At 37.6% G+C, this 144,179-nt stretch overlaps 3 protein-coding genes across 9 annotated transcripts; 2 read left to right on the top strand and 1 right to left on the bottom strand.

Moving 5' to 3' along the window:
• Positions 1-29,103: 29,103 nt before the first annotated feature.
• On the top strand, positions 29,104-63,695 carry DYNC1I2 (dynein cytoplasmic 1 intermediate chain 2). Of its 5 annotated transcripts, none has more exons than XM_068407285.1 (16): positions 29,104-29,191; positions 31,053-31,170; positions 33,121-33,235; positions 36,655-36,745; positions 42,364-42,479; positions 51,824-51,913; positions 52,182-52,344; positions 52,437-52,536; positions 53,062-53,187; positions 54,172-54,318; positions 54,652-54,765; positions 55,137-55,270; positions 56,273-56,417; positions 57,273-57,413; positions 58,388-58,513; positions 59,229-63,695. In XM_068407285.1, the coding sequence occupies exons 2-16, from the start codon at positions 31,063-31,065 to the stop codon at positions 59,340-59,342; spliced, it is 1,830 nt and encodes a 609-aa protein (XP_068263386.1). In that variant the 5' UTR covers positions 29,104-29,191; positions 31,053-31,062; the 3' UTR covers positions 59,343-63,695. The 5 variants fall into 5 exon arrangements, with proteins under 5 accessions (XP_068263386.1, XP_068263387.1, XP_068263385.1 ...); XM_068407286.1 differs by lacking the exon at positions 29,104-29,191 and adding an exon at positions 29,207-29,297; XM_068407284.1 differs by lacking the exon at positions 29,104-29,191 and adding an exon at positions 29,377-29,459.
• Positions 62,740-114,594, bottom strand: SLC25A12 (solute carrier family 25 member 12). 2 transcript variants are annotated; one of them, XM_068407282.1, is made up of 18 exons: positions 114,512-114,594; positions 113,896-113,949; positions 108,144-108,286; positions 103,260-103,375; positions 94,115-94,254; positions 91,690-91,836; positions 90,501-90,639; positions 87,661-87,754; positions 86,947-87,031; positions 81,842-81,926; positions 81,196-81,354; positions 77,927-77,979; positions 77,652-77,732; positions 69,118-69,258; positions 66,985-67,123; positions 64,162-64,320; positions 63,878-63,968; positions 62,740-63,347 (listed from the first exon to the last, which is right to left on the bottom strand). In XM_068407282.1, the coding sequence occupies exons 1-18, from the start codon at positions 114,521-114,523 to the stop codon at positions 63,161-63,163; spliced, it is 2,025 nt and encodes a 674-aa protein (XP_068263383.1). In that variant the 5' UTR covers positions 114,524-114,594; the 3' UTR covers positions 62,740-63,160. The 2 variants fall into 2 exon arrangements, with proteins under 2 accessions (XP_068263383.1, XP_068263384.1); XM_068407283.1 differs by lacking the exon at positions 114,512-114,594 and adding an exon at positions 114,303-114,374.
• A 1,865-nt stretch (positions 114,595-116,459) lies between these two features.
• HAT1 (histone acetyltransferase 1) lies at positions 116,460-138,510 on the top strand. Of its 2 annotated transcripts, none has more exons than XM_068407289.1 (11): positions 116,460-116,536; positions 117,761-117,832; positions 120,801-120,876; positions 122,630-122,750; positions 128,591-128,770; positions 128,994-129,115; positions 129,616-129,720; positions 130,064-130,170; positions 132,758-132,909; positions 134,226-134,342; positions 138,121-138,510. In XM_068407289.1, exons 1-11 carry the CDS (start codon positions 116,530-116,532, stop codon positions 138,286-138,288), a joined length of 1,227 nt encoding a protein of 408 aa, XP_068263390.1. In that variant the 5' UTR covers positions 116,460-116,529; the 3' UTR covers positions 138,289-138,510. The 2 variants fall into 2 exon arrangements, with proteins under 2 accessions (XP_068263390.1, XP_068263391.1); XM_068407290.1 differs by lacking the exon at positions 116,460-116,536 and adding an exon at positions 116,808-116,846.
• Positions 138,511-144,179: the final 5,669 nt, after the last annotated feature.

The raw sequence follows: 144,179 nt of genomic DNA, 5'->3' as shown, positions 1-144,179 counted from the left end.
CAGATAAATGACAGAAAGTACACAAGCAATACAGGCAGTCTGCCATTCCCACACCAACAGGGGTTTAAATCCCCCACAGTAGTGATACTCCACTTTGAAAAAAGGTATCTTTAAGTGTTGCTTCCAGAGTTTTTAGTGGACTTCAGAGACAGTACAGTTCCACATTATTCCAATCTCTGACTGTACCTGTACTCTGCTTGTACCTGCTTTTTCTATAAAGTCAAATATTCTGGCACAGAATTACACACAGTGATCATTTTGATTTCTTCCTTTGTAAGCCCATGCCAGTCGTCAGGGAGTCTGGTGTACTCTGTTTGAGCCTCTTTGTAATTTTCAATTGTTACTCAGGTACTAATGCAGAAATGAATACAGGAACCTCTGTCAGGGAATCTACACATGGTTTGAGCTCTTCACAGCAATGGTCAGGTCTCCTTCCTAAGTTAAGAGGTGATTACAATCCTGTGAAGAGTTCAGACGTTTCTTCACATTTTCCCTACAAACTGCATTATTTTGCACTTACTAACATTAAGCTTTCCAAGCCACTGAGTTACATGTGCTCTATGGAGTAAATAACATTTTCTTATTCCAAGCTCCCTTCTCCAGTTCTTCTAAGGACATTTTATTCCTAACTCTGTATTCCCTGAATCTCTGCTCTAGCGAACAAAATCTTTATATCTCTGAGTACGTTTTCTCTGTTTTATAACGTTGGTAATCATTCTCTCATTTTGGGGAGGGCAAGTCAGTTTAGTATGAGTAAGACAGTTCCTCCTAATACCTTAAAGGGCTAATTCACTCTGAGGTAAGCTCTTGCGGAATGTAGTAACTGGATACAAAACCATTTTGTACATCAGTCCAATATGTACAAATTCAGATCATATTACAAACCACACTTTTAGTTTTATTATGTTGTCAACATGTTTATATGATATTTTTTTGTGTTACACTTAGTCTTCCTTTGCCTATCTCTAAACATTTAAAATACCCCTAATCAAATTACTGGTAGTACTTTTGAATATGCAGGACTGCAATAATAAAGAATACCTTGGGGTTTTGATCTAACATATTGAATTTTCAACTAAAAATATTTTCTGTGGCTTTAGAATCAGTCTGTGTGTAAAATACATAAAATCCATCCCACCAGGTACATCCAACAGTTTTTGGTTACTTTAAATCTATAATTTGAGCTCTGACCCATTTTGAGAGAAGACAGCTTGTGTAGCCTCTATGCAAAACACTAGGGAAGGCAGAAACTTCAATTTGTTCTCTTTATAGATTTGTTTATTCAGAAAGAAGCTTTGAAATAAAAGGCTTCAAAAGGCTATCAACCTTGCTGAACAATGAGTTGTTATTCTTTGAAGGCATATTATCTTAACAATTGCAAGCAAACCTGAGCATTTCTAATGAGTAGAACTCTTATTTTTGAGAGAAAATAAATTGTAGAGTTTGAGAGGATGTTTTTTCTTGTTTTTTTTTTTCCTCCTGGGGCTGCCTGTTGCTCTTATGTGGAACCTTCCTGCTGATTTGACTTTTTATTCTGCTGTGAGACTGATGCCAAGATTTACGTGATTGCTGAGGACAGGAACTGGATTTAGCATAAGGAAGGTAAGTGCTTTTCCCCTAGGGAGAGACAGAAAAGGGAAAGACAGAGTGGGGCACATAGACAATATTATCTGAAGCTATATTCTTGGTCAATTATTTTATTCAGCCTCTATTTTAGATTATGCTGCAACTAATAAAAGGCAGGCAAGCTACTGGCCTGAAGCCAGGAACACAGATAAGCAAAGAAACTCTTTGGGTTTTAATGCAAATGTCCAACTATAATGGAAGCAATATACTGTTTTTATATAGAGCTGACCATAGTGCACCTTGTAACATACGTGTAATTAAGAAAAACTGTCATTTGCCAAGTGGAGATTTGCCTTATATGCAGGGTCCTTCAGCAGAGAGAAAAGAGTGATTGTAGAACTGTGCCTCATTACAGTTATTTTAGCAATTCATCATCTGTATAGTCTTTTGCACATTCTTTGATTTTGGATTACATGCTCTGAACGTTAACACGGGGATTAAGATTTTTGCTTATACAGCAGACTTGTGCAACATGAAATCATTTACAGCCAGTTGTCAGGCTGTTGTCTCTTGTTAACCTACAGTACCTAAGCAAAATGCAATGTTTTGAGATACTGAAATATGTTTGCATTGCGATGCACGGAACTTCACAAGCAAAGCAAGACTCCACAGTAAGCAGACAATAAATACTGTGGGCAGAAGGCAGTTTGAGGGAGTTTAGCACTGAGAGGGTATAGGTTTTCAAATGTAATTATTAACAGATCATTTAACAAAATTTTAGTAATTTTTCTAATTAAATCATATACACTGAGTAAATAAAATTAAATCCCATAATTAGTCAGTAATTAAACAAATCAGAAATAAATATTATCTGCTTGGTCTAAAAGTTTAAATCCAGCAATTGGAAGACAGTATCATATTGCTGAGGTAAATACTCAGGAGTTCCTGAACTAGATATATATAATAGATAAATGGGTAAGAATTCCCATCATTCCCTTTTCCTTCAGTTAATTGCACGGACAACAGTTTATCCTGACATTAAAATCAAATAATCTAACTAGAATGACTGATTTTATGTTTTTGCATCTTGTTGATTGCAAAGTTATGATTATCTCATGAAACTTAGTTACTACGGATAACTGATGCTTTAATTAAGTTGTGCGTGTTGTGGTACTGGTTTTGCTGCTGGAAAATAGCATATTTGAGACACTCATTTATCACCTGCAAAATTTTCAAAGGGCATTTCTTGAAAAAAGTATCATCTTGGGGCCACTGATAATAATTGCTTGGTATTTTTGCATACCCTAAAGACTACCTTTAGTGTCAGTGTTTCCTGAATAGAAATTTTAGCAAAGCCTTGAATTTGGGGTATATAGACAAGCTTCCTGGAGTTTAGATGTTTATCTGAGCAATTGGTACTACCCAAAGTCTTAGTGAACTCTGCATTCTACTCAGACTCCCCTGAACACAGAATTATTTTGAAGAGAAATAACCTGATACATAGCTACAAAATTATAATGAGGATTATGGCAGACTTATTAGCATCAATCTATCTTCCAGAACCATTTATTTTCTTTTCAAAACATGGTAAATTAAGACTTGGTTTGGGGTTTTACATTTTTCCCCCTTTTTAGAGTGGAGTGATGACATAGAGCTGCTCTGTTTCAAAACCTCTTATTTATTTCTTACTACATCCTGCTATGTCACACTTGACTTTAATTTCTCTTTCATGGGAAGCAGAGCACTACGGGGAGCAACAGGTGCCTTATTTCTGCCCTGTTTTCCATGGCTGGCTCATGAGATTTCTAACAATGAAATTCAGGGCAAGAGGTCTTACCAGGAAGTTCCGAGAGTGTGAAGTCCAGCTCCTGTGAGCTATTCTGACCGCCTACAAATCCCAGGTTGTAGGCCTTTAATAAATAATTTACGTATCAGTTAAGAAATTCTGCCTCAGGTATACAGAAAAAAAAATGGCAATGAAAGAACTTAGATGATAGAATATTCCTCCTACCCTAAATACATTGTTCCAAATTGTAATGAATAAAATTTTTTTAATTACCTAATTAATATTTTTCATTTATCTACCTTCAACTTTACATCATTGGATTTTATGCTTTTATCTGGTAACAAAAGGATCCTCTACTATCAGCTGTTTTCCTTCTATATAGATATTTATAAATATGACCAAGATAACTCACTATCTTTTGTATGACGCTAAATGGGGAGTCTGCATATCAAAAGGGTAGACTGTAAGGAATAAAATGTTCCTTCTTCTGTCCAAAATGAAAGGACCCACCTCACAAAAAGGAATACACAGAGGAGGATCACTTTACACCCTTACACAGGGCTATAACCAACCAAAACCTTTAATAGCTCAGGCTTGGGCTTGTCACTGCTAGCTCAAACTGTCACCATATTCATAATGTTCCAACAGAGTCCAGCAGGCTCAGTGCAGAGGCAGAGCAAGTTCACATTTATTCCTGCAAAATACAATATTAAACTATCCTATATATGACAAAGGTGGCTTTAGGACTTCTTTGAGATACATGTGCTCACATAAATTTTCATCATTTCATCTGAAAAATAAAGTCTTTTTTAGTTTTGTAAAGATTTGGAATAAAACTGACTCTTGTAACAGGATAACAGGTCACTCGCTTTCCAGTAGTTCTTTTGGCCATTTCATTCATTCGTACGGTTCAGTGCAGGACAGGGACAAAACTATCAGCAGCTGACAGCACTTCTTTGCCTCAATTCTTTTCTACACTTGCAGCACAGGTCAGGGAGGTGACATTATGAAGATGAAAGACAACTCATCAGATTCATCAGAAAGACAAAACATCAGATCCTATTTCCACCCAACACAGAAACTTGCACAATGAGGTTTTTAAAAGCAACCGACCAGCCATGATTACAGTTACTTTCTGAAAGGAAAAGAAAAAGTGCCAATGAAAAGGAAACAGTATATGTAACTATATATATACCACATCAGTGGAAACTAGCTAGAAACATAGTGCTTTCCTATAAAATATAGAAAAAATTGTCAAAACTCCTAAATATACGTGCAAACTGGATTTCAAGCAGAAAAACAGAAGTCTTGCTGGCAGCTTCCCGGCTTTCCAGCCTGCTGCTGCTTTAGTAACTGAGTCCTGCTGAGCTATTTTTGCAAAATGACGAGCATGTTGCTCCTATACTTAATAATAAAATATAAATAATTATACACTTCAAGGATATTTTCAAGAATATTACTGCGTGTTGTTTCATACTAGGTAAAAAATACCTGGAAGGTAAACATGAGTTTATAACAGTATATAATGCCTTCTTCCACTACCACTGTCATCTGTATCAATCACCTATACAACAGGAAATTTAGAGATGTCAAATAATGCTCTATCAATTAATTATGTAAATGTCACTGGTTAATCAGATCATTCCACATTAGTTTCAGGGCACTCAGTTTTGCGTTGTATGACCACATATCTATCTCTGGCAAGAGACTGTTTTGACATAGTTTCATTTGACAACTCATCAAATGGCTCTTGATCGCTAGACTGTTGTCTCATTTTCCTCCTTCTCTGCCTGGCTGTAGCAGTGGTCTACCAGTAGGTCTAACTTCGTCCACTGCCAGGTTCAACTGCATATTCAGACCTGGACTGAGGAGCTAGCCCAGTGTCTAGTAAACACACAAAATGGGTAGCAGAGATAAATGACTACAATCTGTGGTTCCATATACATTTCCTGACATACTTGATTTGGGTATACTGTCTTATGTATTTGGAACACACAGATTTCTGCACCACCAAACAAATACTCATGTGTCAGAGGTGCTTGGAGTGTGTTATTAATTTTTCATGCTCCTTGACTCAAAAGTACGAGCATGGATATTCTCACAAAACAAGCTTATCTGCTCATTGTGACTTAATGGATTTTTACCAAAAAGTTTTGCAATGTAAAAGACTCACAGCTGAGGTACCCATGCAGTATGCAACCCTATGTGTATATAGGTAGGTGGTCTCTGGATAATTCCAAATGACATGGAAGGACAATGAAATGAAGAAAAGCAAACAGGTAGGCAACTTTTACAGGTGTTCTCCATTCCAGAGACTGCTGTTCTCTGAGATAAATACTGCTTTGGAGTGCCATGATTGCTTTACAATTCCAAAGCAAAATGATGATCAATAGTTGTAGGAAAGCCTTACAGCGTAAGTTAAATGTAGTATAAGACATTAGAGGAAACATACAGAGAGCAAGGCAGGTACGACTTTTTAGACTGAGATTTCCAAGTATTAAGATTCTTTTTCAAGTGGAGTTTTAATGAAACTCTACAAAAACTCTACCAACATATTACAATAAACTCATCCTGTAATATAAAATTCAGGCACCAAAAAAAACAGAAACAGAAGTTTCCTAGAACACGCCCTAGGGTGATAATTTCTGACACGGACTAACCTATCAAATTCTAGGTTATCTAGAACTTGACACAGTTCAATAAAATTTAGCTTTTCATTTGGAAGTCAGATCGACTCTAGAATCATAGAATCATTTAGGTTGAAAAAGACTTTTAAGATCATCAAGTTCAACTGCAAATCTAACACTGCCAAGTCCACCACTAAACCATGTCCCTAAGCACCACGTCTACACCTCCAGGGATGGTGACTCCTCTTCCCTGGGCAGCCTGTTCCAATGTTTGATAACCTTTTCAGTGAAGAAATTTTTCCTGATATCAAATCTAAACCTCCCCTGGCACAGATTGAGTCCATTTCCTCTTGTCCTATCATTTGTTACTTGGGAGAAGAGATCGACACCCACCTCGCTACAGCCTCCTTTCAGGTAGTTGTAGAGAGCAATAAGGTGTCCCCTGAGCCTCCTTTTCTCCAGACTAAACAACCTCAGTTCCCTCAGCTGCTCCTCATAAGACTTGTTTTCTAGACCCTTCACCAGCTTTGCTGCTCTTCTTTGGACTTGCTTCAGCACCTCGATGTCTTTCTTGTAGTGAGGGGCCCAAAACTGAACACAGTATTCGAGGTGCAGCCTCAACAGTGCCTAGTACAGGGGGACGATCACTTCCCTAGTGCTGCTGGCCACTCTATTTCTGATACAAGGCTAGGATGCCATTTGCCTTCTTGGCCACCTGGGCACACTGCTGGTTCATGCTCAGTCAGCTATTGACCAACACCTCCAGGTCCTTTTCCACGAGGCAGCTTTCCATCCACTCTTCCCCAAGCCTGTAGCATTGCATGGGGTTGTTGTGACGTGTACACATATGTGACATGTAGCGTTGCATGGGGTTGTTGTGACATGTTGTGACATAAGTACTTTACTTTCTCTGCATTTGAGGCTGTCTCATATCTCTAATACACAAGAAATTAAAGTTTGACCCTAGTTATACAATCCAAATATTAACTTAAAGAAATTGAGTTACTTCAGAATTTATGGATATAAGCTCCTTAAACATGACTGTACTTCACAAATAATCAATCAATACAAAATATGAAGAAAGAAAAAGAACAAATCTTAAGTGAAGTAATATATTCCAATAGTTCCTTGACTGTAGGGAAATATTACACTTTTTTTTTCTTTTTACGCATCTTACTATGTATCTAGTTTTTGTTGGTTTTTTTAAAAGGTATAATTAGCTTCCACAGCCCTTTACAGCAAAATATTTCCCTTGGCTCATACAAGTTTTTTGGTAGTAGAAATTTTCCACTTTTTGTTGATCTAGGGATGCTCCAGTAATACAGTTATTTGAAAAGGAAAACTGGACGGCTTTGCATTGTATATAATATTTGCATACCTGAGGTATTTTAACTGATTCATTCCTGTAAAGCATAGCTAAAGGAAGGTACTCTGCCTATCTCCCTTGAGTTCAGACATCTTTTAGAATGAAAGAATTAACACACAGAGGTGCAGGTACATGCACACACAAACACACATGCATGTGGCCAGCTGGTGCTAGCTACTTTGTAGAAGATAGACATACATTCTGAAGTCCAGATCTTTCAAAACAGCTTCTGATGATGTGTAAGTAAAAATCTTGTAATAGGCTACACACCATACATGTGCACATAAAATGGCAGGTTTTTCCCCAGCCAGTCGGCAATTCAAGATACCTAAAAGCTAGCATTTGAGCCTACAGTTTGTCATGATCCAAAATTTATGGATTAACTTTAACACCTTAAAAAAGTTATCTATAAACATAGAACATGCTAAGTCTATTATTTTTGCCAAATGTCACATTGTCTTTTATTTTGGACTATTAAATTACACACCTAATAATGGCCTAATAAATCACCTCTAACTGCATAAGCAACTGTAGAAATGCACAGGTAGTGGCTTTCACAGTGAGAGTTCTACTCCTCTTCTGGAAGCACAAAGTTTTTTCTTTAATGTGTATCCTCCTGACTGATAGATACTACATAAATAGCTTAGAAATGTCATAATTTGGCAGACTGAAGGTTTTTCTGAAAAGAAAATGCCTTGACTACCAAGTGTGTATGTGTGTGTGTGTGAGTGTATGCAGATATATACATACATACATGCACTACAGTATACACACACTTTGCTACAGTTGTTCTTCCACCAACTTCTGTGGAGACAGGAGTTCAAGCAGTGTTCTAGCCAACTGACTTAAGACTTTCAGGTGAAATAATCAAGAAGGGTCCTAGTTCAGAATGCCATGCTCCACTACTGTCTTTACAAACATGCAACCTTAAGAAACTGATTGGAGATGCCACTGTTCACTCTCTTACCCCTGTCCACAGTTCTTGTTGATATTGTAAGTAACTTTATACAACTGCAGCATTGTGTAAGCAATGGACTATCAGAAGCTTGAATGTTTACATTCAAAGTTAAACTGCAGCCACAGAATATAACTATTAGAGCTGTTATGAAGTGCTAGTTAACAAAAAAAAATTAAGGCTATTCTCCCCGAAGGTACATTTGGGGTTTTTTTGCTTTTTTTTCCTCAACTGTATTGAGAAGAACATCTTAAGATTGTTGGTCCAAAGACAACACTGAAATGGGTTTTTTGATACATTGAGGTGCAGATGCATTTTTCCTCTGAAATAAAGGCATAGAGGAGTTCTATAAATACTGTCCGTATTTCAAAGACGTGTATCCAGTATATCTATTGTTTACATAATAAGATTTTTCCACAACTATTTACCTCAAGCTTGACTTAGAAACTGAACGTTAAACACTTTTTTTTCATATGAATTAACTAGCAGGGCAGCTTTATATGCCATCATTTTGTTTGCACTGATGGAACTGACTGTTCTTCTAAATGGAAGGCAGCAATTCATTTTTGACGCCTTAGAAGTATAATAAAATCCAACTAATGCTCATTCAAAGATGTATCTACACTGGAAAATTACTGCATAATGGGATGTGGTAAAAGCCAAATACCCAAGTGCTACTCTGCACAACTGTCCTTCAGATGTTTTTAGAGTATATTTAAGCATGGGTTATTTTCTTCCAGTTCAAGAGGACTCATCCTTGTATTCCATTTGTAGTAAACATAAAAAAGCCAGCCAGAATGTATAAACATTTGCCATGATTTAAGTGTTGCTTACCCACAGACTTATCACCAGTTGCCTAAGCAGTTGTCTAAGCTGTCGGGATCCAGTTTTGCGAGCTCTCTGGAGCTCTTCCCTTAAAACTGTCTTGTTCCATGATGCTTACCAAAACCTGACAGTGCTTCAGTTACTGATACACTGAAATCACTATCTATCATACTAGCCAATATTGTCTTGTTTTTTATAATACTAAACTGTCTACCTCTGTCCAACCTAGTTTATACTTGGATTATAGGATCCGTCAGTGAAGAACCACCTTTATTATTTTTATTTGTATAGCCTACTGTACAGCAAATTCCTTGTTCCTGACTAGGGCCCCTATTTACGTCAGTAATACAAACAAAATAATAACAAAGCTTTTCACTGAGTACAGTAGATAAGGTCCGAAGTATTGGCTTAGCAACTGAGTTCTATGACTGAAGGACTAAGGGGACCAGGCCTACATTTCTGCAGTAAAAGTGTCTGTATATCACACCAAAGATAAAATTATGAATACTTCTGATTTGCTTGAAATAAACACACTTTGTCGAGAAGATTTTTCATTAACATTCCACAAGTCAATGTTGTTTATTACAGTGTTATCACACACATGCAGCCATTTGTTATAGAATAAACAAAAGTGAAAAATCTGTTATGTTTCACTGGGTCAAAAAGCACTGGCAAAGACGTGCTGCAATTCATGACTATGTTACTGGAAATCTAGCTTTCATAAACATGAAGTTTCCTTTCTGGATATATAATCAAATCACACTGAATTTGATGTCAGAGAGCTTATCTAATTAGTTTTCATTGACTTGAATATATGTTTATGTTTCTTAGCTGTTGTAGTAAGTTTTACAACAGTGTTTTTCATTAAAGGTCAGCAAAAATATTTAACCATATCTTAACTGGACTCTTCTGCACAGTTCTGGCTGCTGGGATATTCTGCTAAAACATCTTGATTCTTCAGGACGGTTTTGTATATTATAAACCCTAATCCACGATCTTTATGCAGCTGGACACAGGATTTAAAAGAATCAAGTTACAAAGGCTTGCAGAATTAACAGAATAGTCCTAATTGTGTGCATTCATGTTCTCTATGGGTTCACTCAATGACACATCGGTGAAAGCTGATGAAATGAACATATTCTATCTTACAGTAAGGATAAGATAAGAATAAGCACATGGACAGAAGAACTTTCATGACCTCCTGCCTCTTGTTTCTGACTCATAACTTCCTCCTCCATTACGGTAATGTGTCAGCAGGGTTATGTGGTGAACTGTATTAGAATACTGATCCAGTTCTACAAATGACCATGCAAACAGCCAGCCCAATTAAGAGAGGAATATGGGTGAGAATGGGGTTCCACAGTGAGACCTACTTCAGCCAGGAGAATGAATGAAAGAAATATTTATGTAAACCATACCCTAAGTTAAAATGACATATATTAAAGTAACCTGGGAGATTCTGTAAAAGGGATCTGCACTTGTTCAATTCAAACTGAATTAAGTTTTAATTAGAAGTTTATTTATTTAGTTAAAAATAATTTTCACTGCAAACAAGGCCTACAAATAAAAGATAAGGAAAAGATGACTTGGATAAAATTGAGCTTTCTACATTGGCAAAGTCAATCAGGGAACAGTGTTTAAGACAGAACTGTAACACTGTGTTTCTAAAATAAAAAAAAAAAAAAAAAGTATATCACAGATTTCCTGATCATATGAGAAGTATAACCCACTATAGTGAGCCTGCCATCTGAATGTGTGGCAGTAGAAATACAAAACACAAAGTTAAAAAAAAATCCAGCAGAAGTGTAAAGTCTTTTGTAGTATTGATTCTACAGATCACATTGCCTCTTGAGTCCAGAGACAGAATCTCATAACGTGATCCTTTTCCAAACAAACAGGTATCCAAGTGAAAGACAGTTGTGCTGTTTGACCAGTTTTCAAGGGGACTGTTGACTTTGCATGTGTCCGTTTATTTGCATCTGCTTGAGATGTGCTAGGACTTCTTTTTAGAACAGTGGAATATCCATAATTGACTGCTGAAGTCATACTTCTTGGTGTTCATTTTAGCTACAAAGTTAAACCCCAAAGTAATACCCCTTGAATTTGACAACTGTTCAAATATATGTTTTAAATTACTAGGCTCAAGGCTTCAAGTACAAAACCTTTTTTGTGGCAGGCATTATACAGATGTTATTAACATCATCTCTGATTCCCACAGTTAATAATCTTGTTAAGAGTATCCAGTTTGTCATTTTCTTGTTCAGCAGTTCTTTCTATTTTCTATACCATATTAACAAAGGTATACAAAAAATCTTTTCTCTCTTCAACTCATTATTCATGGATAATTTCTTTGCTCTGGAGTGGTCTAGCATGGTGTTGTGGAAGTTGTCTGATACATATGCAATATATGTAGGATGTTCCTGCATCAATATATTCTAGCACCATCATTTTGGCAGGTCCTACAGTACAAGTTCTGATTTATACCTAACACTTTGTCCTGGTTTCACTGGGATAAAATAATAGAATCAATTTTCTGTTACATTTTGGTTTAGCTCATGGCCAGCCATGATGTGCAGGCTTCCATGGTGATCAAGGCCGTTAGCAGTTTTGAGTTAGCCAGGTGCTAAAGCTATGAGTGAAAGCCAGGGCAGCTGACACAGGCTGGCCCACAGACGTATTCTATACCATAAACTTAACGCTCTATAAATTGGAAAGTTTACTGGGGAGGGCTTTTGCTCTTTGCTCTCTTCACTCTTAGCTCTCTGGCTTTCTCTGCACTCTTCTCTTTCTCCTCAATGGTTGCCATTCCTGGAGGCTCTCGACACCACTATATGGGCTAAGTGTAACTTTGTGTCTTTCGTATTAGCATTAGTATTGATGTTGGTTTCCTTATTTTATTAAATCTGTTTAAATTTCAACCCATGAGTCTCCCTCCTTTTCCCAATTCCCTTTCTCAGCTGGGGAGGGGTCACTGGGTGATAGAACAACTGGTTATAGTTTAGCCTTGGATGTGGGCTAAATGGAGACACACCTTTATTCGGCGGTCTCAGAAATTTCTTCCTCCACACTTCACAGAATCACAGAATCAATCAGGTTGGAAGAGACCTCAGGGATCATCGAGTCCAACCATTGCCCTGACACCACCATGTCAACTAGACCATGGCACTAAGTGCCATGTCCAGTCTTTTCTTAAACACATCCAGAGATGGTGACTCCACCACCTCCTTGGGCAGCCCATTCCAATGTCTAATGACCCTTTCTGAGAAGAAATTCTTCCTAATGTCCAACCTGAACCTCCCCTGGCAAAGCTTGAGGCTGTGTCCTCTTGTCCTATCTCTAGTTGCCTGGGAGAAGAGGCCAACTCCCACTCCGCTACAACCTCCCTTCAGGTAGTTGTAGACTACAATAAGGTCACCTCTGAGCCTCCTCTTCTCCAGGCTAAACAACCCCAGATCCCTCAGCCGTTCCTCGTAGGACAGACCCTCCAGACCCTTCACCAGCTTGGTCGCCCTCCTCTGGACTCGCTCCAACACCTCAACATCTTTCTTGAAGTGCGGGGCCCAGAACTGGACACAGTATTCAAGGTGCGGCCTCACCAGTGCCGAGTACAGAGGGACGATCACTTCCCTAGACCGGCTGGCTACACTATTCCTAATAGAGGCCAGGATGCCATTGGCCTTCTTGGCCACCTGGGCACACTGCTGGCTCATGTTTAGCCGGCTGTCGATCAGCACCCCCAGGTCTCTTTCCGCCGGGCCGCTTTCTAACCACTCTTCCCCCAGCCTGTAGAGCTGCATGGGGTTGTTGTGGCCGAAGCGTAAGATCCAGCACTTGTTCTTGTTGAACCTCATGCCGTTGGTCTCAGCCCATCTATCTAACCTGTCCAGATCCCTCTGTAGGGCCTTCCTACCCTCCAGCAGATCGACACTCCCACCCAGCTTGGTGTCATCTGCAAATTTACTGAGGGTGCACTCAATCCCTATGTCTAGATCATCTATAATGATATTGAACAGCACCGGCCCCAGAACTGAGCCCTGGGGAACACCGCTAGTGACTGGCCACCAGTTGGACTTTGCCCCATTCACCACCACTCTCTGGGCTCGGCCATCCAGCCAGTTTTTAACCCATCGAAGAGTCCACCCATCCAAGCCCCAGTCTCCTGACATCTAGTTTCACAGATCTGGTTGTCTTTCTGTTATTTGCTTTGGATAGTCTCTTTCCACTTCAAGCTAAATATGGAATAAAGTATTTCTCCTTAAATGCTTATTCTTTCTCTTTTCCTGTTGTTACTGTTACTATTGCAAGCTTGCACATTTGTTCATATTTTAGAACCTTCTATTTTCCTTTCAAGTCATTTCAGAATATCACATTATTTTTGTTCTTATTTTAGAATATTTAGAAAATCAGAACTTCTTTCTTGCATTTAAATGCTAAGCAACAGCACAGAGAACCTAGCTATACTTCTAAAAACTAAGAACACCAAGGTCTGATTAGTATTCTGAAAGAAGTCCTTTAAAAAGGGAAATCTGGGGAACATGTGATTTTGTGCACTACAGTACGGTACAGAGATCTTCAGTGTACTGACGACAGAATCTGCAGATTCCCTTTTAGCTCTCTAGGGAGTCCTATGAATTCCAGATGCAGTAGTCTATGGTTCAATTTCTTGCTGGAATGGATTCTTCAAAGGTAGGGATAATCCTTCATTTGCTGTTTAATCACTTGGATACATTTCTGTACTCTGTACTGGCCATATCAGGCTTTCCAATGCTTATTTATTCTTGCCAGAATGCACTCCTACATTAGCTGATTTTATTACACTTATGTGGTTGAAATGGCACTTTTATTCTATGACCTTCTTTTCATTAGCTTAAAATAACTTTGCAAAACAATTACCCCTAGGCCAATACTTCTCATGCTTGTTCTCAGACTAACAAACAGTCACATTTTTACCATTTTTAGTTTGCAGAGAATGTATTCAGTTCAAGGACCATGCTTTCCAATATATACAGACACAGTTGTTTTTATCAGATATTTACCAATTACAATAGTTCCTTATTTCCATTCAAATTTGTTATTTTTTCCTCTCCTAATTATAAATAATATATAATAACTCCTCAAATACTACATTCAAAAATTTTTTGTTTTGAAATTCCTCCTGAAGCTTGTCTCCTCTCTGGTTCTGTTAAAGTTATACAGTATTTAGAGCATCTTTTGACTTGACCCACTATCTGAATTTATTAAATAAAACTAATAATAACCTCAATATCTTTATTATATTAATTATGCATAAGTTAATATATGTACTATATGCATGCATTGATATGTTACCTACATTACAGAATTGTAATTTCTATAATCATAAATATATTGTATTACAATATCTCAATTGAAATGTACCTTAATTACCTAGAATAGATGTTACTGTAATTTTATATCTATAAAACCTATATAACTGGCTAAGATTTCAAAAGAATATGCTGTTCTATAGGTAAATACAGCACAGTGTAGCATAATATACAACACAACATTATATGATCTCATGGTCAATAGAACATTTAACAATAAGGTAGCTTAAGGAAAGAGATTATTGAGTCTGAAAGACAGCAGATGAAGATGGGAGATATGGAAAAATTAGCTTTATGCAAACCTTATTCTGTACCATCTGCCAGCTTGTGTCATGTACTCTTCAGCCATCACTGAATCTCCTGTGAACAATGGAAGATTCAAAATAAATCCAAATCAGAATAAGCCACAGTTTTTACAGTAAAAATTGCTTAGTCTTCCTTAACTATTATATTTTGGGTTATCTGCTATTACTGAACTGACACATTTATTATTGGTTAAGAAACTTCTAAGAGCATTTCCAACATTTTATTAGCAGATGCTGGATCAGAATTTTCAGTCACTACATATATAAAAAGTCTATTTAAAATGTATTTCAGTCCAATGCCTAACATAGCAATTTCTCATCTCTCAGCTTCCTAGTACCAGCACTATTCTTCACAGTGCAGAAACAATTCAAATACACAAAGAGTCACATCAGCATTCTGTTGAGACCTACATGTTTCAGCAAATAAACCAAAGTGATTTGACAATCCCAGATATAGCTTAATCTTTTTGGATAAATAAAAAGCCAGTAAATGAAAGCATTTCCTTTCATTTTACACAATACTGTGGAATTTATTTTAATAAAATGAACTCCAATATCTAATTGATTGGTTTCCAACAGTAATTTGGAGACAGATTTTTCAAAGGCATGAAAGCCTATTAAGAACACATCTAACTGATTTTCAGAAAGAGTTGAGGGCTTGAGCCTGCATTCACTGCAGTCAGCAGTGAAATTTCCATCGATTTAAATAAGAACAGGTTCATACCTGCAGAGACTAGCTGCTATTTATGCCTTTCACATTATCCCTTCCATAGCTAGTCATCTCTTCCAATTTTTTTTTGCACAAATAATCTACACACTTGATGTGACGTGAAAATGCTAAGAGCATATATTCATGTCAAAACAAAACAGGAAAAAATACGAGTTTTGTACATACACTTGATATTTTTTTTATAATATAAGGTAAATTATAACAAGCCACATTTGCAAAGAAACATAATGAAAGTTTTAACACTGAAGATGAGCGAACACACTGCAACTGCCATTCAGTTTTATGGTGCCTATCTTCACTGAAGTCAATGGGATTATTTATGTGTAAAACAACCATGTTGAACACATAGTGTAGTTTCTAGGTATTTAGAAGTAAATAAGTTTACTCAAACAAGATTGCATATTTATACACGGAACTATTGCTTTACTGCTGCAAAAGTGAGGAAAATGTTATCAAATATTCAGTTCTATCAAATGATCAAATACATTATTGAGATATGAAACACTGTGATGTTATTCTGTTTTATTTAGTAAAGAAATGTGAATGAATATTTAAAATGTATTACTATCTAGGGAACAACCAGCTTTTAAGAGAACTGTCACACTGATATGCAAAGATCAAAAAATGGCAGTAGTGTTAGCATTTCAAATTCTTCTAGAAGAAACAATAAGATAACTAGGTGTAAAAAAATCAAGTCTTACATTCAACACAGTAAAGGATCAATTTCACCTAAAGGCAAGTGCAGTGTACACCACATCATCTGATCCAAAGTAGTGACCTTGATTCAAATGCAAAATGCCTATTCCTATTGCAGATGGAATTTACCAGGACAAAATGTTCAATAGAAAGATTACATTTCCAGTGGGGCAGAAAGGTATTTGTCAGTGCCTCATTACAGCTTTGATACAAACATCTTGGATTTCAATTAGCTTTGACACAGAACGGCAATAATCCAGCATTGACACTACAGACAGATCTTTTATCCTTACACCATTATATGTGGATTTTTGTTTCATTTGCAGTAAGATATTGTAAGATTTCCAAAAGAAAAGAAATAGAAGGAAATAACATTCCAGTCATTTTAATGTCAGAGATATCTCTTAGTGATGTCTGTCTGATAACTTTGCACTAGGAGGCAAGGGTGACATCTGAACCCAGACAGAGCTCCCACGGAAGGAGGCGATGGTGCAGGTTGCGGGCTGCAGGGAATGCTACACCGTCTCTGTGGTGACAGGGGGCTGTGTGCGCTGTGAGCAAGTAGATGATCTGCTCGGCCGAGCGGCATAGCTGCAAAACCAGGTTGAAAGGCTTCAAGCCGAAGTAGAAAGGCTTAGGAGCATTCGGGAGGCTGAAATGGAGATAGACTGGTGGAGCCAGGCTCTGCCCTCCCTGCAACAAAAATGGGAGCACCTGCCGGAGAGCTCCCAGGATCGAGGGACCCCTGTACTCTGCCCCTCTCAGGTGGAAAACAATAACCTAGAGGAGAGGAGTGAGTGGAGACAAGTCTATGGCCGTGGCAAAAGGCGAGTGTCCTCCTTGCCTACCTCGCCTCCACAGGTGCCTCTGAGCAATAGATATGAAGCCCTAGTGGAATACAGCCGGTCCAATGGGGATGTGGTGGAGAGGCAACCTATATCAGAGGTCCCACCACAGTCAGAAAAACCTGACGGGCGTATAGCTACCTCCTCCACAAGGAAGAAGAGAAGAGTTTTAGTGGTTGGAGACTCCTTCCTAAAGGGATCTGAGGGCCCAATATGCAGAGCTGACCCCCATCACAGGGAGGTCTGCAGCCTGCCTGGAGCCCGAATCAGGGATATCACCAGGCAACTCCCCAACCTGGTGAAGGCCACAGACTACTACCCCCTGCTGATCTTCCAGACAGGTGGGGAAGAAGCTGCATCCCGTAGTCTGAGGGGGATGAAGAAAGACTACAGGGCCCTAGGGCGGTTGGTGAAAGAGTCTGGGGCACAAGTTGTTTTCTCCTCCCTCCTTCCATTTTCAGGTGATGACGTGGGATGGAATAGTAGGATTCTCTCTATTAACGCCTGGCTACGAGACTGGTGCTACAGGCAGGGCTTTGGGTTCTTTGATAATGACTGGTTTTATAAGACAACAGGCGTGACAGTGATACATGGGAAAGGTTTATGTCGTAGGGGCAAAAGGGTTCTGGGACAGGAATTAGCAGGGCTCATTCGGAGAGCTTTAAACTAGATTCGAAGGGGGATGGGGTGGTAGCTGGGCTTGCACCACTGGGGCAATGCTCTAGTGTTGAGGTAGACCAGGAGGCCCCCCATCCCCCTGGGGTGAAATCAGGGGGTGAATCTGGGATGAAATCGGTGTGCCCAACTCGCTCCCTGAAATGCCTGTACACCAATGCACACAGCATGGGGAATAAGCAGGAGGAGTTAGAAATCCGTGTTCGGTCGGGGGGCTATGATCTAGTGGCAATTACAGAGACTTGGTGGGATGCCTCGCATGACTGGAATGTGGTCATGGATGGCTATGTCTTGTTCAGGAAAGACAGGCCGCTAAGGAGAGGTGGTGGAGTTGCTCTTTATGTGAGTGAGCAGCTAGAATGTATTGAGTTCTGTCCAGGGGCGGATCAGGAGCGAGTTGAGAGTTTGTGGGTGCGAATTAAGGGACAGGCTGGCAGGGGTGATACTGTTGTGGGTGTCTATTACAGGCCACCAGATCAGGATGAGGACGGTGATGAGGCCTTCTACAGGCAGCTGAGAGCAGTCTCGCAATTACAGGGCCTGGTTGTTGTGGGGGATTTCAACTACCCTGATATTTGCTGGGAGGCCTACTCAGCCAGCCATCCCCAGTCCAGGAGGTTCCTCCAGTGCATTGATGATAACTTTCTGATGCAAATGGTGGATGAGCCAACTAGGAGAGGAGCGCTGCTGGATCTGATCCTCACTAACAAGGAGGGTCTGGTTGAAGAGGTGAAGGTTGAGGGCAGCCTTGGTTATAGCGACCATGAGATGGTAGAGTTCAGGATCTCATGTGGCAGGAACAGAATAGCTAGCAGAATCACAACCCTGAACTTCAGGAGGGCCAACTTTGGCCTTTTCAGGCAATTGCTAGGGGAAATCCCATGGGACAGGGTACTAGAAGGTAAGGGGGCCCAAGATAGTTGGTTAGCGTTCAAGGACTGCTTCTTCCGAGCTCAAGATCAGAGCATCCCAACAGGTAGGAAGTCAAGGAAGGGTACCAGGAGACCTGCATGGTTGAACAGGGAACTGCTGGGCAAACTCAAGTGGAAGAAGAAGGTGTACAGATCGTGGAAGGAGGGGCTGGCCACTTGGGAGGAATATAAGTCTGTTGTCAGAGGATGTAGGGAGGCAACTAGGAAAGCTAAGGCCTCCATGGAATTAAACCTTGCAAGAGAGGTCAAGGACAACAGAAAGGGCTTCTTCAAATACATTGCAGGTAAAGCCAACACTAGAGGCAATGTAGGCCCACTGATGAATGAGGTGGGGGCCCTGGAGACAGAGGATAAAAAGAAGGCGGAGTTACTGAATGCCTTCTTTGCCTCTGTCTATACTGTTGGAGGCTGTCCTGAGGAGCCCTGGACCCCTGCGGCCTCAGAAGAAGTCAGGATAGAGGAGGAATCTGGCTTGGTTGATGAGGGCTGGGTCAGGGACCAGTTAAGCAACCTGGATGTCCATAAATCCATGGGCCCTGATGGGATGCACCCGCGGGTGCTGAGGGAGTTGGCGGAAGTCATTGCTAGGCCACTCTCCATCATCTTTGCTAAGTCGTGGGCAATGGGAGAGGTGCCTGAGGACTGGAGGAAAGCGAATGTCACTCCAGTCTTCAAAAAGGGCAAGAAGGAGGACCCGGGTAACTATAGACCGGTCAGCCTCACCTCCATCCCTGGAAAGGTGATGGAGCAACTTGTTCTTGGTGCTGTCTCTAGGCACATCAAGGATAGGGGGATCATTAGGGGCAGTCAACATGGCTTCACCAACGGGAAGTCTTGCTCAACCAACTTGATAGCCTTTTATGAGGATGTTACCCGGTGGATAGATGATGGTAAAGCTGTGGATATGGTCTATCTCGATTTCAGTAAAGCGTTTGACACGGTCTCCCACAGCATCCTCGCAGCTAAACTGGGGAAGTGTGGTCTGGATGATCGGGTAGTGAGGTGGATTGTAAACTGGCTGAAGGAAAGAAGCCAGAGAGTAGTGGTCAGCGGGACAGAGTCCAGTTGGAGGTCTGTGTCTAGCGGAGTTCCGCAAGGGTCGGTTCTGGGACCAGTTCTATTCAATATATTCATTAATGACTTGGATGAGGGATTAGAGTGCGCTGTCAGCAAGTTCGCTGATGACACAAAACTGGGAGGAGTGGCTGAGATGCCGGAAGGCTGCGCAGCCATTCAGAGAGACCTGGACAGGCTGGAGAGTTGGGCGGGGAGAAATTTAATGAAACATAACAAGGGCAAGTGTAGAGTCCTGCATCTGGGCAAGAACAACCCCATGTACCAGTACAAGTTGGGGACAGACCTGTTGGAGACCAGCATAGGGGAAAGGGACCTGGGGGTCCTAGTGGACAACAGGATGACCATGAGCCAGCAGTGTGCCCTTGTGGCCAAGAAGGCCAATGGCATCCTGGGGTGTATTAGAAGGGGTGTGGTCAGCAGGTCGAGAGAGGTTCTCCTCCCCCTCTACTCTGCCCTGGTGAGGCCGCATCTGGAGTATTGTGTCCAGTTCTGGGCCCTTCAGTTCAAGAAGGACAGGGAACTGCTAGAGAGAGTCCAGCGCAGAGCCACGAAGATGATTAAGGGAGTGGAACATCTCCCTTATGAGGAGAGGCTGAGGGAGCTGGGTCTCTTTAGCTTAGAGAAGAGGAGACTGAGGGGTGACCTCATTAATGTTTATAAATATGTAAAGGGCAAGTGTCAAGAGGATGGAGCCAGGCTCTTCTCAGTGACATCCCTTGACAGGACAAGGGGCAATGGGTGCAAGCTGGAGCACAGGAGGTTCCACTTAAATTTGAGGAAAAACTTCTTTACGGTGAGGGTGACTGAACACTGGAACAGGCTGCCCAGAGAGGTTGTGGAGTCTCCTTCTCTGGAGACATTCAAAACCCGCCTGGACGCGTTCCTGTGTGATATGGTCTAGGCAATCCTGCCCCGGCAGGGGGATTGGACTAAATGATCTTTCGGGGTCCCTTCCAATCCCTAACATTCTGTGATTCTGTGATTCTGTGACATCATTTACATTTTTCCCAGCATAAATGAAAAGTGCTGAATTCCTTGAACCGTAAGTGTCCCATCAGTTCTTCTACCCTCACTGTCCCATGTCCTATTATTAACATACCATATTCACTCTGATGCTTTTGATCCTTTTCTATGAAAAGTAATTTGGCTTCTCAATGGAAATAAAGATGAAATTTGCTTAAGTACATTTCAGGAGTTCAAACAATGACCCATATAAATTTCCACCACATTGAGGTCATCTTTTAACTTTACAAATTTAGAATTTGCAGTCATTTAAAATGTTTACTTCTAAATATTATTTGATATTTAAGAAAACTGGTATGTTCTTCTGAGTTGACCATGGAACTAGGATTTGGTAGGGCAATTTTTAAGTGTCACCTGAGTATCTGTGACTGATTTTGAGTTAACTCCTGTAAAACTCTGGACAATATTTGTCACCATTACTTTATACCTGTGTCATGAAGGTAACTTTGTCAGCTTATGAAACGTGGCAGGAGGAAAAGCTCAGAAATCACGCAGGTATGATTCAGTTGTTGATTTCTTTCTTAGTAAAGAAGTTATGATCTATGCCATGCAGATATGATTTTAATAACACTCAAAATTTTATATGGTGCCTTCCATTCAAAAAGCTTCCTTTCAAATATCAATTCACACAGCTTTGTCTCTAAGAAATACCATTATTGAAATAAATATGGTTAATTTGACACATTAAGAAACTGAGACTGAGAGAAAATAAAGATATGTCTGTAACCTAGGAACCAGTAGCAAAAACTACTGGTGGCAAAACACCACTTTTCTTCCTTTGATAGCAAGGTGAAAAAGACATGACTTACGTCACTTGCTCACACAATTCCAGAGCAAAGACAAGAGCTGGGAAAATGGTCCTTTTTAAGATGAATTGTTATATGTACTAGCCACAGGCGTCTTTCTCTCAGAGAAAGAAATTCTACAAAATGCGTAATTTATCAGTAAACATAAAAGTGATAAACACAAAATTATAAAATCTAATGGATCTATATTTTTTACTTCATCTTGAACTCTAAAAGGCTGTTGTAAATATATCACAACAGTTGGTCACTAACTGTGGACATATACAATGAATTAAGCAAGCATCTATAATGGATTTTTTCCTCACTCCTGAATTGCAGCCACCTTTAGGGTAATGAGTAGCAAGAAAAGATATAATACCTTATAACTATAGTGAAATGAAAAATAATTTTCCTGATTAATGAGAGTATTGCTTAAATATCACATACTTCCACTAACTTTAAAAACAGCTGTAAGTACATTTTGCTCCTACATACATATCTGTAAATACATGTTTGAGCTTGCTAGCATTACGAGCATAGACAATACTAACAAAAATAATGTTTCATTTTTGTCATATCGCTATAAAAAATTAGATTTAATAGGTTAGACCCTGCTTCATATGCATAATGCAGAACAAAATCTGCCAAATCATACAAGTAGATTTTGTTAAAGAATAATATCTGGACATATTCTATATCCTGTAAAAAAATGCAAGTCCCCAGCTATAAATATATATTTATTTTTTTATTTTAATGAACTGAAATTTAAATTTTATAAAAATATTTTTCTGGAAGTATAACGTATTTGAAGAATTGAATTTTTTCAAATTGTTTATTTTTTTCAGGGAAGCAGAGTCTGATTGTAAACTACTAGAGCTGCATAAGATTCCAGATTGCTGTTTCACAAGAAGGTGTTGCATGAGAAGAACTACATCAGTTGTTTTTTTTTTATTCCTGTACTCACAGCATCATAGGAACACAGACTTGGAAAGGGCATCCAGAGATCTAGTCCAACCTGCTTTAGCAGAATCAGTGTACTTTAACATATAATAGCCTTCCAATATCCTGTTAAAAATATCCAGATAGAAGAGATTCCAGTAGCAAATTTAACAAAACAAAAACACAAACTGCTTTCTCTGAGACAAACAGGCTGATATCTTATAAAACTTTTTCTGAGAGAAATGACAGATTTGACTCCACAGAAAACTGAACACTGACAGCCATCAAGATCTGTGATGATGACGCCTACGGTTAAAAGCATTTATTGGATAAAAATTTGCCAGCAGTAGAGTATCCACTTACACACATACATGCCAGCAAAATATACCTTATTTGCAGGAAATTGCATACTTCCCTCAGCCTTTAAAAAACTGAAAGCAGCAGCTGTTTAAATTTCTAACATTATATAATGTGTGCATTTCATTGTCTTATGGTTTTCTTGAGTCTTAAAATCATGTGTCATGGGAAAGATGTACACTTACTTAAGTCTATACAAGTTCATACATATATATTCCATTTACAAGCCTTACAGAAGGTCTTTTGCAGTTTTTTCTCTTTTTCTGTGTTAATGCAGATGCACTAATGTAATCAAGGGCATTGAATGATGTACCATGCAAACCTAAACAGATTACTTTTATTCAAAATGGGCTTTTTTAAAACAAACTACTTGCATAGATCAGACTATTTCACAAGAAAACATAATCCAAAACACCTGTCAAATAGATTAAATAACAGGATATTAATGTGGTCAAATTTTGTTCAACCAAAATAGAAAGATCAAATTTATCCTGATTTTAAAAAACACAACAAACAAGTTAAGATAATATGACATGTTTGTCTAGAAAACCAATCTACAAATAAAACAAAGGGAACCCTGTTTGCTTGGAGTATACAAAATTAAACTAACATTAGCCCTAAACTAGCAAGTAGATGGGTTTAGCTATCCAAATCATGTTTACTAACATTATATGTGGTTTGAATTTAAAACTTTTTTCTATTATCTTTTTCATAGGAATGCCCACAAATTTTGCAGATTCTTGGTGACTGATTTTAACATTTTTGAAATGCAACAAAAATCTGAATCAAATTCAAATACAATTTAGGGGCAACAATCTTCATTGATGGCCAACCAGATTTTCAAAACAGAAGTTTTCTTGTATAAAAAGTGTTGCAAGATCCACAGGAAATCCTCTTACAAACATTTCAAATGATATAAGGCTTAAACACCACTGTTAGCACATTACCTCTGTGAACAAGGAGGATGAAGTTCTATCATACTCTGGTAAATGTTCAGCCGGAGAAGGTGTCCTGGTTTGGCCTAAACCAGGCCAATTTTCCTTTCAGTGATTTTTACTTTCAGCTAAGTCTCCTCTAAGTAACTGCACTTTCTGAAACTAACTGCATGTTTTGCAGACAGTGTCTGCTTCCAGGACTGATAACGCTCGAAGTTTGTAGTTATCACTGAGGCACTGGTAGGGATGTTGTGCAGTAAGGCTCTTGCTGTACTTGTTCTTAGAGAAACCAAGGTCACTGCTGAATTCCTCCCTGCTTACGAGCGAAGAGCCGAAGGGGGGTCGCAGCTGCAGGGGGGAGCGGACAGGGCAGGTGACCCAAAATTGACCAATGAAGGTATTCCATCCCATACACGTCATTCTCAGTATAAAGCAGGGGGATCACGAGGGTCTCACTCTCTTTCTGCTATGGCCGGTGTCCAAGGAGGACTCCGTCTGTTTTCCTGCTGCTCCCGATCCCGATCCGTGCATCCCTGAATCCAGCTCTCGACCGTCGCTGGGCCCAGCCTGGGCCTTCCCAGAGCCTGCCCTGCAGTGCCGGTGGTGACGTGGCTGACTTCAGGGGAGCTCAATCTTGGTTTTGTATATATATTTGTATATATTTGATTATTTCTATTATTGTTATTATACTCTTTTTCATTATTATAGTTTATTAAAACTGTTTTAACTTTCCAACCCGGAAGTCTCTCTCCCTTTTCCCTTTCCCTTTCCCTTTGTGGGGAGGGGGGGGATAACAGAGAGCATCTGCCACAGGTTTAATAGCTGGCCCAGCTTTAAACCGTGACAGAAGGGCTACTTCCAGTTTGGACCAACTCTCTATAGATTTGTTTGGGACATGGAACATATCTCTGTTATCTTGCCCCTTCTCACTGCATTTGCTCTGCCACTTGTGATATGCTCCAGCAGGGTGCTTACTATATACCAGATGGCTGCAGTAATTGTTACTTCTCCTTTCTGCTCAGGTGTTTTATAAATACGGTCTAGGAGCTTGGATTCTGCTAGTAATAAATACCTTTCCAACTATCTACTGCTTTGCAACTTATGTTAAAGGTAAAGAGTTACTTAAGTTAAAAAGTAGGAGATATTCTGAGAAAATTTTTATATTAAAAATTGATGTTTGTGTTTGCTCTATAGTTTAATTCCATGTAATTTTTCAGACCTTCTTCCAACACATTAGCAAATTTCTTGTTAAAGATCCAAAAAAGGAACAAACTCTATCTTTACTTACATTGCTGCTAGCAGTAAAATGACTCCATGGCACCAGTCTTTATTGAACAGAACTGAGTCAGTGACTCAGCTAATTCTCAAAAGAATGTGAAAACATGAAAAGTTAACTGTTACAGTTAACAGGTACAGAAGAATAAATATTACTCTGTGGTAAGAACAGAAGACCGGAACCTAGGAATACTAAATTCTAATCCCTGTGGTCTTGCCACTTAGCCTTTTTAACTCTTTTATTTCATTTGTAAATAATTATGAAGTACTTGATATGGGTAATTATTTAACATTTCTAGAATGAGATAATTTGATGACACTGGATGAAAAGTGCATTCATTTTTAGTAAAACTTAGTATTTTAATGTGCCTTTGTTCATATTCATTCTAGTCTAAAATACACTTTAGGATTACATAAGATACCCCTTTTACTTACATATGGAAAAATAATTGAATTCTTAATGAAAAGTTGAAAAAAGCCCCTGAAAAAGAGTGAATACTTCCTCTCTCCTTATTTATCCTATTATCTTTTTGACTGATAACGCTAACATAATACAGACAAAAGGAATTCTGTTATCATCTTAACAAATATTCAAACATATTCTCCCTTTGATGAAAACACAAAACTTCCATAAAGGTAAACGGTGCACAAACTGAGGGTAGAATATAGCCTGGTGTACAACATATCTGAAAATAGTTCCTTTTGGCTGATCTCTTGGCAGTTCTCATACTCTCTCTTAATAGTGCAGGTTTTGGTGCATTACGGGATCCCTCAAGAAGCTCCCATTATCTCCTCTCTTCTTAACGACATAATAGAAAAAAATGAGAGTGCCATACACAGACCACACTGAGGAAGGAGAACTTGCCTTGGAATTTTTCAGCTGGTAAACCTATTTTCTATAATGCTTAGTAGTGAATCACTCTTAAGTGCTGGACCATTCACTAGTGTATGTGTTTTGTGCCAAAGGTTACCAGATTGCAAAAGTGTTCTCATCTCAGAAATGACCAATCATTCACTATCACCTTATTTTGACACAACAGAAAAAAATATGTCATCTAGCAGGAATAGGAGAGGGGGGAGAAGGACAGAGAGAAACCTATATTAGCAATGCAGCAAATTTGCTCAGGGAAAAGCACAGACTATTAAATGATACTAAAGAAGTTATATCTTTATATTATGGGATGAGATCTTCCTGATTATTTCAATTCCAGTAAGTCTGTAAGACAGACTTTTAGTTTTCCTGAAATATGAGAAAAAAGAACATTAAAATGGAGCCTTAAAGGAGAAAGGTAGGCTAGCTGCCTTCTCCCAGTCTCTCATACTGCTAGAGAGGACAGTGCCACAGTGGCAGTTACTTGAGGAGGGAACTACCCTCTCCAGCCCTCTCTTGGGCTCATGCTCCAGAGCAAACCACTGTTCTCCAGTAGCACAATGAGGTGACAAAGCAAGGCGAGAGCCCATTTGCCTTTGCTACCTACCCTTCTCTGATTCAGGCACCATGGAAGTCTAATGTTCTCCAAAAGACAAAAGTAGAGGTTCTTCCGAATCGAATGATATCTTCTTGTGTTTAGTCTGGATTCCTGCCCATCTATAGCAGAGACCTGATTTATCTTTATCATTCCTTTACATGTCTCAAAATAACTTCTCAGTAATACACTAATTCTGTTTATGTGGGTACACAATCACTGTTAAAGCTGGTGTTCACATCTTAACCATGTCGTGTTCATCCTAGACCCAACGCATAGGATGAGTGCATAAAATCCCCTACAGGCTGTTTTCCTGGCCCTAAATACAGAAAGGGTCCACCTCACAGTATAACTTCTCCATGTTCTTAGACACCATTATAAAATTGGGGTTCACTATACCAAAAGATACTGTCACCAGGAAGCTGAGGCTAGAAGAAAACACTCACTTTTGAACACCTAAAACCAATATGCTTTCCCAAACCTGTCCTCCCACCATATACGTCATGAGCCTTTCAGCTGCTGAAAAATGTATCAGATTATTTAAACTGCTATTACTTGTGAGATCAATGACTGGTAAAAAAAAAAAATCACAAATGTATTCGTATAGAGTCAGCATTCTGTCAGTTTTTGTGTCACTGCTAAACTGATCCAGATAGAGCTATTTGAAAACTATAGCTATCATTTACAAAGAAAAAGGGAGATGTCAAAGCTGCAAAAATTAGCTGTTGTAGTTACTGTGTTCTAAAATGAAAGACTAGTGCAAAAAATAATAACATGACCTTCAGCAGACATACATAGGTTCAGGACTAAGAAATACACTTCAGTGCTGAAGATCAATTACCAAAAATCAACTGGCTAAATTCATTACAAATGTGAAATATCTGGCTCCTACATTCACAATTTTAAATGTAAACTTGAAAAATATTACTGGAAAGCTTCAAATAAAAAAAAAAAATACAGAAATAAAACACATACTCCTGTTCTCGGGTGCACACATTATTGTAAGTGATATTAGAAAACTCTGGTAAATAAATTCAAAGACGACACCTGTTTGTGGAAGTTCATTACTATCATCTTCGTATTTCCATCTCTGAAGAAAAATGCAACCTTTTCTCTTGCACATCATACAATTTTCTTTGACAGTTTCACTTACAGTGTTTCTGAATGGTAACACCCATACTCTTACGAAATGCATGGGGGTTATTCAATGATCAGAAGCCGTCTAGACAACAGACAGTTTTTCTAGTTTTTTTTAAGGTATAGTATGAATCCTGACTCACATGGAAGACTACAGAGGAGTAAATAATCAACACTGATTCCTGCAGCAATTGAAGTTCTCCTGAGAGCTATCCCAGCAAAGTAGCAACCAACCTGTCCAGTTTATGATACATAACAGGATTGCAGCATGACAGAGCTTGACTTCAAACACAATTTTTTTCTAGTACTCATCAGCAGGAGTTCAGAAGATATACTCATCAGACATAAATGTTTGTGGATCCAGTGATTTTAAATAAATTATTCCAATTTGTAATAGCAGAAAATTTTACCCTCTCTGGAGCGGATAGTTATTGCCTCTAAAAACTTCATTTCACAGAGTGTTGTGAACATATGCTCCACTTGAAGTATATGAGTTGTCCATATTAATTCTGCTTTGGTAAGCACAGTTTTGGAAGATCAGCAGTCTGAAGAACCAAGCACTTCATTGAGATCCTAGTCAGTAGCACTAGCGCAGCAGTTAAGAAAAAAAAGTAAAAAAACTTGATATATATTTCCACAGGATACAAGTGGCAATACACTTATTAATTTAGGATGACTGGGGAACAGCAAAGTCACTACCAGTTGGCACTTTTATCAAAACGAGCTGCCTAACTCCATTCCACGACGCCCACTGACGCCATTTGGGTTTGGCACAGCTTTACCCCATTCAGCACACACAGCGAACCAGTCTGCTAACATGTAACGCTGCATCAACCTGACAACCTAACTCCACTTGCTGACATCCACGCAAAGCAGATTTAGCGCGGGTAATTTTGTCCCTAGCCTGACACTCACAGCAGATCAGCCTTTTACGTATTTTATCCTCAGGTCAGTGATGTGAGCATGGCTGCCAGCCTGCCCGGCCTACGATTAAAATCACGCACGATTTTCAATCAATGTCTGCATCGGGCTGACTTGTTTCACTGCTGGCACGGCGGTGGCCAGCGTGGATCCTCACTCTCTGGGAAGCCAAACCGAAGGCGGCGAGGTCCGCGCAGGCGGCCCGCCCGGGCCCGCTCCCCTCAGGGCCGCCCGCCGCCGCGGGTGCGAGGCGCTGCGAGATCCCCCGTGAGGCGGCACTGCGAGGCCCCGTCACGTCACTGCCCTCGCGCTCCCGCCACCACCAGCTAACCAAAGCAGAGCGCGCATGCGCGCGCACCCGCCCGCGCGCCCCCTGGCACTCGGTGGCGCTCGCTGGCCGGACCCCGCGGCCGCCGGCGGCTGGCGACGTGCCGCGCCCCCCAAAAAGACTACAGCTCCCATCATGCAACGCGCACCGCGCCACACTCACCCACAGGGCGCTGAGGGCACGGTCCGCCCAGCGGGGCGCGGTGCATGTTGGGCGTCGTTGTTCTCGAAGCTGCTTCGCCAGCGGCCCACAGGAGGGGTTCGGTGTTAGGGCTCTGGAAGCACCCCATCCCCGTGTGAGTTCCTTTCAGATCGCTCCCCTTCACGGTGCGAACGAGTGGGGCGTTGGTGTCTCAGTGTTGCGCGCTACTGTACAGGCCTCTGTGTCCTTCCGCAGTTCCTGTAAGTCCCGGCGCATCCCGCAACGCTTTCGGAGCTGGTTTGATCCTCGGCGCCCGCCGTAGGCTGCTGCCTGTCAGCTGCCGGCGCCTTTGTCAGCGGCGGAAGGGGAGCGGGGCGCCGTGGCCGAGGGGCGGTTAAAGCAGAGGGAGGTCCCGCTGCCAGGTGCGCGGGGGCACCGCGGCGGCCGAGCTGCGCCTCGGCCTGCCGCCTCTCCCGGCTCTGCGCCGCTGGCTCTGGGTGGGGACCCCGCTTCTTTCGGCCGCGCCCTGTCGAGTGAGGGGTGCGGCAGCAGGGTGGGGCTGGGGGGGCGGCCCTCAATAAGCGGGAGGGGGTACGGGCGCGCTCCGGAGGGGTTTGGTAGTGCTGCCTTCTCCTGGGCCTTGGGGTGTGGTAGGGTCCTGTCAGGGTGGGAGTGCGCTGCCAGGCTCCCTCCCCGGTACGGCCCGTGTGGGATTTGGGTGGGGAACTGGGTCCTGGCGGCACCCGGTTCGTGCCGCTTTGCTTTCCTGGCTCGGCGTTAGAAGGACGGGTGTGGTGACAATGCGCCTTCCTAGTGCTGTTGTAAAGCGACGTGGGAATGCCATGTGAAAATGCCGGCAGTAGATGTTTTTATTTATTTATTAGCACTTAAATGTTTGCAGGCAACGTAGAGGAATGCACACATTTACCCCAGTGTACATGCTAACTATATTGGGGTAGATGGATGAGGCTTGTATCATTTTGCATCCTTTTCTGTGCTTAGATGTGCTATGCAAACACTTGCAGGTATTATTTTGAATTAGTGAATAGCCATATTACTAATGCTTAATCTGGTCTATTTGTTACCATGTTTAGTGTAAAAGCATTTACAGATCCCTCGTCTGTTGTAGAACCACTTCTGCACTTTTTTTACTGACTTGGATTTGCTTAAATATAGTAAAATTAAGCTTTTATTTGCTCAGCCCATTCACATGGTTTTTCATACTTGTATCCTGAATCTTTGTAAGGTCTGAAGTGGTGTTTTTTCACATTTTGTTTATTGTTGACCTTCTTGTCTGTATTTGAGTTAGTTATGTAGCAAAATTTTTTGTAGAATTTTTGTCTTTAAAAGATTCACCAATTTCTTAGCAATGTACAAAAAGTTTGGGGAAAAATTGATAATGCACATATCTTACAGGGGTTTATTTGACTGTCACACTTGTACTTGCTTTGCCTTGCAATTTATAGTAATGCTGCTAAATATTTTAATCTGTATTTTGAATCCTACAACTGTATGTAGAAGGATATATAGCTTACATACTGCTAAGTTATAGCACGCCAATGTGTAAGCTGTTGAAGTGAAAAGTAAAATATAGGTATTGTGTTGGTACCCTCCTTCCTGTTTTCAGTCTCATAGTTGGCTCTGTAGCTGTACAGAATCCTATGGCAAGATCAGATGGCCCCATCTTTGGTGCCTAATGTTTCTTTCAAAGTAGTTCCTTCAAACACCATCAGAACTACCTTAGGAATGGATTCTGTCACCATGTTGTAGTTCTGTCTGTTTTAAATCAATCCCTTTATTATTGAGAATGTGTTAAGTGAAAGAAATGTGCAAATAGGAATGTGATTTTTTAGTTATTATTTTAAGAGTTTTCACAGTTCTGGTTTTAGTCTAGTGTAGTTCCTTTAATGATAGCAGCTTTCTTTTAAATAAGCTTTCTTAAAAAAAAAAAAACAAAACCAACAAAACAAAAACCCAAAACAAAACCAAACAGTGTTATGATTTCTGTTGATCAGCGTTTCAGCCATGTCTGACAAAAGTGAACTGAAGGCGGAGTTGGAGCGCAAGAAGCAACGATTAGCTCAAATCAGAGAGGAGAAGAAAAGAAAGGAGGAAGAAAGAAAGAAAAAAGAAGTAAGAAATAATTTTCTCTTTGAAATTTGACTGTTTGCATATGTAACTTGCCCAAAATTTAGGGGTAGGTTCACTGAGTCACTTGCTACACGTTATTCAGGGAGTGTCTATTTAATGGTCAGTTGCTGATGCAAATGTAGCACTTTTGTTTTCTGATCAGAGCGAACACCTACTGTTTTCTTTAGAATTGTCCATATAGTAAGTTAGATTTTAATTTTTTTTTAATCCCACACTTGCATAAAGTTTGGATTTCTAAAACCACTTGTGTGCATGGGACATCATTAATCAAATCACTGTGAAGCGTTGCACGAGTGTTGCTTAATGAGTTACAATGGTGATATTGAGAGAACTCATTTCTGAAGTGCAGTTCTGAGGATGTCCATATGAATTGTCTGACTATCAGTAGTATTATTGTACAAACAATGTGCTACATTCTTCTGGTCTTTGACTCATCTTTAGCCTGAATTTTAAAATCAGAGCAACGCTCAAGTTGTATATGCTACTTGTGTGTTAGGCTTGGTTTCTTAACAGTCTTTTGGATTTCTCTCTACTAAAGTATGTGACAATCAGTGATTTATTACCGTGTTGCTCTTGAATGCAGATTATACCTCATAAGTGAAACTTTTGCTGGAATGTTTTGGAGTACTTTTTCAAGACTTCTCTGTGTTTTGGTTATGATCTTGTAGGTGTTCTAAATTAGCATGTCACTGTAGACTGGGCAGCTGCCAGCTACATGATTTGGACAAAGAGAGGGAAATATCTCAAATTATGTTGTGGTGATCTTGTAACAATGCATTGCCTATATCTGAGATTCCACATGTGATGCAATAGCTTATCAGTTGAGAACTTGCTCTAAAATTTGGGAATTGCTTTTTTAAAAGGAATTGTGCAGTAGATTAGAAACATATTGCTCATCACCTGACTGCACATTTAGTCTTTAATCGTGGCACTGAGATAGAATAGCTTGGTCTAGATTTTGCTGCTTCTATTAAAGACTTGTATTTGTATCATCAATTTATATTTACAAAAATATTCACTTGCTACTGACTGAGTTGTGAGCACCTTGAGCAGCGAATTATATTTCTGTAATTGAATGAGCAGTTAAATGAGTGTGCAAAGATACGGAGTATTCAGCATCTTTCACAGTAGAGCTTGCGTTATTTCTAAATTATAGGTATGGGGGTGTAATTTTTGTTCTTTTTCTTGCGTGAAATCTAGCAGATTAACATGACTTAAAGGAAACTACTAAAATGCCCTGTAAACTTGGAAGTTACTGCAAAGGGTTTTTTTAAGACTTTGGATTTTTATTCCGTGAAACCTGGGGTCCAAAAGAAACCTTTCTCACTAAACAACTTGATGTTTTTGTTTTAAAAAATAGCTTGAAATGCACACATAGACAATCATCACTTTTATGTCTTACACACATTTTCTTAATTGCTACACACTTTAGCATGTGCTCTACCTAGCCAAGTGTCCGAATACGTTCTTGACCAGAGAGGAGTGTCTCTTACTGTCATTTTAACCCTATAGTGTTTTCCTTGACACAGTTATTGTAATTTCAAAATCAGAACCATATAACTGTGTCTTTAAAATACTTTTATATACAGGTACATAATGCATTTTTTCAGTCTTTGCATTTTACAGTGCTTAACATTAGTGTAAAAAAAGGTATTCCTGATCTTATGAAGTATCAGTCATTTTGACAAATGAGAAGACACTTTTTGCATGTTATGTGTGTCTTTTTAAAAGACAGTGGCAAAGCTACAAAATTTTGTGATTCCTGTCTGTTCTTTATCGACAGAAAGGACCATAAGAATTACTAGAGTCAAATATCTAACCTGTATGGTGATAGGTTTCAGTAGCATAAAAGAACCTATGAGATCTCAAAAAATAAATGAAAGGTTTTAATACCTGTTAAATGCTGTAACTTAATTATTGAATTATTTTTAGACCGATCAGAAGAAAGAAGTTCTTCCTGTACAAGAAGAATCTGATCTTGAAAAGAAGAGAAGGGAAGCTGAAGCATTACTTCAGAGCATGGGGTTGACACCGGAGTCTCCTGTTGGTAGGAATGTTAATATTAGTTTACAGTAAATATTTGGGGGTTTTTTGTTTGTTTTTTTTGGGGGGAGGGGGAGGGTGTAGCTTTGGGGTTTTTTGGTTTGGGGGGTTTTCTTGTTGGTGGTGTTTTTTTGTTTGTTTTTGTTAGGATTGTGGTATTTGTGTAACTAGCATGAAAATTCTCTGGCCACTGTTTTTTGTGGTACGCATGTCTGGGTTTTGTACTATTTTGTCCTGCATGATCTCTGTTACAAATGTCATGTGCTTCAGTACACATTACTAGTACTATTTTGTAAAAGATTGTTTTATATTTAGTGGATTATTTGGACTCTTTTAGTTAAAATACATAAATATCATGGATTTGTTGTTCTTTTTTTTCCCCTCTATTTTCCCTGCACATTATTCTTCTGCATTGTTTTCCTTTCTCTTTTTCACAATGCCAAATTCTAATTCTGATATTTTTGTGCAGAGTTGGCTAGTTTCCTTTCTGCATCTGTTATACCCTAATTTTCTTTATCTCAGATACCTGACAGACTTTGATGGAGTAATAGCAAGGCTAAGTATAAAATTTAACTATCAGGGATGTTGATTCATATCTGTGCCACTCTTCGATGGGTTAGCATATCGGTTATTACTTTTTGCTTTTACATAGCCACATCTGTCTGGAAGATGTAAGCGAAGAGGGCGATAATTCAACTCCACTTTTTGTCTATAGTTCTGTAATCTAAGGGGTTTAAGACTTATTTTTCAGTTTGACTCGATGGTGTGGGTCTATTTCAGCTGGGCTTGCAAATAAAAAATAATTATTTCTTATGGATATAGTGTATCTGTGACTGCATCTTCGTAACTGCTTTTTGCATAGTCCTCAAGTGTTCAAAAGTGAATGTGGAGTAAACACTGTTATAGCTGCACCCATTCCAACAGCCACACCAGTCATTTTTAGTAGTTTGAACTGTTCTCACAGTTTAGAGACTGCATTTGGGCTATGTTAGCACTAGCATACAGTGTCTTAAGTAATCAGTTCTTGCCTACTAGAGATTTTGTTTGGCAGGCTAATAGTTGAACACTTGTGTGAGGTTTTGCTAAGGCAGCTGATGAAACTTGCAGAAATGCACGTGATGGTTGCTGTTGGTTTTTTAAATCTGCGAGAGAGAATCTAAAAACCACAGGATAGTCAGGCCTCAAAGCAAGTCATTGCATAGGTTTCAGCTGTTTGTGAAAAGCTCTTTGAGGTGCTGCTGTGTAAGACCAGGGCATACCCCTGTGAGTGTTGTGTTTAATTCCATTGAACATCTACTTAACTACACCCTTCAACTTACACAGATTCGCAGGGAATTCATTCTGTTCCCTTTCAAGATACCCAGATCTGATCTAAATCCTAAATCAAGCTAGAACGTAGCATAGTAGCATGCCTGAGGCTCGGCTGCTGGCTGGATGCTGGCAAGGTATGATAGTATACTGATCATATGCCTGAACTGAAGCTAACTTGCAGCTGACCAGCTTGGTGTGCAGAAAGCTTGAGCTTGCGTTGTCAGTGTAGGTGGATAGCTTGAGGTTAGATTCCTTCAAAGAAAATTGTATTTAAAATTCCTAAGGCAATTACTGTCCTGTTTAACTGCCAGAGAGAGGTAGCTCTCTTGTGAGAGCAGGGACCATAAAATGCAAGTATGCTTTTGATATCTACCATAGTCGTTATAGAAGAAGCCACAAGTTAGTGAACCAAAATAACTCTCAAGATATTATAGTTTCATCCTCTGTTGAAGTAGGTGGAATTTGGTCTTTTCATAAGACTGTTGGCCGTTAAATGGCTTTCACCTCGCTTAGCGGGAAGACTTCCTTGCCAACAGTTTGCCCCACGAGAGGGCACTGTAGCATCAGGACTGAGCTACTGAGTTCTTTTGGCCGTGCTTACTGCTAGATGGAGCTGGCTGACTGTTGTAAATGGTAACAAGATACTTTTCTAATGTCACCTCTTCGGTTAAGAAAGGGTGACATTAAAATGTCATCATTTCTGATAACGCACAAAAATAATGTAGGAATATAAAGGCCTATGGGCATTTCTTTTAGGATAAATTATTCAGTAGATGGTGATGGTGAGTTGAAGAACATACATATACTCTTATGCATACATATATCTATATAAATAGGGGTGTATATGTGTATCAAGTGTGTGTGCATGTATGAATTTATGAAGTATAACTCTAGATCTGTATAAAAGTCTCTCTTCTAGGAGGAATGAATTTTTAATAAATTGAAGTATTCACTGCAATTTTGTAAATTTAGGGCAGAATTTTTGTCAACCAGAGTCACGTCTCTGTTTTGGGATGGGATGAAAGCATTCTTCAGAATTCATAATATACTTGTGATTTCAGGAAATTCTCTAGAAATGCTGCAGATCAAAATTCAGAATTCTCCTTTGCCTGACCCCTGACAGAGTGGATACCAATTTATATACATAACTTGTGTCCAGTTGGTTAAAGGTTCTTCTTAAGCGTTGCTAAGGACTGAATGTGTCCTATGAATGTTTTGCATTTTACTGAAAAATGAAGCATATAAGGACCTTCAACACACACCCTGATTCTTAAGCATAAACCTAAGTTTCATAAAATAATGAGTTTCACTATTTCTAAAAAGAAAAGTTGAAAGAAATATCAAAATAGCTTTGTGTTTGTATCCGATTGCATGGTATCATTCACTATTATGTATTGGTTCCAAAAAACGTGTTGCTTTTTAAACAGTAATTGCAATCTTCATCTACATGCTGAAAATGAACTGACTTTTAAGAAAAAGTTTCAATATAACAGTACTAGACTGTTTGTCAAGTAAAAAGAAAAAAAATATGAAAATCCCCCAAAAGTCAGCACTAGAAACTTTGTTGTGATACACAGGATCTATGTTGATTTGATTCAAACTAGAACAAAAATAACAGTATGCTGTATGACAAAGCCACTTTTTTTGGTCCACGCTTTGGTGATTATATATTTTGAAACAAAACTACCAGTTAAATACATTCAATGTCTAATTTTTAAAAAAAAACTGATGTCAAAGCTATATTAACAACTCTCTTCCTCTTATGTTTAAGCAACATGATTTAGTGGAAGTTACCCTTTGAAAATTGATGCCATCATTTGTCAGAAGTTCAGTTTAAAAATATATTTTCAATTCATTTTCTCTTAAATGTCTTTCCCTCCATGTCTTTTTGTAGGCTCCAGATGCATAAATGCTAAACAATTGCATGAAAGGCCAGCATGAATTGTTAACATTGTCTTTTCCCCTCTCTTTCTGCTGTTCATTTTCATCCATGTATTTTTTGTTTGCCATCACTTTTTTTTAATACTTCATGTTAAATTAATTTGAAAACATCCTAAGCTGTGCAACCTCTGCGAGTAGTAACAGCGGATACCTGTCTGTTTCACTATTTAGTCCCTCCTCCTACCTCTCCGTCTTCCAAATCTGTGAGTACGCCAAGTGAGGCTGGAAGCCAGGACTCTGGTGATGGCGCTGTTGGATCTAGGTATGTCACTTTTCATGTCATATTCTTTTGCTTAATACTTGTGTTCTAAACAAGTAAGCTTTAGAAGAAATCAAGGTTAATTACTGGATTATAATATAATAATATGAGGTTACAGTGTTATTGAATCTGTGAACAGTGACTGTTTTACAGAAGTGCTTTACTTTAAAATTTGAAATGCAACTACACTTCCTAATTTGAAATTGCCAGCATTTATGTGGAGTTGTTTAAACTTGAAGTTTAAAGTAAAGTGAGTCTGAATGTCTTATGGTAATGTTCTTGTAAGCATGAATGTCTCAGGGCAATAGAAAACTGGAAAAGTCCAACTTCTGGGCTCTTCCCAGCTTTTTCTAAAGGAGGGTGTATATGGATGATAAGCTATTTACTTTTCCTCTCTATTCTAGTTGGTCTAATGAAAGATACTGTCTACAAACTTTTCCTGGCTTCTGATTTTATTTTTTTTTCCTTACTTGGAACAGTAGTTCTTGTTATTTCTCTTAGCAGCCATCTCTGTAACAAAGCTATACCACTCACAATCTCTCTCATTTGGCCAACACATAGCACCGTGTTAGTACAGCCACCGTTTTTTTTTTTTCAGTTCCAGTACTTCCACATCTGTTTGACCATTTTTTTTATGCATGACAGTTTGAGAAATGCTGCGCTGAAGAGAGTCAGATAAATATTTCTGTTAAACTCGGAATTCAAAGTGGCATTATACGGGTGATAAGGTGGGAAACACTACTTCCAAAGGGTATTTCTACTGTTTCCCATGCACAGTCTGTGAATAAGAGCAGTATTTGCCTAATTAATTTTGGTAACATATTTTCTCAGCAAATTACATTCATGTACTTAAAATTTACTCAGTATGCATTGTGGATGAAGTTTAGTTGAAGCACAGTTACTAAAGCAGTTATCATCAGTTACTTTTGTGCTTACATGAGTAGTTGTTTTGGAGAAACAGTGAATACTTACACCGCTTTGAAATGTCTTTTAAAAAGACTGCAGTAACATCTTGTATGTGTGTGGATTATGCATGCGTAACTATATACAATCTTAATCTGAAAATATTCAAGATTTTAATGACCTGAACAAAGATTACAAGACGCCTATTTCTAAGTAGCAACCATAAAGTTAAAGTAGAGAATACATCAGGCAGCACATATGAACCCAAATTCTCTCTTTTTTTTTTTTTTAACAGTGCCCAGGCATGATCTTCTGCATAGCTTATTCACTATGCAATTGAAGTTCACCTGTCATGTTAATAAAGAACAAATATAATTGTTCCTTAACTGAGTAACAAGCAAATTTTAAATTATTTTAAATCGGTGATCATTGCTTATTAAATTGTCATTTTTATATTTAAATTCACTGTCTAGAAGGAAAAACAAGAATTATTTCATGATGACTTTTTTGTTTAAAAAAAAGAATTTCTTTCCACTCATACATAATTTAAATTCAATATGAAACAATATGTATAGGCCACATATCTGTAACTGAACGCCATGTTGTGTACTGAATTTATCTTCACCTCATAGGTGTACCAGGCTCTCTGATTGTATGTTCCTCGGACATAGTGACATAAAGTTGTATGCATACATTTTCTTATGAAGCCCTGAGAAAACTCAACTCCTAAGCCTCTATAGCTTCATGGATTTGCAAACTTTAAAACTAAATCTATCTCTTGAAAAATTCCCAGATGTGGAAGCACAAAAAGATTGTAAACAGGTGCCTATATCCTTCCTAGTGTATTGGTACAAGTTTGTACAGCATTCCTAATGTACACATGCACCTGAACCTGAAAGTTAATGGGAAAAGTTGGACTGTGTGATATCCCTTAGCATTATACCTGGCATTTCACAGGTGCCTTTCATATCAATATGAGATGTGTTAGAAAGCCCAAGTTGTTCCACTGTACTTTATAATCTTAAAACAAACCCTTTCGTATTAGTGTATTTAAGTTCTTTTTTTTGGTCTGTAGCCATTTGTTCTCTGGTCATGCTGCAACTATACTTTACAAAGATGATCTCCTTTGTTAGTTTAGTCTTTTTTCCTCTATGATGCTGGATCTTGCCAGTAACTTCACTTATTTAGTAATTATCAGAGCAGTGTTGAGACTATGTTCCTGCTATTACTTCCATCTGTCTTTGTTTATTTTCATCAGTAACGAGTTTTGGTTCCCAGTTTGATACTGTTCTGTTTTCCTCAGTTAAGAGTATAAATTCAAGACTGTAAATTAATACAGTTGATTTACTTTTAGGTTAGGTGGATGCTTCATAGAATTAGTTTAAATGCAGAAAATACTTTTTAGAGATGTAGGAAGCTTTATGAATATGCCTGGATACAGAGAAGTTCAGGCATATGTAGAGGAATAGTAACTTCTGTTCACTGAACTTGTAGGTAAATTCATTTAACTTAAGGCATTCAAATATCTGGAAAGCAAAAGGAACAGTATTTTACATCATTTTGTTACACAATAATAGGTTAATTTTATCTCAGAATGTTACCTTTATTTTAAAAGAATATATCTGAGAAAGATTTAATTGTATATCCTGTACTGCTTGTTGACTTGAAATATGTTAAAAGGCAGACTATCCCTGGTACCACTGAAGCAACTGTTGAAAGTTAAAAGAATGCTTTGAAAGCAGGAAAGCAACTCAGTAAGGGCTAGGTCTTAAGCAGGCACAGAAGTTGGAGCCTTTTAAGTTTGTAGCCCTTTCCCCAAGTTCAAGTGGGACTGAAAAAGTTGAGAAAATGTTTGACAAGTATTGTGGTAATGCAGCATTTGGATCTGTAGGTAAGTCATCCTTTGCAGAAGCAACATGAAGGTTGGGGGGGTGGTTTGATTTTGCTCCCTTCCCTTCCCTTCCCTTCCCGATTGAACAACGTATGAGCAATATCCAGCTTGAAGTCTCAGGCACCAAATTAAACTCCAAGCTTAAATCTATTTGGTCAAGAAAAATAGTGGAGACCTAAATTATAAGTACTCAAAGTAATTAACTTTATGGTAAAAATGCTGTGTTTTCTGATGGACAAAACATATGGAAAGGTTTTGGAGATTTAGGTATTAAGCTATTGCTGTGGATGCAATAGCATTTATGTAGAATGATTTGCTAAATATGAAGACAGTGGATTTGTAATTCTTAATTAAACTAAAATTAATAATTCTTCTAATGCATACTTTCTGCAAGAACAAGGTAGTGCATGACACACCCATATTTGTGAGGTTTTATGGCATTGCCTGTACATTTTTGAGATCAACTGTACCTTTAGGAATCCTGCACCTGGTTTATAAGAACATTACCATGTATGGGATAGAAATGGAAAATTACCTTTTTCTGACTTATCATGGTAAAATATTACATATTCTGTTTTATTTGTTATAAGACATGATTTTAAAAAAATATAATAGCATCTAAGAACTTCAGAAAAAACATGCATGTTCATCTGTTAATCTCTTACAAGCTTGTATTAAAATTCTGCCGAAGCCTGGTAGCAGGCAGCAGACTAAATGAAAATTTGTGGAGAGGGGATGAAGGCTAAAAATGAGGGGAGAGGGAAGATTTATTTCCCCCTTCGTATTTCTTCTGATACAAAAGTGACTTGAAATGGATCTATTCTGTTCATTATTCCACATGACTTTGAAATGTGTTATTAATATGAAGCCCACTATTTCCAAGAGATTTAAATATCTTAAATGGAGTTGGCTCTAAATCAGATGACACTTACATGCCCAAGGCAGTGCTTAACCCATAATTACTGCAATGTCACATCTTGGAAACTCTAGCAGTTCTCTATCCCAGTGGAAGTGCATTTTTGCCCCCTCTACCAACAGGCTTATGTGTTGACTCATTTCCTTTACCAGTATGACAGTTTCCTCCACATATTTACTGCTCTGGGCAAGATTGCATTACGTTAATAAATCTGTCTTCATATGACATGAACAAATCTGAATAGATTTTAAAAGGAACTTGAAGTTTTTAATGGTTCTTGTCAGTATTTAAAATATTTTTATTTGCTTCTCATAAAGGCTGCATTTGTTTTCAGATCTTTAACTTTCAATCTTTAAAATAATATAATTCTTTTCTAATAGCTCTGAATTCTGTGTTTGCTTTTTAACTTTTGGATTTACTGCATGTATTATTGCACTGAATGTTTGCTGAATTTCACTTAACTGATGTTACATTGCTTTGTTTCTTGTGAACAATGAAATAACTATAAGCTTACTGTAACTCTAGCATTTCATAGTGTGTATTTGCTTCCCTAATCTCTGGCCTTTTTTGCTAATGCTGCATGATTGTTCAACCTGGGGTATCAGGACGCTGCATTGGGATACTGATCCGTCAGTTCTTCAGCTCCACTCTGATTCCGATCTGGGGTATTGCATAGATTTCTTATATTCCCTCTTTCATGTACTTATGGATAATAAGTATAAGAGCTTATTTTTTCCTTTGAGATTTCAAGTTGTTGTTAAGAGACTGTTCTATAAGTAACAGAAATTCACTATCCCTAGAATTAGTGAAGTTGGCTTGCAATGGGAAATTGTTATATTATTTAATATACATAAGATGCTTATTTCTAATAACAAAACTTACTTATTCATGTTTTTCTTTGAGTCTTTCTTTGGCAAAATGGAAACTTTAAAAAGTCATTTATTTAAAATAAAAAGCTTAGAGTAACTATTTAAAAACAGAGTGACTCCCATGTTTTCTTATAATGAACTACAGCTTTTATAAACATATTTATAAGCACTTACTAAACCCTGTATCATGCTATGAGAATTATGATTCTGCCCACCAAAACCTTTCAAAAGGGGTTACTCTTTTTCTTTCACTTTTATCTTGGGAGAGGGGTAGATAATAAGAAACTAAATTTGATACAGGTAAATTGTTGTTGGATCATTGCAGTATTACTGCAATACATGCTGAAATTAGCTTTTATAGGAGTTACAATGACTGAATTAATGTTGTGTGGTTTTTGGAAGTACATTATGCATTCTAGTTTGATACTAGCTATATCTGCATTTATGGGATCTTCCATAAACTAAAGTCAGAAAGCTCAGAGGTTTTCAGTATCATATTCTGGAGTACTGTATTATGGATAAATCACTTGTCAGGGTGGGAGTTTCAGATTAGACTTGCAGTTCTGCATTCTAAATAGTATCTTAGAGGTAGACAAAAAAGGGTAGCAAAGTTAAAAGGACTAGGAAATGCTTTTTCCTTCAGAATAACTAAGCTGGCTTTTGAGCTTTAAAATCCTAGAACCATTGCTGTACAAACATGACTCATGAGCAGATCTGTTCCACTGAAAATAGGGATATGTCATATATGTAGCAGTACCCTAGTCAACCTCAAAGAGCAAAAACTTTAAAATTATATCCTATAATCCGTATATATATGCACATCTTCCTTTTTGTCGCAGATGTATAAATAGCTGCTGATTTTAAATAATGACAATAAAATATTAGTCATAATCATGTGACTTCTTCAGAGTTAAGTTTCCACTGGATTTAAGTTTGACTAAGCAGTGCTGTGACATGATGACTTGGGTATTATTCTAGGCAAAATGTGAAGTAATTTATAAAGTTAAATATTTTTTCTGATTTCTTTATTAATTTTATTTAGACGTGGACCGGTTAAACTTGGAATGGCCAAAATTACACAAGTTGACTTTCCTCCTCGAGAAATTGTTACATATACAAAGGAGACACAAACACCTGTTATGACTCAGCCAAAGGAAGGTGAATGGTTAACTTGTTACTGCCTAAGTTATTTTTCTTTTCTTTTATTATAATAATGATGACTGACTAAATTAGAACCAGCACTTGTGATTTTGAAACTTAATAAGGTAGAATGAAGGTTGATCTGTGAGATAATTGATATAAATTCTATTATTAAATTCATATAGGTCTTGCTTAAGAGTGTTACTGTCATTCTGCATCTTGTTTTAACATTACTCTAATTACTAATACGTGGTATTTTCTCACTCCTAGTAAATGTTCAGATTAGACACAGAGTTGCTTAATTACCTGACAACCAATAAATAAAAGTGGGATAATTCTTTCATTTATGACATTTAAGCATCCACACACAACTTACTTGAAGGCTGTGTATCCTTACTTGAAGGCTGTGGTCCTGCTTGACTAACCTGATCTCCTTCTATAAAAAGATGACCCACTTACTGGATGAGGGAAAGGCTGTAGGTATTGTCTACCTGGACTTTAGTAAAGCCTTTGACATAGTCTCCCACAGCATTCTCCTGGAGAAACTGGCTGCTCATGGCTTGGATGGGCATACACTCTGGTGGGTAAAAACCTGGCTGGATGGCCGGGCCCAAAAAGTTGTGGTGAATGGAGTTAAATCCAGTTGGCGGCTGGTCAGAAGTGGTGTTCCCCAGGGCTCAGTGTTGGGGCCAGTTCTGTTTAATATCTTTATCAATCTGAACAAGGGGATCGAGTGCACCCTCAGTAAGTTTGCAGATGACACTAAGTTGGGCAGGACTGTTGATCTGCTTGAGGGTAGGAAGGCTCTGCAGAGGGATCTTGGACAGGCTGGATCGATGGGCTGAGGCCAACTGTATGAGATTCAACAAGGCTAAGTGTCGGGTCTTGCACTTGGGGCACAACAACCTCATGCACCGCTACAGGCTTGGGGAAGAGTGGCTGGAAAGCTGCCTGGTGGAAAAGGACCTGGGGATGTTGATTGATGGCTAGCTGAATATGAGCCAGCAGTGTGCCCAGCTGGCCAAAACGGCCAACAGCATCCTGGCTTGTATCAGAAATAGTGTGGCCAGCAGCACTAGGGAAGTGATCGTCCCCCTGTACTAGGCACTGGTGAGGCTGCACCTTGAATACTGTGTTCAGTTTTGGGCCCCTCACTACAAGAAAGACATCAAGGTGCTGGAGAGAGTCCAAAGAAGGGCAGCAAAGCTGGTGAAGGGTCTAGAGAACAAGTCTTATGAGCAGTGGCTGAGGGAACTGGGGTTGTTTAGTCTGGAGAAAAGGAGGCTCAGGGGAGACCTTATTGCTCTCTACAAGTACCTGAAAGGAGATTGTAGCGAGGAGGGCGTTAGTCTCTTCTCCCAGATAACAAGTGATAGAATGAGAGGAAATGGCCTCAAGTTGCGCCAGGGGAGGTTTAGATTGGATATTAGGAAAAATGTCTTCACGGGAAAGGTTATCAAGCATTGGAACAGGCTGCCCAGGGAAGTGGTGGAGTCACCATCCCTGGAGGTATTTAAAAGACGAGTAGATGTAGTGCTTAGGGATACTGTTTAGGGATATTGTTTAGTGGTTGACTTGGTGGTGGTAGGTTAATGGTTGGACTCGATGATCTTAAAGGTCCTTTCCAACCAAGACAATTCTGTGATTCTGTATCCTTACAACAAACTTAGTAATTAAACCCCCCAAACTTTTAAAGAATTTGAATTTTTATACCTGGAGCTTATACATTGAGTTTTAAAAGAAGGAACTAATTTCTTTATTAACCCATGCAGTCTCTGTTCTCAGCAACTGAACATATGCTTGCTTTCAGTCATGACTTGTTTGCTTTTCAGAAAAGAAATTTTCCCAAAGAAAACATAGTTGGCTAATAAATTTGCTTTTCAGTGCTGAAACACTTGAATTTAGCTGCAAATGAAAATATTAATCTTGACTTAGTTTGTATGTAGTTCTACAACAAAATCTCTTAGTTATTTAATATGACTGACTTCGAGTATGTGTCTTTGCTAGCAATTTTAGGACCTCATTCTACATTAATTTTGTATTTTCCTGTTCTTTGGTATGTGAACTTTTGGGTGTTTATGCAAGGAGATAAATACACTTTTTAGAACATGAAGAGAATATTCAACTGAAATCTTATGCTGGTGTTTCCAGAAACTGTATCGTTTACCTGAGGGCGTAATACAGGTGAGATAGAGTATGAAGTGTAATACAAGTGATGCAGAATTGTTGTTGTTGCTCCAGTCTACATCAATATGCCAGTCTTGTCTGGAGTGTTTCTTGAAGTCACTTTGGCAAGTTTAACTAGATGCAAATGACACTGTGAATGAGTTTAAGTGAGAAGGAAAAGGGAGGGAAAAGAAAGGAAGTAAATTGCAACAATACTTTGTGTTGGTAAGTTTCTTCCCTTCCTATCTCTGGGTGTCTGGTATAAGGTATCAGTGTGTCTTGAGAACACAAATCAGATCTTTCAAACTTCATTATTCAGTGAGCTAGAATGACAGAGGATATGCTTTTACTCTAACTGTGTTTCTTTTCCATTCTTCATTTTATCTGTATCCCTGCACAGATAGGCATTTTGGGTTTTCCTGTTTTCATTTCTCCCATGCCCTTACCTTTTCCTTTCTCTAATCCCTCAGGTTTTTTTTCTCCCCTCTGTCAGGTTCATGGAACCTGAAGACTTAGTTCATAGTTTGTGTGCTTGAAGCGTTTTACTTGTGCTGCTTGCTGTCAATGGAAATTGCCTGGGATTGTATGATCTAGTTTCACACTCAGTGGATAGGCTGTAGTTGAGGTTTACTGTAGTGGAGCTGGGGGGATGGGCCTTTGGTATTTCTGCATTTACCAGAAAGCTCTCAGTAGAGATGTTGTCTCCTGTTCCATTCCACCTTAAAAATAATACTCTTTTCTTGAGGGCCATCATCATTATTTTATGTATGTGTACTTCATAAAAGTAATTTAGAGATGCTTTTTCATCATTTCAGTGTCAAGGATCTTTTTAAGGCCTGTCTTAAGACTGCCTAAATACATTCATAATTAAGCTCTGTGTTCACAATTTACGATAACATCTGAAATAGGACATAAGTTTAAAAAAAAAAATCATACTGCCTCCAAAAAAAGAGAGTCATTAGGTGAGAGATTTTGATTATGGAAAGAAAAGTTTGAAGTCTTTAAAACAATTTCCAAAAGCAATATGCTGAATTTTCAGAGTACAAGTAGATAAATTGGAATTAGATAGAATGTATCTCATTGAGTCTTGTTTCTTCTCACAGTCCGAGGGGTTTTTCATTTGTTTCAGTGACCATAGTGTAAACTAAAGATAATCTTACAAAGTACACTTGAAAGTTGAACTTGCAACTGAATTTACGCATACAAGTAATCTTCAGTAGCATCCCTGTACAGCAGCAAGTTGCATCTCAGCTAGGTTAGCTCCAGTGTTCACACTTTCTTATAAAACAAAGCGGGCTGGACCTTTCTTAATTATCATATCTTGAGTTTTTAAAATGCTGTTGAAGCTTTCCTTTTGAACAAAGGAAAATAGAAGCAGGTTTATTAGATATGCTGTGCGGTCATTCTGCAGGTTTAGGTCCACTTGTGCTGTAGGTTGAATTCTGCTAACACTGATTTTGAAACAAACAAACAAACAAAACCCCACAAAACTAAAAAATCAGTTCCACTTCTGTGTGCCACGATGGTTATGTAGTTATATTGTAACCTGAACTGGGAAACATTCAAGCTACAACTAATCTGTCTGGTGGGACAGATAGGAAGTAGCAGAAAACTGTTGTTAAACTGAAGTAGTTCCTAGTTGTCATGGAAATATTTGTAGCAACACTAACAAAATGACAGTTACATAGGGGAGATTTCATATCCTCAACTTAAAGTTGCCCTTTGGAGATGCCCGGTTTGGATTCAGTGTAACAAACAGTTAAATTTAAATAATGAGTACCTTTCACCTGAACAGTTCTGGTTTTAAAATGTGATGGTCACTCCTATCAGAAGTTGGTAGGAAAGATTGCATTCAGTAGTTGAGAAATCCAAAACAGGAAAATTCCATAGTTAGAGAAGGGAGGTAGACTAGGTTTGTATGTTCATGCTTCTGTATAGCACAGACATGTTGCACCATCCTAGACAATATTCAAATATGAGGTAACTCCCCCGCATTATCTTGCAGACACAAGGCTTCTCAGCTGCAACTGTTCTGAGCCAGGGATCCTCTCTATTTGTGAGGAAAGAATGACCAGTTTGCATGCAGACCTAGATGCTAGAGCTAGCATGTGACCTCCATGCTAGTGGCACTATAGCCTCTTTATGCTAAGACAAAAAGTATCACTGCTGGAATTCTGTCTTTTCCACATTTCTTCACTCCATTTTTTTTTTCACATTTTTGTTTTTTTTTTTTTTCTCCAGAGTTTTCAATAGCCTTAGTCTTCTAACCCTACTGTTCCTGTAACAGCTGGATTTATTACGTAAAAGAAATGAAATGAAACAATGAAATGGTTCATTGTTCTGAGGCCCTTTTTTTTTCTTGTTCTCTTGGCATGTCCTGTTCCTGGTTTTTTGGGTTTTGTCATTCTGCGATACAGCAATGATTTGGTCCCTAAACAAAAAAGATGACCATAAATTTATTTTGGCTTGAGAAGTGTTGTGCCATACTCTGTGCTGTTCCCTTAGTTCATAACTAATAAGCCTAAGCATCTAGGTTTCTATGCCATTACTACACTTTAATAACTTTTGTCACCATCATAACATGAACATCCTGTGTTTAGGCTGTTCCATTCCCCAGTATCCTTGTTCTGCCATCCCCTTTTCTACTATCTAAATCCATATCTGATTTCCCATGATGTTGTGTGTAACACTGCTGCCAGCTTCCCTCATTGTCCAATTTTGGTGGACCTGTTCTTTCATTAGTGTGGTCAACTGGTTATTAGGGCTGTTATTTAGCCTCTATTTGGCACGCTCTATCAGGCAGCAGATTTTCGAATCTGCTCTCTGAAAATACATTTGAAATTGTGCTCCCTTTGCACACTTGTTTCTTTCTCACAGGCAGCAGAAGCAGTTTCAGCAACAGAGATGCAATTCACATGTGAACTCTGGTATATGTGTTAATGTTCTGCAGGCTCTGTGTTGGCCACCACACAGAGTACTGTAATCATTGGTGCTAATTTTTTTTTTTTTTTTCTGTACTTCTTGCTACACTGCTCTCTACTATACTGTTTGGTCTCTTCATTTGTGATGTGCTAACATATTGTTCAAATTCACATGGAAAGAAATTAGTCACCAGTATGCCCAATAAATATGTGTTATGAGTCCTTGAAGTAGTTAATCCAAAGAAGGATAGGCATATAGGGGAATATGACTCTGCTCAGCTGTCACAATGGAGGCTTTTCCTGGGCTAACGGGACACTTGTTATTTAGTGCTGCTGTACAATATTGTGCATGTGCAATCACAATGGCAGACAGTATTGTTGCATTAACTCCACTCTTTAAGGAATTGTCTGGTAAAGTCTCCAAGACACAGAATGAAAATATTAAGCATTTTGGTTCTTTTAATTCTGACTTAAGCAGAGTAATAACAGTTTGGTGTATAGGATTGGCTTCTTGGATGCTGTTACAGTGAACATAGCATTTTTTTGTTTTAATATTTTTAAAAAGAAATAATGGACTCTTTTATATTCATGTATTATTCTGTACGTACCTTAAATGTACAGTGAAATATAGATGGGAAAACTTGATATGAAGACATTCAGCTTAACAAAAGCCACCCATTTCACAGATGATTTAACTTTGATTAACCTACTCTGCAGCAACAGATTACTCAGACAACTGGAACTTCACTCTATAGTGTTATTGCTAGGCGCAGCCTAATTTACAGCACTGCTTTTCTTTCTGTCTTGCCAAAATACATCACAATTTTGATGTTAAAGTAAAAATTCAGTGGTTCGTTAAACCTGTTTTTAGCATTCATTGACAAGAAGCTTGTCACTATTAAAGTAGCTGCTATTTTTATGCAATCTTTACTGCTCAGTTTGTAACCTTAGATCCCCTGTTTGCCTGTCAGAAATAACATGGAGTTAATCCCATAGTATATTATAATGAATATTCATCAATATGTTGATGTGACAGAGTACCACTTCCTGTCTTCATGGCCCTATGACTTTTCTAAGTCTTAGCAGCCTTTTTTTAAATGCAAAATTGTATATGGTATACTGACAATTGAAGTGGCATAAAATGCCAGTAGGTACAGTCAATAATGAATAAGGAGGATGAAGTTAGACAGTGCCTCTTAAGGTTTCCAAATTTATGTAGCTGACTTGAAATAAATGCAGTACACCACTGTATCATGGGCTCTTGACTTACTAGATGTGGAACTTTTTCAGCAATAGTATGTGCAATCTTTCAGTGTTTGCTGGGTAATACATTATTGTTAATGCCAATTCCTTTTAAATGCCAGCACCTGGTAATAATAAATAAATTCAAGATAAAGGAGAAACAGGAGAAGTAAATAAACCAAAAATTTCTTATCTCTTTTGTTGTGCAACAGCTTCATGCTACCTATTTTGATTGTAAATTTCTGGGAGAAAGCATCCTAGTTTTGGCTAATGAGGTCAAGAACTTGTATATGTGGGGTTTTTTTGGTTTGTGGTGGGTTTTTTTTTCTCCAGATCCCTTAATGAGAAAGTTTGAGTATGACCTTTCTTTAGAGAGAAGGTTTTAGATTTATGTAGTTACAGATAAATCACAGGGAGATGACATGTTCAATTTCAAGTCTGATACTTAGAGAATATTAAAATGAGTGCTGTATCCTGCATTTAAATGCAGTAATATCAGCTGGCTGTATGCAGCGGAAGTACTATGAAGGAATTTAGATCTCTGTATAATATATGCCATTTATGTTTCAAACATTAAAAGGCAGGAGCAATCAACTATATGATCTTTTGAATAAAATATGTAGATTAGAAGGTCACTTAGCACTAAGGGGTTGACCATCTGCATTTGACAAGAATTTGACTCCTGTCACTGAAAATGGTACTTAGAATCAGTGTAGTATGACTAATGGGGGGTTGGGCTGAAATTTCTAATTTGGGACTTTCAAAGCTAGAATAATGTATCCAGGGTAACCCAAAACCAAATTTCTGAATCTGAAGGCATCATTTAAATCGCAAGATTGATTGGCAGGGCGAACGAGAGGGGGATTTTTATCCAAGGGGCTGTAATGTGAATATGGGGTCCTGTATTTGTTGTTATCAGACTCGTGTGTTAACTCATATTACATTTTTTAATTAATCAGTGTTCACACCTATAATGATTGGACATTAAGATTCCATTCTTTAGAATTGCTACAAGTTATATAGTTTTCAGATTACTAGTCCACTGTACATGTGAAGCCATCTAAAAAGGAGCAGTGTCTTTCTGTTACTCTGCGTGATTATTTTGCCCAAAAAAGCTTTCATTTTTTTAAGTAGCACAAAAGCTGTAATTGGCATGCTTTGTAAGGAAGCGTCAACGTGCAAGAGAGTGGAGATCACTAAGAATTCTTTTACGCGTTCTTTCCCCTTTGCACCACCGCCTCCTCAGCAGGGTCACTGAGATCACTAGCTTTTCTTGAAATGGCCATTTTCACTGGCAGGTGCATTATACCCTGTATTTTCAGATTGTTTTTCCATTCTGAATGTTTGGCAGGTTGATTGCTCTGGCTGCATTGACGGAGAAAGGGCTGACAAATGCGGTTGGGCTGGCTGAAAAGACAGTGATTACTGTTTTCCTTTGTGGCTGATTGAGGCCCTTGAAAGGAAAGATTTTAACCTTCACCATTTGGTTCAAAAATATGAGCATATATTGAAATCATTCATGCCATTTATCCTAGTTCTGTAAACTTGTCAGAACGTAAAAATCGCTCAATTTCAAGTAATGTAGGATTGGCATACGTCATTATCATTTTGATTAAGTTGGAGTTTGTATTATTGTGTGCATTATACAGTGTCATTTAAAGCTTTCTTTCCTGCAGGTACAGTTATATTTTTATTGCCTATACTATGGAGTTAGAAAGATTTTCAGACCTCTTTAAACCTATCACTATGTGTGTGGTTTGGCAGCTGGTATGGCCTACAAGCTGTATTTTGTTTGCAGGGTAAAGGCTTGTCTGTAGACCTCCTGGAGTGCTGGTAATTGCACAGGCTTGCCGTTGGGGAAAGACATGATTGGAAGCAGTCAGGCAGAAAAATATTGTGCCATCCCATTGCCACCTCATAGCAGAGAGACAATCCTAGCAGTACCATCTGGTTGCTGCTATCTAGTCAGCTGGCCTGACTGCTGGGACCATGGCTTGGCAGCTGGTTCCCATCCCCTGACCACCCCCTTTTTTTTTTTTATCCTTTTTTTTTGTGTGTGTGTGTATGTGGATTTTTTTTTTTTACTTTTTTTTTTTCTGTTGTTAGGTAACTTTGAACATGGGTCAGGGAGATGGCTGCAACAAACAAGCTTAGTCGCTGTTGAATACTGTCTCATTACTTGTGATGAGGCATGCAGCAGACTCCTGCTGCCATTCTCTTATAAACAGATGACGTGGCTGTTTAACCAATAAAAATAGTCTTTTTCAGAAGCTTATTCTAGAAAGTGGATGAAGAAAAGCCAGGAAATGCATATTCCACAACACTAATTTAAAGTTATTTTCTGGTTTACAGTATTCAAGGAATGAAACATAGAAATGCAGAAAGTGCTATAAACCTCGTCAGTATTCCTGAACATTAACATTTTATGTTATTCGTTGCAATTAGGGAAAACACATAAAGTTCTCATTGCCAAACATGATACAGATAATGAGACTTGCATTTAGAATGACAGAAAAATGTAATCTCCCTGCTATTATCTTTAGCAAAATTTGCCTCTCAGAATAGCAACCTGAAAGCTAATGTAAGCCATCTTCGTGCCATGTGAAGACCCATTAGACTCTGATGGTTTCAGATCACAAGTAAGCAGCTGCTCTGTAGACTATTTTAGACATTTGATTTTTCTTTATTCTGCAGCATTAATGTGTCAGTATGTTACACAGAACATGCATCTACCGCATGGTTTTGTGTGGAATTGTAAATGCTTGTAAGAGAGACTTCCACTCTCCATTCTTTACAATTTCGTATGTGTCTTACTTCAGTTTATACAACTACATAATTTAGTGCAACTAAAATCCAGTTGTAGACAAGTGTTCCAATGATCTTTTGGTTTGAGATAATGTTATACTGGGGACTACATTTTACAAATATAACCATTTTAAGCTAAATGATACCATTTTACATTTGCGATTCATATGGAATGTTACTGTTCCTCTTTAAAAACAGTGACAGTCTCACCATAATGTTTCTCCTTAGATGAAGAAGATGAAGATGATGTGGTTGCACCAAAACCGTTAGTTGAACCTGAGGAAGAAAAAACATTTAAAAAAGAGGAGGAGGAAGAAGGTACAGTTCACCTCAAGACATTCCGAGTGTGCTATAAAGAAAGGCATCAATAAATTTTTAACTTCTTTTCTTTTCACTAAGTTGAAATTAACTTGATTTACATTTTAACAATCAGCTAGCAAAATATAAAATGTAAAAATGTATTTAAAAATCTATGAATGTTAGGAAACAAATTTTCCAACATCATGATAAATACTCTGTTTTTCTTTCTTGGAAAGAATTGGTGAAAGTATGCAGTCCAGAGAATGTATGTATAATTTTTTTCCAGCTGCCCCTCATGAACTTACAGAAGAGGAAAAACAACAGATATTGCATTCTGAAGAATTTTTAAGTTTCTTTGACCACTCCACAAGGATTGTCGAAAGAGCCCTTTCTGAGCAAATCAATATTTTCTTTGACTACAGTGGAAGAGACTTAGAAGACAAAGAAGGGTAATGTGAATGTTGAATACTTTACTGTGGATGTGCAATATTTGTAATTGAAAGAATGATCTAAAATTAATATCTGCTAATTGCCTTTATAGAGAGATTCAAGCAGGAGCAAAGCTGTCCTTGAATAGGCAGTTTTTTGATGAACGTTGGTCAAAGCATCGTGTTGTCAGTTGTTTGGACTGGTCATCTCAGGTAAAATTATAATGCTTATATTAAGCAGTTATCTTTGTAAATTCTTCTAGTTGACCCTTCTATAAGTACAACTGATACAGGCTGTATTTCTAAATGTGTTCCTTACATGCCCCATAGTTTGCAAAAAGTAAACAGAGTTGTTAATCTTTTCTGAGAAGTAGCAAAAGGTTTGTATTGTGAAGAAAGTCTTTGGCATATTTGTTTCTGGTTTATGGACTACTTTGTAGAGGTAACTGTCAGCTTCACTAAAAAAAGCTCACTTAAAAGTGGTTTTTATATTTAAAAGCAAGTTATGATGAAAGACAGAACTAGACTCTAAAGTGTATGTCAATGCTGTTTTATGAGCTAAATATGAAACAATTACAGTTCTAAGTGACAATTTCTCATATATAATGTAAGATGGCTTTTGGTTTTTGGTGGGGTTTTTTAACCCTATTTTGGCAAAAGAAAACAAAAATTCTAGGATGGTCTGGACTGTTAGCTAGTCATCTTGCTTACTTTGAGTCTTTTTCACTTATTTTACAGTACCCAGAATTACTTGTAGCTTCTTACAACAACAATGAGGATGCACCTCATGAGCCTGATGGGGTGGCCCTTGTGTGGAATATGAAGTACAAGAAAACTACCCCAGAGTATGTCTTTCACTGCCAGGTATGATTCTGTCTTGGGAGGCTAAAGATTTTATGTTGATGAACTCGGACAAGTACCTTCCTTATGCTTGTCAACATAATGATTTCATTGGGCTGGCATTCACTTTAACCAGATGTATTTGCAAACAGATGTTGATAGCTACAGATTTCAGTTTAGAAACATTATTCTGTTTTGGAATTTCTGACATCATTCAGAATTCAGTCTTGTTTGAGAACTCATTTTCTTATTTTAATTTATTTAAAAACCAAAATACCTTCTTGTGTAATGGTTGAACCACAAAGAATGTTTGTATGTAAGGGGACTGAGTAGGATTGTATACTACTAGATCTTAGTTTACTGAATAAAATGAGGCTGGCCTGAGGAGATGGAGCAAGGATGAAAACTAGAAACATATGTGTCAAGAAAAAAGGCAGATGGTGGTTTTCTAGTAGTTTTCTGAAAGATAAAACATGCAAATCTCTTGCATTATGCCAAGCCTGGGATAGCTGCTTTATTTCCAAAATGCCATAATTCTGAAAAATTACATAGTTGAATCAGAATTTAATCTCCTGTTGTCAGATTACTGTCAAAGCCCAGATTGGAAAAGTAACTTTATTGTATCAAAACAGATTTGTACGTTCTCTAAGAAAATGACCACAGAATGTGGCAAAACATGATTAAAATCTTGTGCATTACTGGGCCTTCCCTTGCTAACAAACTAGGCTAGGAGGAATACAAATGTATACATATGAAAGAAAAGAAGAGGAAAACTTCGTTTTATGAATACAAATTCATAATATTTATGAATACAAGTTCAAAATACTAAGAGACTCTTGGGGGTTCACAAAGGGTTTGTGAATCCTTAAGTAACTGGGCAGTGAAATAGTGTATCGAATAAATCTAGGCAAAGAACTCTGGTATTTGGTCCCATTTTCTTTAGTTTTGGACATAGTGTCATTGAAGGATAGTTTTTTGTGTATTGTTGTTTGGTTTTTTTCCTTTCAGTCAGCAGTGATGTCAGCTACATTTGCAAAATTTCATCCCAATCTGGTGGTTGGTGGCACATACTCAGGCCAAATAGTGCTATGGGATAATCGCAGCAATAAGAGAACCCCAGTGCAGAGGACTCCGCTTTCAGCTGCTGCTCACACGGTAGGGGGTGAAATATCTTTAAGGACTGTTCCCTGTTGAGATGTGTTTAACCTCTAGGAAACTCTGTCCAGTGCACTTGATTGATAATGCGTAAATCTTCATGTCCACATTTTGCCAATGCTATCACTGAAGAAGTGGGCTGTTCATAAAATTCAAAGTGTCAGAAAAAAAAGTATCAGTTTTATAGAGGAGTATTATTCTTTGTACCGTACTGTGATCAATCTTTTATGCTTTGTTAAATTGTGAAGTTGTATATTTTACTGCATATTAATTATATCAGAATTGGTTATTACTTGAAAATTCCTTTTTCTGATAGTATTTTACATTTCTTAGCACCCAGTATACTGTGTAAATGTTGTTGGGACGCAGAATGCTCATAATTTGATTAGTATCTCAACTGATGGGAAAATATGCTCTTGGAGTCTGGACATGCTTTCCCAACCGCAGGTAAGATGATTTGGATATGTACACTATCTATTCCAGATGAATATATTGTAAAAACTTTATTAATGCTTTTTAGATTCATCAACATTTTCCCAACACACAGAATTGTACTTAAGGTAGCTTGATAAGTATTTGATAAAATATTTCCGCACTCGTGGAATCAAATATTGTCTGTTACTTGTCTTGATACTTTTGAATATTTTTGTTGCCCGTGTGTTAGTGGTGAACACAATTTTAACAAGAAATAACTTTTTTATTACTGCCCGCTTCTGTACAAGTAAAATACAAAAAAAAACCCTGCTATTGAAAAATCTAAATGACTTTGTAGATGTCACTATTTCAATTTTTTTAAGTTGCTGTTATTTTAACTACAGGATAGCATGGAGCTGGTTCACAAACAGTCCAAGGCCGTGGCTGTTACTTGCATGTCCTTCCCTATTGGAGATGTCAACAACTTCGTTGTTGGCAGTGAAGAAGGCTCAGTGTACACTGCGTGCCGTCATGGCAGGTAAATACAAACTTTAATTAAAGGAAATAAAAATAGTGAAAGGGTGAGTCCCTGCGTGCTTTACACTCCTAAAATTATTTATAGTGCATGTTTACTCCTTTGTCTTGAAGTTCAAAATAGCTGTATATGAATTCCAGTGTGCACTTTTCCTGAGTAAGAGCTTCATTAAAACAGCAGAAGTTGGAACACTGAATTGGAACTATGCTGCCTTCAGGGACTAGGAGTTGTTTGTGTTGATGAGAGCAGCGTAGGTCACTGCAGTTTTACTCATTTGAATTGTAGCAGAACATTCCAAACTTTGTATCGGTTCTATAGATAATTGTACAGTAACGTCACACACAAATCTTAAATTGGCTAGCTTTTCCTCCTGCTGTTCAACCTATTTTGAAATTGTCTGACTGTATCTTATCAATTGCTTTCTTAAATATAATTGAGTGTCCAGGTTTCATCTCAAACACACATCGCCCTTGCTGCACAGCTTTTTGGTTCCAAAATACCCCAAATTGTATCACTTTTGTGTAACATCCTTCCCATCTCTTCCCCCCTTCTTTTTCATCGCTTCTGATAGGAGGCTATTAGGGATATATTGTTACTGTTTTATGTCTGAACTCTGTGTCCATATGGTACGTGCAACTTCTCTTACGTCAGTGGGAGTTTTATGCTTATTCCTGAGGACTGGATTTTGTTCTTTGTATGGATGGAAGTTTTATCTATTGCTTGCAGAACAATGTAGTTGAACATATACCTGCTGAATGAGTCTCTTCTCTCTGTGGTATATTTTGACACTTAAGGTTAGCAGAAAATAGATGTTGAAGTTAAAATCCATATTCAAGCCTGGTCTTCCGTGATCCTGTTGTGATGAAGCCTTTTGCAGTGGGGTAACATCCAGACAAAGCAGCAAAATCTTCTTGTGGCTATATTTAAATTGCATTTCCATGCTATCTATGTCTGCAGATGTGTGGTCTCCAGATAAATTAACCTTGGTTATATATTCTAAAACAGCAAAGCTGGAATCAGTGAGATGTTTGAAGGACACCAGGGACCAATCACAGGTATCAACTGCCATGCAGCAGTTGGACCTGTAGACTTCTCACATCTTTTTGTCACCTCTTCTTTTGACTGGACAGTAAAGCTTTGGACAACTAAGGTAACTTAAATAGGTAGTTCAGCGGTTTTCTTCGTAGTGTCTTTGACACAAGGTGGTGCTATAATGTAAGCTACGTCAGAAACTTCAGTAAACTGAAGTCAAATCGTGTGAAGCTCCCTAGGTTCCTAGCAGCAGTCCTACAAAGAGGAGACAGCTGATGAACAAAACTATAGTTAACAACATAAAGCTTTGCTTTCAGATTGTGCATCATTTATATACTTCTGATCCATTCTGTTCATCCTTTTGTCCTTTGTTATCAACAACAATTACAATGTAATCAAATGTGAATCATGTTGTAAAATCAGTTACTTCATATTATGCTATATAAGGCAAATGTTTTGCTACAATTTCGTGGAGGACTAAGGGGGACAGCACCAAAACTGATGTCATTTAAACTCCATGAGGCTCACAATTGACATATGTATCATTCCCATTGCCAGAATTACCTCTTTCTCTGTTAGTTTGATGCCCTGAGGAATGCAAAGCAGAGGAAGCAGTTGGAATCTCCCAGTACTAGTCTGAAGTGCTGTCACTGAATTATCGTTGGCTTGATTTAAGAGATTCTTAATGCATTAAATTTACAATATCTCTTACAATATTGGCTTGCTACTGATTGTCTTATAGTAGCAACCAGCAAAAAGGCTGCATGCTTTGGAAAGCATGCCTTTAATAATAGCATTAACTTTTGGCTGCTTTTTGCAGAGGCATTTTTTTAAAGCAAGTCAAAATGTGAAACACTTTTTCGTTACTGCTGATAGTGCTGTTGAGAAGTTCTGTATTTTGCCTTACCAGTTAGCTTTAGAATTTTGAAGTGCAGAGTTTTGGGTATTGCATTGTTACGTTTGCTTTTTTCAGAATAACAAACCTCTCTACTCCTTTGAAGACAACTCAGATTATGTTTATGATGTCATGTGGTCTCCAACTCACCCTGCCTTGTTTGCCTGTGTGGATGGGATGGGCAGGCTTGACCTGTGGAATCTCAACAATGATACTGAGGTGAGGCAGTCAAATGTAGCTAGAAAAAAAGTGTTTGTACACTTTGAAAAAAATATCAAAGAGTTTACCATAGCGTTTTGGTTTGGTTTCTTGTTGTTCTTAAATACTCTGTAGTTCCAGTAGTTTCTGTGTAATAGATACAATTCTTTGATTATGGGGTTGCAACTCAAATGACCCCTCATAATGAATAACAGTGGTAATTAAATTGTTTTACCTGTAACAAGAGTGCAAAACGTCTGTCAGTATAACACTGATCCATGTTGTGAAAGCGGTTATAGACCTCCCCCAGTATGGCCTTGGCAGCCTCTAGCTTAACAGTATGAACAAGCCTGTTACACACCACCGTTGTTCTTAATGCCATGGTAATACTGCAGTAAAATTGCAATTTGTTTCTAAACTTAAGAGAATTGAATGTTTGGGTTTTCTGGTGTGAATTATAAACTTGATTATAGTATAAACCTTTTCCAAGACTTGAACTTGTTTGAGGTAGGTGAGAGGAAAAACCTGACAGATATTCAGGACTTAAATTTCACCTTCTTAAAGCTGCATATAGAAGAGCGAGCAGTTCTGTAGGACCATATGCCAGCCTATGGCTTCAAATTGGAATTACCCAGTTCTAGCCTTTGGACAGGATTTGACCTGCCAAAGCAGATGATCTTTCTTGAGATCCCAGGGCTCCTCCTTGCTGTCTGACTCAATGCATGTCTGTGCCTCCTGTCTCATGACAAGAGTGCAGATGTGCTTTATGATAGAGGATGTTTGTACTTTGGCCAAGGGACAGAAGATGTGCTGTTTTGGTCATATCACTGGTGATAGCTTAAGGCCACTGAGAGTCTTGGAGATCTACATACTCTGCCTCAGCTGAAATGTCGGGCACTTCTTTTGATACAACACTGAGGGACTAGGTGTGTTCTGTAATCTACAGCTTACGGATCCTCGTGCATTTTTAGCAATGTGTTTTATAACGGATACAGGTGCCAACTGCCAGCATTACTGTGGAGGGCAATCCTGCTCTGAACCGTGTGAGATGGACACATTCGGGGAGAGAGATTGCTGTAGGTGATTCAGAGGGACAAATAGTTATATATGATGTGGGAGAGGTATGTATACCATGCATTGTGCAAAGTACATTACAAAACACTCGAGTTTCTTTGACTTTTATTTAGCAACTTGCTTTTAACTTTTTCCCCCTGTGATTAGAGGAATAAGGTTTAATTTTTATTTTCAAATTAATGTTTCCTTTTTGTTTCTGTTTCATGTATTCTAGCATAACTTTTTAGCATGCCATCTGGCAGCCAATCAAAAAGTAAAAACATTATTGTAAGGCTGGTGAAATAAGATGAAAGAATCAATGGTTTTGTTTGTAGAGATTTTATCTTCTTTGTAACTGTGGCACATGTGAATTCTGACCATAGCTTGAGAAGTACCAAACCAAATTTTGCAGTGAAGTGGTCTTGACTTCATTCCTACAGGGAAGCTGTTGCTATTGCAAGTATGTGTACTGCAGTAGGATGTAACTAATTGATTGGATGAGGACACGGCATTAGTATTGCCCTTTGGAGGCAGTCTCTGAGATGGAGACGTATCATGCAAGCTTGTAATAGTATCATTACATTCTTAAATACAGGATTCTCAAATTCTGCTTCTTATATTAGTTAGAGCTTTTGATGTTCAGACTGTTTTAAAAGTTACACTAAATAAAGGTAAGCTTTTCTATCGGAACTTCTTCTGAACATTCCTTAAGCACTCTGCTGCTCACAATGAGCTCAGTTTTTATTTATCAGTAGGTTTAAATAACATTCTCTTTGTCAACAGCAAATTGCCGTTCCTCGCAGTGACGAGTGGACTCGATTTGGTCGAACACTGGCAGAGATAAACGCTAACAGAGCTGACGCAGAAGAGGAAGCTGCAACCCGCATACCAGCGTAGATCTTTAACAATAGGCTGTGGTAGACTTGTGAATGATTCGATGCAAATCTTAAAAGTGTAAGCATGTGTCAGTTCAAATAATAGCTTAAGGGAGGAATATGGATTCAGCTATGGACTCTGAAAATGTATTAAGATCACTGAAAATCAGATCTTGCATTGTCACTTTTTATATATAAATTACAAGCACATTCTTGAATTTGTGTAACTTTTAATACTGTTAACTTTGACTTTGCAAGGAACTTCTTTTGCTGAAACACTAACCTGGTGTAAATTTGCTATTGGGCTTCTGAAATTCCCACTTTGTAACAGTATCTATTTCTGAAAAGTAAAAGTTCTGTTTCTAAACTAAACTTTCTATATGACACAGACTAACCTTCATTAGGTAGTAAATCTCTGAAGCATTCTTTAATTTGAACTCTTCAAATTACCCATGGATATGCATGCATATGTTCCAAGTAAGTTTCATTGTTTATACATAGATAAGCCTCAGACTCTGGTAGTGGGTAATATATGTGAATAAAAATGTCTGTAGTTACAAAGTTACTTGATATTTGGACCTGAATTAATGAAATACATACTTAATACCAAGTTCTTTTGTTTGAATTGGTGCATTAAAAGGTGAGACTGATTCATAAATAAATATTATATGAGCACTTGTCAGCTGCCCTGACCCCTAATCCGTGTCCCTTCAGTAGTTTGAGAGCAGAAAGTTCCTGGGAGCTGCTGCTTTCATTTTACTACACCCATCCCGGAGTTGTTTTCTGCCTCCAACCTCTACTTCCTACCATGGCAATCAGCCAGAAGGAAAAAGGCTACTGTTGTCAAATTTTTCTTTTCCAAAGGATAAGGAACCAGATTTTTGACTTAATTTCTATAGCATGATGATTTGCATTCTGTTAACTACAGACTTGCTACTAATTTTCTATATTAAGTTAAAGATGTTTTCATTGCTTTTTTAACATTTTTATTTAAACAAAAACTCTCAATGGCTTGAAACAGAATGGTTGGAATTTCTGTTAAAGTTTCTTGAGACATTATAAAGTTTCCCATCAAGACTGGTTTTGGGTTGGGAGAGGGGGTGCTGTTTGTTTCATTGTATTTTTTTTTTAGTAAATATTCTGACTTGTACTAATTAGGCCCTAAACCAGTATTGATGCCTTTGAGCACTCTGGGTTTGTTTCTGGTATTCTTAATCTGCTACAGGCTTATCGTTTCGCCACCAGAGCTGTTTTATATGCTTAAAAGTAGGAAATGGGTTTATATTCCTTAATGAGCATTATGTCCAGAAGCGTTCTTATTGTTTCTTCATTGTTTGTGTTTTAAGGTTGGGATTTTTTTCTATTTCTCCTTGTCTCAGTTCTGTTACGAGCAGTTCATAAGAGACACAGGCAGCAGTAACAGCAGTTCTGTCTTCAGAAGGTTCTCTTTTTTCAGTGGGTTTGAAAGTGAAATGTATTTGGCTTTCATTGGTGTTGGCTTGTCAAAAGTGCCCCCCTCTTTTTGATGCAAAGTCATGCTTTTCAGTTTGACATTTGCCTTGTATGTTTTCCTCAACCTTACAACAGCAGATATCTGTTCAGTTGAGAAATGTGCACTATATAAAGAACAGGCACATCATGTGATGGTTTTTACCCTTTAGGCACAAGAATTCTTAATGAGCAGAATGTTCTGTTGTCTTGCTGTTTTGTTGTGTGGTTTTGTTGTTTTTTTTTTTTTCACTGAGATTGTTACTTCTCATTTAATAATATATTTCTTTCAGACTTATATTTGCCAAAATCCAGTAGATAAGGCCTTCTTTCAAAGGATTGTGGCATAAACATGTAGATCAGATGGCGTTAGTTTTATGTAATTTCAACCTTTTAATAATTTTCAACAAAACTATTCTGTATTCATTCCTGCTTGTATTCCTCCCTCACAAAATAGTTGAGTACAGTTAAAATGTTGTAAAATCCATACCTGCAACATTAGGAGACCAATAGTGATGCTAGATACTGTAAATGATCATCCTGGGAGCCACACTGTCCAGTTTTGGAGCTGTAAAAAATACAAAGGCTATCTTGCATTGTAAAGTCTCCTAAGACCTTGATCCAGTCAGTCAACGACCTGTGACTAAGATTAAACGTCATTGGGTAGCTACTGGTTTTGTACCTATTTAGAAAAGCGCAGGACAAAATAGATGTGGGAAGAGAGTTCCTGGGAAGCCTGTCTCTTAGAAAACTGCACAGAAAGGTAATTCTTTAAACAGAAAAAAGGTAATAAAGACAAGAAGCCTTCTAATGGGCTTATATATATGCATATTGCAGAACAGTGATCAAACTTCCAAGTTCAATGTATTGTAACCTCTAGCTCACTAAATATTATTCAGCACCAAAAGATTTTGCATCTTGCTTAGAGGCTAGAACTGAAGGAGGGCTTGTCTGTGTTTGTAGTGTTTGGTTTTTAAGAAGCCATTTCTTCAGAAGCTAACTAAAACTCTTCATATTGGCCTGCTGTCACCTGAGCAAGAAAATAACAGAACATCAACTCAGTTTATACCACTGGGATACACTGTACTCCAGGATCTTTAGCCCTGAAAGAAACATGTAAAACTAAAGATGGGAGACTGTCATACTTCAGTAAGCAAGGCTGGAAACCCACCCACCCATCTCTTCTCTGGCTGTAGGTGTAGTAGAACTACTTTTTCTCTAGAACTGTAGAAATCTAGACTCCCCTATTTCCTCTGACATTTTTGCATTTAAATATTACACCAGATAAACTTTTGGCAGACATTAAGCCAGAAATAGTTCAAGCTTTTCCTTTCTCCTCTCCTTTTCCTTAGCATTCCACTCAGCTGGAAGTCTAAACAATCAGTTTTGCATATTAAAAGAATATAAAAGTTGGGGTTTTTAGTTTCCAGAATAACCTAATTTTTTAATGGTAAAACAATCTAGAAATAAAGAGAATGCCTTCAATTTTTTTTTTTATAAAGTTTTCCATTCTGGAAAAAACACATAGAGTAATAAAAACCTGTAAAAATTCTTGAATCCGCTAATAACTGGCAAATATATCTCATTGTGTTTTAAATATACTACCATAGAGGTAAGATCTATTACACATTTAGTATTACCATGTAGTTTAAGGGAATTCCTCATTACAAAGTAGTGCTGCAAAATAAAATATTGCATGTGCTCATCTAATTACTGTGTTCTCTTACACTTACAAGCCAGCACATTGCATTTTAATACCTTTGCTGTAACTAGCAGTGAAATGCCATCCTTCAGAGGCTATGTCCTGTACTGTACATTCATTACATGGGCGCATCTAATCTTTAAATTTTAATCTGTGATCCGTATTCTGTGGAAGAAAAAAAAAAATCACACTGGACAACTCTTCTATAAACACAAAGCATTGAACTGACTTAAGTGTTTTTAAATATTTTATTGTCACGGTTGTTAACAAAACGCCTTCAAAACATTCTGTACATTTCAAACCATTTTGAACTGCACTACCCATTATATAAATGTACGTGTATAGATGCCATGATGTCTCTGTACAAAGATGTACAATATGTACAGTAACATTAAATGCAAGCTGTGCAAGGCAAAGTCTAGGCTACAGATTCATGCCACTGGTTAAAACAAGGCATAGAACTACAGCTTCAATCAGTTCCTTGTGTGCAAATAAACAAATAAATGCAGGTATATATTAATATTAGGAGTAGTTAGATTTGCAAGCTCAGTTCAGTTAGAACAACATGCAGCTGACTGGAAAAAATACAGCACTACTTGTGAACTTTTTCCACTGCATCACTTTGTTCAGTTGAAACATCTTTTCAGGATTCAGCTGCTAGTTTTTGGTTGAGCTGAGGTGATGCCAGGTCGAAACTTTGGAAGATATAAACCAAATTTATTTTCTATACCGGCAAATGTAGCTGTAGCAAGTCTGTATCCACCTATGTGCTCAGGGTTAACAGGAGGAAGATCTGAAATACGAGTTTTTGGGGTAGGTTCTGATCCAGAAGGTTTGCTGTTTGAAGAAAGAAAAAGAAAAAAAGCCTTTCCTGTATTTCAAGTGTTTTCTTAAGTCTGAATAACTTTATGAAATCTAGAATAAATACTTCAGGCTTTTGTCTGAATATGGAAGACTGTTAAAGCTGACCTTGATTAATCACTTCTATGGTCAAGTAAAGTTGGGTTCAGACCACTAGCTAATGGGAAACCAAGGCCAAAACTGAAGTTATGTTTTTACTGATAGCTTTGTAAATTCTTTTAGCTTCCAGTGACACAGGGAAAATGGACAAAATATCTTGCTACAATGGAAATATAAACTTCATGTAATGTATTAAAATAAACATGAAATGGCTCTTTATCTTCTCATCTGTTTAGAAGTAGCATGCAAGTTTCTCTTGGAGAAAGGAGAGGGGGATTTTTTGCATTACTGCAATTTTAAGTACAGATGCTCAAAGTCAAGTTTAAGTGGTCCCATGCATGAAAAAAGTAAGATTTTTTTTTTTTTTTACTTTGTTGTGCAAGGTAAAAAGCAAATATTTGACTTACAGGCCTCCAAAATCGACATAAAACCATCTCTGCAGAAGTTCATAAGTGACCAAAGTAACACCAAACTGGGGTGAAGATCTGAACACACGAGCTGTTAAATATTACAAATCATAGTGTCAAACAGAGAAGAGAATTTCTTAGGAGAGAAGCTAAACGTTTTTAACAAGATCTTATGTTTTTCAGAATTAGACCTTGTAAATACTGCTCTAATTCAAGTCCTTAACAAAGCAAGTGCTAATTTGCAGATCTGGGGTCAGCCCTAATATTCAGAGTGCATTTCTCACCTCCAGCTCCCTTCCAAAAAGCCGACGGGCCTTCTTCCCTTAGAATCTTCGCAAAGCAGTCAATAACTCCACTGTATGTTGTCTGACCAGCGCGGGCTGCCACTTGCAGTCTTGTCTTGATGACATCAGCAGGGGTTACCAAAGAAGCAGCAGGCACACCTTTTAGAAGAAAACCACATTTAATTTGCACAAAGAATCTTGTAAAAGATGAAACACTTCTAACCAAAAAATACACCTGCGAACTTTAATATTTTTGCAAGAATTAGACATTACTAAAAAGGCAAGTTCTTACACTTGCTAATATAAACTGTTCTGCTTGGTATAATCCTTTTGAGTTTCTTCTAAATTTAAAGGCTATAACTGATAGTAAAGAAAATAATAATAAACTAGCAACAGCAATTCTCTCAACTTCTTCTAGCAGCCTGTCCCTAACAGTAGTTTTAAATGGATAAAAGAGGTATTTTTAAATTCACACATATGCTATACATGTAATAAGAGATATCCATGACAAAAATTAGTTGTGCAACCTTACTGTATTTGCTAATACTCTACAACATATTTTGCAAATTACAGAGATGATGATTTATTTGGGAACTTGACTCCTACACATCCATTTGTTAAAGGTATTAATAAGAAAACTACTATTTAAAACACCTGTTCTGCAGAAGTCTGTCTGTACTGCTGTTTGCACTGTTCTGTAGGAGAATAGATGCTGCTTACTTCAATAGGCAAGCCATAAAAAGACTGAGGACAATGAAGGTGTTTTACAAGTCTGCTTAGTACCAACAGCGTGATATTAGCCAACAGTGATGGAAGAACAAATCTCCACTTCCAAGGCACCACTCAGCTTTCTAGTCAAAGGAAAGGAGAAAGTTTTCAGAAATGTACTCCACAGTATTGAACTGTGTTATCTGAGATATTTCTGAATACTTCTGAATACTGTAAAAACGTCAACCTCTTAAAAAGAGGAACCATCTTCTGAATTAGAATTTTGAAATTGATTTTGACTTCTGTTAAAATTTTAAAATTGGTTAATCTTGAATTAAAAGTTTAACAAGTCACCGATTTGCATAGGTGATCAAACTCTGACGTGTCGCTGATAAATTCAGGAGGTTTTAAAGGAAAACAGCAGCAGTGTAGTTAAGTCTACAAGCATACCTAATAGCAACCAGATGCAGATTCTCCTTTACAGGCAGATACGCTCAGACTGTATTCTACCCTGCTGCACATGTGTAACAGGACTAAAATGAGCAATCGGGAATTTGAAATTTGCAATTCAGAAAGGCAGATTCCTGTACATGATATAAAACTAGGCCTACAAGATTTACACACATTTTTAATAGGTTTCATCACTTAGTGACACAGAAACACTAACCAAACAAACAAAGAGAAGCTGTGAAGTTTGCAATCTAAAAACAGTGAGTCTTTATATGAGATACAAGTTAAATAATAATACTTATATGTGCTTCTGTGAGTACAGCGAGCTAAATACTTTTCCATTTCTGGCAGCTCTGCATTACTGGAGAATAAACAGGGCTACAAATTTGTTAGGAGTTTCCTAGCTGGTCTCTCCCCTCCCTCTGGCACGAGGAACATACCAACTGGCAAAGAGCAGGCGCAGCCAAGCTCTGTATCAAGTCCAATATGGGAAACTGCTCTTTGCACACAGACGGCTCGTGACTGATGTATATATAGTGATTCCTTACGACTGTAACAAGTAATGAAAGGTCTGTTCAGCCCCTGTTCTAAACCACAATGATGCTAAAGCTTCTCTTTAATGTGAAAGACCATCCATTTTTTTCCCTTCTCACGCCTCTCTGGGAGAAGGTAGGGATAAAATATATTCCCCACCACCCTCAGCAATGGCCAGACCATTTGGCCTGGAATAAAAAATAATAACTTTAGTCAGTGAGCAAACTGAAAGGGTTGTCAAGCACTGGAACAGGCTGCCCAGGGAAGTGGTGGAGTCACCATCCCTGGAGGGATTTAAAAGCCGTGTAGATGTGGTGCTGAGGGACATGGTTTAGTGGTGGGCTTGGCAGTGCTGGGTTAACGGCTGGACTTGATGATCTTAAAGATCCTTTCCAACCAAAATGATTCTATGATGTTTCTAAACTGCACAGATTCCAACACGGAATTGTTCACAATTGAGAGGCTGCAGATACCTGGTTTTCATCTTAGTGATCTAATCGTCGGCCGTGCAGAATCTGGCCATCTGTATCCACATTTTTAAATATCCACCACTACAGTTCCTACATCTAGCACTTTTATACCACTTGCCATTTAGTAAAAACAACTTTTTATCACAGCTGCATATTCTCTTTGTACTAAACATTTTTGAGAAGCCTTAAAATATTCTAAATTTCAGAGTATGATACTTTAACTTCAGCTTCTTTACAAACTAATGCCTTATTTTTAGCAATTACATTTGAACAAAGTTTTCTCTCAGTTATTTAGGAATCCAGAAGTAGACAGGTCATTTTCTTCTTAGCTCTTATGATATCTCATTTTATGTTCATCAAAGATTCAAATTAGCCTTCAACTCTGAGAGCACCGTAACAAGTAAAACCCCATTGAGACAGACAGATCAAATTTGACTACAAGTTGCTGAGCTGCATTACGCTGTTTATCCACATTATGCAAATGTAATTAGCTCTCATCAAAATTACATTGCCTCCCACCAAGGAGAACAGTGATCAAATTTAGATTAAATCAGATACAATGGTACAGTACCCTTCCTTTATATGGGGCTACTGAATGAATATTAAATATTACTCACTAAAAGAAAAAAAATTACTTCTAGAAAACATTCTGCAAAATTACCTGCAATGGCTCCAGCTGCAAGGAGATTAAGCCCTCCCACATGGCCATTTTCATCAGCAAGCATCAGTTTACTATGAGCATAAACAGGAAAGTAGATTGCAGAAAAGGGAATGTCTCTGAGGAAACATGCTTTGGCACCCTGTCACACAGAAAAGAGACATCATACAAATAAATTTTGTAAATAAGGTTAAAATTGATATCCAGCAAGCAGCCCGAGTCCAGGAAGTACCAACACTCTTGATCTACCAGGTACATAACACAGAAAATAAAATGTCTCAGGAAACAGAAGATGTAGAGTTGTATTTAAAAAAGAATAAAGCACATCTAAAGTTTCCAGAATGACGAAGATTCAAGGTTCACGTCTAATTTCAGTAAGCAATGCGTGACATCAATCCTGACATCAGTACCTAGGGTAAATACCTTTTACATGTGATGTGTCCAAATGTGATGAAGAAAGTGACAAAGATCTGTCCTTATGTCTTGCTGACAACAACCCACAACCATGGAAGCAGCAAGACAAGTCCTTGCATGCCATTACTTCCACCAAACACCAAAGCACTACTAAAATACCAGTGAGGACTCTAAGACCTCATAATGATCTCCACTGATCGTCATCTGGTTGACTGAAGAAGCTGCACTGGAAGGCCAGCAAAAAGAGGGAAACCGCTGCAAAATGGGAGTCTTTTAGTCAAGGGAAGATACAGGGAAAAAAAACTAGCAACCTATGATAATACTGCAAGGAGTAGCTCCTGGCCACAACCTGGCATTAAAGAGTTCCTTAACAGAACTTTGCATGTTGTAAAAACAGTGGAAAACTCATAATAAAACGTATCTAATATTCTTTTAGTAACTTCAGTCATCAGTCTGTCCCAACTAAAATAACTCCTTCTGTACAAAGCTCAAATAAGCACTTATATGTCCAAGAATCTCATTTGCATACCCCGAAAGCATGCACGTTACAAAACCACCACTCCTGGCCAACATCATACCCAAACAGCAGACTCCAAGCCAGCAGCCTCCACACAATGGACCCACCTGAGGCCAGTTGCCCACTAAGTTACATTAACAGACAGCACACGTTACAAACCCTATGTGGCTTAAGCAGAAGACCTGATAAAGAGAAACTTGTCCCTTCAATGATTTTCACGCAGATACTTTATGCTCTAAAATGAGTTTTTACAGTTATTCACAAATGATAATGCAATTCTAAAGAACAGCAGAATTTTTAGTAAGCTCAATTGTTTAGTTACTGCAAACAGAAATGTAACTTTGTCCCATGTACCAAAACACCTGTGATCTTTAGGAAATGTAATTGTCATGAAATTGTCGTGAAAACAGGTTCAAAACAAAAGCTTCAGCTCTAAAAGTAAATTTGCACATTTCTATAGTATTATTGCAGGTCTATGGATGAATCACATAAAACAATGTTTTGTAAGTGCATAGCTAATGTAACTGCTCAGTTTATGTATTGTCCCTTGCACTGGCAGAAGACACAGGAAGAAATACTCTTCCTTGTTTAAGAAAACTCATAGCTTCTGCTCCATTACATCTGATCTGTAATGATGGTAGTAAGTGTACCTGCAGGGAAGGAATCTGTTGACTGGCATTCTGCTGAAGTACAGTACAGTATGGGCTTTTTTTCAGTAACGCTCGTTATTGACAAATCCCACCATTTAACTTCTTAAAAATCTGAATTCTACTAAACTCTACTACTGTTTCACTGCCATCAAATTATTAAGACAAAGAGAATATCCTGCTGCAAAGATAACAATAGATATAACAGAGATTCAAAATAAACGTAAGAAAAACACACAGGAAAAGCTAAAGAAACTTTTCACAAAACTCCACCAAATTAAACGATCAGTGCCAAAAGCCAGCAGGTCTGCAATCCAGGACTCCCTGTAGCTTGGCATAAAAGCCCAAAGGATAGAATGGGGGAGTATTTTTTTGTATCCCACTGCCACTAATACAGAAGTGGGTTTTCTTCAGTTTTCCACTGTGGGGCTGCCCTGCAGGAAGAGACTGGCTTTAAGTTCAAAAGGTTTCTTTGTTTTTAACAGTTTTTGTTTCAACAATGTTAAAATTCAGCATAAAACATAAAACAATGAAGTCACTCAAAGCAGAAATGCGTACCTTATAAAGACCAAGAAGGCCTAAATCTTTTATAACAGAGAGGGCACTGACTCTGGGTCCTGTAGTAATTTCTCCTGCTACCTGCAACCGAATCTTTACAATCTCCAGTGGATTAGTGAAGATGACCTGGGAAGCTCCTGCCTGCAAATCCAAAGAAAAAGAAAGTAAATTGCATTACTAGAACATGTGGTGACAGGCTGACTTTTGCAAGGTACTGAGTGCCTTCACTTCTCACTGCACTGGCTGATATTCTCATGTAAAAATACATGAGAGATATTTCATAAAGCACCTGGCTGGAAATTAAAAGCCCCAAATCAGAAATCATGGGTTTGTACGAAATAAATTTTTACATGTATATGTTTATAGTCCACAGAGGTGTATTAATCAGTTCATCTCTGCTTTTCTCCTTGACATCACTTTCTAGAAGTCATGGCTGTGTTTAAAAGTCTATTACACAAAATACAAAACTAAATCATTAGACTTGTGCTATTAGAGCACCAAACACATATAAAGAAGACCTTATGTTTATTCAACAATAATCCATCACCAATGTGTAGACATGTTATTTGCATTTAGTGGTGATGCTGTTTAAAAGGTATATTTGCATTTAATGGTATAATTTTAAATTATTAGAAAAGGCGTTTGGAGTTTTGTTTAGCAGCCTTTAATTGTCCTAAGTGGAAACCTAATATAAAATTTAAATGGGAAGAGTAACATTTCACAATATGATACTAGATAGAAACATGAGTCATAACTTTGAGCTGAGCATGACAGATTTTACACGCAGGGAATTTTCTGTTAGCAGTGCTGAAGGACTATCTTGTAAACTCCTAGCAACAGTGTTGCAGAGCTGCTTCAGATTCTGCACTTTAACGGAAGACTTTCAAAGAACTATGTTTCAGATTTGAGAGAGATTCAGTCTGACAGTTCAGTTTCAGAAGCATGTAAACCTATTTAAAATGACATGTTCAGATTCCTCTCCGGTTTGCTGTAGGTGCTGCCATCCACTTCTGGAGAAATGTGTGGTTCATCACAGAACAGGTGAAGTTTACTAAACTTTCTTTTTCCCCTCTTCCTAAGCCACCTTTTTTCATTGAAAAATTAAAACCACTTCCTTAAAATTTATGGCATATAAGCACTTGAATACAGCCAACTTTAAAAAGCATTTTTTCCACAATTTAAAACCTTCTCTTAATCCTGATCTATTCCTCCAACCCATCAAATTTTAGTGAAGGGAAAAGATGCAGAACATCTGAAATTAAAGCTTTTTTACTCTTCTAAATTGCCCAGGAAATAAACTCTCTTTGTGATGCTGGGGGGATGTGTGTGTGTGTGAAGGAAAAATCAATAGTCTGCTACAGCACCTCCTGGACAGCAGGCATGATGTTCTCTGCTAATTGATTGAGAACTAATGAACGCTAATCCTCCCTGCCTTTAGCACAATCCTCCTCTCTCCAATAGCAGGCAGAATAAATTTGAGATTAGCCCTGAAGCATGCCTCAGAACTTGGTAACTTGAAATGTTCTAGACTTGAGACAAAAAAGCATTGCAAGAGCGCAACAGCTCTTACTGAGAATGACCAAGCACTTGGGTAGTATCTACAGGATGGGGGGCATGAAGCATCAAAATCTTCACTGACCGAGCATCCAATACTTCACTGAACCTTTACTGAGCACACTGCCAACCTTTTATTGCAAGCCCTGTTTATTACTTCACTCAATACTGACATTTAAAATCATCATTGTTATGGCTTTACTAAAGCACCTTGACCCAAACAGTGGGAAATCAACCCCTGCTTTTGATTAATTATCTCCACTCTAGTAGTTACTATCTTTAACACTTTCCACTCAAATAATTGGTCTAGGTTGTTAATCTTCATTTTATTCCCTTACTTCTTCACCCCTCTGAAAGAAAATCAAAGCCTACATTTTTGTGGACATTTATTGCAACCATCAGGAAGATCACTGGAACTCCCAGACCAGCCAAACTGATGCCATCTTCTGTTCCTTGGACTCACTGCATTGTGTTTACTCGGTTACCTGACACCACTTGTGTCCAAAGCCATTCTTCAGACTCTCTTCTCATCTCACTTTTCCTTCGCAGTTCATACACACCTACGCATGCAAGATGAAATGGCTGTCCTCCCAGGCAAGGTTCCAATCTAAATATAACATTCTCATCTGGCAAGCTCTGTTAAACAATAACCATTTTTTTTTGCTCGCATTGCATTAAACAGAAAACCAATTTCAAATGCTTATCATTTCCCTTCATCATTTTAAAAAATAATTTTGGTAGATAAAACATTATGCTCTTACTACATATTACAATGCACCACACAAAAAATTCAAATAACTTTAAATTTAGACACTAAGCTAGAAATTCACTCTTTCTAGACAATTACCTGCTACCCACCTATTAAATATGCATTCTTTGTTTACACATATATGTGAAATTCCATTTTTTATTTTTAATATTATAAATTAGCACATCCTGCAGAGCAGCCAAAATAACTCTTCCTATTTGCCTAACACCCACCACAGAAACACAAATAGGCCAATTCGTAAACATTTCTATTTTCTACCCTGAATTCAATCTTCCTGCAATTAACATTCTCCTCTCCTAGGTGCACAACTGCCTCCCTTTCTGTTAAAATCAGCAACAGCCCTCTTCTGATACAGAAATGAAAAGAAGACTCTAAACACAACACATCTTAATCATTTAGTAGTAATACTAGTTATATATACAATGTTAAGAATTGTATATTGTTAATACAGACCTATATATTATGACAATATTAATAGTAAAATATGACTTGATGATCGGGTTATTGAGCAAAATAAAATATAAGGAAAACCCTAACATACAGTTATAGTATCAGCACAAAACCATTTGAAAAGCTCTTTAATTACATTAACACTTTGAACGTTGAGTATTCACAGTGTTGACAAACTTCTCAACAGGCAGCTTTCTCAAAAAGAGCTGTGGCTGTCAAGATACCCAGTTAAATACTCCCTATCAGCAATATGTACTTCTATCCAAGCCTTGACTTTTCATACTGTTACACTCAGAGCTCGGCAAACTTTTCTGCACAGCAGGGATTTGATTCACTTGAAGAGGAGCACAGAATTCACCGGAGTTGCATCAGGGTGTTAAGTCCTTAGACACATCACAAGTACAGATAAGATAAGCATTGATTTTAATACAGAACATGTAACACAAGAAAACTCACTTTTTCATTATGTATTTTTTAAAAAATGAATGCAAGGGTTGTTTTTTGTTTGTTTGTTTGTTTCAAGTAAATGGTTGCCTATCTATCTATCTGAGGAAGAATGTGTGAGGCGGAGAAGAGTGCTGCCTGGGGAGCAGAGGAAGAACACTCCCCAGAAGAAGGTGCAGAGGGGAATGACACAAAGGATCTCCAAATAAAAATTAACTGGCAGTGTGCAGGGTTGCAATACAAACCTCCATGCTTCTGTGCAAGTCACTGGCAATCATCGTCATTCTTTTTCAAAATATCTTACTTCAGCTGTCAGCTATGTACGTTAAATACATGCGCACATGTATATACACACAGAGGTATATATTGCAGTCCTTGAATTTCTTTTGGAGAAGGTGCACTAAATCTAGATTTTCCCCCCATAAAAACCTCCCTTCACACATAAATTACAACAGACACTTTAAAAAAGGCTGACAAATTTGTTTCTGAATGGAGGTTATTCATACGCATCAAAAATACCAGTAATAAAAGCTTCTACTTAACCTTAATGTCATGTAAAATAACTCTACAAGGAGCAAATAAAGGAACTAAATCTGACAGCAAAGGTTATGAGAGAAAAGATGTAGTTTGAGATCCCACAGCAAACGCCCCATGACATGCCAAAGGCTGAAGGAAATACACAAATGACCCTGCAACATGAGACCTCTTGCCCTTTCCAATTCCACCCGAGAGGCATATGCTACAAAGGGGGAGAGGCCTATTTCAAGCCCTTCCTTCCTTCCTTCCTTTTTGAAACCACCACATCCTGGACCACAACTATGTCCCATACAAGCAGCTAAAATAAGATGTTACTTAAAACAGTCTAGTGTAAAAACATCAAAAGAACTCACAATTCTTTCTCGAAGCAAAGTTGTCATTGTTCATGCACCTACAGTAAGCTTACTGCCTCTTTTACTCAAGAATAAATTCCCCCCTCACTTAAATGTCTGCAGTCGAGATCAAGATAAAGCAGTAAAGTTTAATTCTGCTTCTAACTTTATGTTTAAAGTATATTAAAAGAAGTAGAGGATCTTCAAGATTTTGAAGGAAAAGTAGACAGCTGTAATTCTTTATTTTTGTGTTTGTTAAATAACAGTAATGTTTAAAATTATTTTTTAAAAAATAAATATTTGACACATTCCTATTTGCCTGATAAGCCTACATACATGTTTGTGTGTATGTATGTAGAACTACATATGAAAATTATTTTTACAAATATACCAAAATATTTGGACTGTTATATTTAATGTTTAAATATCTAAGAGTTTTTAAATCAGTGGTAAATTTGGACTTCTATGTCTATGTATGTGTAAACACACACACACCTCCCACGCCTAATCATCAACAGATGCATTGCCTACACCTCCAAGAAGGGTTGTTAGACTCTCTGTCTGGCACCCCACATCCTCTTCCTCCCTGCAGCATGAATCGGAAACGTCTTTCTGATGAAACAGGATTCATCCATTCAAAATGCTAAGCACCACGCACAGTGCATTGATGGGAAGTAATCAATTTTTTTCCCGTGTAACTCACAGGAATTACAGCTTAAAATCGCAGCATGTTTGTCTACTGTCACAGTACTTATGCATCATTTACATAGCATTAGATATCTGCTTCAACATCGCTTCCCAGCTGAGGATGAACAGTTGCCCTACAGCACCTTGCCCTTCACCACGTACTCACATGCGTCATGCGTGTAAGTTCCTTTGAGAAGCACTGTCCTTATCGGGTACGCGCTTTCTGCTTCCCCAGCTGCTGTCAGGATAGAGGAAAGCATTGCCGAAGCCTCACTCAGTCCCCCTGCAACTCAAAGCTAATGGGAGCTGAAAATTCCTAACGCAGGAACGCAGGCTAATCACTGAATTACAATGAAATGTAATTCAATTAATTACAGTAACAGTAGGGAAAGAAATTGTTTGCTCCGAACATGCGTAAGTGCAGATAGTGCTGTTGATGATTAACAAGCCAGCATACTCTTGGGAAGGTAGGAAGATGGGATATCAGTTTCATCCATCAGGGACCAGAGCCCTTTCACTGACAGGTATGACCTGACTGCCGCAACTGAGCTGCCCCACGTAGCTGTCCTGCAGATTTCAAACACAGCAACAGCTTGGGAGCAGCTGGGAACATTTGGGCTCTGACAGAGCAGACCCTACACTTCCCAATGACATTTACATTGCCCAGCGGCTAGCAGGTAGGTTTCAAGGAGCACAGGGCACAGGCTGCCTGCCGGAGGTCCCTGCCCTGCAGTAAGGAAGGAAAGACAACAGACAGGCAGCTGACCATATAAACAGGCCACTGCATGGGCAGATGTCTTTGTCAACAGCTACAAGACTGAAGTCAGTTCCTCCTACTGGGAACGAGAGTTTATTCCATGACCTTACAGGAGGTGAGAATAATTGGAGCCTGAGAAGTAAGATTTTGGCCAAAGAGATCCAGTAGCTTGGAGTTACCATTTCTGGAGGAGGCACATGTCTGTGGGCAGCCCCTTTGCTGGATGGTATAGCACTTCTTAGAGACACTCCAGAGCTGAGGATACTGAACAGCCTACACGTGTTCTCTTGAATCACTACTGTCTTAATGTCAAAGGTTTCACCTGTTCTCATGTGTGGGTCTTAGAAGATTGTAACACCATACCATAGGCTTTGAGATGGCACTGCCACACAGAGAGGAGAATTTGCCAGGTCTGCTGGAGCCTTTCCCAGGCTCCCTCCACTTCCTCACAAGATTTTTTTTTCTTCACAGTTGAGGACTGTGGCATGCACAGTACAGCTCACAAGAGGGTGCACCTTCACAGGTCAGGAAGGCCGCTGCTGGAAACTCTATAAAACAGCTGAAAATATGGCTTGCTCATCTTGCTCACCCACTACCAGTTCCATACCAGAAATTATGAAAAAGTGCATTATTCCTGTTAATCAGGAGAAGGTTCAACACTAAACACAGCCAAGTGATAGTCAGCAATAGTAATAAGTACATCTCTGAGAACTACATATGGGCATAACGCTGTTTCTTCTGATGTGATGACAAGGTGAAAAGCATATGTTGAACTTAGCCTATATTTAAAGTGTACTATTAGCAGAATATTTAAGTGTCGAACAATAAAGAAAAGCCACAAAAAAACAAGTTACCCAAATCCAGATGCTGAAAATAATTTTGACATATATAAAGCCCAAACAGTTCCACAGTAACCCATCATCTTTTACTAACAGAGAGTAAAGGAATAGAATAAAGGAAAAACGAAGAAGAAAGGTAGCATCACCCAAACAGTGTCTCGCATGCCCCTGCACATAGAAATGGACTAAGCTTACTTGGCAGCACTTCCTTGGATGTAACTGTTGGTTATGTCTCATAATATTTTGTAGAAAAACAGTATACAATGAACACCAGAAGTGCAAAGATCAACACTATTTCCAAGCAAGTCAACATAGAAAAAAGCTGTCACAACGAGGATGAAAAGGACTGAGGATGAGAAAGAGAAAGACTAGCATATCAACTTGCTACTGCTTTAGTCAACTGATATTTTCAGACTTTTAGAATAAACTTTATAGGTTTGCTCATAAAGGTTCTGGTATTTAGGAAGAAGTGAAATTGCTAAAATGGAACTAAGCAGCAGTACAGACAGAAAAGTCATCAACTGATAAGATACCAGATGATCCAGAGGAGGCTACAAAGGAATGAATGACCCTGAGGCTGATAAACGGTGGCCAACTTCTCTCCTACAAAGGCCAACTTTGTTTAAAATTCTCCCCAATTGAGTGAGATAAGTATTATCTTGAAAAAGGAGATGAGAATATGAGATGAGAATATCAGCTAAGACAGACAGCTAGACAAAAGGGTTGTGTTTGGACAGATTATAAATCTGCTCAGCTTCACAGAAACATCCAAATTTCTGAAAGCTTATCTGAAACTCAGATTTCTCCCCAATTTGTGCATGTTCACTACAGTAAGACAATAAAGTTATTTTGAAAAAGGAGTACCTACCAGGAATTGGAAAAGCCTCTAATGTAGACTGAATTTAATATTACACATTTCGATACAAAAGAATGTAAAATAATAAAACTGATTATCAGATGTTTGATTTTAATTATGCGTTTAACCACAACACAGAGAAAAACATGAATTATATTCACTTCTGTATGTGCTTTCTGCGTTATTGAGCTTTCCAGAAAAAGGTTAGTCTTTTGCTAGCTATACATCACAGCTGCTTTCTCACATTTCTCAAAAAATAAACTTTGTATGCTGACAGGTGAAGACTCAAGCATGTACCAGGCTGCCAAATTCAATCAGGCAGAACTATAAGCAGCCTCCCTTCAGGGCTGCTTCTTTGAATTAAAAGTTTGCAGAGGTCAACAACCTTTCTGCCCCAGGTTTTGTTGTAAGCTGGGAGGTTTTATACCAGCCTGTCAGCCTACTCAACTGGAAGTTATTAGTGTTCTCTGCTACAAAAGAAACCTAACTCAAGCTTTAAACATTTTATAGGGTTAACAACTGTTGGGGAATCCCACAAATGAAATTAGCCAATGTGCAAAACAAACAAACAAAAAAAATCTATCATCAATATCAATTCAAACCACTTACGGATTGCTAAGAGATCCACTGAATTAGCCCTCAGTCTCAACGAAAACACAATTTGGTTTTGAACTGTATTTAGATGATGGATGTAGTTAGCATCTGGAGTAATATAGCTACATTTTATATGAAGTCATTTAAACAGAAAATTCACTCATACCTTTTATCTGAAAGATAAAGACTACACTGTTCAGTTTTTCCACATTTTCACAAACAGAAATATTTCACATATATGAAGTTGAAGACTGTTGTTTCTTTTCCTTCTTCAAATCTTCAGCAAGAAACAGATTTTTTAAACTGTTCTAGCTCCCCCCCGCCGCCCGCTGAAGGAAACTCAAACATAATCTCTATAATCCATTCTCAAGGACTATCTGTATCTTTCCAAACTAACCATGAATGCCAACCCAAGAAAAAGTATGGAAAGGGAGAAAAGGCAGCCTCTCTTCAGCCCTTTGTGAATAAAATCACTGGTGAAACTGAAAGTTAGAAACTGGGCCAAAAGAAGTTGTTCAAGCACATAATTCCAAGGGAACTCAACTCAGAAGCATGCAAAGCTTTCCAAACAGAAAAAGTGCTTTTTTTTAGTTCTTGTGACTGGGAGGAAAAAGAACAGTTCACATTGACAAAGCACACCCATTAACTGTCATTCCAACTATACTGCACATGACTGAGAATCAATTTTTCCTAGGAATACAGGACAGATACTTACACAGCCTCCAGCAAGGATCTCTGCGGGGAGTGGAATGGAACCATCCCTCTTAGTAAATTTGTCTCTGACAAAGTCATTAACCTAATAAAGATACAATACATTACACACAATTTTAAGTTATTTTTCCTCCTTATTAACATATATCAAGTACGTCTGTAACCATATATATATATATGTGCTTGTAAGTGGTCATCTTTCACACATTTTAGGAAATAAATCCTGTGTATGTCAACAAACAAAAGGATGCCAGGGGAGATAAAAAAAAAGATACGTACAGTTAGCTTAATAGCCTTTTCTGGAGCAACACCTATCAGCTGTGGTAACAAGCCTATAGAAACAAAGACATCATAAGGCAACATTATCTTCCTAATACAGAAACTAGTATTTTATAAGAGCTCTACAGAAATGCCTTCTGCACATGGGATATCCTTTGAAGTGGATGGCATTTATGTATGTGATGCTGCCAGAGCACTGCATATTCACACCAATACAATTTTATATTAAGATTTCTGTTGAAAATAGTAATGAAAAGGCTGACCAGATCTGCCTTCCACAACCAAGTCAAGCCTGATGCTGTTGCTGTACAGAAGGAAAAAAAGGGTAAGGGCTGAACATACACCTTGGATATGTCTACTACGTAAGAGTTCGTTTGACTTTTTTATCCCCTTAGTATCATTTTCCCATAAAGCTTGCAATTACTTTTTAAAACAGGAGAGTACTTGTGAGATATACACGATTGATAAATTATCAACTCACTTCTACTTGACTCACTAACCTGACTTTTCTGAAGGCTCCAGCCAACTAAGGATATAAAGGATTTTCTGTTGTTCAGTCCAACATGGTAGCATGAACTTCTTCAAACCCTATTACTATTAAGTATTTTTTATCTCACCAGGAGGAAGCATTAGTGGACAGAAACCGATTTTGAGAAGGCCCTTGGCTCCTGGAAAATAGCTACTACCAAAATGAACTGCCATTTGACAAAAGCACATACACTTTTCTAGGAACTAATAGGTTTAAGAAAAAAATCAGTAGATGGCAGTCTTAACTTCCTAACATACCAGATTATAACAGTATCTGCTATTTTTAAATCCATTTCTCCACAGTCATTTTGGCATATGTATAGATTATAAAACTTAAAAGGCTTATTTTTACCAGAAGTGGTCATCTCCTAATGTTATTCCATGGTTAGGGAATATCAGTTTGTCAAAAGTGTTTGCCACTTAACTAACAAAAAATCCCATGCTAATTACATCAAATACCAGATAACAGCAACAAAACTGTATCGATGCAGTTTTCCAGAACCTGTTAAGTGAAAAGAGTAAGAGCTAAAAATTGATTTAAAATGTTCAAAATTACCAAAAGTACGCAGCGTGCAGAATTTTTATATTACTTCCTTAAATAGAAAGTGCAGCAGTTGATATATGCAGTGTAGTGTTTTCTTCCGACATAGTACTTTCTGTGCAATTCACAGACTTACTATGCTGAGGAAAGGTAGTTATTAAATACAAAGAAAGGTTGACAATAACAAAAAGAAATGCTGCCCCCCCAGCCTGAATCTCTGATCTACCATGAAAAGAAAATCGAGCTCTGCAGCGCCCACACTTTAAAAACCCAAAACACCCCAAGACAATCCTCCCCACTCCCTTTTATGCAGCTTGTTTTATGCCCAACTTGTTGGGCACACACAGTCGGTGTGCCAGAGATCCTGGGACCCTGCATGGTCTAGTGAGGGACCTTAGAAGACACTTCCTTAGTTGTGAAGTTGGATGCCAGGATTCAAAAGTGTCATAATATTCTTGACCAAAAACTGTAAGTTTTTGTTTAAAAATATGAACTTTCTAGTATGCATTCAGATCTATTTTTTAAACTGTGGTAAATGACTACATTGTACCATTACATTACAATACAATTAGGATAATCCAGCTCAGGAATATAAGAACCCAGTAATAGACGCACAGTCAACTCCATAAATGTTTCTGTTTAGTTTAATACACTTCCACAGACCCAGACCATAGTAACATGCTGACCATTAACTGTAACATTTTCAAAACAAATACATGAATTTCTTATGCTAAACAGTCTTAAAGACAATTATTAAACAGACTATTAAAAAGTTTAACAAGCTGACATTCTTTCAAACAAGCACATTTTTCCTCAAGTACAAAGCATTGCTTTTAACTCATCAATGGAATCAACCTTGATTTCAAAGTATTTGAAAACGGTAAGAAAACAAAAATAAAAATAACAAATGATCAGTTTTAGAAGCTGCTGTGCAAAAACATTGCGGGGGGGCGAGAAGAGAAAGAAAACAGTACTGTAGAACAGCACTGTAGAAATAGAGTCATAAATGTAACTCAAGGAGTATTTGCTTTTGTGAAAGATTTAGCTACAAAAAAGGAAACCAATTTACCAGTAAGATATAGCTGCAGTCTCTAAATTATTTCATTAACATTTTCGCTGACCTATTCCTCCCTCTACTCACTTGCACAGCACAATCCTGTAACATTACAGAAAACTCTTTAGCCAGTATCCACAGACTATCACATGCAAAAACTTCTCAGTGTCCTTAAAGGACACTGTCCGACGTCTTAATCAACAGAACACGTTGCAAAGCAGAAAAAAAAGGCTTTGACCATCACAGAAATGAGTGACTTTGCTCCAACTGAAAAAAAAAGCATGCCAATTAATGAATACCTTACTGATTCTCATGAAAACTGTGCACTTCATTAAGTTATGTGAAACAACAATTAAAAATAGAGAATTCAACTCAATATAAATTTCAGACGACTGGCTAGCATGTACCCTCTATATAAGTCACCTCACTGATGTGATAAACACCCTTTCAGAATCTTCTCCTAAGCTAAAATAAAATATAAGATAGCTTTCAATCTAACTGAAAAAAATGATTAAAAGTTGCTTTGAATTCTTAACCTGTATTTTAGAGGACTTTTTCTCTTTTTTTTAAATTACAACTTTTATGAGTTCCACGGTTGATATTTTAAAGTAAAATAGAGCAACATAATACAACAGCAGGATGCAATTTCTTGTTCACAGGATAAAACCATAAAACAAGTCCCGCTACCTGCAAAAGTATGAGGCATAAGATCCAGCATCCCGTTTAACAGGGACACTTCAAAATGACTGTCTTTCATCTCTTAAAAAATATTTGCAATAAAATAGATCTTTATTCCTCAGATGCTAATCTGCTCCTGATGTTTGCCCCTGGCCAAAATTTACAGTCCTCAGTTTGTGAGATAACAATCATGTCCACAACACTCACACCCCAGGAATTAGGACTTTCAACAACCTAAGCAGCAAGGAGCAAAACAGTAACAACGAAAAAATGCCCAGTTTTTCCCAGCAATTGTTTATGATGTACAGTGCTCAAGGTAAGATAAATATTTAGCTCTATGAAACAGAAGCAAAATTGTACATTACGTAAAATTCCTGGTTTTCCCGTAAGAAACTAGCTGTTGAGGTATTAAACAAAAAAAGGAAGAAAATCCCCTACTCAAGATATATATATATTTTATTCACTTACCTCTGTAAAGACCAAAAAAGCCTTCAAAACGCAAAACCTTTTTAAAGCAGTCAAAGCTGTTTTTATACATCAGCTCTCCTACGACTGAACCAGAGGAGCGTTGATTCTGCATACGAGTTTTCACCAGGTCTATGGGATATACCGCAGTAGCGCCAACAGCTGTAAGAAAGTGGAGTATTATTTCTGCAACATCATTTCTGGTGTAGTATATAATTCTTATGATGATTTTCTACAACATGTATTTAAGTACAAAGAATATATAAGCTGGTAAGATCTCTGATAATGTTGGAAGTAAGAAAGGAAAATACTGAAAGTCTAGAAAAAAGTCTCAAGGAGGTTGTATTACACTATTACATAACACAAGGTATGCAGAACAAAGAAAACCAATCAGGAAAAGAAGCAATTTGAATTACTAGTAAGGAAATTCGTTACTGGAGTAGAGTTTCAGAGGACTGTGAAGGGATACTAGAACAGAAATGTTAAGGGAAGAAAGGGAATAAAGGGAATGGCACAACCAAAAGTGGTTGCACTCTCCAATTCTTCACCTGTATAATCAAGAAATGCACCTTATATGAGACCAAGTAGTCTGGCAAGACAGTGTTAAACTAACCCAAGCTTGAAAACAGAAACCAGAAATATTACTCACCTCCAGCAATTGAGCCCAAAGTGAACCTGTAAGCTGACTCAGCTATCTGGAGCCAGATAGGCCTGCCTAACTCTCCAAAAGATTGCTGTGTGAGGAAAAGAAAAAAATGCTTGAAAATCTGCATGGGAAAACAAAGATCCCTGTGAATTGGCTTTTATAACATTACAGAGAGAGTCTGATAAAAATTGGTAGCATTATGCTATGGAGGGAAAAAAAATATTACTATATAATTTCCATTACACCTAATGAATGCAGTACACTTTTCAAATACTCCTTTCAGAACATATTCTTCCTTACGTATTCCTAGTATAACTGAAACAACTACGATCAAGAAAAAGTAGACAGAAACTAAAAATCAACTTTGCTACTTTCCATTCTGTTGCCTTTGAATTTGTAAGGCATGGAACCCACTTTTGGCTCAAATAAAATTCAGTATCTCAAAAGGAATTCAGTATCTCACAGACAGCATCTATCAGCAGGAGATATATTTTAAGATTACGTATACATTAATACATAGCATAAACATGACATTTCATGTCTTCAAAACAAGCAAAAAGTCAATTATTCCCCATTCTCCACAAGACTTTTTCAGGCAGATTTTATTTTTTTACAGATACGATGACCTCACTCAGTTCAATCACATACACTACTACAAGTGTATTAGTGTTTTAAATAAATACAAGTCTTCACAGGAAATATTTGCAGAGACTCATAATTATATTATTAGGTAGTTATTAGAAACAAGGTAACTGATAATCAAGATGTAAGTGTTGACAAACGTGCACTATAAAGTATGCAAGACGGGCCAAATTTTCTTCCAAACATAAATAGGGGGATTAGAGAAGAATTTATATTATGCAGTATAACTTGTCTGGGTTACATAAGTGGCCAAGATACTAACTGTTAAATTCCATATGAAAGAGATACTAAAGCCCATCTCCCAAACACAAACCTGTTTTTCTTAAAAGCACCCTGTACCGTTAGCAGATGTGCTCCTGACAGCACAGCTGGAACTTGTACAGACCTCAGACTGCTGCAGGAGGCTTTGCTCTGATGCACATTATGAATTCTCCACAAAGATTATCACATGCACATTTCACAGCTAACTCACCAAGGCTACTTAACTAAGTTACATTCAGCTTACTGAAGCTCTGGAAAGTGGAACATCCATAGAAATACAACATGTACCTCAGCATAAGCTACTCTGTTTGGACTGGTATTACACTGGATGTGCAAAAACCTGCCTGTATTGCGTAATGGTACACTGTATGTACACAATGTAGGACAAAAGCCTATGAGATTGAGATGGGATCATTACCCATAAAAAAACATTAATTATATTTCATACAGTTTTTCCATAGAAGAAAAAGATACAGCTGCGACCATTTCCTTCCCCAAGGCATTTTCCTTCCCCAACAATATAGCTTAACAGAGAAATTTTGGGTAGCACCAAAATTATAAACTGCACATGTGGACCAGCATAAAAAAGCACCAAACAAACGTATTGCTTTTACAAGCAAATAGAAGCATTTAATCTGGAGAACGTCCTCACTAGTGTCAAAACACTAAATTTTCCTGATCTAAAAAAAAAAAAATCACAATAAAACCAAAATAAACGAAAATAAATTCTAAAATAGAGAGATATTTCTTTTGATTCATGTAAATAAAAGACACATGCAATAATAATACCCCAAAAAGGCTTAGAAGCAGGACTGGTTCTTCATTGCACAAAAATTTTCTCCTAGTTTAGCACACCTGCTTACTTTTAGCTGTTTTAAGGTTATTCTTTTTCTTCTAAGCTCCACAGAGTTCTCATCAAAATCCAATCATTACATTCAGACATTAATCTTAATGAATACGTCACTGGATGTTAAAAATCAAATTCTTTGTGAAGGAAATGGCACTTTTATATTATTTAATAAGTGTCCACACAGTTTGCATTTACTTGTGTGTTCAGATGGATACGTAAATGAATGTAATTAATGCTATAGCTTTCAAATAATGAATATTTATAAACAGAAAATTACTGTAGCTGTCATCCCCATAGGATATTCAGCTGCCAGGCTTTAAGAAAATCTTACACAATAAAAAAACTGACAATAAAGTAAAAATGGTTGAAAGCAGGCTAATTTCCATTTCCACAAAATCCACAAAGAGACAGTGAGTTTATGTAAAAAATTAGATTTTCCTTTAAGAAGGAATTTTAAAGTCACATAAAAGTGATTACAGACTTGTTTTCATTTTCCAGGGACAGCTGGACCTCACTGGAATGATATTCTCTCTACCCACAAAGGGATAGCTTTCATTTTATCAACACAGTTAAATAAGGTAATATAAGGTTCACTTAGGATAAGGTCTAGTAAAAGATTGATCCTTATAAAACAAAGAAAATTAAATTACTTTGCTTTCTGCTCTCCTAACACAGAATGTAGAATAGGATGAAAATATAATGTATTATGAGTGTGAAAAGAGTATATTCTGTTCTAGTGATGACTGAAACTTTTATCAATGAGCTCATTTTATAACAACGCAAAGCTACAAAGGTAATTCTGAAGTGTAAAATAAAACAAGTTAGTATTTTGTCTGCTCAGAAAGGTGAGTGCCACAAAGACACCAATTAAATACAAAGTTGGCAGGAGTAATGTAATTACAAAACTTCATCAAAAATATTTCTCATTCGTCTAGATAAATGTTGTATACACGTTTGTGCCAATCCACTCCATCATTCTTGTCTTCAGGAATCCATAGGAAGACCATTACCACTAAGTGGGTTTTGGTCACTTATTTCATTGGCTCAGATAGGTCTAATTGCCTAAGGACAACAGAGCCATAACATTACGAACAGACCAGACACTGCGTTTCAGACCAATTTGTTTGAAAGAGAACTGAATGATCAAATCCACCTGTAATAACAGTAACCAAAATACACTCAAAGTTTGACACATGGAAGACTTGCTATATTCCATATAGCAATTTTTCAACCATAGCAGTTGAACTAATTCAAGATTTTCCTGCCACTGATACATATACTAGATCTTTTAGTGTATATAACTGCTTAAAGGAACCTCTTTGCAATATGCATAAAAAGTGAGCTGAGAAATAAAAGACTTTATAAATGCAAGCTTTCATTTTCAGACAGACTCCTGGGCCCCCTCATCCACTGGCAAATACAGGACATTCACGTGGCGCAGAAGGCATGGGCGATCTTGTCACGGCGCTGCCACTTTACCGCAGACCACCCTGCAGCAGTACTATCTGTCACTGGCATCACCAGGGTAGAGAATCTGGATTTTACTTTATGGTAGACAGCGTAGCTTGGAATAGCTGACAAAGGTATTGCTGCATGTCCTCCTGCCCCAACAGCCCAGATGGCTGAGCTACTTGGGAATCAGTTGCTGAATCGCTGCAATTCAGGAGCAGCATTTTAATGCAACTCCTCACCAGCATCAGACTGCCAAAAATGCTGAGCCGCAAGATGTGGCCATCCAGCAGCTGATTCATAAGAAGCTCAGCTGTCTGCGTACCAAGTGAGGCGTGGGCAGCTGGGAGCAGAACTCAGCCCAAGCCAGGCTATGCCCACTTGGGAATCAGAGCCCTTGGATGTCTTGATAGGCACTCCATAAACTTGTAACACAGACTGAAAGAGAGAGAATTGGAGTTGTTTAGACATTGTAAGAAAATGGGAACCTTCAGGATGAAAAATTATATTTATCTATTGAGTACACAAAGATGTATTTAGTCAGAACTATGGGATACGGTCATAGAAGATCTTAAGAATTAGATATCCTACTTCCCTTTGTACATTACAGAGGGAAAGGGGATGTGGAGACATCCTTGGAGCAAAATGCGCTGGGTTAGATGAACACTATTGTATTTTCTTGTAAAACTTACTCGAGAATGTACAGCTCTGTGGAACTGCAATTTCTCATTAAGTTCTAACAGTAAAAATAAAGAAAAGATTGCACATCAGAAACTTTTAAGATTAGATCCTATTTTTTTTTGTTTTGCATAATAAACACCAACGTGCAACCAGCCTATATATTTTATGATTATGAAACCATGTAATTCACCATGTATGTATGTCTTCCTTTCTGAATCTGCTGTGTAACTGCTCCAAGGATTTTCCTGAGTGCACTACTATCTTTACATTATTAACGGTTAATTCCCCGTGAACTACTCTCATGAGAGCAGTCACTTACAAAATGCTCCAGAAAAAGGATTTCCCCAGAATATATCTGGAATGGAATATTTCTATTAGCAGAACAGCAGATGCCCCATTACGTTTCCAGCTTCAATATCAGCAGTATTTCAGGTTCAACTTTAGATGAAGGTCAAGGTAATATTTAATTCACAACTTAACTAGCGTTAGACAGATTTGCTTGCAAACGAAAAGCTCTCTGATTAGAACCAAAAATATAGTGAGGATAAACCTCCAAAATCTAGACTTATTTTTAACACAAACTTGCAAGCTATACGCCTGAAAGTGAGCAGCATGGTACCCAGTAACTGTGGTGAAAGTCTAAACATAAGCTAAACACCTGCATAATGTTTGGTCCTAAATCTTCCGTTCTTACAGCTGTAAGAAGAGCCACTGAAGTAAGAAACAATTTATATTCAAAATCCTACTGCACAGTCTGGGCCTCTTATGCTGTACTATACATGTATATGTTTAATAAGGGAACTATGACAGAAGCAAAGCTAGCAAACAGGAACGTAAAGGTCTGGTGAAATAGAGGGCTAACATTCCGCTGCTGTATTTTTCATCTTCTAATTCTACCCTTTTCATCAGTCCCAGTAAATTTGAATTCCCCTTCTACTGTCTAGGTCAGACAGCCAAAAAGTACAGTAAAACTCAATGATCATTTTAGATAAATGGTTAAGCTCATCATTTCATACCTGAACAGGCCATCCTTCAATATGACATCTAATATCTTGTTTAGACAAATACTCAATGTCCTGCCCCATTTCTATCCTTATAGCAATACACACAGCACATTTCACTTGTTAGGAATCTGTTTGAAGTGTATTATTATTTTTCATTTGAAAGTATACGTAAACATTCACTTAACTTCAACAATTTTATTGTATATATCACTTCTACCTACCTGCCTCTGGAGTTCTGCCAAGTTGTAAGGTAATGCACCTTCAGCCAACGGTGCTATTCTCTCAATATCTGCGAAAGTCAAGCGCCTTTACGTAAGGCAGAGAAAAGTAAATTACTGCTAGATAAAACAAACATACTCAATACAGTATTCCTGGCCATACCCCACAGAATACATCCTGAGCTTAAAAAAACACCTGTCATATTTGGATGCATGTCTAATAAGTGCGCTACATTGCAATAAAGAATCCTTTGAGTTAGAAGAGCATTCTCTTCTTGTAGCTCACAAATGGAGATGAAGGGAACTTGGATTATTCAGAAGCAAGTTCTTGATTGCTAGTAATAAGGGATATAATACACAAATTAAACTATTTCTAGGTATTCCTACCTAAGATTTCAAATGTGTTAAAGACCTATGCAAAACATCATCAATACTTAAAGTTAGTAATACCAGTGTATTGTAGCCTTTTGGCACTACTGTTATGTATTTTGCTATGTTATATGTATGTCTATAATACGATAATTAATAATGGTGCTTGATGTAAGCAATTTACTTGCAAAACCCATGCATACATCAAAGTCAGTTTACATTGAATAAATTACTGTAATGAAATACAATGGAACACAAATTTTTAAAATTAAGATGAAAACGAGTAGTTTTCACACAGAAAACAGAAAAATAATGATTTTAAAATTATAAAATTAATTATTATGTTACCCAGTAACACTGTATAAATCTGCAAGTTGGTACAGAATATCTATTTCCAGTGGTGTAACTTGTCCAAATCGGATTGCAGAGTGGGTAAATTCCTCTGGATTTAAAAGGGAAAGCGAAATAAAGCAATTGTGTTATTTGACAAATTTCCTCTTTAAATGCTCACAAATAACTTTAATATCATAAAAATGAAATCTATCACCAAGAAGCAAAACCCATAATGCAAAGGGAAAAGATATCTTTAGAAGAACATCTATCTTGAAACAGGCCTTTTCAACACAGAGCAATTCTGACTCCACAACTTTGATGTACAGTAAGAATTCATCAAAGTCAACAAAAATCCTCATATTAGCAAGCTTAATAAACCACACCCATGATTTGTGTTTCTTGTTTCTGAAGTTCTGCAAAACAGAACATAATAGAATAATGGTCCATTATGCACAGCTTTAAGGGCAACTGACTCATCTATTGCCATCATGTCCAGATTTCTCTCCCCCAGGCTTAGGTATTAATCTAGCCAAACTACATGACATGTTCATGACATAACTGGCAAGCTACAGTAATCAAGTCTGAGCAGTGAAAACACAGTAGCTTTTTTTCACAACACAAATCCAAGCAAGGTCTATTTATGCATCTGCACCAAAAAACATTGCTAGGCAACTTGTTCTTGGTGCTGTCTCTAGGCACATCAAGGATAGGGGGATCATTAGGGGCACTCAGCACGGCTTCACCAACGGGAAGTCATGCTCAACCAACTTGATAGCCTTTTATGAGGATGTTACCCGGTGGATAGATGATGGTAAAGCTGTGGATGTGGTCTATCTCGATTTCAGTAAAGCGTTTGACACGGTCTCCCACAGCATCCTCGCAGCTAAACTGGGGAAGTGTGGTCTGGATGATCGGGTAGTGAGGTGGATTGTGAACTGGCTGAAGGAAAGAAGCCAGAGAGTGGTGGTCAATGGGACAGAGTCCAGTTGGAGGTCTGTGTCTAGCGGAGTCCCTCAAGGGTCGGTTCTGGGACCAGTTCTATTCAATATATTCATTAATGACTTGGATGAGGGATTAGAGTGCGCTGTCAGCAAGTTCGCTGATGACACAAAACTGGGAGGAGTGGCTGAGATGCCGGAAGGCTGCGCAGCCATTCAGAGAGACCTGGACAGGCTGGAGAGTTGGGCGGGGAGAAATTTAATGAAATATAACAAGGGCAAGTGTAGAGTCCTGCATCTGGGCAAGAACAACCCCATGTACCAGTACAAGTTGGGGGCAGACCTGTTGGAGACCAGCGTAGGGGAAAGGGACCTGGGGGTCCTAGTGGACAACAGGATGACCATGAGCCAGCAGTGTGCCCTTGTGGCCAAGAAGGCCAATGGCATCCTGGGGTGTATTAGAAGGGGTGTGGTCAGCAGGTTGAGAGAGGTTCTCCTCCCCCTCTACTCTGCCCTGGTGAGGCCGCATCTGGAATATTGTGTCCAGTTCTGGGCCCTTCAGTTCAAGAAGGACAGGGAACTGCTAGAGAGAGTCCAGCGCAGAGCCACGAAGATGATTAAGGGAGTGGAACATCTCCCTTATGAGGAGAGGCTGAGGGAGCTGGGTCTCTTTAGCTTGGAGAAGAGGAGACTGAGGGGTGACCTCATTAATGTTTATAAATATGTAAAGGGCAAGTGTCAAGAGGATGAAGCCAGGCTCTTCTCAGTGACATCCCTTGACAGGACAAGGGGCAATGGGTGCAAGCTGGAACACAGGAGGTTCCACTTAAATATGAGGAAAAACTTCTTTACGGTGAGGGTGACTGAACACTGGAACAGGCTGCCCAGAGAGGTTGTGGAGTCTCCTTCTCTGGAGACATTCAAAACCCGCCTGGACGCGTTCCTGTGTGATATGGTCTACGCAATCCTGCCCCGGCAGGGGGATTGGACTAGATGATCTTTCGAGGTCCCTTCCAATCCCTAACATTCTGTGATTCTGTGATTCTGTGAATTTGTTAGCACAATTTGGAGGATGAGGACAGGCATTTTATGCTTTCCTTTAGGGACAAAAGGTATGCAGAGCATACGAACATAAGCCAAACAAAGAAAAAAAAAAAGTAATAAAATTGGTGATAAAACCTGTCATAAAATGACTACAAAAGCAGTCCACTCATACCTGCGGCAAGACTGAAATATGGCAACCTTTCATATGCATAGGGATTAGCTATGTCCTAACAGACAAAAACTATATATAAAACCAGTTATGTAATCATAGTATCATAGAATGTTAGGGGTTGGAAGGGACCTCTGGAGATCATCGAGTCCAACCCCCCTGCCAGAGCAGGACCAATCTAGGGCAGGTTACACAGGAACGCATCCAGACGGGTCTTGAAAGTCTCCAGAGAAGCACTCTGGAGCGTAAGTAAGCACTAAGAAGTTATAAATGATTACCATTTTTCTAAAAAAGATTTAATCATGGATAAAGTAACTAGAGCTAAAACAACATGGAGATTACTGATGATGGATTTTCAAACTTAAATCCATTCCATCACATTCCCTAGGTACTTTCTATCACTATGCAACCATGCATCCCTTTCAAGGAGTGGTAAAATCCTCAATAATATACTGACTTGGAGTTATCCATTCAAACTAATAAGGCCAACACAGCCCATGCCAGAATCCCAATTCTTCTCCTTAATGAGATGGCTGAAAACCATTACTAACCCGTGAGGATGAAAATCACCCTTTAAACACTTTCACAGTAGCCCTAACCTTGTGTACTGTTGCAGCTACTGACTTGCCTTAACCCATATGCAACACCAGATTACAAATTGGACAGAACTAAAAAATTAATAAAATGTAGGAAATACACTTTACCTTTTGTGACTTCAACATCTTTTCTTGTACCTGCTATATTACTGTATATCTTCCTAACAAGATCCATGTTATTCAAAAGGGCATTAAATGCATTGAAATAGGAGAAGCTGACCTGATGTGAAACAGTTCCACCAGCTACCTGTAAAAATTAAATGAATGCGGTTAAGTGCCTCAAGCCCTTTTACAACATCTCATTACAAATTACAGAAATATCCGTTCAGGCAAATAAGGAAAGAATTAAAGATCTATTTCTATTCCTGTAATTTTAAGATCTTTTTAATAGAAATATGAGGGGAGAATTATTAGACAGGATACTATTTTTTGATAGAAACTGAACATTAGGAAACAATCATATAAGTAGATTATTATTCAATTTATCTGATACACACACAAAATGTGTCACAGTATTTTTCTAATACACTCTATTTCTAATAGAGAAATGCATGTAGATGCTACTTTAGATGAAGGCACTAACTGACTTGCATCACAAAGCAGTGACCATTTATTTCAAAGTTTAGAGTTAGTAGATACTATAAATTTTACAGAAGACCGTGTGCCTTATTAGTTAGACAAGGCAAGATTTATAGATAAAATAGTAAGATAAAAGTTATTACTTTATATAACCTTCATTCTTGTATACTTTTTTATACTATATACTTTTAGTTTATAACTTTTATGTCATTACTTCACCTACATATCTTGCCAGACTATCACAACTAGAACCATTCTACCTCTAGAATCTACATACTGATTTTCCAAATTCTGATCTGAAAAAGAAAAGAATATAAGAGTATATAAAAGAACAAAACTGTAAGTAGTCTCCACCTTTTGAGATCTGTCATATATTTAAATATAAAAATTAGATGCTTTTGTCCTAAATGAATGAATGTTCTTTCTGTGCCAAGTACAGTTTGCCCTGCTTCAGTGGAAAGTATAGTAGACTAACTCATACTGTTTCCAACAGCACTTTAAGGATGTAAACTGGATTGCCAAACTTTTCCACTACTGCAGCCAAGGAGTGCTGCCATGTTTCACCCTGCCCTGTTATCACTCTGTTATGAAGGTGATAATCTCTAGCACCAAGGCAGTGATAAACAGGTAGGAGAAGACAAAGTGGAAGAGAAGCAGTAACATCTTAAAACATTACAGCTATTTAACGCTGAATTCAAGGCACTTTCTTTACACTTACTGAAACTAAGTTTTCTTCCACGAATGGAGTTAGCATATGTGAGCGAAGGGTAACCATGATGTCATTGAAGTCCAGCCCAGTTATCATACCACTTTTATTTTTGTCCTTCAATGCAAAGGCTTGTCTTGCATGTTCTGACTGCAGCTCCTAGAATAATATTCAGAAATAGCAGATTAAAAGCAAATTCTGTAACTCACTGTTCACAAAACTCACTAATTTCATATTCTTACATCACACCTCAATATGCCTGTGCATGTAGACCACAGTACAACTGCAGTTTAAACTTAAAGGCCAGCTCAACTAAATCAAGAAGTCTGCATACCAATTCTATCCACAGGTGCATTCCTCCGTCAAAGAAAAGGCTCAATTCAACTGTGAGGAAATACGCACTTTCACTGAAAGATTTGAGAAATAAACTTCACATATCCATGTCTGTCTGCTATCTATTCCTTTATTAAATACTTAACTGCTAGAGAAACTTCTGATTTCATCTTAAAGACTCAAAGTGAGCTGATCTCTTACACAACCAAGATGAAATATGACTGGGCTATTATAAACTAACTCATTGAAAAGTACTTGAAAATAAACAGAAGGACAGTGAAAATTATATAATATAGATTTAGATTGCCCCCAAGAGCTACCTCCCATAATGTCAGAAATGGTCACTCATTTCAGGCAATTTAAAACTCCTATACAATCTGTAAAAACATTCATATAAAGCACACTGCAGTAACCTAGCCTCAAGAAAATAATGATGGTTGTAAATTCTATGTCCAGAAAAAGTTGTTTCCTTCTATTCAAGCAAATAATAAAGCACATTCAGCTGTCATTTAGACCTCTAGAAGCAGCTAAAATAATAACCATGTTCTGACAGACCATAAGAAGAGGGCAAACTGTCTAGCTTGTATCACCTTTACAGTAATTTCTCAAGTCTTATAACCTCAAGATCAAGGTTTTCTAGATCATGGTGCAACAAGCCTGCTCTGATCCAAGTCACAAACCCCACAAGATGCTGTTAGACCAAATAAGAAAAACAACCTGAGGTAAAAGGAGGGACAACAATATCCAACTTGTGTGCATATTGAAATAACCGCAGTGCATACTACCCTTCCCTACTAAGGGTTTTTATTATATGAAGATAGTAAGAGGTCACTGTATCTTGTACATTACATCTTGGAACAATAAAAATAAAAATGGAACAGATATTTATCACCTTGCTCTGGATTCCCAATATAAAGATTCTTCTCACTAGCAATCTGATTTTTTTTCTGCACTAGTGTCCCAAATTTGTGCCTGGGATCACTTAAAATACGCAGTATGAAACGCAGGACACAGTTCATTCTTTGAAAGTAACATCAAGTTATGCTGCAGCCTTGAAAGACTGTGCCAAACTCCAGTATCTCAATTTACAATATATACCTCAGATCCTATCTAGTTAGACACATTTTTCTAGAATCTGCTCTAGATCTATTTTTTATCCTGAACAATAATTACAGATCATATCAAAGCACATCTATCACTCCCTACTTTTAAGAATGCCCAAAACTATTTTGTACTAAAGGCCAGCTCTGGAAGTGCATAATCTATTTTCCTTCAGGTATGCTAGATAGAAAACTAAGTAATATCATGAGGTGATCATTGCATGTTAATTTATGGAATTCAGTGCAATTACCTACAATTCTGCTAACTCCTTTCTCATGAATTATAATGTACATTGCTCCTACTTTCCTCTTCCTCTATTCTTTATAACTGATGTCTTCCTTTACTTCCTTCTAGTATAATGTTAAATTCATAATATGTTTTTAACTTTTTGGCTTGGCAAAGTCCAGCTCTAGGAGTGAGATCCTTTAAAGCCTGATCCCTAGAGGGTGCTTCAGCAACATCTCAGGAAAGCAGATTTGCCTCCTGCAAAGTTGGCTGGATTTAAGACCAAACTCCCAAAATATGTGTGGTAGCATGCATGACAGTGAGAGAAAAAAAGGGTAGTATTAGGATAATGTTTATAAAACTAAAAGAAATGTTAAAGCAGCTAAAACCTTTATATGGGAGGTTATATGGTTAATAACAACTGGTTATATTAAGGATGCAATCTTTCTCTGATAGAGGTTAGTTTTGCTATTAAATTCCTATGACAGAAAAAGCAGACCCTCAATCCAGTTTAACAACAATCAGTAAAACGGTTAATTTCATAAACAGTATATTTAGTCCCATTCTTTTCTAGGATGGTATTCAAGTTAAAGCACAATGAGTACACACTGCTTACAGAACTGGTATGGAGAAATAACAGTTCATCATAACTACCAGGATAAGTATCAGATAATAATTATCACTACCAGAATAAGCTCAAAATTTATAATGGTATTAATGTATTATTAGAAGTGAAAATGAATTTCAGTTCTACTTTGGAAGAAGGTTAATAACTGACCTGAAGAAACTGAGTGAACTCTGAATAGTTAAGATGCTTCTTCCTGTTATGTCCAAAATGCAGTCGAATGAACTCACAGTCCCAATTGAAGGGGATTTGAAGATGAATAAGAGTTTGTTCAAATATTTCTTTGACATTTGCTTTGGGAGAGGGAAAAACAACAAGTGAGCTCTGGGGTACAGTAAATCTACAAACATTCCAGGAAGGATACAAACAAATGATGTTTTAAGCACCTGTTTAAGAAGTGTTTTAGTCTGTTAAGAATAATTGCTAACCAAACCTTTACAGACCTGTATAAGAACACATTTGTGACACAACGTGATACTTTTTGTATTACTGCATAAAACCTCGGAATGAGTGTTTTATTTACTTTTAATTAAGAAGCAATTTCCCTCATACATGACAAATAAGAGCTATTTTGCATTCTGATATAAAAATCAATAGTGGTTCTCCGTCTCTGCTAGGAGTCAAATTAAGCCCTTTATCAAGAGCACGAATACCTGCATTACAATCTTGTGTGCTATTTGTCATACTAAGTGTGGTTTGATTGAAACTTGATTATTACAATCACACTGTCTGAATATGTCTACTGAAGATAGGTACAAGAAACGCCATCTAAAACATATCATTAACTCAGCAGAAAGCACCTTATTAAAAGCTTTTGATAAGGCCTTAGCACAAAAATCAAATCCTATAAAAAATAATTGGTAGTCTCAGTTATTAAAATATTTTAAGATAAGTGAAGATAGAGATGTCCTCTCTTAAATGAAGTAAAGAAAAAAACTGTCATTTCAGAATATGGAATTCTCCGTATGTATACTGTACAACTGAAATCTCAATGCCAAATGTATTATCTGAATTCAGTCAAAAACCATATCTGAAAAACAAAGCACGCTTTATTCATATACAGCACTGCCATGCTGCAAAACAAGCCTGCTTTTTGTGCATATTATCCAACCACATAAATAGCATAACTGGACATCTATCCATTCCACATGAACACTTTTCAAAATCTAGCTCAAAGTATCTGAATTGATTTGTTTTTATCAACTAACCTAGAACCTCCCTACAACCAAAACAAACTGTGGCATATAGCTTAAATTTAAAGCAAAGTACAAAATATTTTAGCTCAAATCACACCTCTTCTTTTATATGTTTAAACAGTTCTGCTAAAAGACAAAATGCAATGAGAAGAACTTTAATATCATTTGTTAACTCCATCAACAGCTTGGAGTAAATGTGTTGCTTTCTCTCTGCTAAAGGACTACTTCATTCATTAATCCTTTCAATTCTATAGCCAGTCTACTAGTTCTAGATCAAATCTAGGAAAATCACTATATGGTTTTATCTTTTCAGTGCGGAAAGGAAGGGGAACGTTCAGAACAAATCTGTCTCAGAGCAGGGACACACAAAGCAGGACTCCTTGGCTAGATCACCTGCTTCAGTTAGTTTGGGAGTACATATACAAAGGGCAGATTATGGCTAGTAAGTGATTTAACTGCAATTTAGCCCTTACTTAAAGGTCAAACATAGTCAAAAAACTGCAATTTAAACCATAGTTTCCACTGCAAGGTAGGCTAAAGGAGTTGTTCAGGTAAACAAGAAACTTAAAAATCTACCCTGACTACTTCTAACTGTCCACTCATATCTATTCACCAGTACCAATATGCAAGGCAAAGGTTAAAAAAATGAGAGATGAAGCACTCAATACACAGCGCTAAACTACTTTATTTTGCCACACTTCCTTTACAAGTTTTGTCTGAAGTAGATTTATTCATCGTTGCTAGAGATCAAGGAGCCAGGAGATGTAAACATGAATTCCCCACCTACCACTGATTCACTGCAGCTTCTGACCAAGCGACCGAGAGTCCTCACGTACTACAAACACAAACAGATCAGTCCAGCTCACTACTGAGCTTGCAAAATGGCCCTGCAGTGTGAACGGGACAGAAGACAGGCCTGCTTAATTGGGTCTACTGGCTTGGCTACTACCGTACAAACAGGGTGCCAACTAGTGACTACTTACACATCTCTAAAACTGACTTCTAATACACACTGAGTTCTCCCAACAGAAACTTAGGAAAGAATGTGCTGAAGCAGACAGAAAATTTGAATTGTATTTTCAATTTTTTCCAATTATTACTTCTTTAAAATTTAGAGAAAGGTTAAAAAAAAAAAAAAAGGCTCACTTTTTTCTTATAAGAAAATATTCATACATGCTCATATAGACAGATTTTCCAATTATTTTTAATGAGACTTAGGCCCCTGGTCTTTTCATAACTCTCATTCAAGCATTTAATTGTATACTACTTAAACAACCAAGAATCAGTTTCCTACGCTATTGATTTTTCCTTCTTAAAAACATTTACAACTAGTCACCAACACATCACAAGACAAGATTCCTCAGACATAAAAATAATACTGGTAAATTAATTAATAAATTTGTATTCAATAGTTGAGTGTCTTGGTACTTGAAGAATCCCAGTAGTACTAAGTAGCTTTAAAAAATGGTATCCAGATTAGCCTGTTGCTTCTCTGAACATCAAGATTCCACATCCATTTTTCTTCCACAGGCAATCACTCACAATCAGTAATGTATACTGCATGCATTACAGTAGTCTGGGTTTAAGGATATGCTGTTGTACCTAATGCTTAATTAATTCCATGTTGGCTTTGTTCATGAAACATTTGGGGTACAGGAGCAAAACCATGTACCTGTTGTGAATAACTGACAAGAGTTAAAACCATTGAAACTCTAAATACAATTTTCCAAAGCCATCTGGGATTCTCAAACATCTCTAGATAAGCACTAAAATTCACTACTTCTGCCCAAAAGCAGTGATGCTTTCTTCTCAATATATCAAGAATACCTTTTTAATCCAATTTTGTTGACTATTCTATTAAAGGAAACAGCCATCACCACAACTAAAAAGTCGTGTGATGAGAAGCAGCAAATGAACAATCACATTTCAGAAATTATAGATAATGTGACCATCACCTATACTTTCACCACTTTGAATTATGATCAAATGTCTTCTTTTTAATTTATTTTTTTTCACAGCAGAAGCAAAGCACTGACAACAAAGAAAACAAGTAAAATTAAGATACAGATGCTGGGGTTTTTTGCCTTTTTTTTTTTATCTCTCTCAGTCAAAACCCAGTAATGCTTCTAAATTAAGATAAACTACAAGTACTTCAAATTTCCAACAGAGCTATTCTGTAGGGGGCAAACAGCAAATTCTTTTTAAACCCTTTCATTTTAGTATGACATTTTACAGAATGCGTTCATTGTCCCTGTCAATACATATTGCTCATTTACTAATGTCTTCTCCTACTCTTTGCTCACCTTTCTGCAGTGGAATTCTTTCCTACTGAGCTGATAACTTTCTTCCCAGGCTTATAGCAATGCATTTTCTTCTCAGATAGGCATACAAGTCAGCAGCCTGATGACATACTCAACTTGCCATCAGCGCCAGGAACAATAAACCTACTACTCTAGTGCACTAGTACATCACCTCCAAGGCGACACGCATTCTCTCAAGATTGCTTCAGAATTTCCCCACCCAATCATTTTAAACAAATTATAGATGCCTGGAGCAGCTATCTGCAGGCAGCATACATATGACTGGCTCAACTTCCATCAAACACCGTTACCTATCGGGCTCAGAAAAACGATACAAGAAAAACAAAGTTTTTAGGCAATACTGAATTTCACAGGCGGAAGAATACTTGAAATTATAAACACTATGACATCTTGTTGATGGCCCATGGTGGGGATGAGCTCAGTACCCCTAGTAAGCCTTGAGGTAGTACTTATTATTTTGACTTATCAGCTCCCCAAGAAGCAGAGTGGAAACTCACACAATTCCAGTGCCATCAGCCCGTTAACAGTTTGCCATTCCCTCTCACCAGTGACGGAACATGAATCATGCTTGTTAGAGACACAAAAATATAAATGTGATAGTTTTAAGTACTAGCTTAAGTATGCCAAAGGTTTGTTGTTTAATAGGGTGTTTTTTTTAAAATCTGTCTGCTCAGTCGTCTACAGTCTCATTTGTACATATTTCAGCCTTAATGTACATAATGCATTTTAACATATTCTATGTTGCTATTTTTCACTGCTTCTGCTAAGAGCAAATTTTACATATTTTCACTTTCAAGCATAAAATAAAAATTCATAGTTAAAGGCAAGAACACTTTTTTTGTAGCACCTGATGCAACAGAAGTATATTAAGAGTGATCCAAACGTAAATAATACAATAATTACTTTGTCGTGAAAGCAAAATGACAAGTGGCAGGAAAAGCAAGTAAGCTAAACTAGAAATAGTTACATTGTATTTCTACTCTTATTTTAAAAGGATTAGTGATACTGTTTAAGGTTAAGATTAGTGACAGCCATAACAACAAATTGGCAATATATATAATTTTAAGGTGGAGTTCTCCTTTTCTGTCCCCTCTTGATGAACTATGTTTTTGAACTTAATACTATATTATTATTATAAAAAATAAGGAGGGGCTCCCATCTTGCACTATTCGCAAGTGTTTAAAACTGTGGTTTTAAACCTGAAAGAATCATACAACAGGAAAGAAACAAACAAAAAACAAAAAAAAACATGAGGACAAAAGAAAGTCATAACATACAGCAATGTTTCTTACATTATCTACATGTGTTAAGCAAAAGACATATTGAAAACTGTCAACTAACGTATGGCTACCGGAAGCCATGAAAAATAGCAGTTCTAGTTTACAGCACACGTGATAAAAACATGGTGTTTTTCTTATATCCTCAGATTTGTAGCCATGTGATTATGAGATATTTTTCTGTTTACATTTTAAAAGGTTTCCAGCCTTTATGGTTGCAAATAAGATTTTATAAAGCAGAACTTTTAAGAATAAATCCAAATCCCAGCATTTTCAATCCAATTGCTCTTTTGGAAATACGGGAGGAGTGGGTACTAGGAATGATCTGTTTCCTGAAAAATAATACTCAAAAGCAGAGAACTATAACAACATATATTCAACTCTTTTCTCTTGTTCTTCTCACTCACCTTCTTCCGGTGTTCTCAAACTCTATGTCCTGATTAAGGCAAATCTGAACTTTCTCTCCCAGATTAAAATTTGTTCAAGAAAATAGATGGACAACATTTCAGTATCACTGTATACCCAACTTCTGAAACTATTACATTGATGTTTATTATTTCAGTTCACCAATATCACGGTAATTTTCACATAGTTGCATTACTAGGTATCCAATCCCCTTACTCTCCCCAGTGCCTTTAAAGAAGAGGCCATTATACTCAGCAAAATATTTTTAATTAGATTTTGAGCTGCAGGATGTTTTTAAAAGCCTTATGTTCAGTTCCACAAATATTTTCCAATTATCTCCAAAATAATGTAAAAATTCTGAGTACAGAAGCACCATGAACAGGAAGGCGGTAAAATTGTTTCAAAATCTCATTATTTTAGCTCTATCTTTCTACCCATACCAGCATGGGTATTTAACTTAAAAAGTGTCTCTGAAATTCTTCAGTTTGTCAGAGAATGGCTTTCTTTGTGGTGACTCTACAAGGAAGAACAGCTGGAAAAAAGCCTTGAAATTGTACATTCCAATTAAAAGTGATACAGTCCAGATCATCGTATGGTTTGCCAAAGGGATAAATTACAAAGAATCCTTTTACTTCCAGTGAGACAACCTATTTTTGAGAGAAGTTTCAGTGACAGTCACAGACTTCACCTTTTAACCACAGGAATGATTATCAGTTTCAATATCGAAGCAAACCAAATAGCTTGAGCAGATTTAATATTCAGGTTTGCTTTAAATTGAACTCAGGTCAAAAGACCTGCACATATAGCAATAAAAAGAAGCTTCCTTATTACAACAGCATTAATTTTATAGAGTGTTTTTAAATATTTCACTCATGTTAAGTAGCTTAGTCAGTTACATGCCATGATCAAAAAGCAAAGTCGTAGTCAGTCTTCTCTGGCTACAGGTAGCATCCCATAACAAGACAGACAATGCATGAAAAAAAGAATCACTTCTTTATCAGCTTTAGCTGTTACATTTTAAATATTTTATGGTTAAACCAATATTGTAAGGGCTTATCAGCAACACATTTCCCATAAATTATTCACCTAGGAATCATTTATGAAGACATACAAGCATTTGATCAGGAAAATAAATGCTTTTTTTTATTTCTCCATGATTAAAAAGTAATTTAAACTACACTGTCATTTGTATGAATGGGTTATTAAAATAGTCATTTTATTGCTTTTTATTCACCAAGCTGACAGCAAGTCCAGTGCAGCTGAAACATATAAAGAGTACTGAGCATGCTGTACAGTTTGCTCATACAAAGTAGGTCCAATTTCATGTTCTTGCAATGGACCTACTACACAAATATTGCAGCATACTGTCAGCACATTTATGGCAGTCATATATACAGGATTTCTGGATGTCCAAATCTCCTGGAAAAACGTTCCAAAGCAGTAAGAAAGTAGATGACATTAAAGTGACAGAAGGCTTCCTGTTCCAACAATCCCAATTAACGTATGATAGTGCACAGACAAAAGACAACGACATTGATTAGCACAGCACAGCCAACAAGTATTTCTACCAAATAGTTTCTAAAGAATCGTAAACTCTTTGTCCTCTTCCATTTCTCAACTCATAAGACAGAGGCTCTTCTGTAATACAATTCAATTAATAGTTTCCTCATTGGAGAGCTGGAAGCTAAGCTTCCAACAAGAAGACAAGTGGGAAACTGAGGCTAAAGAGGACTGCAAGAAGCTGAAGTGCTCAAGTATGATCCAAGTCCATGTCAGTAAGTAAATCCTAAAAAGGAGGTGTGAACCCAACTGTAGCAACTTGCTTTCAAATACAGAGCCAGCTCTAAAAATCAACAAGTATAATTGACTTTCTCCAGATAACTGAAAATTTGACTAATCAGGATATTTTTTGAAAACGCCATACAGTCATACCCAAACGATTTTGAGACATTATCTCACATCCAGCAAGGCCAGTGTTGGGTTCCAAGTTACTGGCCTAACAGATCCAAGTTGATTCTGTGTTCCACTCTCCAGCACCTCCACCTTGTTCCAGATGCACAGGGCAGAAAAACCTCAGTAAATACATGTAACTTCTGGCAAGACTTACTGGCTTGAGCTACCTTTGGAATCAATGCAATCACACAGCATTGCATCTCAGCTAGAAAATCTTGACTCACATTTGCTCCCATAACCAACATGGTTTATCTGCAGACTGGATACATTACACATTCATAAAAGAGAGATGACTTGTCTGATAGCAATTCTCACACCAATTGGCTAAACTTACTCCATTTCAGTATATTTCCAATAATTTATTTCAACTTTTAATTTTAAGACCTACTTTTATATATTCACCTGTTTTTACATGAAAGTGAACTCTGTGCCTTTCTTTTTATGTGGTGTGAAAATGAAGAGTGCAGGACCCATTTATAAAACAGCATCCATAGGCCACAAGACTGACTTGGAAATCGACTGCAGAGTTACCAAATTCTGGACGTGTCACGTATCATCATTTACATTTTTCCCACGTGCATTAATCGTAATGTATGATATGCTTATGAAGTAAAAATAAGTAGCGCACGTTACAAACAAAAACAGAAAAAAGCAAAAACGCAGCAGTACATGTGGGAACTATAGCACAAAAATATGTACCACTGATATGTTACAACATATCATTAAATATAGCAATAATTGCAATATAATTAATTTTGTACAAACAGGAAACCAATAGTAAATTTTAAATTCCCTAAAGAGTTTCCTATTCAAGATTTATCAGCCTCATAAACAGAATTCAGCAAGAAAGACATGGAAAAAATTGTGCAATTTTCTGTTTTACAGTTTCTCTTGTTTGTGTTGTTCTTTTAGCCTTTAATATAATGATGTGCTCATAAAAATAAGAATCCTCAGACTGAAGAATCTGTATACAATCTGCAATTACTTGCTGTTCATTTACGGAACCAGCGGTTTCAAGTGTGTTCATGAGACCTACAAAGTGCACATCCCCATTTTGTGAGATTATTAAATACACCATCATTAACATGGTCACACTGATTGTTTCTCTACTTCCTAATGACTGCATTTACTGACTTCACCTTTACTGAAGTTTCAAAAGATTTTCTTTTCAAGATGATGTTGTGTATCCAAATTGCTTAGTATTTGACCCTTCAGTTAACGATGTAATTTAACAGACATCACAAGTCAAGCAGTTTGTTTCCATAAAAAGACCCTTGCATTTTTTTTTTCAACAAGCTGCAACCATTTTCATACAAATGAAATAGTACAAACAGCAAGTGGTTACAAATCCAAGCATAGTTTGTATTTTCTTTATTGAGAGCTTTATTCTTTTGGTTAGAAATAACATTTAATTCTCATTCCACTTTATTAGAATTCTTAGCATTGATTTATCTAATTTTCATAAACATATGAAATTTTAAAAATAAAACCTAGTCCTCCTTAAACTGCAATGGTAATAACAGTTATTTAGCAACATCATAAAGCAGTATAGTTAGCCCTAAAGAATTTTGTCCAATTACTAACTCATGTGATTAGGAAAAAAATAATAAAACTTAAAAGCCGTATTTTCTTCCTAATTTTTCAAATATACAATCTAGTTGGAAGTTACACTCTTAACATTAAAGTAAGATTTGCTCCTCAAGAAAATGAACACTAAATTAGGAATTCAAAAGATTAGACCTCCTTCATTTCTATATTGAGCTCTTACTGTATCTAATGACAGGTTTTCAAAGATATGTGGAGATGCAAAACATATTTTAAAAATCCTTCATCACTGAAGGAGTTTAAAGTCCATGACATAGAATTTTACCTAGGATGACACTGAACAAAACAACACTGTATTAACTACTTCAGGAACATGAAAAATCTCAATTCAAGAAGACAGAGTAAAATATATTTTGTTTCTGTGTATTTCTTAAGCTTGTATCACTTCAAATAAAAAAAATGTTTTACTCATGCAAACTCTTAGGAAACCACCACAGTACTGTGCAATATGCATTTCTATGCACCACTGGTGATGAACCATTATTACGATTTATACTATTATAATCACTTTCTTAAACTGTTTTTCTTTAGATATTCTTACCAAATGTTACTTCTCCATTGCCACTCTTGTCAAATAACTGAAAAGCAACAATGAATATTGCATCTGGAGTACACAAAACAGATTCAAATGCCATAAATTCTTGATAGGAAATCAACCTACAAAGGAAAATACAGAAGTTATAAAGATTTCAACAAATTATTCACAGTACCAATTTTTGGTATTTTGTGTTTGATGCTCTAGAAAACTGTATGATCCCATTATTAAAAATCTAATATAAAAAAGTTAAGACTCTGCACTAGAAACTGAAAAAGTGTTGTTACATTTAAGGAGTTACTTAAGCTTTATGCAACTCAGTTTCTTCCTCTATAAAAGGACTGAATTCTTCATATCCATCAACAACAAAATACAAATCAATTCTCAGTGAATACCTACAATTTATTACCTTGTAACTATAAACGTAAGCAGACAGCATTTAAAAAGTAAAACATAAAAAACCCATAGAAATTCTACCACCATGAAATTTACAGGGCTGTCATTGTATTACTAATTTATAGATGTATTTCTACTGAGAAAGAAAAGATAGTTTAATGCAAGTGTAGGAATATACTATACAATATATGTCTTTTCTTAAAGCAACGTATAACATTCAAAAAAACAAACAGGTTCAAAAAAAGTTATACTTTACTATATAGATAGAAAAAATATTACACTTCAAATATAACACGAATCGCAAAGTCACATACTTGAGGAGAAGAAAGACAGAAACTATAATATTTGGACATAAGTTAGACACAACCAAGGCAGGGAAGGATTTGACTGTAACAGCAGATCACAAGATCCTGAGCTGTGTATGTAAGACAGTCACCATACAGAAAAATGGAACTCAGGATGCATTAAGAAAGCTGTTTCTGTGCGAGATAAGGAAGCAGCAGTATCCCCAGATAGGGTTCCCACAACATCTGTGGAATGCTGCATAGAAAGCCAAGTCCTTGTGTTCAACATATATAAACTCAGACTTGAATGTATGCACAGGTAACTTATTAGGATAATCATAAATAATTTTTCTAGTGGAACTCAGCTTATTCTGACTAACAGAAAAAACCTTTAGAAGGGATCCTAATGCTGTGTGTAAGAACAGCTGTAGAATAAGCCCTAAGCCAGGAGAAGATAATGGATAATGTTGGTACAAGAACAAAATCACATATCCATAAAGATATTTAGAGCAAGCATATACTGTGGCCTTTCCAGAATACTGCAAGTAAAAGCCTTAGGTTTTAACAGCAAACTTGGTTTATTAAAACTACTGTGTGGTTTCATCCTTGTAAAAATAGGGGACTTCACTTGATGACTTAGAATATTCCATCCAGTTACAAGTTCCTGAGCTCAGTTTATAGAAATAAATGATGGGAAATCTATGTTAGCATCAAATAAATTATCAATGGGAATAAGAATTTTAACTAAATTTTTTAAATTAAACAAAAAATTACTATTTCAGTAGATGCTGTTAAAACATAGAATATCACTGTAGATTTTCATAGAAAATGTACATAACTGATCTGAATTTAGTACTCTTCATAGGTCACTAGCCATAGTGATTACTTCAGACATATACTGCTTACTGCTAAAGAGCCAAGAATAAACTCTGTTCCCTAAAGCAAATAAAAAAAGAAAAAAAAAAAACAACACACTATTCATTAGTTTATCTAGTCTTTCTCTATCAAAGTACACATAAAGCAGAACTGAGATACTTTAAACAACATTACATATGTTAACATTCTCACATATATGCGTTACACAGAAAATTTTTAAAATGTAGTGATTTTGAAAGGACTTAAGATATGGCAAATACAGAATTATTATATTAATTTGTTGCACTTTAGCCACAAAAATCAAAGATGTGAGAATGGTTCTTCAGATGCAAAGTCAATTTCACCCAAAGGATGATCTTGATAAATAAGGGTTTAGCATCAGAGAAACAAACAATCCTTTAAAATAATTGTAAATACTATAATTTCAAAATATACCTCACATACAAGCATAAACCTGACATACAAATTAATTCCTAACCAGGAAGCTTTACAACTGACAGAATCAAGTGACGATCTCTGTAGAATGCATTCGTAGAAGCCTGAACCTGAAAGAAGCTGTCTTCACAGGTCTCACTTTAACAGTGCCTACAGCAAAAGGAGACAGACACATTCAATTTCCTTTCCATATATTCAATTTGCAATGCCTAAGAGCAGGGATAACCCCTGTGATCCTCCGTTATCCATTAGGGCGGAGATAACAGGAGCTGGATTAAACAGAATGAATGAGCTTCCCACTCAATCGCTACTCAAGTATCATGCAGTGAACCTGCTGCATTATAGAATCCATAACAATATCAAATCACTCACCTTTCATTTTCTCTGTAACATTTTAAAAAATTTCCTTTCCTCTTATTTCTTCTGTACCATTACTCTTCAAAAGCACACAACGTAAGCTGCATGTTTACAATTCTTCTCTATCTTTCCTTTTTTTCCTACCACAACTCTTTGGTCTCTTTTTCCCACACAGCATAGCTTGTAGACATTATGTATAGCTCTGCTGTGACTCTCCATTATTTGAAACATCAACTCTTTCTTCAGAACTTAGCTTAAGAAGAACACATTTCCAAATTTTAAGAATACCTACCATACCTACTAATGTTAATTGACTTATGTAATCAGGAAGCTGGTTTTGGCACACATATATAAGTACATTATTCGGAGAGGATAGGTATCCCAATTTCAAAAGTAGTGCCTGCAGTCTGATGACATAGGAATGCTTACCTACAGCATCAGTAAAATCCCATTGTATTAAACAGATAGCAGACAAGGCAGTTCAGGCCAAATTCTAACTTAGACCTCACTACATTAATTTCTCAGAACATGTATTTGTAACAATGGGGAAGAAACACTGTGAAAGTGAAGAGCCATCAGTCTTAAGAACTACCTCATGGAGTTCCACTAAAGCAAACCAGTCTTGTACTGTAGTAATGGAAGAAGGCAACGGTACTCTGGAACAGTTAAGTAAGTATCAAGTTACCATCAGGAAAAGGTAAAAATACTTTTTTTTTTTAAACATATGCCTACAGAGAGCCAGTCCCAAAAGCTATTAGACTCTGCATTTTTATATATTACATCTCACTACAAAAGGAAGAATGTGAATGTAAAAATAAATAAATAATCCAACGATGATGATGGGGTTATAACAATTCTTCACATGAAATACAGATTAGAGATAAATATAGATTAAAACATTTAGGAAAATAAGTTTCAGACAAGTATCAACAGGTATTCAGACAGACATTTTGTATGCAGACCATACAGTAATAATTCCCATTCCCACTGTTCTCATACAGAAGTAGATAAAGCACAGTTACCCATATTTGATTACCTCACTTGAAACATTACCCAGATTTAAAACAAAACAAAATAAAAGAAACAAACAAAAAAAACCCCTTATATTCACAGAGAAAGCAACAAAAAAAGTAATGCCTCAACATAAAGTTCTGTTGTAGCAATAAAATAAATTACTGACTTCTTAATGTAAGAAATCCTTTTATAAAACATTTTCTGAAGAAATGCACACAATTGACAGCTTTCAGAGAAACAAGATACTCAACTTGTTGGTTTACTAGTCATCAATTAGACTATTATTTCAACAGATATATACAAAATAGCATTTTCAATCCATAACAATGCAAGAAACTGCAGCCACCTATTGCAAACAGAGACAGGTTATTTGGATTTATCAAATGTATGTATGTATGAAATATATTATCAAAATGCTGCAGCTCTATAAAATAAAAAAAGTCATGTAACATTATATCAAACAGGAGATCCTACATTTGTTGTTTAGTGTAAAACGTATATAGCATATACAATCTTATTTGTGAAGCACAGATATTGTGCAAGCTGCTCAGGATACTATGCAAACTAATAAAATATTCTAAAGTAGAACACAGGAAAAAAAAACATTTAAGTAATGTCAAAGGTCAGATTTAGACTCACAAAACCAAGGAAGTCAAGGGGCTTTCAAATTTTAAATAAGTTACATCTATATATTTACAAATGTATTGTATACTGTTTTAACAGCAACTTTCTCTCTTCTCTAAAAAATACCCACTCCCTTCTGCATTCTTGACCTCTTCTCTGATCCATCCTAACCTTTTCACTTTAACAATGTCCACGCTTCCTACTACAATCCAAGGCCAAAGCTAGAAGCCCACATAAAGCAAGAGAAAAGGCTCATTTGAAGACGAGTGGGTTAGAGGGTACTAACTCAGTGGAGTGGACAGTTTGTAAATTAGTTTCAGAAACTGTCTAAAAGCAAGTAATATCATCTGTGAGCAGAGTTGGAAAAGCTTTATGTGGTGTGACCTTATCTTGATTAGGCAAACACCTTCTTCCTTCATAGAGTCATTAGTGTCCCTCTTCCGTAATAGCCAGCACTTAAAAAAACTCCTCAATGGTTTGATTGGAATTGCACACTACAGGAATAAGAAAGCTTTTCCATATTTCCATGTCTAATTACAGGTACTAAATCTCTACGTAACATCTAATCATGGACGTGAGCACACAGAAAAGAACTTTTCCAAGGCAATCATACTACATTAAACTTATTTGCAGTTCAACTTCCTCTGCATTTGTAGTAATTGTTAAAACTCCATTAAAACAAATCTTAATTTAAAAAATGCATTGAAATCTTCACTGTTTAACACTGTATTTTCCTAATTTCCAGAAATTTATGGTCTATTGTACTTGAGAAAAGACCTACCACCTAATAAGCTTGAAGTGTAATAAAAACAATAATGTATTTTAGAGGATGAAATTATCAAACTCATTCACTCATGCATTTACCAATGCATTATATGCTTCTAATGGAAAACAAAATTCTCACCCATCTTTTGTTTGATCTGCCACTCCAGCCAACAGCTGCACTGTTTTAGGATTGTAACGCGGATCTGTATAAAGTCCTAGGTATTTTTGCACAAAATCTTCTGGGGTCATGTAATGTTCACCATCTTTCTCAACACTGGCATACTAGAGTGAAAACAAAAAACAAAACCACACAAACAAAAATGAATCCATTTAGATATTAATTATCAGTGATTACCAAACTAGTATCTTTACTGAATATCACTCAAAATGGTGCACAACTGCCTGCACGTAACTGGTCTGAAACTAAAGGGCTTGATAAAGGGCTTCAAGGCCAGGCTGGATGAGGTTTTGAGCAGCCTTGTCTAGTGGAAGGTGTCCCTGCCCATGGCAGGGGTTGGAACTAGGTGATCTTTAAGGTCCCTTCCAACCGAAACCATTCTATAATTCTATGATTAAACCAATAGCGTTACTACACTAGTTGCGTACCACAACAACCAGATTATCCCTGTAGCATAGATGAGTTCACATAACAACCAGTATCTTCTAATAAAAAGAAAATTACGTATTTTCAGAAACTGTCAGGTAATCGCACAATTTATAAAAATTACAGCCATGTTGTTGCTTTCCATTTGCAGCTACACTGAAAATACAGCACATAAATTTTCTTACAATTTCTAGTAGCAGATATCTTCTGAATAATTGTTTCTGATCATTCTTATAGTTAGCTTGGAAAATATATATTTTTTTTCTCTTTTTGTGAAAGATAACTTTTCAGATTCATTTTTATCCTGAAATTAACGGTTTCGGCATTTTTCATTTAATTAAAAACTGACGCACAGCCAAAAAGGATTTGGGTCAATTGAAATGTTTTACTTTGATTTTGAGTTTTAATTTTATTAAAAATAAATTTTGAAATAAAAACCACAGGCAAATTTTAGAATTATATAATTTAAATATTAATAAAACTAATTAAAAATAAAATAACCACATACATCTTTATTACTTGTACCCCAAGATAACTGCCACATGTCTGGATCAGTGTTCTCACCGATGACTTTTCTGTTTCAAATTATTAATCACTGGTTCTTATCTATAGGTCAACTTTAAATTAAAAGTCAACTTTTTAGCATAAAGTAAATTCCATGCCCGCAACTGTCCAGTTACGCTGGGTAACACCAATCTTGAACTAAGAACATGAGGAAGCAGGAGTAGCAAGCATCACAAGTGATGAATAAGAGTGAAATGTATTATGGAAGTTCATACCCCTCAAATCTTGTTCCAAGATGACAGTATAGCTGCAGGAAAAAATTCTTCTAGTTTATGATATGACAATAATCTTAGAAATAAAACCTACATTTTCAGATTACAAACTTAAACTATGTTTGCATCCTGGAACACCCAAAAGTAGCTCACAAAAGACTTCTAGCTCCCTAAACTACTGTGACCCAATCCAGTTCGATGACTGAGTCTGTTTCTCAGCATTTTCACTCACAAAACTTGTAAGGAAGCTTATTTAGTAGTTTAAAATCCATCTCTTCTGTTCATTCTCTACTGTACAGCCTACTTGCACACACGATTCAGATGCAGATCTTCAAACGCATACACAGAACTGTGTTTGTTCTGAAAAAGTGATGTATAAAACTACACAGCTGTTTAACTAGAATTTTGATTTGCAATAGGAGTAGTGATTTTTAATTCATTTGTAAAAATGTTATTCACCTTTTTAGGTTCTAGTCATTAAAAGATGACTACATAAGCGTTCTCTGCAGAAAAAGAAATGGCTATGCCCCTCAAGACCTGTAGTGCAACACCTATGCTAGTGAATTCAAACTTCTCTGTAATTTGTAACTTTTCCACTATATACTGCAGTATCTTGGTTCAGTTGACAGAGTTTTATGTGAAAGAGTAACAAAATGGGCCCTCTACCAGAGACCCACAGGAATTAGAATATTAACAATACGACCTACACACAATACCTGTTCAGGTATAACACTCCAGTAAGATAAAGGGAATCATTCATGTGTCTCGTGCTTGTTTTGGCTGTACACAACCCAACCAATTCAGGCAGGACAGTATTTCAGCGTAAAGGAGCTTGCATCAGCATCAATGCCTGCTTAAGCATCTCCTGTATCTCTTCCACAATACCAGCCACTCACGTCACCTCATCACCTCTCCCTCTTCCACCCTATAGCTGCGATGACAGCAAGTGCAAGACTGCACTGTAAACCAGATTATTGAACTAATCGAGAATTGAAACAGATGATTTCCACAAAAATAGGAACACGAAGCAGTGGACAGGTATCCTTTAATTCAGCACTGCTGCCGACATGACAGTATAATGAAACTGTGGCTTCACTGGATCAACTTAGAAAGGTTCTCTTCTCAGTCGTATACACAAGCGACTAAAAAATACATTATGAAGCACAATTCTGCTGAAAGACATGCAATTCAAAGAAAGTTTTATGTATGAAGGACCATCAAACATGCAGAGTGTCGAGCGTATCTTCAAGAATAATGGAATTCAACTGTATGACAGTGGAGTGTGTATCAAAGAGTCAAAATCTAAACATCACCTTTTTTTCTTCAGATGCCAATTTATCTGAGTTTATTACAAATAGTGAATTGTTTTACAATAAAAACTGTGTGTGGGAAGTTTTGTTAAAAATTTTTGAGACAGAAATAATTAACTGACAGATATATTTTGCTCCATATGAGAAGGTCATGGTATTTTGAAAGAGTTTGGCAGTGAGCCAATAAATTAAGGCCTGACAAAGTAGCTAGACTATTCCCTTTTGGCATGTATTTACGTTTGTCCTCAAATTACCTTTTCACCATACAACTTAGGTCAAGAATCTTTTAGCACAAAACAGGCAATTGTAAATTATATCTTAATTTGCATATAAAACATAACACATCCATTAAATCTGTATTTTCCTCAGTCTTGAATTATATTACCTTATAAGACAAAATTCTCACTATACATTTATAGACTGCCTCAGCCAAGCACTTGATGAATTTGCATGAGACTTTTTTTTAAACATTGTCACATAACATGAACACACAAAACCCCTGCTCTATACAACATAGTGTTAGAATCACCACACTTTCAGAAACAATGCTTTCTTTGAAAAATTGGTTAGTTTTCAATTTAAAGGGTTTTTCTATCCCAATTATTTTATCTGGGCAGAGGATAAATAAGTTCCAAAACAAAAAGAGATCTATGGGTACTCTTAATATATTTTTTTCATTAAGCTAAGCTATGAGCAAGAGATTCAGGACATTTTTAAGTGGGGGGGGGGGGGGGGGAAGCTTCCTGTATTAAAACTGGAAATTTTGTTTTGTTTCTTTCTCCACCTTGCTGGGCAGGCAGGGAATAATTCAACTACATTCCCTGAGAGCTGACTGTGTCTTGCCTAAGAAAGAAGAATGAAGTCTCACTGAGAAACCTGATAACTGTTGTTCTACATAACTCTCTTATCCTTCAGTGAATTTCTATTTCATTCTTTACAGTTGTTACTGAACTCAGTGGTTGGCAAACACCTGAGAGGTAAGTTATTTGATGGTGTAGAAACATGAAATTTCAATGCCTGCATTTCATAGTTACAGGATTACATAGAAATAATAGTACATCTTTTTAATACAAGTAAAACTTAAGATTTTTAACAGTTCAAAATAATAAAAAGAAATACATAGCAAGCTTCAGAAATTCTAAGGGAAAGGTATATATCATGCATCCACTAAGATACAACTTAAACTGGATGGACAGAGGACACGTATCACATTAAGAGGATACGCACGAACAGAAGGAAATTTAAGTACGCTCTCTATGAATAAGGTGGATGACGAAGAGGCCTAGAGTTCACATCTTCCCTTGTGCCCACTTCCAAGGGAAGCCAAATTTAGGAAGGAATGCACGCCCTTTAGCTGAAGCTCACAGAACAGGCCAGCACCCTCAGCAAAGAGCACAACATATCTGACCCCTGATGTTTGCAACACTAGTGATATTTCATAACAAGACTCTCTACAGCTTAGTCTTGGAAAGAGTAGGTTCTCTTTTGATTTTTTTTAAAGTTTGCAACTAAGTTTGTTTGCTACCTATCAAACAAAACCCACAATTTCAAACTCAATTGCAATCACATATAATCCAAAAGAAATATAAACTCTCTTTCTATGCCAGAGGTGTCTGTATTGTTTGTCTTTTTTTACTGCAAATCTCAGATAATCAAGAGGAGACAGAAGAACTTCAGTACTTTTCATTCCTCAGAGCACAAAACAATCCACAACTTAATTTGCGTGTTGCTTTGAAGATTACAAGATAGACCTGGAGAAGACCAAAAGCTGTTTTATAACTAGACTGTCTGATTTTTAGATCAATAAAACACATATTGTCAGAGAGACAATTTCAAGACCCAGTTGTACAATGTTCCTCCTCTCCACTTTTCGGTGTATGACCAAAATCAAGGATTTCAAACAATTTACTTATTTCCAGAAGAAAGCAGTTCTAGTGACTGGAAGTCAAGAATCGTAAAAAGTCCATATTTCCAAGTTGAACAGAGTATTTTGACACCACGTTTCACTTTTTTGCAATTAAACATGCAAAAGTAACTTGCAAAAAGCTGGAATAGAGCTGTGTGGTGTTCTAGAACCACACATTTTTGTATTGAATTAATAGATATTTTAAAAATAGTATTTTCATGTTGCTTATTTTATTAACATACTCTACTGTATTCCTTATCTACAAAAGCTAAATGTCATGTCAACAATAAATGTACCTGTGATTGATAGATTTTTTACTAGAAACTAAATGCTGGGCTTTCATGGTTTGATTCCAGCATTCTAAGTTTTAGCACTCCAGCAATGTTACCAGTGTAACCCAGTGTGCAAAAGCAAAAATCTGCCAAAATTATGGTTGGGATATAACTTCTCTCTCTCAGGCAAAAAGGTCTGTCTACTTATCATATGTGGAAACTGTTAGATAATACAGTAGGACCAAAAGATACATGTCAAAGATGAAATAATATAATTTATTATTTACAGTATTAGCTCTAATACTTCATTTTATATTCTTTCCTTTTTCATAGAGGAAAGCTTCTTGAATATACTGTGTAATACTCAACATAAAGGGAAAAGAAAAAAGGTATTTTAGTGATTTTGGAAACATCAGTGGCCCAACTATGGACCTAAACCACAGTTGTTCTTATTCCATCTGCCTGATTCAAACCTTATTATCAAAGTTTTAGGACTGAGTGGATTCTCCTTTCAGATCATGCTTCACTGTAACTAAGCGGAGTGGTGAAAGCTTCATGCTGTTACTTATATATGTTAATTCTAAGGCCCTGCAAGGGATAATATTATTAAATACATCAGTCTTAAGAAATCAATTTTAAGTTCTAAAAACATAGCCAGTTATCTATCTCTTTGTGAGAAGAACACATATAAACCCCAAGGACAAAAACATACAGCCATGGAAGAAGAATTTTTTAGAATCTTGCCAAAGTGTATTTAAAAAATAACAGTACTGAGTTATGGTTATAATTATTTGCTTTGTAGGAAATTAGAAAATACTTCAGAAAATTTGGAAATGCTTAATCACTATTTGTGCCAGGAGCAGTTTCTCCTCAACGCCTGACGGCGCTTCCAACGCACTCTGCCTGCAAAGCGAACTTTTAAGCGTCCCACAAGCACGACACACGTACGATGCCGTGGCAAACTGCCGAAAGGGCAAAAAATAAAAGTCTGTCAATCAAACGACATCAGGCAGATCTTTTTACCTGCAAAAAAATATTTCGTAGTTCAGCAGGATCCGCTCTTTTGGTTGACTGCACCTGTAAACACAAGCAAGTTAATGCTTCGCCAGCCGGGCTGCTGACGGGGGGGACAAACACGGCCGCGCGCACGGACAAGGGCAGCAGCACCAGGTCCCCCATCTGACTGACGGGGCGAAGCTCAAAAGCGACCCCTCTGCGCTCGCTGCCGGGCTCTACGGGACTCCCGCGCCGATGACAGCTGTCAGGCTCCGCGCTGCCGGGAAGGGGCGCGCCGCCCCGGCCCCACACGACGCCAGCCCCGCCGCCGGCGGGCCCAGCCGTTACCGCCCGATAACGGCCCTCCGCCCGCCCCGGGGCGCCCCGCGCCCGCCGCGCCCTCGGCCCGCGCCCCCGCAGCCTCTCCGCTTCACCTCAGGAGGCAGGGCAGGCTGCCCTGCCCCTTCCCCGGGGCCGCCCCGCCATCACCGCCCCCGCCGGCGGCTTCCCCTGACCCCCCGCCGGGCTCCCGCAGCAGCGGCTGCCTCCTCCCGCCCACCGCCTGCCCCCCGGCCGCCCCGCGCGGGCAGGCGGGGGGCCCGCCCGTCTCCTCCTGCGACAAGCGACGGAGGGGGAGAGTCACCTTGACCGCCATGCTGCGCCCGGCGAGAAGGAGGAGGAGCCGCCCGCCGCTACCCACCCGCCGCGCCGCCGCAACAGCCACCGCCTCAGCGCAGCGCTGTGGTAACGAGCGCCCTGCCCTGCCCCGCCCGGCGCGGCCCGCTCCCCTCGGCGGGCTCCCCTCAGCGGCCGCAGCGCCCCCCGCAGGTCTCCGGGGACGAGGAGAGCAGAGCGGAGCCCACCGGTACCAGCCGTGGCCCTGCCTCCTGCCCCGCCTGCTTTCGGCCGGGCCCCTCGGCGGGCGCTCAGGGCAGGAGTGGTGTCGCTCGCCCCTCGCCCCCCCGCGTTAGCCGCCACACGGACCCACCGCGGCCGGCGTTGGTTACCCCCGTTAGCGCGGTTTGGCCGGCGTGTCAGCCGCCCCGCCACAGGCAGCAAGCGCGCAGCTGTGGGTCCTTGCCGGGGGGGCTGCTGGTAGCACCTCCACAGCGCAACGCTGAACTTCCTAAAATGCTGCTGAAACTCACTTCTGGCTTAACAGATGCAGCCGTTCCCGTGAGGGTCAGCAAAGCTACACCTGTTGATACAGAGTGCTGAAACTGTTCATAGACGGATACTCTGGCAGCGTGGCTGCAAAGCGGCAGCAGCCCCGTATTTCAAGAAAAGGCACAGAAGAAGAAACAGAGGCACAAAGTAATCAATTTTGGACGGAATTCAGTAACTGCTGACAGGCCAATACTTCAGCAATAGAGCACGCTGACTTGCTCTGTACCTCAAAATGAAAAACTTTCAGGCCACAGCCTCAAGGAAGGAGACATTTACTTTGTTCAGACAGTTCAATCACAGTAAGTGCTTATAAAACCTGACTTAAATAATAATACATGTTTTGTCCTGCTGCACTATTTCAAGGGCCTAACAAGACCTCTTTTATGGCATGTCACTGGAAAACATAAAAAGGATGGCTTCTGTCACACCTCAGATAATACAGTGAGATATAAAACTACAATATAGCAGCTGGGAGTTTATAATGGTGGTCACAAAACAGCAACTCACATCTCTTAAGTTTAAAACAACTAATTTTCCCTAGAAAGCAGAACTTTTTTTGGCTACTGGTCAAGAAGAACTTCCTGAAGATAACTGTGGTTCACACACTATGTATGTGCCTCTGACCCAGCTGACGGCAGAAGTAGTTTTCCTGGAAATCTGCCTATTTGGTAAGTATTTGACCACTAAACCATCTTGTTCAGCAAGTCCATGCATACCCTAGTTGCAGGGTATCAGCGTGCATCAGAAAACGCACTCTTAAAATTGCAGAAATCTCCATGGCCCTTCCAGCAGTGGCTGTAACAAGTGGTTCAGCATATGGCTTTTTTACTAATGATAAAGCTCTTATCTTTTACCTCAGTTGAAGCATAACGGTGGCACTGAGCCACGAGGTCCGCGTGTGAATAAAGTGTGGAAGCACAAGAGGTTGCTGCACCCACTCCAGGGCGGGAAGGGAAGATGTTGTATTTTAGGCCTCATCACAAAGGGTTAACGTGCGATTTGGCCCACAAGTTGGGGCCGGGTTAACGGCCCGCGTCCAACGCGCTCAGCTGCCCGAGGGGGGGGGGTGCCCCACAGAAGTGACAGCGGGGGACCCGCGGGCCTGCCCGCTCCCTGCGCCTGCGGCGCCCCTCACCGCCGCGCCGACCCGCGCTGCCCGGGCAGGTGCGAGGCCGCGGCAGGGAGCACTGCGCATGTGCGTCGACCAGGCCGAGTCAGCCTGGGCCCCCAGCGGCGGCTCCCTGGGGGCGGGGCTATGCAAACCAGCAATCGCGCGGATGCTCCTCTTAAAGGCTCCCGCCGGGACGGCGCGGCGCTCGGGGCGGTGCCGGGCATGCGCACGGGCTACTCGCCTCGCACAGTGCACCTATTGGCTGCCCGCTGCGTTTCGGCGGGCGGAAGCGGAAGTATATTTGTGTGCGCTCATTTCCGGTGAGTGGGCGCGCGGGCTGATTCGTTCTGCCCGGGTGACTCGGCCGCCGGCGCAGTTCGGAAATGGCGGGTAAGTCCCGGTCCCCGGGCCTGGTCTGCCCCGCGCCACCCCACTGCGCTCCGAGGGTTGACAGGGCCCGCTCTGCCACCCTGACCGCGGGAGAGGGCGGCGGCTGGGCCGCTTGGGGGAACGGGTCTGGGCGCTGCCGGCGCCTCTCCGTGAGGGGGAGTGGGGCCCCGCGGGCGGGCGACACTGTTCCCCTTGGCCGGGCTCCTGCGGGTGCTGACAGGGCCCTGGGACGTGGGGCAGGGAAGCGGAGCGTGAGCTTGGGGCGGCCGTGGCGGGACCAGCGGGTGAGGCCGGTGAGGGCTGATCAGCGGTGAGTGTCTGGTATCAGGATGACCGGGGAATCGGGTGTCTGGGAGGGGGAGCGCGGCTAATTTTCCGCCACGCGTTGCTATGGAGGTGCTGCTGCTGGGCAGGCAGGCAGGCAGGCAGGCATCCTCGGGCTCACGGTCCCCACGCTTAGTAGTGGTAAGACCGTGTACCTTCATGTGCGCTAGTTTAGTGGAGGGAGGGGTCAAAAACCCGAACTTGTTTTTACTTAAGGTTTACTATCTGAAGTTAGAGGAAGAACTTTCTGAGGAGACTTCTGGTATGAAGGAGAGGGAGGTTGGATTTGTAAAGCAGTTGAAAAACACCGTGATAAGTGACACATCTTCTGTGCTGGATTATGATTTGAAAAACAGACCAGATGCGATGTTTATTTCCTTCTGCATCTGCTCTGGAGGAGAAGTAGTAATTAGATAATTGTTGGTGGTATACATGCCACTGTAGTTCATTAACACCTGTTTATGAAAATGACTTAAAGCAAACACTTGAAATGCCTGAAATATGTTACTTAACATGTTCTTTAAAAGAAACATCTGTTAGACTGAATTCTTAATTTTTACTCACAGCTTTCAAATATGTTTTAATGGTAATAACTTAAAACACTTAAATATTTTTATTGTAATGCCCTTCATTCTCAGAAACTAAAAAGAGCAATACTTGTGGTCTGTTTTCTAGTTCTTGTTTCTAGTTCCAGAAAAGTGTTTGAGATAAATCTCTATATTCTTTTTACACATTGTAGCATATTGTAGCTTTTTTACCTGCTTGTTCAGTATTTTTGGTGGTTTTGTATTGTGTATGTTTTATGGTTTTGAGAACCTTTTTCTGAATATGTTCCTTGAATAATAGTGACGCATAGATTGTACATATCTTAACTCTTTCTAAAAAAATCTTTTTCTTCAGGACTTACTGCTATGGAGAAGAAGCTGGCTGAATACAAGTGTAATACAAATGAAGCAATTCAGTTAAAACTAGGTAATGTTACTTTTTAAATATTGTACATTTGATACTGGAATATTTTAGTACCTTCTTAAGAAACTTTCTTATACTTAAATCCACCCAGGTTTTAATATGTACTTATTAATGTAAATTTACAAACACAAGAATAGGAATACGTAGTCTACTTTTGCTGAGACTACTACAATTAAAGTACAGCTATAGAAATTCACTCCCGTCTGTGTAATAATGTCATCAGCAATTTATTAGCATGTTGCCAGAGTGCACTGGAATTACATCGTCTTATTTTCTTGGAGCATTAATTCTGTTCTTTTAGCTTGCCTTTTCTTCTCTAATCCTTATGCTATGGTGCAGTCCTAAGTATGTGTCTTCTTTATGGTGACCATAGCAACAGAACTCATTTCTTTAGGGTTACAAATATCTAATTATATATTTTTTAACATCTTTCCCTTTCCTCTTTCTTTGAGGGGGTAAGAAAATAAAAGCAAGAAAGAAGAATGAAAACTGCTGGGTTTTTTTGTGTCCTTGCCCCCAACGTCTGGATTACACAAGACATTTTTAATGAAAACTGTTTAAAATATGAATAGAAAAAATGTCACTCTTTTGAGAACTGTTTATTGCTCTCTGTAGCCAATTTCCTTACTAGGACACCCAGAATACAGACAGAATTACTGAACACTTGATGGAGTTGCTTATGGTTTTAAACTGAAAGAGGGTAGATCTAGATCAGATATTAGGAAGAAATTCTTTACTGTGAGGGTGGTGAGACACTGGAACAGGTTGCCCAGAGAAGCTGTGGCTGCCCCCTCCCTGGCAGTGTTTAAGGCCAGGTTGGATGAGGCTTTGAGCAGCCTGGTCTAGTGAAAGGTGTCCCTGCCTGTGGCAGGGGGTTTGGAACTAGATGATCTTTAAGGTCCCTTCCAACCCAAACCATTCTATGATTATATCTCAAACTTACGTGCATCCATAATAACTTGAAGAATAAGGCATACCTGTATAATTTCTTATCTTTCCAGCTCTTCAGCAATTTGTTCCCTTGAGCAGTACAAATACCATAATTTATTAAGAAAACAAAAGTAATGAACCTGTTAAACACTCTTCAGAACTACTACTACCAGTCTGTTCCGTATAGTTTAATGCACAGTCACCTTCGGCTTGTGAGCCAAAATGTCATTATAACCAAAATATATGAGTCTTTAAGCCACTGTAATTGTGAGGTATTTCTCTTCCTCTTAAACATTGTTTCAAATAATGTTTTTTATGACTAGAGCTAGCGTTTTACTTTTCCACCTTTCTAAGAACAAAGGAAAGAATGAGAGATAATGACATCCGAGTGCATTTTGTCTGAACATCTGAGGAGCTACTGTATCAGGTTTCAGGGACACTGCCAGAGGGTTTTTAATTAAGGTACCCATTGCCCATCTCAGCTAGTATTTTTAGCTTCCTTTTTTCCTTTCAGAGTGTATAGATGTTCCACATACAAAGTATGTTAAGAGAAAAGATGAGAAGCTATGAAGTGGTACCATGAAAAAAAAAAGCATGTTTTTCCCGTGTGCATGTAAAAGCAGTCATATATTATCCTCTTCGGGGTCCTAATTTCTTTCATGGTGACAATTCAGAATTACTCTCTGGTTTTTGTTTTGTTTCTTTTTTTGTTGGTTGTTTTTTTCTTAACACTGCTATTTGCCTCAAATCAGTTGCTGTCTGAATTAAACCTGAGAGGACAAAAGCAACCATTCTTTTTTGCTTTTTTAGGAGGCCAGACTTATCTTGTCACTGGAACACTCCTCATTTGCATTTTTCTCTTTGAATAATTACTTTCTAATATTATTGGAAAAAGCTTTTTTTCTTTGTCTCTGCTTTTACTGGAGTAAAGCCGCAATGAAGCTGTAGGTCAATATTCAACATCCTTATGTAAAAAAAAACTTTAATAGCAATATTAACACCTACAACATTGCATGCTCATGCTAATGCAGTATTAACTCATTCAACATTAAAAATGTGTAACTGTTGTCTTGAGCTACCTGTGCCTCATTAATGTGGCTGAACTATCCCTTTGCCTACATTAAGAATTATGTCCCTTCCAATTTTAGGTAATTTTTTAAACTACAAATATACAGAGGATGTTTGGGAATCAAGTATCTCAATCTTCTAAAATTTTTCCTAGAAAATCCTACTTTAATCTATAATTTCATCCACTAATCATAAATCATATATTTTATGATGGAAGAACTCCTGTCACAATTACTGTGGAGCAACTGCTGTAACTCCATAAGCATGAATAAAATGCTTGTTCGGTAAGTCACTGAGTTTGAGTAGATGCTGTTATAGTGAATATTTTTACATTACCAGAAAAGACCTTGTTTAATACTAGGCTTTGAGGAAAAGTAAAGAGTCAGGGGAAAAAAAGTCACTAATTATTTTGGTAACACTGGTACAAGTACCAGTATAGTGTTGATGCAGCTGTTCTGTATGTATCTGTGCTGATTCTCCAAAACTTTCACATGAACATAAATGCAAATAAACATTTATTTCAGTGCATCACTCCATGAAAACCCCCCTACAGTGAAGTGTTCTCACTTGCACGTAGGAGAAGAATGGCAGAATGAGAAGGCAAATTGATTACGTGGTCGGTCTGGCTTACTGTGGGAATATCCAGCTGGGCAGTGTCCTAAGTATTCAGGATGAAGTTAAAGGCAGTAACATTCAGGAGATACATGTATATGAAATACATACATGTATACATCTGTCAATTTCTCAGTTTTATTCTGCTTAATGATTTGATCTCCTCAGATCAAATAACATGCATCTAAGTTGCACAAGATGTCTTTATTTCATTAGTATGCCAGCCTAACATAGATAGGTTCATAACTGAAGTTGCCTGACTTGGTAGTGGAAGAATGCGTGAACATCTAGTGTGGCATCTGTGGACAAACGAACTACAGCTGATGACTCGGTCATGCTCTTTTTTCTTTTTTTTCCTCAGTTCGCTTTCCTGAGGATTTGGAGGATGACAACACAACGTTTAATCCAGAGTATAGCCATCAAGTGTTTGGAGACGAGTAAGTTGAAGTATCCAGAGTCAAATTAATAAGTCTGGAAGGGGAAAGTTGCTTCCAAATTGTTAGAAAACAAGAAATCCTTCTATACCAAGCTATTTTAAATGACACAGCAATACTCCAGTTTTATGACTGTGTAGTTAAACAGTGGCCTTGGTGCCTAGCTTGTAAAGTTTGAGCCTGTAGTAATTTTATGTGCTGTTTTTAAGGTAGATGAGCAGAGAATGAAATACCTGATTTTGCAGTCAGAATTACTTGCTTAAGTGGGTATTATGTTCATGGCATTTTTCTAAGATTAAGAAAGAATTACCTGTTCTTGCTAATAACTTTCACAGCAATGTGTACCAAAAAACCCAGTATGTAGCAACAGTATATCAATTTGGTTTTTACTGTTACATGAGATTTTTAGTGAATAAAACACAGAAGTCAAGTATTAAATTAAATTCCCATTGTTGGCTGTTGTACATCACTGAATGTGAACTGTATTGAATTCAGGGGTTTATTTTCTCTAATGTGTACACTTGTAACCAGTTAGACATGCAGGGGATACAGAAACTATAGAAAAGTATTGTTTCTTTTTTTAAGTACGCTGACTTTAATATTGTAGGGAAGTTAGCCACTCTGTCCCTAGTGCTAAAGTGTCATTTAATATTTTCGGTAGAGTGATATTCAACAATCTGGCCACAGTTTTTTTGGGGGGGAAAAAAAAAAACACAAAACCAACCACACCAAAACACTAAGGAAAATCCACATGCATGTATTTGTGGACTTCTTGAAGTAGTTAAGTTTCTTAATTTCCAGTTCATTTAAAAAGAATTCTAAGTACTCCAAGTAGGATGAACTACTTATATTGTAATAAAATTAGTTACACTATTACACATCTACTGCAGCAATCATTGGCAATAATTATACTTTTAGTAATGGGAGAACTCTCCAATCTGTCAGTATAACTAACAAGCAAATTCTTGTTCTGGCATTTATACTTCAAAATTGAAATTATAGATGTGCTACCATAAGAGAAAAATCTCAGGAAAAAAAAAATTAACTATGCATTAAAATAACAAAAAAGAACCTGTTTCTTTGTGAACATTACCATTTTCTGCTGTTCAGTTTTTTGCCTGAAAATAAATTTTCTATGCTTCACAACAGTATAGTGTTTATGTTCAGGCAGCTCATATTTTCAAGGTGTAAAAAAAAAAAAAAAGGCTTTTATATTCCATACTTTTTTTTTGCCCTTGCTCAGTTCTAGTTAGGTTGGATAACTATATAGAAACTGTCCACCAAAAACACTTATTGCTATGACTGGTTATCTATCTGTGTTTTATACAGTATAAATTGCAGTAGTGTATTCCAAAATATTACACTACACTGCAAAGTAAGTTTTAGTAGATGTTATTGATCAATTAATATACATACATGTTAATGAGTTTAAGATATGGAAAAACATAAATGCAGTATTAGCTATTTCAGGTATTCTTTCTTGAGCTGTCACAAAGGGCATGGACACTGCATTACTGAGTTCAGGAACATGTTCTGTCTCTCCACTAGAGGAGCAAAATAACTAGTAGAAATAGTGTAAGGCACTATCTCTGTCTAGCTAGTGCACATCCAGTTTGATTCCCTTTTCCTATTAGGAAGCATAGTATACCTCACTGGGAAAGATGATGTGAACTTCAAAGGGTATTAAATGAAAGCTCTGTGATGTGAATGTTTTGCTGTGTACAGAGTTCCTGATTGTTCTTTTCTCCTTCCTCAGTGAAGTTGCTTTTGGCTACAAGGGACTGAAGATCTTCTTGTACTATATTGCTGGTAACCTGTCAACGCTCTTCCGCATCGAATATACATCGAAAGTTAATGAAAAGTTTGACTGTGTGGAGGTAAAGACAGAACCAGACCTGCACTTAAAATATTATTGAGAAGGTTTAGTTGGGATGTGGACAAGAATTCTAGGTTTAGTAATTGCCCACCCAAACATGATTTACATTAAAAGGAAACAAACAAACCTTCCTTTGTTGTTAAGCTGAAAAAAGCTTTGAACTTCATCTGTACATTTTCCCATTGTTCCTCCTTTGACTGCAGTACAATCAAAACTGTGTCAGACAGTACAGTCAAACAGGATGTGCAAATACCACAGCCAGTTCCACAAAAAAGCCCACAACAACTTAGCAAGTCTGTATTTTCATGTTAACTGTCTCCAGGCGGACTAGCATTGATGTTTTTTTATACTGAAGAGTCAGTAAGAAGGAAAAGGAGGTTTCTCTAAACACTTCATGAGGTAGGATACTTGACTGTGTCTCTTTAAATGGCAAATGTGGAGAAGTAGTAAGGCAGAAATTAGATTAGAAACTTCTGATTGGGATCCTGTGTGCTTAACATCTTACTTAAATGAGTACAATAATACAATTACCTGCAGGATGTTTTGTTTGGTTTTGGGTTTTTGTTTTGTTTTGTTTTTTTTTTTCACTTTTTTGCTACAGGTTTTCCAAGCTTATAGAATACTTGTAGAAAAGCTTTTTTTTTTTTTCCTTCTGCCCATATGCTCTCAGAATATTTTTGAGATAACCCCACAAAAGCTAAGCTAATCAGTCTTTTAGCCATCTGAAGAAAGGCATGTGAAACTTAGAAATAGGAATAAAATACCTTCTTAACAATGTTTTTAACTGTTGAATACTTGTATGAGTACCCGTACAGTTATTTAGAAAAACTTGGTTTTACAGAGTGGTCTCTGATGCATTAACAAGACTTAATATCATCTGAGTTTTACTTAGTTATAAGAAATAAAAAATTGAGTTTATTTCTTTCCAAAAAGGCTATTGATATGGTTATTGATGAATCTCCATAATACTCTGTAGTGTGAAATGGCTGTCTATCTGCACTGTCTTCAAATTACTCTGCCTGAGAAAAGCTTTTTTTTTTTGAAAAAGTAAACATCTTTATCACTTCAAGCTGTATTTTAAGTTCCTAATTTCAAATTCATCAGAGTTTATATATTATCAAGGAAAGGCCTATTGTAAAGGAAGAAACATTGGAATTACTTTAAGTGAATTTTAAAGATTTGCCCTTCCTTGTTCTGAAGTTGTATTAGAATATACTTAGTTCAACCGACTAAGTGCCTGGACATGTCTGAAATACTTTTGAGGCTAGGGCAACATATCTTCGGAGTGAAAGGTCATGCCCTTCAATCTTTAGAAGGTTTTTAGAAATAAGGAAAAAAGGAAAGCCTGTTGGCAAAGTAGTAATCATATTAAAATCAAACAGTCCAACCTTTCACCAATATAACTTCAAAATCATGTCACAACAGGAATCCACACCATAACACTTCCTATTCACAGTCTATTTTCTGTACAAATGGCAAAGCCACTTTACTTTTCTGGAAGTACGAGCAAGGTAAACAAGGTCTGTCTTGACCTAAGCACACTCTGCAACTTTTTTGATCACTCAGAATCCTTGCTTCTTTCAAGCCCTGTTTCTTATACTGAATTGTTCCTCCAATTGCTTAAGAGATTGAGATGGGGACAAAAAAGACTATCTTTTTGAGCGAGGCTTCTGTATACTATCCAGAGTTTTTACAGGCTTTGACTGAAACGGAAGAATGTAGTAGCTTACTTTGTGCTTCCCTTGGTGTTTTTAACACTGTACATCCAAATAGGTTGCTCATATGTCTATATCTAAACCTAAGTAGGAAAAAATACATGGTGGTCATCAGTCTTGTTCTGCATTTGTATTTGCCATTAGTCTCACCCCCTTAAGATACGAATGCATTTGCAGAGATTAAAACATAAGTTGTCATTACAGCAGGGTGTTAATTTAAATGCATAGTAACATTTACTTCTTTAAGTTAACTGGTTGCTGATCTCGGCTCATTCAGGATAATCGTACTAAGATGTAGACTATCTGCTGTATGTGACAGGTAATCTTTGTGCTGTGAATAGGAAAGCACATCAGTTTCTGCCTTTAACATAACTGGTTACAAGTGAGAAGTTAGTTTTAATGCTCTGCAAAGTTATTCACAGCTTGGGATTTTCTATCTAAATACCCACACAAGCCCATTCAACAGCAGGTGATTTTATTCTGTGATATTAAGTTTGGTTCCATTACTGCTAAAGCAGCTGCTACAATCTCTATTTGTCCCAATACCACTATTTGTTTTGTCCAAGATCTTTTCAAACACGAGGTAAAAGATAAGACTGAGATGTTGAGAGCCAGAACTCAGTCATATTTATGCATCTTAATATCATCTCCCTAAAGATAGATCTAAACCAGTGGGGAAAGCTCAGCAAAGTATGATCATGTTTTGAACAGAAGTTGGCACATTTAATGAAAACAGACAGAATTTGTGGAGTTGATTCTTTCAAATATCTGAAGAGAGGCTGCTTTCTTCTAGTGTAAATATTAATAGCATTGTCCTCTGAATTGCTTGCTGCTTTGAGATTTGCAGCTCTTCAAGTATCTTCCTTTTCATCTGCATTTTATGATGGGGTGGGGGAAAGTATTTCACTAACCTCTGAAACAGTCTTTACTATAAATGTATTTATCTTACTTTGCAGCTGGTCTAATACATTTGCTTTACACAAAAGTTAATGAAAAAGTGTAATTTTACTATTGAGCATCGTTTGTTTGGTTTTTTTTAAGTAATACTACTGATTGCTCCATTGCTCCCCACTGGAATTAATACATGTAATTGTTAGAGTAATTCAGCTTTCAGATATGTTTCTATAATTGTTTTAAACTAAGTCACTTTGAAACAGCATTTAAATGGTATACAAATGTCATAACTGCCTGTTAGTACAAGAATAATCTCTATATTAAAATTATCCAGAGTCAAATGCAATGTACAAAGAGACACTGCCCACTTAAGCAGTCCCACTACAAATCAAGTTTAGTTACAAGCCTATACCAAATTCCCCATCACACCTCACATGATTCTGATTATGAAGGTAATATATTACAGGCAGTACGTCCATGAACTGTATGCTCAACAACTGTTGGCTGGCTTCATTCAGGTTTTTGCACACTTCATTGTAACTGACTTTGCCTGTGTTTAACACTGCTGCAGTAGTCAACTGAATTGTTTTTCTGAACAGAAACTTGTGTGTCATCATGTGCATCCATGCCAACTGGTAAGATATGAGTGCCTTGCTCTGACAAAAGAAATGAACCTCTTGCCAATATCGAAGAAATACACAAGGGAAACGCAGTAAAGAAATTTTGGTAACTCCTTGGATTATGAGCACCTCAGAGAAGTGTTGGGAAAGTGCCTACTAAGTAATGGATGTTTCCATTAAAAAGTATAGGTATTAATGAAACAAATTATTTGTATGCTGTTGATATTTCAAGATTCAAGTATTCCAGGACTTCCTAACTGAAAATTGGATTGCTTTAACTTACGCTACCATTCAAACTGAGGATTCTGGGATTTCCTCTGTAAGAAAGGGAGGTCTTGTTAACTCTTGTTAACCCTAAAAGTAACTGAAGAATACCGTTTCTTTTCCTAAATTACGTCAGGCCCCATTTCAAGGGGAGAGAAATTTTAGGAGGCAGTAAGTGAAAATGTTATAGTCATATAGAACTAAGAAGGATTATCTACTGTTTTATCTGCTAAGCCTCTGTTTTCATGATTTAATTCTTTCTATTTCGTGGAAAACAAGATTTTGCTGCGGTGGCAGCCAGTGATGCATTATCTTACGTGCTTTCGGCGGTGGAAGTTTGTCTTCATACTGCTAATGAAGAAATTTACAAAAGTGAGGGGAGCAAAATTACTTAAACATGATTTTATATAATACTTCATACTTGAATATTCACCCTTTTTAGATACCTTCCACATAGTCTGAGCTATTGAACTGATGCTTGGAAGTACTGTTTTAGTTCTAGGTTATTTTTAAATGCCTTTTTCAGATATATAAAATGAAGTCACTACAGTTTCTTAGTTAAGGTTTCCTACAGCTTTGTCAGCAGTGTAAACAATGCACTTGCACAGTTTAAAAAAAAGAAAATTCTAAAATGTTCCATACAAATACTTTTTATGTAAGTCATTGATTCTGAAAAAAATGGCTGATTTTGTGTAATGCAGTTAAATCTCTAAGTGCAAAAAGAAAATATTGCTTTAAGAAGAATAGCAAAGGTTCCAATAAATGTATCTCCTTTGTTTTGAGAATGAAATAGATGTAAAGATTGTGCGCATTTTAACTGGGTTCTTACACCAAGTATTGTAGAGCTATATTTTAACTGCTTAATAGCCCTCTCTACAAATATAAATATAAATGTTGGTAGTACCAAACCATTAAGAATAAAACTTGTTTGTGCTGAACTACATCCATCTTTCTCTACACTAAAAATGTAACTGAATGATAAAGTGCTATTCATTTGCAGGTGCATTGCTTCTACTTAAGGGACTATGGTTGAAAGGACAGGAATTAGTAGCATGTTGTATTAGCCTTTTGTAGTGTATTTTGTTCTAAGCATCTTAATTTCCCTGTTTTGAATGCTAAGTAGCAAGGGTCTTGGTTTTGAACTAATACCCATCATGCATATAAACTGTGTGAAAGAGCTGCTTAGTAAGTTAACACAAAGTGTTCTTGTGTCAGTCCTTGTGGAAATAGATACAATACAAACATTACAGCTGAACTCACGGCAAACTCCATTAAGTAAAAACCTGGATTCATTGTCCAGAGGAAAGTTTGAATTGAATGTAAGCTCATTTTGTTGAATGTAATGTCAGGCTTTTCGGGGTTGTATTGAGGAGCACGGTTTTGTTAAGTTGAGACCAATTCATTAAGTTTTATTGCCTGGTGAGAAGCAGTAATACGTTATTGTGAAACTTCATCAAATATTCATGGTTAAAAAGAAGTAGTAAATGTATTCAATCAAGTGGTCTTTTTGGGGTCTGAAAAGGATTATAAAGTCTGCTCAGCTGATAGTCTCTAACTTTCACTTTGGTTATCTGAAAAGAGTAATTTTAATCTCTGAATTTAATTTTGGTGTCAGAATATTTTGTCTTCCGCAGTATGCTAGACTACAGGTCAGATTTGCTGACAGTATCCTTCAATTATATTTTTATTATTTTATGTCAAACTTTGTTTTCAAAATGTTCTTTGATTAGAATGCGGGATGTTGTCTTCTGAGTTTGTAACATGTTTTGCAGCTGATCCTATAGGCAGGCATTTCAAGCAGGGAGGCATAAGAATGCAAGAGTGTGCTAGCTGTCACTTTCTTGTTCGGGAGCTACCATTTTTGGTCTTTGTCCCTTTTCCTCCACTTAGTTCTGCACCACCTAATACCTCTTGTAAGCTGCTTGTTTGGGAGCCTGAGTTCCACAAGGCTGCATAGCATAGTCTTGGAGAATTGCTGGCTGGGAATTCTTAGCTTCTGAGTATGCTGCACTTTCAGAATAGCTATCGACACTCTCAGGTTTTACTTGGACAAATGTAACAATCTGTAAACATAAAAATGTTCATGAACTTTTGCTGTAACTATGAGCTTTTTGATGCTTACAGTGACTGGATTGTGACCTTTCTGGATCTCGTCAGTACAGCTCCTTCACTTGCTGGAAGGTCACTGCTGAACAATAGGAACACTTGCTTTTTTTCCTCTTTTTTTTTTTAAAATTACTGTTAGACCATAGCATCTCTCTCATACTCACTTCTTATAGCACAATAGTGACATCAATGCTGTCTTTTTCTAATCTTCCACTGATCCTGCCCCCTTTTGTAATCTCCAGGCAGACGATGTTGAAAGTAAAATTAGAGAAATCATTCCTCCTGGTTTTTGCACAAACACAGATGACTTTGTGTCTCTGCTGGAGAAGGAGGTCAACTTCAAGCCCTTTGGAATGCTGCTACACACATATTCTATCCATAATGAGGAAGCTGGTGAAGATATAACCTATCAGATATACAAGGTATGAAAAATAAGTTAAACTTCTGCTTTTGAGCAACCAAATTAAATTTTGCGATGATGCGCTTTCAGTAATGTTTCAACTATAATATACAAATGCTATAATTTTACCAGTTTATTAATAGACATTCTTTTTTATATTGGAGAATTTAATTAGGTTTCGCATATTCTTTTTCATCTTACATCTGTGATAGGTTTCACCTGACTTCTCCTGGCTTTTTCCCTAGGCTGACATGACATGTCCAGGCTTTCGAGAATATCATGAAAGGCTTCAGACGTTCTTGATGTGGTTTATTGAAACTGCTAGCTTTATTGATGTAGATGATGAAAGATGGAACTACTTTCTAGTGTAAGTACAGTTCTAAAGCAACAGTGGACCTTATTACCTCCACAAAGCCTGCATTTTAATTGTGGCTGGCCAATTATTGGAGTAGTATAATGATATTTTTCCCAGGAAAGAAAAACTATTGTTTATGAGGCTTGAGTTTTCCTCCATTATGCTTTGGGAAAGCTTGAGAATAGAGCTGAATTAAATGCTGTTGTCTGTTAGAGCCCTGAATGTAGGCTTAAACAGTAAAATGAGCTTTGCCTGTGTTTTCTTTTACTTGCCACCTATTCATCTTTATAATAGGCAAGTGCACTGAAGTGCTGTAAAGAGGCCTGATTTATCCAAGTTGCTGCACACCAATTAAGTGAATTGTACATTCAGAACATAGCAGGTGTACCCATTGGGCCCTCACAGAGTAGCTTGCTGACACTGAAAATTCAGTTGGAGAACGGAAAAGAAAATGGACACTGCATGGGAGCGCGACTGTAATTGACCTGCTTGGCTTTCTGTTTTATCTGCAGATTTGAGAAGTATAATAAGGATGGAGCTACGCTCTTTGCGACCGTAGGCTACATGACAGTCTATAATTACTATGTGTACCCAGACAAAACCCGGCCACGTGTAAGGTAATTGGCAGCGTAACTCGTGCCTTGCCTTTTATTTCAGAAGAGGGAACTGCTGAAGTTCCCAATACTTGTTTATAATGGTGTTGATTTGTTTAAAAAAATCCCCATTATTAGCTGGCTATGCACTGATTTATTTCATTGTTCCCCTCTCGAAGCGGAGGGAATCTCAAACAAGTTTTGAATATTTAGCAATTTTAAGACCCTTTTAAAAATTACATTTTAACATGAAGATTGCTACACGTACTTAAATCTAAAATGAAATACCATTTTGTTTTTAAGCCTTTACATGATAATCTTTGCAAATACATGCATTTGAACTGAAAATGCATTCTTTTGTCTGTAGCCAGATGCTGATCTTGCCACCATTCCAAGGAGAAGGCCATGGTGCTCAGCTGCTTGAAACAGTTCATAGATACTATATGTCTTCTCCTACAGTACTTGATATAACAGGTTTGTGTTAAATTTTTAACTCTGTTCACCTGTTTAATAAGCAACTTGTAGCATTCACAGGTTGTTAGCCTGCAAACTAACTTTCATGTTCATTTGTCAGAATTAAATGGCCTTTTGAAGATTTAGCTTCAGCTCAGTTCAGGATTAATGGTACCCTGGTTTACAGAAGAACTGTATATAATGTAGCTCCTTAAATCCTTTACTTAGAGAACAGCACACCAGGAAAATTCAATCCCTAGCATGAACGGATTACCAGCTAATTAGCCATGTTATTGTGAGATATACAGTTGAGTTTGCCAAGAGATCAAGCTTTGTCAAATTCCTTGTTCAACTTACTCCTATTAGCCAAAACTCAGAACTGGGGGGGAAAGGGGATGGGATACACACGACCAAACTAAAATAGCATATTAATATTGGTGTGCAAGCCAAAACTTTACAGACAGTAAAAATCCGTAGAGAATTTGTGCTCCAGGAGCATGTATTGCTGGTTGAAGGCACCTGTGATGTTAGAGGTGTGTGCACAAATACCTAAAAATAAAAAAATTGAGGAAATGGCAAAGGGGGAAAAGGGTGTATGTGCATAAAAAATAGAACATAAAAAATGGCTACAAACATGACATCTATCCTGTGGCTTCAAGTCCAGTCTAGGAAGAAATGCACATTCAAGTTCAAACACGTGACCATTCAATTCTAGGTGCTGTCTCAGACCTCATCTTAGTTAGAAATAACCGCCATTCTAATTAAAATACAATAGAACACTTGCTTTCATAATGCATTGCTGCAGGATAATCCTAACATAAAGTAATCCACCTCATCGTTTTAATCCAGTTCATAAGAACGTAAGGAAGTATAACTTTGTTTATGCAGCAGTAAATCGTGCATCATGCATTTACTTATTTTTTTTTCCTTTTAATAGTACAGAGCTTTACATAGCTTTTATAGCTGAGGTGAAAAAAGTCTTAACATGGTACTGCATAAATCATATGATATGTTCATGGCTCAGTGCCTTTAATGCAGGGTTATAGCAAACAGTAAATGTGCAGTAAAATAGGTTTTAATTTCTTTATGGAATAAAGCAGGAGAAAGCTTGCAATATTCTACGTGGCGCTCAAGTTATGGAAATTAAGGCTATTACAAAATTATTTATTGTCCTTTTTGAGAGGAAAATCAGGCTGGACAGTCTTGATACAGCCAGGATATTTTGTTATGTAGCATCTAAAATTGTGAAGTAAAGCCTTTAACCTTTCTGAAAAGAGGAAATGAAGATCTTCTTAACTTCTTTGAAAGACCTAATGCTTTTTTTAAAAAAAATACTTTGGAGTTTCACATTTACAGCAAATACTTTGTTCTGCTTATAACTTGTCATCTTAACTGACACAAGTGAAATGTATGCTGATAGTGCTTACTCTACAGAAACTGTCATCTCTTTTAGCTAACTCTGAGCAAAAAGGAATGGGATCAATTAACTTTAGTACAGCTTCTCTAATCTCTTTTGCAGAATAAGTGCTATAAGACTTGTCGTAAAAGATTAGGCCGCTCATGCACAAAACATTTTAACTGATAAAATCATCATAAGCATTCTGCAGCCCAAAAAATAAATTGCCAGTTGTGCAGTGCTGCATATACACAGCAAAAAATTCTATCCCAGTCCTTCTTGGTAACTTACTAGCTTTTGATCATCTTTAACTGCATATTTTAAGTATTTACAGTGGTCCTCAAAACTAAAGAAAAACACAGCTGGGATATAACTGTTTAGTAGTACATTCCACAATGCTGGTCCACGGAAAAATGAGTGTTGGGCGTGAACATGACCCTGCTACGTATTTGTAGTAAGCCTGTCTGAACAATTAAGGAAGGAAGGAAGAAATGTATTCACAATGTTGTAAGCATTTTCCTTCTTCATAGTTCATAAGTGGGAACAAAGTTGCACATGGACCATGCTGATGTTCACCAAAGCTAGTTCTCAACTTTGGTGTTTTTGATAAAGCAACAGGTTTGATAGTTATACTGCCATTTTAAGCAAAATGAAAGTAGCTTGAAATTGTGATCAGCTTTTGCCTAGGTCCTTACAGCCTTTTAATTTTGGATAAGCTTGTCCTTTGGGTACCTTTCCCTATCTTCCTTACTAAAAAACACTATAATTTGTGGTCATCACATCTTCAGCTAGTTTAGTTGTATACAGTAGGATAGTTCCACTAGTCCTTTTCCACATAATTAGTTTGTATTCTAGTAGTTCTACCACTCTGTCAAATATAGATGGAACATACAAGAAAAAGGGTTTATACATAGTAAGTTTCTTTTCCCAAGGAGTTAAATTGCATTAGACCTGTATATTGTCAGTCTCTTAGAAATGCATATATAATACTGTACAGTACTGCATATATAAAATATTAGAAGTTTTTCTTTCTGCAGGCTCTTTAATGTCTACTGTCAAACATCTAAAACTTTGATAGCAGTACTCACAATTAAGCATAGTTGTTTATATACTGTATCTGCTTTTGTTTTCCATAGTTCTTTGTAATTACATACCAGAGATGAGGAAACAAATAATGCTGATATTAACTACGTGTTTTTTTCTTCTTTCTAGCTGAAGATCCATCTGAAAACTATGTGAAGCTAAGAGACTTTGTTCATGTAAAGCTCTGTCAAGATTTGCTTTGCTTTTCCCCAGGAAAGTTAATGCAAGGTTTCAGTCAAGAAATGGTGATGGAAGCTCAACAAAAACTGAAAATAAATAAGGTATTATACCAGAACAGTTGTAGTTGGACATATTATCAAACTAGTAGAATAACAATTTAAATATAGAGGTGGAGACTTGAAGTTTACACACTCCAGCTTATTTCAACGGATTTTTAGGATGTATCTGGAAGGGAGATACCTAGCTTGTGGTTTTTGATAAATGCTTTTTTACTTACTAATTCTGTTGATGTAACAGAATTTGACATGGTTTCCATTTCTTTCAAGTATATTTGTACAAATAACAAGTGGTGTTTTAGGAATGCAGAACACTAAAGTAGCAAACAACTGCTACTAAGGCAGCTCTAAACACTTGGAGAACTAAACAGTTAAATTGAACAATTACATTTGCTGGTAATCTCCTCAGTAAGTGATTAAACTCACTAGTGAGTATGGTAATTAAAAGTCAGAGTTGCTTGATTAAATGTATTTGTATGTGGTTTAATGAAAACTTTGAGGCTTGAGGGATGGGGGCTGTGAAGCCATATTCAAATGTGTTCATGAAAATGGTATAGCTTGTATAAGGAAACTACATCTGTAGCCCTTTATGTCTGGTATCTTAAACTTGAAAGGATAAAGAAGTTGGGTTTGTTGGGTTTTTTTTAACACAATCTGAACATGTGCTAGTGTAGCAAACAGACCATTTTATTTATGTTCTGTTGCTAAGTAAAAGAATACTTGGTCTTAAATTCTGTTTTCATACAGATGCAACAGGTAATAGTAATATAGTAGCAACATAATTTTTTTTCTTCCTAGGTGCGGTACTAGCTGATCCTGGTTCCAAAAGCACTTCAGTTTTTCCATTTACCAATTCTTCCCTTTTCTTCCCTAGTAAACAGAAAACTTTAAATATTGTTGTTTCATTCTCATATTTAGAACTTCCAGGGGGCCTTGTGAAGGGCAGCAGGTATATGGAGATTATTAAAATTAGTGAAGTAGATAGTGTTTAGTAAAATATTGCTTAATGTCACTCTAGTTCCAGTCCTTCAGTTCTTTGAAGTATTTTTGGACTCTGGCTTCTGGACTTTGTGCTGCTCATTTACAGGAGGTCCTTGGAGCACCTCTACAGCTGGTGCAACACTGTGAGAGATCAGACACTGGCTGTGTGGAAGAGAAGGGTTTTGAGGGAAAAAGAAAAATGTTTATTCACTTAACCTACCAGATAGGAGGATAGGTTTGACAGAGGCTTTGTTCATGCCTCTGACTGTCTTCTAATAAGCTGAGGAACTGCTCTAATATTTCAATATTTCTCGACTTTGAGTTCTATTGAGTGACCTCTTTATTCAGACATGTGTTTTATTCTCCTTTCTGTTCATTAGCAACACACAAGACGAGTTTATGAAATCCTCCGATTGCGTGCAACAGATATGGGTGATGCAGAACAGTCCAGAAGCTATCGGTTGGACGTTAAAAGAAGACTGATTGGCCCCTATAAGGTGTATATGACTTAAGTATCATTTAATACTTATTTCAAAGCTAATTATACTTGATTTTACTTTCATTTCCATAAATGTAGTTGATGCCAATTATGTTGCCAATCAACTACTATTAGTTATGCAGTGTTCAGCTGACACGTGTGCAGATGCAGAGAACATTCATACACAGCAGTGCTGAAGATCCTATGTTTGGCTCCTGACTGGTTCCTGCCCAGTTCCAGCAGGAAGTTACTATTATGTTATCTAGCTACAAGTGGCATTATGCTCAGATAGGCTTAAGGGGGAAAAATGTCAATTTCTTCAAAAGGTTAAAAATATCTTAACTAGACAAGCCAAAAATTTGAAGGGAGGTAAATACTGTAATAAGTTTACACTGCAGACTAGGTATAGTTTAGATTCCTGTTCTACTTGTTAGCTAGGTTTTAACAGAACAGCTTGCTAGAAGTAATTGAGCCATGTCAACATAGAACTCCGTGCAGATGGAACAGAAAATCATTTCAGCAGTGAAGTTCAAGCAAGTACTAAACTTAGTACAAAGTAATTTTCTTAGTTGCTGTTAAGTATGCTTCTCAGCATCTTCAGTATAGTTGGTCTGTGTTGGATCAGCTGACCCTTTGAGATACAGATTAAAAAATATATATTCAAGTTGCTAATTGCATCAGTCTTTGTATTAAGAGTCAAAAGACGACAAATAAATCTAGGTTTATTGCTGTAACTAGCATGTTAGCCGCTCTCTTCAATTAAGCACTTGCTAAGCAAACCAAAACTCTGTTGGAAAAGTTTAACAAAGTATGAGAAGAACCTTGATTAACTTGCAAGCCTTCCTAAAGTAGCACTCATGATGTTATAACAATATAGCAAAAATTTGATTGTACATATGTTGCACTTAGGGGGGCTGTTAGCAGAAATGAGAACCCAGCACTGTATTAAATACTTGCCTGATCTGGAGATAACATCATGTCATGCTGAGTAGCAGGACCTTAATCAAAATACTTTTTATTCGTTTTCACTAGTGTTTTGTCTCCTTTGCTAAATTTTGCTCAGTGTCCACTACAAACAGGACAGTTACATGGTTTCAATTCATTCGCTCAGCACTGAAGTCCTATGGGGGAAACACAAAATTCCATAAGCAGCTTCAATTCTGGTGCTTCTAGCAGTTGTTTGCACTTCAGTCTTTGCATGCAATAAATGCATTAATAATGAATGAATTTTGTATTGCTAGGTCTGCAATATTTCTGCTTCAGAATACCACATTTTTAATTTTTCAGTTATTTCAATGAGGGTTCAAAAGAATCCTTAAAGCAGCCAATACCCTTTCCCTGATTTTAAGTTTCATATTCTGCAACACAACCATCTTGTTTATGGCAGTTCTACTTAGTAAACAGCTCATGCACTCATTTTAAACAATGTGTCCAATAAATTTTAGTCATGGTGCTGTTTTCAAAAACTTTTCAGAACTGCAATTAAACTAACTTTTAATATATATACAGTAATTTGAAGGGGGGAGAAGCAAATTTTAATAAAAAATTGGGAATATTACTGCGTACTCTAATGCTCTAACTTGATACTCTAATGTTGGTATCATCTTTTTAGATAAACCACTTGATAGCTTCATTTGAACAGTGCTGTACATATGTACATAATTCTAAATTGCCACTACCTTAATTGAGTAAAAATGGTATTGCATCTTACAGCTATTTCCTGGCTAACAGTAGCAGAAATAAAACTGTATGCAGAAACCCCAGATGAAAAAAAAAAAAAACCAAACAAACTGTAATACATCTCTTCCCCCTTGAAGTCTTCACATTAGCAAGGAGGCTGTTGCTAAAAATACTGAGATGTTTGTCTATATGGCACCACTAGGTTGGAATGACTGATACAGCCAACTATGTTGCTCTCTGTCTCAGTACTAGTAAAACAGGAAATAAAAGATTTGGTGTCTTAGTGAACAGGGCCTCACTCTAAGGTAGTTCAAAGGATGAGCAGGTTGTGAAATTTGTTTCAGTGTGGCTTCTCCATTTCTGAAGAACTCTGCTTTTTATGCTCATTAGTGGACTGTGCTGGTAGACGTGTCTCCTTGATCGTGTCTGTTTTTCATGTCATCCCTTTTGAAAGTAAAGACCACTGCTGTGCTGCTTTTCTTAATCATCATACTTTATTTGGGTTTGCTACTTGAACAGAATATACTTTTCTGCCTGGCCCAATAACTTGCTTCCGAAGAATCCTCTTGAAACTGCCCAGGTAAAATGTCACTGATGGCAGGTTTCAGAATCTTGTGTACCAAGATATGCTGGTAGTATATTTGGAGAGAAATGGATATGAAACAACTGGGTATCTGACCCATGTGGAGGGAGCTTGCTTTTTACCTGGAATGTGGAACTTAGAGATGGCCTAAGGTGACAGTATCAGACGTAATGGGCATTTAAAAGCTGACATTAAATATAATATTTATAATCTTAACAGATATTCTTGTTAATTAAGCAGACTTTAATTCTAGAACAAGGAGGTTTTAGTTTTTCTACTGACAGAGGCTTGCTCAGAAGGTGCTTATCTCTATTTTCATTTGGGCAATTCACCATGTGTTTTGAGTATCTACTCATTTTGACTAGATAGAGCTAACATGAATCTAAAATTTGAACAGCTATGCTGCTTTTGACATCCTTTCTACAAAGAAATGTTTCTTGATTATTGTCCAGAAATGTGCCTGGATGCCTCATCAAGACTCTGATACAGAACCTCCTTTTCTGAACTGAACTTTGCCTATTTATGGGGTCTGTGGGAGGTTATAAAAGTTTTTCTGATCTTACTCGTTTACAGTTTACTGTGATCTCCACTCCTTCCTCCTGACCCTCAGCATCAGTTGTAGAAAGAAAACAAATTGTCCTTTGAGAGATAAATATAAAATTAAATAGAGTACAGTAGGGCTTTGATTTTGAAACTGAAGGTAGAAGTAGAATAGTTTGGGAAAATTTTGGTGTTTTAACAAACTCTGTGATTCCATAGGCATTGCAAAGATTTATTGATAAGGTGCCAGGCATACATAATGCATATATTTTGGGTTCTTTTAATGAAATGTTGAATTACATTCTGCTTTTATAAAGTGAGGGAGATGGAAGAATGGAAAGTAAGTAAGGAACTGAGCAGTTCAGAAATAGGTATCAACTATATAAAAGTATATCTGGGGAAAGAAAAAACACCTCAAAATACTTTTGTATTTAAGAAACAGGTAAAAATTTCATGTGTGACACAGCAAGGGGAACTCCTCATCTTCTTGCTGTACAAATATGTTTATGCTTGTAAAGAATCTTATTGCATTTCAATGCTGTTACAGCTAATTCCTGGTAAATTTTGAATAATTTGTAACGATTTGAAATGTTTTCTGTGTACAAGAGGCTTAAAATGAATTTTTGGTAGTCAATTATTGGGAAATTAGTTGGCTGAACAGCCACATAATGGGGCACCAGTGTGATTGATGTCAGCATAGAACTAAATATCCTGGTCAATTTTCTACAGTCTAGTTTTTCATGCCATGCATCTTCAGTAATAGAAGTGCCATTAGACCTAATGAAACCATTTTTTTTACTTCACTGTTTCATTGGTAATACAGAAACTATGAGGCTTTAACAGAAAAGATGTACTAATCAAACACTGTTACTGTTTTTCTTAGGACTAGGGACATCTTAAAGAACTAGATACTGAAATTGAATAAATTTAATTAAATACCATATTCTTGATGATTATTGGTTATGTTCAAAATCCTCTTTGTTTGATTGCTTAGAAAAAGCAGAGGGAACTTGCCAAGATGAGAAGGTGTCTAAGACCAGAGGAGCTGACGAATCAGTTGAACCAAATAGACCTAAACATGCAACATGAACAGTTAGAAGAGAGCTTCCAACAACTTGTTTCAGATTACCGAAGAGTCCTAGAACGACTTGCACAAGCATGAGGATCCTGCCTGTACAGGAAACTTACAAATTTCTATATAGTGTTGTAAAGCACATCCTTAATTGCCACTTAACTGCAAAAAAATCTTATGTGACGTTTTAATCACATTAAAGGTAACTTGTGTTTCTGTGCATTTTGAATTTTCTGGTTTTGTGTTGTAGATTTTTAAATGTACTTCAGGTTTGGGGGCACTTATTGCTGAAATAAACAATGTAGATTCTCAGATATGGTATCACTTCAATTGTATGAATTTTCTTTTACCCTTCTGTTTTGCCTCAAGACTTAATAGGAACCTGAATAGCAAGTTAATACATAAATCTAAGCAATCTAAATATTGCATCACTCTTAAATTGCTCATAACTTGATCCTCCTCACGCTGTTCTACTTGGATCCTGTTGCACTGTGTAGGGCCTGTGCACTCTGGTTTGATGTCGTAGGAGCAGGTTACAAGGCTGGTTCTGTGGTCTGGCTGGCACATTTCCGGAGTACAGTCTCTTTACCCTTTCTTAAAAGTGGATCCTGCTCCCAGCAGCTATCAGACCCATTCTCCGTAAGCCTCTAAAGAGCCTTGAGCATATTGTTTTTCAAACCCCAAGTTTGCAGGTTCATGATTTCAGGAAAATACCTCACAGTTGGGGAAACAGCTAAGGCTTTGTTAAGGACTCCAAAAGCACTTCTAGTGTAAGAAACATACAAATCTATAGGAAGCAAGTGCCTTTATATAGTTCCTTGACTCTATTCTGCTATCCATTACTTCTCAGACTTGAGGTTAGTTCTGAAATATCCTGTCTCTCCTCCGTCAAAGGAATAAATTGCGCTATCTTTTCTTGTAGTTCAGACTTTAGAACTGATTTGTCTTGGCCTGTAATCAAGAGGACTTAATCTGAGTAAGGATCATTTAAATTTATTAACCATCTTTCATGGTCCTAATAGGATTCAGGTCCAGCTTTCAAAACTGGAGTTTGTAGATTGACAGTTCTCTGCTACCATCTGATATGACTTGGAAAAAAAGCTTAATGTTTTCCAAATGTTTAAAACCTGTGGATTTTTTTTCTATTAAATTCTTTTTAGAAATTTTAATTCTTCTGGCTAGGATATCTTGTCTGTATGATATGTCATTCATCTACTGTACTATCCAAATCTGTTATTAATAATAACAATTTTTAAAAGACCTCTGCTGATTGTAGTAGTAAGCCTGAAGGTAAGTTGTGGGATTTGGGGGGGTTGGGGTGGGGTTTTTTGTTTGATTGGTTTTGGTTTCTTGTTGAACATGTTCAGGTGTTGATGATAAGCCAGAAGAGGGAAAGCTGAACTGAAGAACTGGACTTAAATTTGGTTTCTGCATAAAGGTCCGGGATATTTCTCATGCTTCTGGGAAAGTCTACACTAACACTGCCTGAGCTTTTGCATTACTAAGGCTGACGCCACTCAAAGCTTAAGCCTTTTAAGAAACTATAAGACTGACCAGAAAAAACACTGCTAATGGGCTGTTTGCCTACTTACGTTTAAGGTTGTTTCCCTCTTCATAAGTTATTTTTCTTGGGGTGAGGGGAGCGTAAAAAGGCAGAAGAGTCTGGCATATCTCTTCCTTTTATCCTTCTAGTTCCTGATGTGGGAAGGGAAAGGAGGTTTGTCTGCTGTCACCCCCAGGTTATATGGATGTCTAAAAAGGGCTGAGAAATGTTATGAAATGTAGGCTTGATGCTAGAGGTAGTGAAGGTTGCCATATTCAATTGATGGTGCAGGATGGATAGTAAAGAAACCACTGAGCTAAAAGGACAAAATTGCTTTCATTAGACAAATAGCAAAGCTTCTCTCACACGGTGATTAGGGCAAATTAATCTGCATAACCTATTGGAATATTTTTGTCCTTTTTATGTTGACACTGTTGAAAGAGGTGAGCTAGTGCCTCCAGTTCCCTTAGTGGTGAAGGTGCAGTCTTAGGCTGAGCATGGTTTCTCATTCCAGTATGGGCTGGGAACATTCTAAGCTGTTGGGATGTGCCTGTGGACAGCAAAACTTATGACCTGGTTTACAGGAACTATCTTGTTACTAATTCTTGGCACCAAAGCTATGAATGAACAGCTTCTTGGAGACATAGAAACTTTGAATCCTGCTGTCCTGCAGCAGATTACAGCTTCTGCAGCGCTGCTGCCAGGAAAGACCATGTGAGTACTCCTTAATCCATTACAGTTAATTAAGCCAATTATCTGAAACAACCTTAGTCAGCAAATTAAACTAGCCCTGCTGACTTTGCCTGAAGTGGTCTAAGAAGTGTCTGGACTACTCTTTCCCTTGGCAGACAGAAAAGAGGCAATAACCTCTTCTGTAACAGCTAGAGAACAGTGGTAGCTCTACTGACACTGCTGCTTGGGGAGCACGTGCCAGTTCAGTTCGGTAGGCTTTTGGGATGAGCCTGTTCCAACTAACATTTTAGAGCCTAAGCATTAATGGTGAAGTTGACTAAACACTCAGATTTCAGTGGACGCTAATAGACAAACTCCTACCTTTCTGACTTGCTAGTCCAGATATTTTGTTCCATGGTTTTCAACAGGATAACAAATTTCACTTAAAGTGAGCTGCAGGATTCTTGTCTCTGAAGTACACACAGCAGCAACTCCAGTTGTTCAGCATACTTACGAAATTAAAAAGCTTAATACTGTTTATAAAAGTTTAATGTTTCATGTAATTCCTGTTTATATTCCTGTATTAACGTGATGATGAACAGGGAACTCCTACTATATTTAAACAAATACTTACCAGCGTAGTATAGAAAATAGCATAGCCATCACTAGTATTGTCTGACACTTGCATGCTGAGAGAGGATCTGTGCACTAATAACAGCTGTCTATATAGAATTGCAATTAGATAAGGGGGATCCCATTTGGTGGATTTGTGAGCGGACAAATGAACACCAAGGCTTAGTAGGAATTTTTCATCTCTAGGTGTTAGGAGTGTAGGAATTGGATAGCTGCAGCTGAATGCTATTAGAGCCCGTTCCTATTCTGGGCACAATATGACACTAAAGTAATCCTGGATAAAAATTATTTTTGTTCAGACATATAATCTGTTATCCTAGCTTTCTTGTCTTAAGCTGCTATTGTTCTTCTTTTGAGTTATTACATACTATCAGGAACTCGGAGCAAACAGTAATAATTGGTTTATATGATTTAATTTACTTTTTTTTTCTGCATTTTGATTAAATCCAGATTTTTCAGTCACTTCACTCAAGCATCAAGTGAAAGTCTGCACAACATACTGATACAGCATTTAAAAGTTTTGTGCGTTTGAATATTCTTTTCAGAATGTACGTAAGATCTGTAAGTATATTTAAAGCCTTTCATTGTAGCTGCTGCTGGCATCGTGCTGCTGGTTTTCCCTGCCATCACTTACAAATCCAGTCACAGCAACAGTGAATCTACTTCAATAAAATTCAGCAGAGTATCTAAAATGGTGAATTTAGTTTAACCGGTAGAGACAAATTTTCCTTCCATGCAAAGCTATTGTCAATGGTGCTAATCCAAGATTTTGTCCTAAGAGCTCTGAAAAATGTTTAGAAACCTGGGTCAAACTGTTCTCTCTTATGTATTTTGAAACATAAAATTACCTACTGCAGTTACTAGGAAAAAACTTCTAGCTCAGCAACTAATAACCTGAAGAAACACAACAGAATATCTATAGTTTTAGAACTGCGCAAGCAAGCTACCTGAAGCCACAGGATTTGAAGGACACGTTAACTGCTGTAGTAGGGGAAAAAAGGTCTTTGTAGCTGAAGCAGTATCTTGGGCAGTAAATGTCTGTGCCTCCTATGAACAAACACAATGCTGCTATGTGGCAGTTTAGGCAATTCAAGACTGACCTATTGTCTCTCTGCAATGTCAGCAGGAGGGTAAGCAGCCCATAATGTCTATACGAAGGATTTACGTCTGCTTATATAGATGATTTTTTTTCAGTTCCTTTTTATGTCTCACTGAGACTTGGTTGCTCTTTATGCTTTTCCTTTATCATATTGTATGACTGTCAGACACTAGAAGGCTTGAAAATCTTAGGTTGCATATTTTGCCATTTTACCTTTTCTCCCAGTGTCAGTTCTGACCTGATTTCATCAGTATCAAACTGTTAGAGCTAGAAATACCTGTTACATTTGTAAGCCTATCACCTAAAAGCCTGGAATCTCAGTTTTCAAATTGAAAAATACTATTCTCTAATGCTACTGCTTTGTGGAACATTGCTTGCTAGGATAATTTGGACTTGAAGTTGACAAAAAGACAGCATGGTAAAATATTAAAATCTGTTATCTCATAAGCAGGTATCTGTTGCAGATATTTCAGTTTTCTCAAAAAAAATCAACTTAAAGTCACAGGGAACATTTGTTTCCCCATGCTATCATTATTTCCAGCCGTTTTACACTGCAGTTCTTTCTCCAGTGATCAGAAAGATTTCAATTGAACCTTGACTTCTATCTATTAAAATGTTTCACTTGTGAAAGGCTATTAGCCACACCAGTGACAGTATTTGGAATTGTGAGGCTAAAAATTTAGTGCAACCAGTAAAAAAGGAAGGCTATTACACAAAGCATTACAAACATGCAAGCTCTGCTCAGGCAGGGCATGCTATCTGCCATCAAACTGGCTTGCATCTGTGGAGGAAAAATTGTAGAAATGGGCTTGCCTCCCTATCACTCAAATCTTTTTTTATAATGTAAAAAAAAAAAAAAAATAATGCAAATACCAGTTTCTACTCAAAACTACTTAGGTTCTTTGTTCCTTGCACTAAAGCCTTCAGTAACAGGCATTGCAAAAAAAGCGACTACAGACTCTGTATCTGAGCTTCCTTTTAGACATACAACAGTACAAGCAAGTGTAAAAAGGATCATTAATCTAACAATTTCCAGATTTCCATGTTGAATATATTTTTAATTCTCCAGGCTAGAGAAGCAAAGAGAAAAGGGAAAAAAAAATGTCCTCCTCCTGCTCTTCAAAGCTCACTTCAGATATAAGGGTCCCACCCAAATTGAAGGAATCTCAGGTAACGACATGATAAAGACAAAGCCTTGGGACAAGCGTTTCAGAATTCCCTGTTTGCTGTTGCAAAAAATCTATATAGCAGGAGCAGTACTGGGCGCTGTTTTTTCCAACAGTAGCACTAGCTACTTTCTTTAGTAAATAATGAACATGTAATGCTGTAAACATTCCTCATATAGGAAGTGTGTGCTCCATTTAAGGTTGTTGCACAGTTTGAGCTGAAGAGATAAAACGTAAAGGAAATCTAGATCAATGTGAAGAGCTTGACATCCCCTTTTTGTTTTCTAAATGGTATGGCAGTAAGGGAGGTGTGCCATGTTCAATAACTGCTATTTTTAGATGCCTGTCAGTCTTCCAGTTAAGCCTTCCTCAGAACTGCATGGAATGTTCATGTTTTAAAAACTTTCATAGTCTCATAGAAAAGATAAAATCTTTGCCTGAAAGCATCTCAGTATGACAGGGACCGTGACTATGTCATTTTGCTTTCCCTAGAGCTCTGATGTAAAAGTTTGCTGTAGCTTTGTCTGATTATATATATTCTGTATCACTGACATAAGAGGTTTTTGTTTTTTTGCAAGTTTAGGACTCCAAACTATCTCACTGTGGATCAGATGAACACCAGTGCTGAAAAAGGACACCTATTGTGATTAGAGCAGCACCAGCCTCATCAGCAAAACCTGCTGTGGAATTAAATCATCTTTTAAGACAATCTTAGATAGGAAAGTCTAAGCCTAACCCAAAAAGTATCCAGCTGCTATACTTAAACTAGAAGCATGTTTCTATATTGTTCTATATAAGTTTTCATGCATACTTAAGGCATACTGTTGTTTTATAGACTGTTACAGACTGCTTTCAAACTTGCATTTAA

Source organism: Nyctibius grandis, chromosome 9 (assembly GCF_013368605.1).
Source record: "Nyctibius grandis isolate bNycGra1 chromosome 9, bNycGra1.pri, whole genome shotgun sequence".
In the NCBI taxonomy this organism is placed as follows: domain Eukaryota; kingdom Metazoa; phylum Chordata; class Aves; order Nyctibiiformes; family Nyctibiidae; genus Nyctibius; species Nyctibius grandis.
This window is presented reverse-complemented; position numbering and strand designations above follow the sequence as displayed.

Excerpts from the sequence above, each read along its gene's own strand:
- SLC25A12 (XM_068407282.1), bottom strand. Across the intron at positions 87,755-90,500 it reads AGATGTTGAAGTCACAAAAG|AGGAATTTACCCACTCTGCA; the intron begins GTAAAGTGTATT and ends TTTTAAATCCAG. Across the intron at positions 63,348-63,877 it reads TATGTCGATTTTGGAGGCCT|CAAACCTTCTGGATCAGAAC; the intron begins GTAAGTCAAATA and ends TTCTTCAAACAG.
- DYNC1I2 (XM_068407285.1), top strand. The coding sequence starts at position 31,063 with ATGTCTGACAAAAGTGAACTGAAGGCGGAGTTGGAGCGCAAGAAGCAA. Across the intron at positions 33,236-36,654 it reads GACACCGGAGTCTCCTGTTG|TCCCTCCTCCTACCTCTCCG; the intron begins GTAGGAATGTTA and ends TTCACTATTTAG. Across the intron at positions 52,345-52,436 it reads GACTTAGAAGACAAAGAAGG|AGAGATTCAAGCAGGAGCAA; the intron begins GTAATGTGAATG and ends TTGCCTTTATAG.
- HAT1 (XM_068407289.1), top strand. Across the intron at positions 130,171-132,757 it reads TACAGTACTTGATATAACAG|CTGAAGATCCATCTGAAAAC; the intron begins GTTTGTGTTAAA and ends TCTTCTTTCTAG. Across the intron at positions 134,343-138,120 it reads GACTGATTGGCCCCTATAAG|AAAAAGCAGAGGGAACTTGC; the intron begins GTGTATATGACT and ends TTGATTGCTTAG.